Source organism: Oncorhynchus tshawytscha, linkage group LG28, assembly GCF_018296145.1.
Source record: "Oncorhynchus tshawytscha isolate Ot180627B linkage group LG28, Otsh_v2.0, whole genome shotgun sequence".
Classification (NCBI taxonomy): Eukaryota; Metazoa; Chordata; class Actinopteri; order Salmoniformes; family Salmonidae; genus Oncorhynchus; species Oncorhynchus tshawytscha.
Genome location: NC_056456.1, coordinates 3,645,314 through 3,789,492, shown reverse-complemented (window position 1 = coordinate 3,789,492; position 144,179 = coordinate 3,645,314). Strand labels below are relative to the sequence as shown.

Sequence of the window (144,179 nt, the reverse complement as noted above, 5' to 3'; positions counted from 1 at the left end):
CCAGGGACAGCCATTTTGAGTGAGTCTTCTCTCTGTAAGATTGAATTGACTTGATTGATTCCCAGAGGCGATTCAGAACGTCACGAGCGTGTAAGGACTTCGATCTGGCCCATAAAGCAGTGATACAGTATGCTTGAAGACCCTATTGTATCACTGCTTGTTTTTCCCTATCTAGGCTGCTGTTCCAGTGTAAGTACTCTGCCACTGCAGTAGAGGCTCTGGTTACTGAGGTGAACACTGTTCCTGCACCCGCTCCTGTTGCTGCTCCGGGACCCCTCAGAGTGGAACTGAGACTGGCCAAAGGAACATGCGACACCAAGGGGTGTAATGACGGTAACGTGTATTTCATTTCAGGCTTGTTCTGTGTCAATTTGTAATATTTGAATGCAATTAAGTGATTTATTATGATTTTTTGTTGACTTTTACAAGTTTTTCCAATCCCGTCTGACTTCCAGAGTCGAGATCCTTCACATTGTATTACACTGAGGAAGAGTACCCCATCACTAAAGTCTTGAGGCAGCCTTTGAACGTTGAGGTTCGCATCCTGGAGAGGAAGGATCCCAACCTGTTCCTGATGCTGGAGCACTGCTGGACCACCTCTGACCCCAGCCCTGTCAGCATGCCCCAGTGGGATCTCATCATTGAAGAGTAACTACAGTACTATCCACCTCATTTCCATGCTTACTTCTCCCTGATTATACGACTTGCTCTTTTTACTAATACTGTATGTATTTTGAACAATATGTTTGAGATCTCTTCGTTATGTGACATCAAAGGTATCATGTACCAATATGTATTTTTTATTATAGATACACTGAGTGTACAAAACATTAGGAACACCTTCCTCATATTGACTTGCACCCCCTTTTGCCCTCAGAACAGCCTCGATTCGTCGGCATGGTGTCGAAAGCGTTCAACAGGGATGCTGGCCCATGTTGACTCCAATGCTTCCCACAGTTGTGTCAAGTTGGCTGAATGTCCTTCGGGTGGTGGAGCTTGATACACAAATGTTGAGCGTGAAAAACCCAGCATCGTTGCAGTTCATGACAAACTAAAACCGGTGCACCTACTATATCCCGTTCCAAGGCACTTAAACATTTTGCTTTGTCCATTCACCCATGGAAGGGAACTATACACAATCCATGTCTCAGTTGTTTTAAGACTTAAAAATCCATCTTTGACATGTCCCATCCCCTCCATCTCCACTGATTGAAGTGGATTTAACAGGTGACATCAATAAGGGATCATAGCTTTCACCTGGATTCACCTGGTACAGCTCAGCATTTAACACCATTGTACCCTCGTCATTAAGCTCGAGACCCTGGGTCTCAACCCCGCCCTGTGCAACTGGGTCCTGGACTTTGACGGGCCACCCCCAGGTGGTGAAGGTAGGAAACAGCATCTCCACCCCGCTGCTCCTCTACACTGGGGCCAGACAAGGGTGCGTGCTCAGCCCTCTCCTGTACTCCCTGTTCACCTATGACTGCATGGCCATGCACGCCTCCAACTCAATCATCAAATTTGCAGACGAAACTACAGTGGTAGGCTTGATTACCAACAACGACGAGACGGCCTACAGGGAGGAGGTGAGGGCCCTCAGAGTGTGGTGTCAGGAAAAAACCTCACACACAACGTCAACAAAACAAAGGAGATGATCGTGGACTTCAGGAAACAGCAGAGGGAGCACCTCTCCATCCACATCGACGGGACAGTAGCAGAGAAGGTGGGAAGTTCCTCGGCGTACACTTCACGGACAAACTGAATTGGTCCACCCACACAGACAGCGTCGTGAAGAAGGCGCAGCAGGAGGCTGAAGAAATTTGACTTGTCACCTAAAACACTCACAAACTTTTACAGATGCACAATCGAGAGCATCCTGTCGGGCTGTATCACTGCCTGGTACGGCAACTGCTCCGCCCTCAACCGTAAGGCTCTCCAGAGGGTAGTGAGGTCTGCACAACTCATCACCGGGGCAAACTACCTGCCCTCCAGGGCACCAACAATGTCACAGGAAGGCCAAAAAGATCATCAAGGATAACAACCACCCGAGCCACTGTTTGTTCACCCCGCTATCATCCAGAAGGCGAGGTCAGTACAGGTGCTTCAAAGCCGGGACAGAGAGACTGAAAAGCAGCTTCAATCTCAAGGCCATCAGACTGTTAAACAGCCACCACTAACACTGAGTGGCTGCTGGCAACATACAGACTCAAATCACCACTTTAATAAATGGACTTAATAAAGATCCACTCGTCACTTTAAATAACGCCACTTTAGTAATGTTTACATATCCTACATTACTCATCTCATATGTATATACTGTATTTATACCATCTATCTTGCCTATGCCGCACGGCCATCACTCATTCATATATTTATATGTACATATTCTTATTCATCCCTTTACATTTGTGTGTATAAGGTAGTTGTTGTGTATAAGGTAGTTGTTGTTAGATTACTTGTTAGATATTACTGTATTGTCGGAACTAGAAGCACAAGCATTTCCCTACACTCGCATTAACATCTGCTAACCATGTGTATGTGACCAATACAATTTGATTTGGGATAAGTCTATGTCATGGAAAGAGCGGTTGTTCCTAATGTTTTGTACACTAAAGTGCTTTGGACAGGAAGGGTTGGATTTTGCAACATGAACTATCTATTACTCCTCTCTCACCTTCCAGTTGTTCCTACCCGAATGATAATTACCTGACCACCATGGTCCCTGTGGAACGTTCCTCTGGCCTTCTGTACCCCAACCACTACAAACGCTTTACCCTCGAGATGTTCACCTTTGTGGATCACACTCGGTCTCCCCAGAAAGAGCGGGTAATTGGCTGGCTTTTTTATAACAGAAACTTCATTTGATATACTATTTACTTTTCACTAACTTATTTTATTCTGTACTCTCTTTACAGATTTTCATCCACTGTAGTACCTCTGTGTGCTACCCTACTCCAGGGGTCTCCTGTGAACCGAAATGCAACAGGCAAAGTAGGTAGTGGTTCTCCCTTTATAAAGGCCTTGCTTGGGCACCATGGCCCATATTTAAAGTGTCTCAGAGTAGGAATGCTGATCTCCAATCAGATCCTCCCTGTCCATAATCTTAATCGTTATGATTTAACAGACAACTGATCCGAGATCAACACTTCTACGTTCAGATGTTATTGTGAATGTGGCCCAGGTTCTGTTCTTATCTGTTTCCGTGTTGTTTTTCAGGGAGAGATGTTTCTGCTGCTCAGAGGAAGACTATACAGAATGCTGTGGTCTCCAGTGGAGAAGTGGTCCTGGTTGACAAAAGGCCTGTCTCCCGTTCAGACCACTAATTCAACCAGCTACATACAGTTTGTAATGGGGTATGAAATAATGTACTCCGTACTTCCATACCGCCATTTTTCTTGACGATACTTTCTTTGTTCTTGATTTGGAAGAAACGTATCTCTTATAAACGTCAGTGTCCAGTTGCCGGTGGTACTCCAAAAAATCAGAGAATATTCAGAAAGATATTAAATCCACTTTTTGCACAGAGTGAGAGGTGGCCTCCCGATTTTAGCTGCCAGACATCTTGCATTTCCCAACATCTTTGCAGGAACTAGTCGTTTCTATGCGACGTGGCCACGGCTGACAGCATGTCACACAGTGCGTCCAAAACAAAGATCTATACACGTGCAAGAGGCGTTTCTCAATCTATGCAAAACGTGGATATAATATTTTTCTGAATATTCTCTCTTTTTTTTAGTTCCACTTGCAACTAGACACAGAAGTGCGCTACTCCAGGCATTTCCTACTTACACTGGAACCTTTTGAACAAATAACGAAGAAAGTATCACCAGGTAAAGGTTAGTTGGAAATATCCCGATTACAGCAAGACAGCAGCTCAGACACAAACTTTAACTCTATATGGTTATAATACAACATGGGCTCCTGATTTTGCTACGTATTCATTGTTTCTAATAAACAGTTGTACCACAAAGTTGGCAATTCATAAAAATGTATTTTTACTTATTTGTGCATATTGAAGCCTACTCTCTCGACATAAAAATGTGGATATAGGATCTGTAAATCTGGTCAGGGTTGTTATGTGAAGGCATTGTCTAATTCCTGGAACACCTTGATAGCAGTGGTCAGGGTTGTTATGTGAAGGCATTGTCTAATTCCTGGAACACCTTGATAGCAGTGGTCAGGGTTGTTATGTGAAGGCATTGTCTAATTCCTGGAACACCTTGATAGCAGTGGTCAGGGTTGTTATGTGAAGGCATTGTCTAATTCCTGGAACACCTTGATAGCAGTGGTCAGGGTTGTTATGTGAAGGCATTGTCTAATTCCTGGAACACCTTGATAGCAGTGGTCAGGGTTGTTATGAGTATCCCTTGAATAAAAATAATATTCCTCATTTGAGTTCATATGGGATAAATGGAATAGTAACGGAAATATGGACACTGGCTATAGGCCTATAACCTCTCACATGTTACTTAATATAATAATCTAGCTTAATATAATATTTACTCCTACAGAATTAGGCATTTCTCACAGTAAAATGATACAAATGTAAATTTTGCCTTGGGAACAGGAGTGGAGATTCTTTTTTCCAGCATTTCTTGAGAAAAAGCGTGTGTAATGTGCTATCTATTATGCAAGCAGACAGTATTTCAACCACATAAAATATGCACCCAAAACGAACTGAAGTCGATTCAAAAACGTGTTTCATCATTTTCTCAGCATTTCATTTCCTTAAAAACGATCAAACTGATGACATTTGGACATTTTGCACAGGACCAATCCGTCCACTGTTTTGGAGTTATTGCATTTTCTCCCCGGTCCCTAAATGAAACAGACAAATTTACAAGTGTCCACTAGATTACTAATGCATTCATTCTATCGATGTAAGTGTATATTCTGGTGAGCGCTAATTTATTTAGTGTTATAGAGCAACAAGTTATGACAGAAGAGAAGCAGCATGTATCCGGCGGTGGAAAAAGTACCCACTTGTGATACTGGAGTAAAAGTTTAGATACCTTAGTAGAAAGTTACTCAAGTGAAAGTGGAAGTCACCCATTAAAATACTACTTGAGTAAAAGTATAAAATTATTTGGTTCTAAACAAAATTAAGTATCAAAAGTAAATGTAATTGCTAAAATATACTTTAGTATCAAAAGTAAAAGTATAAATCACTTAAAATCCGTTATATTAGGCAAAGCAGACTGCACCATTTTATTGTTTTTAACATTTCCGGATAGCCAGGGCACATTCCAAAACTCAGACATCATTTTACACATTCTACGTTTGTGTTTAGTGAGTCTGCCAGATCAGAGGCAGTAGAGATGACCAGGGATGTTCTCTGTTTAGTGAGTCCTCCAGATCAGATGCAGTAGGGATGACCAGGGATGTTCTCTGTTTAGTGAGTTCTCCAGATCAGAGGCAGTAGGGATGACCAGGGATGTTCTCTGTTTAGTGAGTTCTCCAGATCAGATGCAGTAGGGATGACCAGGGATGTTCTCTGTTTAGTGAGTTCTCCAGATCAGATGCAGTAGGGATGACCAGGGATGTTCTCTGTTTAGTGAGTCCTCCAGATCAGATGCAGTAGGGATGACCAGGGATGTTCTCTGTTTAGTGAGTTCTCCAGATCAGAGGCAGTAGGGATGACCAGGGATGTTCTCTGTTTAGTGAGTCCTCCAGATCAGAGGCGGTAGGGATGACCAGGGATGTTCTCTGTTTAGTGAGTCCAGATCAGATGCAGTAGGGATGACCAGGGATGTTCTCTGTTTAGTGAGTCCAGATCAGATGCAGTAGGGATGACCAGGGATGTTCTCTGTTTAGTGAGTTCTCCAGGTCAGATGCAGTAGGGATGACCAGGGATGTTCTCTGTTTAGTGAGTCATCCAGATCAGAGGCAGTAGGGATGACCAGGGATGTTCTCTGTTTAGTGAGTTCTCCAGGTCAGATGCAGTAGGGATGACCAGGGATGTTCTCTGTTTAGTGAGTTCTCCAGATCAGATGCAGTAGGGATGACCAGGGATGTTCTCTGTTTAGTGAGTTCTCCAGATCAGATGCAGTAGGGATGACCAGGGATGTTCTCTGTTTAGTGAGTTCTCCAGATCAGATGCAGTAGGGATGACCAGGGATGTTCTCTGTTTAGTGAGTTCTCCAGATCAGATGCAGTAGGGATGACCAGGGATGTTCTCTGTTTAGTGAGTTCTCCAGGTCAGATGCAGTAGGGATGACCAGGGATGTTCTCTGTTTAGTGAGTTCTCCATATCAGATGCAGTAGGGATGACCAGGGATGTTCTCTGTTTAGTGAGTTCTCCAGATCAGATGCAGTAGGGATGACCAGGGATGTTCTCTGTTTAGTGAGTCCACCAGATCAGAGGCAGAAGGGATGACCACGTGTTCTTTGTTTATTGAGTCCTCCAGATCATAGGCAGTAGGGATGACCAGGGATGTTCTCTGTTTAGTGAGTCCTCCAGATCAGAGGCGGTAGGGATGACCAGAGATGTTCTCTGTTTAGTGAGTCCAGATCAGAGGCAGTAGGGATGACCAGGGATGTTCTCTGTTTAGTGAGTCCTCCAGATCAGAGGCGGTAGGGATGACCAGAGATGTTCTCTGTTTAGTGAGTCCAGATCAGAGGCAGTAGGGATGACCAGGGATGTTCTCTGTTTAGTGAGTCCAGATCAGAGGCAGTAGGGATGACCAGGGATGTTCTCTGTTTAGTGAGTCCACCAGATCAGCGGCAGTAGGGATGACCAGGGATGTTCTCTGTTTAGTGAGTCCACCAGATCACATGCAGTAGGAATGACCAGGGATGTTCTCTGTTTCGTGAGTCCTTCAGATCAGAGGCAGTAGGGATGACCAGGGATGTTCTCTGTTTAGTGAGTCCACCAGATCAGAGGCAGTAGGGATGACCAGGGATGTTCTCTGTTCAGTGAGTCCACCAGATCAGAGGCAGTAGGGATGACCAGGGATGTTCTCTGTTTAGTGAGTCCACCAGATCAGAGGCAGTAGGGATGACCAGGGATGTTCTCTGTTCAGTGAGTCCACCAGATCAGAGGCAGTAGGGATGACCAGGGATGTTCTCTGTTCAGTGAGTCCACCAGATCAGAGGCAGTAGGGATGACCAGGGATGTTCTCTGTTCAGTGAGTCCACCAGATCAGAGGCAGTAGGGATGACCAGGGATGTTCTCTGTTCAGTGAGTCCACCAGATCAGAGGCAGTAGGGATGACCAGGGATGTTCTCTGTTCAGTGAGTCCACCAGATCAGAGGCAGTAGGGATGACCAGGGATGTTCTCTGTTTAGTGAGTCCTCCAGATCAGAGGCAGTAGGGATGACCAGGGATGTTCTCTGTTCAGTGAGTCCACCAGATCAGAGGCAGTAGGGATGACCAGGGATGTTCTCTGTTTAGTGAGTCCTCCAGATCAGAGGCAGTAGGGATGACCAGGGATGTTCTCTGTTTAGTGAGTCCACCAGATCAGAGGCAGTAGGGATGACCGGGGATGTTCTCTGTTCAGTGAGTCCACCAGATCAGAGGCAGTAGGGATATCCACGTGTTCTCGTGCGTGACATGGTCCATTTTCCTGTCGTGCTAAGCATTCAAAATGTAATGAGTACTTGGTGTCAGGGAAATGTATGGAGTAAAAAGCACAATATTTTCTTTTGGAATGTAGTGAAATAAAAGTAAAAGTATTTTTACAGATACCCCCAAAGTACAGATACCCCCAAAAATTACTTAAGTAGTACTTGAAAGTATTTTTACTCAAGTACTTTACATCACTGCATGTATCCAACTGTAGTTGACAAACAAATGGCCTACCAAATGTTGGAAACTCTAATATGGCCTCCCAAATATTGGAAATTATAATATGGTCTACCACATGTTGGAAATTATAAGCAGAAAGTTGTCTAAATGAGTGGTAAAAATAGTCAGTAGGCTGTATGGTCAAGTACGACATACAAGCAAAATACATTTGTATGGCATTATGGTGGATCGAACTATGCAGGTAGCCTAATCTTTGAAGTGATTTGTTTGACAATCAGATGAAAACATTATCACACAACACCCATGATATGTGAAACTGAGCCTGCGCAGACTGAAACAAACAACAGTAAATGGGATGAGATGTTTACCTGCCACAGTATCCCGTCTAAGATCAGTATATCCCAGGCATCTTATCCAAGCTTCTCATAACCGGTATACAAGCTTTTGGGGTTATTGTAAACGACCTCATGCGTCAACTCAAAAGCAGAATACTTGAGTATCCTGAATAATAACGGGATATTGGTGTCAACATGGTCAATGACACATACTATTATCCAAGTGAGCATCTTGACAGGAATAATTGGGGAGTTGGGAGATATTCCAGTGTCCCAGGAGGATGCAGGTAGAAATGTTCTACTGTAGATAACAATCCACAACCTATTACTAAGGACCTCATCATACTTGTATTATTCACCCATTTCCCTCCTTGTTGGTGATCACTGATCTAATATGTCTTTGCACTTACCATACCTTCAATGGTTGCTATATTACAGGGACTGACACCTACAACTATTTGAAGTGGAACAGGGCTACAGATTGTATCTGCACTATACCCACTGCATGAGATCGGGGTTAAAGGTGCTACATGGTCAGTATGACGTCTGCATTGGCTGTGCAGCATTTATGGGGATACGGCCTCTGCAGATGTCAGGGCATTCATACTTGCGCTTTGCAGAGCAGCACAGAGCTGTTGAGCAAAGAGCTGTTGTGTTTATACAACAGGACCTCCCACCCCCAACTACCGTCAACCAATCATGTCAATGCAGAGCTATACGGAGCCCTTAAAACACTGCATCACACCCTCCATACGGAGCCTCCGAGCACATTGCAGATCAAGCATAAGTTGTGTTTTATGTAGGGTGCAGCGGCAGTCCATATGCAACATAAAACACTGCATCACACCCTCCATACGGAGCCTCCGAGCACATTGCAGATCAAGCATAAGTTGTGTTTTATGTAGGTGCAGCGGCAGTCCATATGCAACATAAAACATTGCATCACAGCCTCCATACGGAGCCTCCGAGCACATTGCAGATCAAGCATAAGTTGTGTTTTATGTAGGGTGCAGCGGCAGTCCATATGCAACATAAAACACTGCATCACACCCTCCATACGGAGCCTCCGAGCACATTGCAGATCAAGCATAAGTTGTGTTTTATGTAGGGTGCAGCGGCAGTCCATATGCAACATAAAACACTGCATCACAGCCTCCATACGGAGCCTCCGAGCACATTGCAGATCAAGCATAAGTTGTGTTTTATGTAGGGTGCAGCGGCAGTCCATATGCAACATAAAACACTGCATCACACCCTCCATACGGAGCCTCCGAGCACATTGCAGATCAAGCATAAGTTGTGTTTTATGTAGTGTGCAGCGGCCGTCCATATGCAACATAAAACAGTGCATCACACCCTCCATACGGAGCCTCCGAGCACATTGCAGATCAAGCATAAGTTGTGTTTTATGTAGGGTGCAGCGGCAGTCCATATGCAACATAAAACATTGCCGATAGAAATACAATATATGGAATTGACACAATTCGTTATACTATATTGAACACAAATATAAACGCAACATGCAAGAATTTCATTGATTTTACTGAGTTACAGTTCATATGAGGAAATCAGTCGATTGAATAAAATTAATCAGGCCCTAATCTATGGATTTCACATGACTGGAAACACAGATAGGCATCTGTTGGTCAGAGATACCTTAATACAATGGGCATCACAATTGGCATCACAATGGGCATCAGAATGGGCATCACAATGGGCATCACAATGGGCATCAGAATCTCTTCACTGTATTCTCATATCACATTCACACACATAGGAACACGAACACACAGGCGAATGAGACAGACCAGGAAAACCGGTTAGCGCTGATTTTAGATTTCATTATCTTGGTCACTTGTAAAGGGTTGCCAAATTTACCCTCAGAGTATTGCCTAATCAATGGTCCCAGAACAGAATGTTGTCTCCACACGGGAATGGTACCTATTGCAACTGTCAGGGTTTACCAGAATTGGACCCAGAAGCAGACCAGGACAAGGTGAGTAAGAAGATGGTGTGTATTTATTAATTAATGAGAACGTGGAGGTAGATAGTTCCGGGTGGAGGAGCGGGCAGCGGAGGTGGGTTGATGGGAGTGGGTAGGCAGATCCAATGGATAACAACACACTGGTGACGAGCAGACATGGATGGGGTATGGGTTCCGGGTGAATGGCTGTAGACAAAAAAACAAACGGCGGTAAGTTAAAGGCAAGCAAGACGTACAAAACAATAAAACAAAACAAACTCTATAAACTGGAGGCTGGTTCGTGGGCACAACATACTGTTCATGGCTAAAGATCCGGCAGGGAATGGATGTCAGGTCAGAGCTTTTGAAGGGGAGAGGTGATGATCAGGACAGGTGTGCAGATTACTGATGGGATACAGGTGCGGGTGAACATGATCTCCCAACAAGCTAATTCGCCCGGCAACCAGACAGGGTGCGTTCCAGGACACCGGAAACACACTCCAGGACAGAAACACAGACTCAGGAAGCGGGATTCGTGACAGTACCCCCCCTCCGACGAACGCCACCGGGCGGACTACCTGGAGCGCCAGGGTGGAGGCGGTAGAAGTCACGAAGCAGGTCGTCATCAAGGATCTGACGCCGAGGAATCCAACTCCTCTCCTCTGGACCATATCCTTCCCAATCCACGAGATATTGGAAACCTCGACCCCGCCGTCTGGAATCCATTATGCGGCGCACCGTGTAGGCAGGACCACCTCCGATTATCCGAGGAGGAGGAGGACGAGGAGGAGGGGGCAACAGAGGACTGAGGAGAACCGGCTTGAGGCAGGAGACATGAAAGGTGGGGTGTACTCGAAGCGTTGCCGGCAATTTGAGTCGGACCACAACAGGGTTAATGATTCTCTCCACCACAAACGGACCAATGAACTTTGGTGACAGTTTCCTCGACTCAGTCCGTAGAGGAAGATCCCGTGTAGCCAACCAAACCTTATCTCCGATGGTATAAGCGGGAGCAGGAATACGGCGACGATTCGCCTGGATCTGATACCCGGTCAGAAACTCTAAGGAGGACCTTCCTGGCCCGATGCCAGGTCCGGTGGCAACGACGAATGTGGGCCTGGACAGAAGGAATCGAAAGATCCCTCTCCTGAGAAGGAAACAAGGGAGGTTGGTATCCGTACAGGCATTGGAAGGGGGACATCCCAGTGGCAGATGAAGGAAGGGTATTATGGGCATACTCGACCCAGGGTAATTGAGATGACCAAGAGGTGGGATCAGAGGAGACAAGACAACGCAGCGTGGACTCCATCTTCTGGTTGGCTCTCTCCGCCTGACCATTAGATTGTGGGTGAAATCCAGAAGTGAGACTGACTGTAGCTCCAATGGCCAAACAGAAGGATCTCCAGACAGCAGAGGTAAACTGAGGACCAAGGTCAGAAACAATGTCACTGGGCAATCCGTGGACCCTGAAAACCTCCCTAACCAGGATCTTGGACGTCTCCGTGGCAGATGGAAGCTTGGAGAGAGGAACAAAATGAGCAAACTTGCTGAATCTGTCCACAATGGTCAGAATGACCGTGTTCCCAACAGAAGGGGGCAATCCCGTGACAAATTCCAGGGCCAGATGCGAACAAGGTCGCCGAGGAATAGGTAGGAGGTGAAGAAGCCCAGAGCTGGGCCGATTGTGCTCAGAACAAAAGTACCAAACAGGACATGCGGCAACAAACCTCCGGGTATCTTCTCCCATGGCAGGCCACCAAAATCGTCTGCGCAGTAGCGCCATAGTCCGAGCAACGCCAGGGTGACAAGCTATCTTGCTGGCGTGGGACCACTGAAGAACAGCAGAACGGACCGACTCAGGCACGAACAACCGACCGGGTGGACCGTTACCGGGGCCGGGCTGCGTCCGAAGGGCCGCCATCACATCCTCCTCAATCCACCATGTAACGGCTCCCACGACAAGGTTCTGGGGAAGAATCGTCTCAGTCTTGGCCCCACTCTCATCCGTCTTGGAGAACATCCGGGACAAGGCGTCCGCTTTGCCGTTCTTCGACCCAGGTCGGAACGTCAGGGAAAAATTGAAGCGTCCAAAAAACAAAGCCCACCTGGCCTGACGGAAGTTGAGACGTTTAGCCGATTGCACGTAAGCCAGATTCTTGTGGTCAGTCCAGACCACAAACGGTTGCTCCGCTCCCTCCAACCAGTGACGCCACTCCTCCAAGGCAAGCTTCACAGCGAGAAGCTCCCGGTTACCCACATTGTAGTTTCTCTCAGCTGGTGAAAGACGACAAGAGTAGAAGGCGCAGGGATGGAGTTTACCGTCAGTGGAGCTACGCTGGGACAGGATGGCACCCACCCCCACATCAGACGCGTCCACCTCAACAACAAACTGACGGGAAGTGTCAGGTTGAGAGAGAATCGGCGCGTTGGTGAATCGGCTCTTCAAGTTCAGAAATGCTCAGTCTGCCTCAGGAGTCCAACAGAAAATTCTGGTGCACGACGTCAGAGCAGTTAAAGGGGCGGCCACCCGGCTGTAATCACGGATAAACCTCCGATAGAAGTTCGCAAATCCCAGGAATCTCTGGAGCTGCAATCTCGTACCGGGCTGGGCCCAATCCCGAACCTTCTCTTGGTCCATCTTGATCTCACCCCTGGAGATGATGTACCCGAGGAAGGATGTAGTGTGGGCGTGAAAATCACACTTCTCTGCCTTCACAAACAGACGGTTCTCCAATAACTGCTGCAGGACCTGCTTAACATGCTGGATGTGGCTGGAAAGCTCCTTGGAGAAAATCAGGATGTCATCCAGGTAAACGAACACAAACAGACCGATCATATCCCTCAGCACGTCATTCACCAAACCTTGGAACACTGCTGGAGCGTTGGAAAGTCCAAACGGCATCACCTGGTACTCGAAATGTCCCATAGGTGTATTGAATCCAGTCAACCACTCGTCCCCCTCTTTGATCCGAACCAGATGATACGCATTGCGTAGATCAAGCTTCGTAAACACAGTAGCACCCTGTAAAGAATCGAAAGCGGAGCTCATCAAGGGCAAGGGGTACTTGTTCTTGACCGTAATATCATTCAACCCCCCGATAATCAATACACGGTCGAAGAGAGCCATCCTTCTTACTCACAAAAAAACATCCAGCTCCCAGGGGTGATGACGAGGGACGAATGAGACCTGCAGCTAGAGACTCCTTTATGTAGGTCTCCAGGGCTTCCCGCTCAGGTCGAGAAATACTGTATAACCGTCCCTTGGGAAAGGCAGCTCCAGGGAACAGCTTAATTGTACAATCATAAGGTCGGTGGGGAGGAAGTGACTGAGCTTTCTGCTTACTGAACACCTCACCCAACTCGTGATATGTTTCAGGAACCAGGGACAAATCAGGAGGAGCAGACACACTGACCCGACTGGGGACAGCATGAGAACAGGCAGTCCTGAGGCAGTTAGCATGGCACTCAATGCTCCAACTAGTTACCTTACCAGTCACCCAATCGAACGAAGGATTGTGTTCTCTTAGCCAGGGGTATCCAAGAACCAGAGGAACATGGGGGGGGGAAGGCAAAATGAAAAAAGAAATTACCTCTGAATGATTCCCCGACAACAACATCTTAACCGGTTCAGTCCTCATAGTGATCCGTGCCAGACTACTGCCGTTCAGAGTGGTTGCTTCAATGGCTTCCGGTAATTGCTCCTTGGAAAGCCCCAGCTGTTCCACTAAGTCGGCATCAATGAAGCTGTCATCGGCACCTGAATCGATGAAAGCGTCAATCGCTAAACTCTGATTCTTATTGATGAGGGTAGCAGGAAAACAAGGTCTGACAGGGCTCTTGAGAGGTTGAAACTGGCTCGCTAGCAAACCTCCCAAACTTAACGAGCCGAGCAGTTTAACGGGCGCTGAGGACAAACGGAGATGTAATGTCCCGAGCTACCACAGTAGAGGCAGCTGTTGGTCTCACGTCTACGTTGGCGCTCGTCCTTAGTTAACCCGTGCCGCCCCACTTGCATAGGTTCAGGATCTGGCGGCAGGACTCCTCCACTAATCCCGTGTGAGGGAATATGATCAACCCGTTCTGGTCCACTTCCTGACCCGAATGGTAACCGAGTCTCAGATTGATTAGATGGACACCACTGCTTCTCCCTCCTCTCTCGGACTCTATTATCTACCCGAATAGCTAAGGTGACCAAACTATCTAGGTCACTAGGCTCTGGATAGGAGATCAGCTCGTCCTTGAGTTGCTCCGACAACCCCTGGTAAAAAAAACGCTTGTAGTGATTCCTCATTCCAACCACTCTCCACAGCCAATGTCCTGAATTCTATCACAAAGTCTGCCACACTGCGAGCTCCTTGGCGAAGAGAGAACAAACGTTTAGCTGCGTCCTTACCTCGGACTGGATGGTCAAAAAGCTTTCTCATCTCTGCCCTGAAACCCTGGTATGACGTCATGCATGTGTCCCGTCGTTCCCAAACAGCTGAAGCCCATTCCAGAGCTCTACCACGCAGCAGCTCAATAACAAAAGCTATCCTAGCCTTATCTGTGGCGTAAGAGTAGGGCTGCAGATCAAAAACTAACCCACACTGTAAAAGAAATGAACGGCATCCTCCCAGATCTCCCTCGTACTTCTCCGGTGTCGGAACCTTGGGCTCACGGAAGGAACCCGCTCCCGAATCGGCAGGTGATATGGGTGAAACAGGTGGTGGATGATCCGCCGGCAACCTGAGCTGATCCTGGATTCTCGTTAATCTATCCGATAAGTTCCGGATTGAACCCGCTATCTCGTGTAGCGCCGTGTTGTGTTGTCCCAACATCTTCTCCTGCTGGGTAATTGTATGGCAAACGGAGTCCAGGTCCGCTGGGTTCATCACTGGCCGGATCGTTCTGTCAGGGTTTACCAGAATTGGACCCAGAAGCAGACCAGGACAAGGTGAGTAAGAAGATGGTGTGTATTTATTAATTAATGAGAACGTGGAGGTAGATAGTTCCGGGTGGAGGAGCGGGCAGCGGAGGTGGGTTGATGGGAGTGGGTAGGCAGATCCAATGGATAACAACACACTGGCGACGAGCAGACATGGATGGGGTATGGGTTCCGGGTGAATGGCTGTAGACAAAAAAACAAACGGCGGTAAGTTAAAGGCAAGCAAGACGTACAAAACAATAAAACAAACTCTATAAACTGGAGGCTGGTTCGTGGGCACAACATACTGTTCATGGCTAACGATCCGGCAGGGAATGGATGTCAGGTCAGAGCTTTTGAAGGGGAGAGGTGATGATCAGGACAGGTGTGCAGATTACTGATGGGATACAGGTGCGGGTGAACATGATCTCCCAACAAGCTAATTCGCCCGGCAACCAGACAGGGTGCGTTCCACGACACCGGAAACACACTCCAGGACAGAAACACAGACTCAGGAAGCGGGATTCGTGACAGCAACCACTGCAGTACACCTCTTTTTATGTATACCCAAATATGCAAAACTGCTGGCAGAATACCTGTGTCTACTGTCTAATTATGTAACACGGTTCCAAAATCCAACAACAAAACACTCACAATAACATCTGACAATAGTAATTCAGGGCATGTCTGTAGACCTCATTTACAACAAAACATTATATCAATTACATGCATGTTATAAATTGAGCTTCATCGAGCCGAGTGCCCTCGCAAGACCACTCGCATTGCAATCCCTCACTCCACATTATAAACCTGCACTCTGGTCCCTTGTTCAATGAGAATCGCCAAGCCGAGTGCACTCGTGCTCTGGTCCCTCACTCCACATTAACCTCACAGGAATCAAAGACCCAGAGTTACCTCTGCTGCAGAGGAGTTCAGTAGTGTTACCTGCCTCAGAAATTGCAGCCCAAATAAATGCTTCATAGAGTTCAAGTAACAGACACATCTTAACATCAACTGTTCAGTGGAGACTGTGTGAATCAGTCCTTCATGGTCGAATTTCTGCAAAGAAACCACTAGTAAAGCACACCAATAATAAGAAGAGACTTGCTTGAGCCAAAAAACAAGAGCCATGGACATTAGACTGGTGAAAATTTGAAGATTTTTGGTTCCAACCGCCGTGTCTTTGTGAGATGCGGTGTGGATGAATGGGTGATTTCCGCATGTGTATTTCCCACCATAAAGCATAGAGAAGGAGGTGTTATGGTGTGTAAGTAGGTCCAGGCTGTGTAAGGGGTATTTTACCAAGAAGGAGAGTGATGGAGTGCTGCATCAGATGATTTTTCCTCCACAATCCCCCGAACTCAACCAAATTGAGATGGTTTGGGATGAGTTGGACCGCAGAGTGAAGGAAAAACAGGCAACCAGTGCTCAACATATGTGGGAAAAGCTGTTGGAAAAGCATTCCAGGTGAAGCTGGTTGAGAGAATGCCAAGCGTGTGCAAAGCTGTCATCAAGGCAAAGGGTTGGCTATTTGAAGAATGTCAAATATGTTTAACACTTTTTTGGTTACTACATGATTCCATTTGTGTTATTTCATAGTTTTGATGTCTTCACTATTATTCAACAATGTAGACAATAGTAAAAATAAAGAAACTTAATTAAAGTTAAAGCTATTAGATGCGTTTGACCAGAGAGCACTTTGTTTTATTATGGTTACAGGTTCAGTACACATCCATGCATTCTCTATCATAAAGTAGCCTGACCCTCTTTGTGGTCACATAGGTCCATTCATTGCTCTCTTTAAATGTATAAAGCTCTTTGACTTAAACTCCCTCTGTAGCTAACATATACATTTACCATTCGACATAAGAGTTGGGGTTATCATACACAGTCTCAGGGATGGCTATCTCTGGGAATCCCTTTGGTCTGTACAGAGTAAGGTAAAGCAGCTCTTCACACCTTACTTGTGGAATAATCTCCAAACTGCTCGAAACATATATGTTTAATTCAGACTGCTGAATGAGGACTTGTTACAACTTCATTACAAAACCTTGAAAGGAGTTAATGAAACCGTTCAGTCGTAGATGTACACTACCGTTCAAAAGTTTGGGGTCACTTAGAAATGTCCTTGTTTTGGAAAAAAAGCTAACATTTTTTTCCCATTAAAATAACATCAAATTGATCAGAAATACAGTGTAGACATTGTTAATGTTGTAAATGACTACTGTAGCTGGAAACGGCAGATTTGTTATGGAATATCTACATAGGCGTACAGAGGCCCATTATCAGCAACCATCACTCCTGTGTTCCAATGGCACATTGTGTTAGCTAATCCAAGTTTATAATTTTAAAAGGCTAATTGATCATTAGAAAACCCTTTTGCAATTATGTTAGCACAGCTAAAAACTGTTGGTCTGATTAAAGAAGCAATAAAACAGGCCTTCTTTAGACTAGTTGAGTATCTGGAGCATCAGGATTTGTGGGTTCGATTACAGGCTCAAAATGGCCAGAAACAAAGAACTTTCTTCTGAAACTTGTCAGTCTTTTCTTGTTCTGAGAAATGAAGGCTATTCCATGCGAGAACTGGCTCTAACCAGAATAGAAAGAGGAGTGGGAGGCCCCGATGCACAACTGAGCATTTGTGGGTTTGATTACAGGCTCAAAATGTCTAGAAACAAAGAATTCCTTCTGAATCTCATCAGTCTACTCCTGTTTTGAGAAATGAAGGTTATTCCATGCGGTGAAATTTTCAAGAAACTGAAGTTCTCGTACAACGCTGGGTACTACTCCCTTCACAGAACAGAGCAAACTAGCTCTAACCAGAATAGAAAGAGGAGTGGGAGGCCCCGGTGTACAACTGAGCGAGAGGACTAGTACATCAGAATGCTTGGTTTGAGAAACAGACGCCTCACAAGTCCTCAACTGGCAGCTTCATTAAATAGTACCTGCAAAACACAGGTCTCAATGTTAACAGTGAAGAAGCGACTCCGGGATGCTGGCCTTCTAGGCCAGTTCCTCTGTCCAGTGTTTGTGTTCTTTCGCCCATCTTAATCTTTTCTTTTTATTGGCCAGTCTGAGAGATGGCTTTTTCTTTGAAATTCTGCCTAGAAGGCCAGCATCCCAGCATGCTGGCCTTCTAGACAAAGTTGCAAAGAAAATGCCATATCTCAGACTGACCAAGAAAAATAAATGTAATAGTCCGGTGGCCATTTGTAATAGTCCGGTGGCCATTTAATTGATTAATTGTTCAGCAGTCTTATGGCTTGGGGGTAGTTAAGGAGCCTTTTGGTCCTAGACTTGGTGCTCCGGTGCCGCTTGCCGAGAGGTAGCAGAGAAAAAAGTCTATGACCAGGGTGACTGTAGTCTCTGACAATTTTATGGGCTTTCCTCTGACACCACCTATTATATAGGTCCTGGATTGCAGGAACCCTGGCCCCAGTGATGTACTGGGCCGTACCCACTACCCTCTGTAGCGCCTTACAGTTAGATGCCGAGCAGTTGCCATACCAGGCGGTGATGCAACCGGTCAGAACGAAGCAATAAACTGGACCTCTGTACGCCTATGTAGATATTCCATCAAAAATTGTCCGTTTCCAGCTACAATAGTAATTTCCCACATTAACAATGTCTACACTGTATTTCTGATAAATGTGATGTTATTTTAATGGACAAAAAGAAATGATTTTCTTTCAAAATCAAGGACATGTCTAAGTGATCCCAAACTTTTGAACGGTAGTGTAACTGAATAGAGTTTTTCCCATCACTATTGGGTTGATGTTAAACTATATCCCACTGATGCCTTATGACTCTCCTTCCCAACAGCCATAGAGAGGGAGGAGAGAAAGGCATTTTTCATTCAGAGATTTGGATTAATGCTGTTGTGGATTATAAACACTTTAAGCCTTTCCATAACACACACACACAGACAGAGACAGACACACACACACACGCACATACACACACCGATAAGTTAGCGACCGAGCAACCGTCTGTTCTTTTCCACATGTTGAACTAAAACATAAACTCCTGACTAGAAGTAGTCGATGGGTGGCAGGAAGCCCAACCACATCCAGAGTCTCAGTTGGGTTGTTGGCTTTAGCCCATCCATCCATCTTCTGCTGGGGACTTCAGGGGGAATTGTGTAAGGTCCACATCCTAAGGTCTGGCTCTTGTTCTGGGCCACAGCTCCCCAAGAAACCTGCCTCCTGGGTTCCAGGAGCGTGACAGCAGATGGGGTTTTGGAGAGGGAGTGTGTGGATGTGTCTGGGTGGGTGGGTGCACGTGCATGCCTGATGTATCAGTTTCCATTGTCAAAAGCTGGAGACGAGTCCCATAGTGCTAGTGAGGGACCGAAAGGAAAGGAGGATAGAGGGAGCGGGGCTTGGAGGGAGGGGGGCTTGTAGGGAGGGGAAGAGAGAGAGAGGGGCTTGGAGGGAGGGAAGAGAAGAGAGAGAGATGCTTGGAGGGAGGGAAGAGAGGGAGAGAGAGAGATGCTTGGAGGGAGGGAGGGAGGGAGGGAGGGTGGCTTGGTATGTGTCGTTGGGCCGTGGTTGTTTTTCCTCCGTATTGTCATTTCCTCTGCAGCTTGAGTTGGAGCGCTCCGAACAGTCCGAAGGCTGCGAACGGGAACAAAGGAGCTGGGAAACCTAAACATTTATTCAGCAAGCCTAATGGGTGTTCCCTCTTTTGTTGTGCCCTCTCTTCTGTAGCATCTGAGAGGGTTGTAATCTAAACATTTATCTCTCTCTCCTCTCTGCACTGCAGGCATCTCTAAAGAGTAGCCTATATACTGTTGACGTTGTTATGAGTCAGTGCATCCTCTATTAAAGAGCATAATAGAATGTTTCAGTGGGTCAACATAGACTATGAGCACCTGATGTTTTGCAGCTTTTTGGCACACCAACTGCTTACTCATTTAAGTCAGCTCCCTCAGTTGCTGAACCTGCCATAGAGAGCCTTGACCAAAATGACGATGACCCACTCTTTCTATGAGCCAGCACAGCCTGTGTGTGTGGAGGGGGGTCTGGGAAAAAAACAATTAACCTGAATTAGGGCCAGACTAATTACCATCATTTTCTCACATTGTTGCTTTTGACAGTTTTTTCTGTCTCTTTTTGGTCCATTTCGATTGTTAATGTAGATTGTATACAATTTTTTTTTTTAAATGCTGTGGTTAAAAATGTTAATGTTTTACTGTGACTTGTTGTAGGCTCCTAAGTGGACCATAAGTGGACCAAAAGGTTAAAAGCCAAACCAAATTAAGAAAACTAAACTAAAAAATGTTTTTTTTAAACTAAGTAACTCCGCCAGTGTCTCTTTTGGGTCACTTTTCCCAAGCCCAGATAAAGGAGGACGGTTGGAATTGTGACGTAAAAAAAAAAAAGAATTGACAGAAGAAAGTTCATTTCTAGTTCTAAACATATTTAGGGTGTTTTTTACTCACTTCTTGTCTCTCCCACAATGTTTTTCCTGTCTCCTACAGCGTCCATCACAATTACATGCATATGGCCAATTATGCAAATTAGGTGATGACCTCATTTAGCGACTTCTAGAGACTTTTAGGACAGCCAGTAGATACTTTCCTTACTGAGGAGTTGGCAACACTAGGTGAAAGAGGTCCCAGCAGGCTCAGACAGCAGGGGAAGACCAGTCTTCAGAGCTCAGTTGAATTTTGCAGTATATTTAACAATATCAGTGAATGATACAAAGTTCCATCTTGAGAGTTTATAACCTGTGGTAAAATGTGTAAGGAGCAGTACTCTCGTGAATAAAGGCTGCTATTTGACTTTAAGACCGGGCTCTGTCCATTTCTATAAAATAAGGGTCTTACAAATTCTTATGAATTTGGTGAAAAAGTGGTGAAAATTCTATGCTTAATCAATAATGAGGAGAGGCAAAATGAATAATCAATCAAGGTATTACTTTTATTAAAAGACGTTACAACAAGGAGGCTGGCCACCCCACCCCCGCAGGTGGTGGAGCGTGAGCCCCATGAGTGGATTTAGCTTCTGGGTAATATACTATCTAAGGATAGGTCAGGATAGGTGCAATGGTTCCAAACACTAACCCCACACATCCCGTGCCAGACCTTGGGCCCCAAATACAAATAACTTGTTTTGTTCAGTACTAAGAACTTGAGACATTTGTTGTTACTTAGTTTCCAACTTGAACTAGGGGAGAGAACAATCTGGTGGAGGAGGTGACTGACGCACAGACACTGTGGAGGCAAGTGATTGGTTCCCCATTACTCACACCATCCCTTCACATGGTTTGCAATAAAGACACACAGTTCACATATGGAAACAATGTTTCCTTCTGACCTCCATTGCCATACTCCCTGATGATATTCTGCATAGCAACAGTGACATGTGATAGATAAGCCTGACTTCTCCCCTCTCTGGACCCAAGGGGACTGGGACCCATATGAGGAAGGAAGTGCAGCTGCCTACACCAGAGTCCGAAAGGAGCCATTCTAATAACAAAAGTTTCAACAGTTCAATCATATAAGCATATTCTGCAGATAAGACATCTTAATTATCTTTGTTATTTAGCTTATATGAGTTAGTGTCAATAACTATCTCAAGTCCAATGCCTAGGCTTAAAGAAGTATATTTTAGTACACAAGCTTTAGTAGGGTTTAACAGAACATTTCCCACACACTCCTGAGGGTAAAAGGTTTTGTTGTGCCTTTTTCACGACTGTATTGGTGTGTTTGGACCATGAAAGATCGTTGGTGATTTGGACACCAAGGAACTTGAAACTCTCGACCCGCCCCACTACAGCCCCGTTGATGTTAACAGGGGCCTGTTCGGCCCGCCTTTTCCTGTAGTCCATGATCAGCTCCTTTGTCTAGCTCACATTGAGGGAGACATTGCTGACCTGCCACCACACTGCCAGTTCTCTGACCTCCTCCCTATAGGCTGTCTCATCATTGTCGGTGATCAGGCCTACCACTGTTGTGTCATCAGCAAACTTAATGATGGTGTTGGAGTCATGTTTGGCCACGCAGTCGTGAGTGAACAAGGAGTACAGGAGGGGACTAAGTACACACCCCAGAGGGGCCCCAGTGTTGAGGATCAGCGTGGCAGATGTGTTGTTGCCTACCCTTACCACCTGTGGGCGGCTCATCAGGAAGACCAGGATCCAGTTGCAGAGGGAAGTGTTTAGTCCCAGGGTCCTTAGCTTAGTGATGAGCTTCGTGTTGAATGCTGAGCTGTAGTCAATGAACAGCATTCTCACATAGGTGTTCCTTTTGTCCAGGTGGGAAAAGGCAGTGTGGAGTGCGATTGAGATTGCGTCATCTGTGGATCTGTTGGGGCGGTATGCGAATTGGAGTGGGTCTATGGTATCCAGGAGGATGCTGTAGATGTCAGCTATGACCAGCCTTTTAAAGCACTTCACGGCTACCAACATGAGTGCTACGGGGCGGTAATCATTTAGGCAGCTTACCTTTGCTTCCTTGGGCACAGGGACTATGGTAGTCTGCTTGAAACATGTAGGTATTACAGTCAGGGAGAGGTTGAAAATGTAAGTGAAGCCACTTGCCAGTTGGTCCACGCATGCTTTGAGTACACATCCTGGTAATCCATCTGGCCCCGCAGCTCTGTGAATGATGACCTGTTTAAAGGTCTTGCGCACATCGGCTACCAAGAGTGTTATCACACAGTCATCCAGAACAGCTGATGCTCTTGTGCATGCTTCAGTGTTGCTTGCCTCGAAGCGAGCATGAAAGGCATTTAGCTTATCTGGAAGGCTCACGTCACTGGGCATCTCGCATCTGTGTTTCCCTTTGTTGTCCATAATAGTTTTCAAGCCTTGCCACATCCAACGACCGTCAGAGCCGTTGTAGTAGGATTCAATCTTAATCCCGTATGACGCTTTGCTTTTTTGATGATTGGTCTGAGGGAATATCGGGATTTCTTATAGGCGTTCGTGTCGGCAGTTTTCATGTCTTTGGTTATGCAAACATTTGTTTATTAGATTATTTTTCTCATTAAGAATAATGTTAACCTGAGCAAGATAGCGGCTAGAACACAATAGTCTAGATCACCTCAAGACAAAAACGTAAAATTCAAATATTAGCATTTCACAAACTGGTATTAATAACCTTCAATCTGGATATCAACACAAAACAAATCATAAGACTAGAAAAATGTATCGACAAATATTATGAAAATAAGCAAAACCCAAACACGATGGAGAGTAAAATAGGGGAACCTCAAAATGAAAACGTGACTCTTCTACAGACACAGATGGTTGAATATTTTCACTACCGGGAATGGTGAAGGTCAAAACCGATCTGTTAAAATCAATAAATGACAAACTGGGCATACTAGAACTAGTAGAATCAGTAGAAAGGCCTCTTAAGTTTCCTAAGTTTTCATGACTGTGACCTTAATCGCCTACCATCTGTAAGCTGTTAGTGTCTTAATGACCGTTCCACAGGTGCACGTTCATTACTTGTTTATGTTTATGGTGTTTAAACCCTTTGCAATTAAATCCAAGATGGCGTAGCAGTCAGACATATTTGTCTTTGTCTTGTCTCGTCCCATGTGTATATATCTTTTTCTTCGCGTTCTTTTGAATATTTTTCCTAAACCTCAACTTCAAAATACTCTCCTGCAACGCGCCTCACCCAATGTGGATCTGTTTATTTTCCCCTAAAGTATTTCTATTTACCTCCGAACTGGAATACCTCAACTGAAGCTAGCTAGCTAACTAGCTACCAGTCAGCTAACCACTGCTAGCGGTCATCAGCTAACCACTGCTAGCGGTCATCAGCTAACCACTGCTAGCGGTCATCAGCTAACCACTGCTAGCGGTCATCAGCTAACCACTGCTAGCGGTCATCAGCTAACCACTGCTAGCGGTCATCAGCTAACCTTCAGCTGGTGGCAAATCTGATGGCCGAATGGTAAAGAACATCTATATACGTTGCTTCAGTCATGTGTTCTCTTATGGGTCAATGATTTTATTGACAATATTTAGGAATTATGTTCTCGCCTCAATTACTTAGAAGTAATTGTGACAAAAATAATGACAGTATTGACAGTATTTCAATGTTTTATTGGTGGAGTTTATGGATTTGCATGTGGCTGTGCATTATATTATGTCTGAATAGGAAAGAGGATCTGAATCAAGCCTATTGGTATTCTTGATCAATTATTGATCCAAAAAGGCACTGTTTTGGCGTTAAATCCACATCTGCTTGCATTGCTTGGTAGTGTATTAGCACGGTACGAGACAAGATAAATAATACAATTTAAGTCAAATAAAAATAAACTGTATTTTCCTAAATTGAGACATGAATAAAAATGTGTTATCACATCAACATCATTCAGAATGTATCTGTTTTCAGTATAGAATGACATGTATACAGATTATATTACAACTTTTTGTGTTTTGTCTCAATGATTGTTCTTTAGTAAATAGGAAACATTAACTATATAGTTGTTTTATTGTTGTTGAAACATGGAAATGTACACATTGAGAAGTGATTTTGTAACAACAGTTTTGAATGTGTAATTGTATCAAATATAAATTTATATCAAATATAAATCATTTATATCAAAATGTATATCAAATGTATATCATTAGCGCAAATATAAACTGCTTTCATCACTGCCATGTAAAACCATTCTTGTAAGTTGGAGCGACTGTACATGATCGTCTGAGACTGCTGTACAGAGACGTCATAGAGGGGAGGCAGGGTAGCCTAGTGGTTAGAGCGGTGGACTAGTAACCGGAAGGTTGCAAGTTCAAACCCCCGAGCTGACAAGGTACAAATCTGACATTCTGCCCCTGAACAGGCAGTTAACCCACTGTTCCTAGGCCGTCATTGAAAATAAGAATTTGATCTAAACTGACTTTCCTAGTTGAATAAAGGTAAAATTGAAAAAAGAGCATCTTCTAATTTAAAAATGTATCCTTGAGGCTCGGGTTTGAAAACCTGAAAAGACATTGACATTTCTGACTATGTCTCACCTGTAACATAATATTGTTATTATTTTTATAATAATTCATCTGTCAATCAACCAAATGTATTTGTTAAAAACCCCTTTTTGCATCATTAGTTGTCACAAAGTGTTTTACAGATACCCAGTCTATAAAATCTAAGACCTATCAATGCATATGCCGCAGCACAGCATCTAGGAAACACTCCATAAACCTAGGATTAAAACTAGAGAGGGACCATGCGCCGAGGGCTGTGCTGAGTGCACATTTAAGAGAACATGTGCCCCTTATTGTTATTCAAGATGTTCCATCGTTCGTAGTTGATCCGCAGGGTCAAATAATAACCAGGGTGGCTATAGAGTGGGAAGAAGTTCAACACTCAGGAGTCAATGTCATGTAATTTGTATTTTTCATAGCCTGAGAGAGAGAGAGAGAGAGAGAGAGAGAGAGAGCGAGAGAGAGAGAGAGAGAGAGAGACGAGAGAGAGAGAGACAGAGAGAGAGAGAGAGAGACGAGAGAGAGAGACAGAGAGAGACAGAGAGCGAGAGAGGATCAATGACAAAGTTCTCACAGAGGCACACTGTAAAACATATTAATAGTTCCCCCCCAAAAGATATCATTGTCTTTCAGAGCTGTTGCAATACAAAACATTGAAACGTTGTTAAATACTTGTTACTTTGGTATACATTGAGAGAGGTAGTAGAAAGAGAGAGAGAGAGTAATATATCACTCACACACACAGACATAGCTTCAAAGTTGGTCATAGTATCTAGTCTGAGAGGTCTGATATAATAAGATTTAACTTAAGAGGGTAGAAGCTATTGTCTACAAACAGTATGAATAAAAACAATGGCTACTTCTCAATGGATAAATAGCCTTCATTTGTTTTAAACATACATGTCAATGAAAACAATGAATACATATCAGTCTAATATATATCTATATACAAACATATAGGGAGGGGAAGTTGAGTGAGCTGGGGCATTTTATGTATTTAAAGTGTCATTTTGGGATGCATACTAAAAAATAAAAAAATGTAATCTATATCTGACATGTTAAAGTTGTCTTCTTTTATTAAACCCATAACCATGTGTGTGAGGTGTATACTTTTGTTTCCTAGTAGAATTGTTTAAGACTATGCCCCTGATTTAGCCCACTGCAGGAAATTAAAATGTTATTAAAGGGGTCAAATGGATCTGGTTAGGTCAGCATTAAAAGGGGCCCATCTTCAAAAATACAAATGAACCTTTTTGGGGAGGGGGGGTTGACTAAGACATGCACTGGACACTCCATCCCCGGACACCCCCCCCAGAACTATTTTAAAAGGTTAAAGGTTAAACAGGTTTAAAAAACAATTGTTTCAATGACACCACACACAGGCATACATACACACCCCAATGAACCCATTTCCCTTGTTTAGAGAGAAAGAGAGAGAGAGAGAGAGAGGAGAGAGGGAGAGAGAGAGAGAGAGAGAGAGAGAGAGAGAGAGAGAGAGAGAGAGAGAGAGAGAGAGGGAGAGAGAGAGAGAGAGAGAGAGAGAGAGAGAGAGAGAGAGAGAGAGAGAGAGGGAGAGAGAGAGAGAGAGAGAGGGAGAGAGAGAGAAACAGATCGGGGGGACAGACAAACAGAGACATCATTAAAGGTAAATTACATTTTCTTCTAAATCTTTAGTACAGAAATGCATACATATTACAATTATTAAAAGTTTACGATGCAATATTAAACTATACCACTACTGTTTGTTTTACTAAACCTTTAGAAATCATACAAGGTATTAAGACACAATAAATGTTTATATGTATAATACTTTTTGTAGGAAAAACGGGTTATTATTACTTTCTTAGAGAAAAAGAAGTCAGCATTTCCCTCCTTTCAGGGGCAATCAGTTTCCAAATCCCCCGTCTTCACACTGTAAGGGCCTCAGACATGGCCTCTTCCACTCTGGCTCTCCACGGCCTTCCAGGTTTCGCATGTTTTTATTATCGATGATAGATCAACCTTCTTGCCGTTAAGCCCAAGTTTTGTGTTGAGGACAGAAGGGACCATCTTCGTAAATGTTCCCGATGGTGGAAAAACTGTTGCACTTGTTTCATCAAATCAGGTACCTTAATTAAGCCAATCTCGCCACTTGAAGCTAAAGACAGGCACAAAATAGTTGACCCCTGTGCAAGCGTTTGAAAATACATATGAACGAACAGATTTGGTTTTGTGGTTTTCACATAGCCGACTAGGTGAAAAATCTGTTGATGTGCCCTTGAGCAAGGCACTTAACCCTAATTGCTCTGGATAAGAGAATCTGCTAAATAGCTGAAATTTAAAGTGTGAGATCAGTGTCTTCAACAGGTAGCGTGACCCCTTTGTCTGCACTCCATAGGACATAGCAAGTCGTAGTTATCTACCTTTAATTATTCAATGTAATGATATCAGCAAGTTCTATATCTACACGGTGTATTATTTTGTCATTATCTTACTGATAATGGAACGTATATGTTTAAAGTAAGGATTAGAATATTCCACCCTGAAACCATATAATTGTATGAAATTGATTAGAATCATAAAGTTACTAGTAATGAGGTGTGTAGGTTTAGTCAGTAAAAAGATCTCTCTGTACAAAATGTCTCAATAGTATCTTAAACACAGACTGTCTGAGCAAAATTCGGTGCCGACCTTGGCTAGGGGCCACTGAGAGATTTGGGAGAGGGCAGGGAGTACTTCTCATGACCTCCCTAATCTTGGGGGAGGACAGGGAGTGCTTCACACGGTCTCCATAATCTTTGTCGTCTGGGTAATGATACAGTATGGTGTTTAGGATACCTACTGTTCGTGTGTATGTGTGTATGATATCTACTGTTTGTGTGGAAGTATGTGCGTATGATACCCACTGTCCGTGTGCTTGTACAGTGGGGCAAAAAAGTATTTAGTCAGCCACCAATTGTGCAAGTTCTCCCACTTAAAAAGATGAGAGAGGCCTGTAATTTTCATCATAGGTACACTTCAACTATGACAGACAAAATGAGAAAACAAATCCAGAAAATCACATTGTAGGATCTTTAATGAATTTATTTGCAAATTATGGTGGAAAATAAGTATTTGGTCACCTACAAACAAGCAAGATTTCTGGCTCTCACAGACCTGTGACTTCTTCTTTAAGAGGCTCCTCTGTCCTCCACTCATTACCTGTATTAATGGCACCTGTTTGAGCTTGTTATCAGTATAAAAGACACCTGTCCACAACCTCAAACAGTCACACTCCAAACTCCACTATGGCCAAGACCAAAGAGCTGTCAAAGGACACCAGAAACAAAATTGTAGACCTGCTGGGAAGACTGAATCTGCAATAGGTAAGCGGCTTGGTTTGAAGAAATCAACTGTGGGAGCAATTATTAGGAAATGGAAGACATACAAGACCACTGATAATCTCCCTCGATCTGGGGCTCCACGCAAGATCTCACCCCGTGGGGTCAAAATGATCACAAGAACGGTGGGCAAAAATCCCAGAACCACACGGGGGGACCTAGTGAATGACCTGCAGAGAGCTGGGACCAAAGTAACAAAGCCTACCATCAGTAACACACTACGCCGCCAGGGACTCAAATCCTGCAGACGTGTCCCCCTGCTTAGGCCAGTACATGTCCAGGCCCGTCTGAAGTTTGCTAGAGGGCATTTGGATGATCCAGAAGAAGATTGGGAGAATGTCATATGGTCAGATGAAACCAAAATATAACTTTTTGGTAAAAACTCAACTCGTCGTGTTTGGAGGACAAAGAATGCTGAGTTGCATCCAAAGAACACCATACCTACTGTGAAGCATGGGGGTGGAAACATCATGCTTTGGGGCTGTTTTTCTGCCAGGATGACTGATCCGTATAAAGGAAAGAATGAATGGGGCCATGTATCGTGAGATTTTGAGTAAAAACCTCCTTCCATCAGCAAGGGCATTGAAGATGAAACGTGGCTGGGTCTTTCAGCATGACAATGATCCCAAACACACCGCCGGGGAACGAAGGAGTGGCTTCGTAAGAAACATTTCAAGGTCCTGGAGTGGCCTAGCCAGTCTCCAGATCTCAACCCCATAGAAAATCTTTGGAGGTAGTTGAAAGTCTGTGTTGCCCAGCAACAGCCCCAAAACATCACTGCTCTAGAGGAGATCTGCATGGAGGAATGGGCCAAAATACCAGCAACAGTGTGTGAAAACCTTGTGAAGACTTACAGAAAATGTTTGACCTGTCATTGCCAACAAAGTATTGAGAAACTTTTGTTATTGACCAAATACTTATTTTCCACCATAATTTGCAAATAAATTCATAAAAAATCCTACAATGTGATTTTCTGGATTTTTTTCCCTAATTTTGTCTGTCATGGTTGACGTGTACCTATGATGAAAATTACAGGCCTCTCTCATCTTTTTAAGTGGGAGAACTTGCACGATTGGTGGCTGACTAAATACTTTTTTGCCCCACTGTATGTGCGTATGATATCTACTGTTTGTGTGGAAGTATGTGCGTATGATACCTACTGTTCCTGTGCTTGTATGTGCGTATGATATCTGCTGTTTGTGTGGAAGTATATAAAATGGATGTCTTTGTATTGTGGACTTCAGAACGTTCTCTGAATAAACTGTACTAACCTTTTGCATAAGCTGAGTCTTTGACTAATTATTATTGAACCCAGGGTCTGACAAACCTCGGGGAAACCTCGTCAAAGCTATTGATTGATTGTTATTATCATTGGGATTGAAAATTCTCCTGACACTTACCAAGGAGGGAGAATGGCAGAGGGGTAACTATGTGGGCCAAAAGGAGGAGGTATCAGAAGAAAACGGTGCAAGGTATTATGTCACCGGAATATGAAATGTACGCGTGTCCTGATTCTCTACCCTTCACCTTGAAGTGTGCACTTGTTCACTCCCCCTCATGTGTTTGAAAGTGTTGGATTGAGGCAAGAACAGCTCTAGGAATTTCCCACCATTTTCCTTACACCCCTGCATTCCTTTTAAATCACAAGGTGAAGTGTATGAGTGTTCAGTTAGGGAGAGATCGAAGGAGAATCGAAAAGCAACATCTGTCTCAGTATTCAATCTTGTGTGGTTGTAATTTAGAGTGGTGTTGTGCCCTCGGTTGTGATTTTGAAGTTGTAATTGTGAGATGCTGTTGCTCTTAAGTTAAATATGCATCTTGTTTACAAAAGTTTAAAATTGACTGTTAATGTTCACCCATGTTGGCCTTCTCTGGAATGCTTTTAAACTTTCAAGTGAGAATGGTTTCTTCTTAATTTAGGCCATTTTTTAGTTATCCTCGTCTTTAATCTGAACCCAATTTATGCTGTCAAAGGACTTGGAAACTGGCTGTCCTCAAAGTTTCTTTATGACTGCCATCAATGTTCATTTTGAAACATTCATGTTGATATGTGGGTAATGTGTGTGAATTGAATCTCCTAAATTCAGTGTCAGCCTGCAGCAAATAAGAGACTATAGCTAATACTATATGAGTCATATTTATCCCTTGCTTCGATACAGATTGTAGAATATGTGGCAAGACAGGGGACGTCTCTATTGAGGGATTTTCTATAACCAGAGTTAAAAGTTAGCAGTTTAGGGGGGTAAATTGTTGTAGATACGATACAATATACTTTATTGTCCATTAACACTGAGTATACGAAACACAAGGAACACCTTGCTAATATTGAGTTGCACCCCCCCCTCAGTTCGTCGGGGCATGGACTCTACAAGGTGTTGACAGCATTCCACAGGGATGCTTCCCACAGTTGTGTGAAGTTGGCTGAATGTCCTTTGGGTGGTGGACCATTTTTGATACACGCAGGAAACTGTTGTTGCAGTTCTTGACACAAACGGGTGTCATCCTTCAAACCAGATTAGTCCGTCGGACTAACAGATGGTGAAGCGTGATTCACCACTCCAGAGTCCAATGGCGGTGAAACGGGTGTTTCATACCCCATTGAAAGGCACTAATATTTTTTGTCTTTCCCATTCAATGGCACACATACACAATCCATGTCTCAAGGCTTAAATATCACTCTGTAACCTACATCCTCCCCTTGATCTAAACTGATTCAAGTGGATTTAACAAGTGACATCAATAAGGGATCATAACTTTCCCCTGGTCAGTCTATGTCATGGAAAGAGCAGGTGTTCTTAATGTTTTGTAAACTCTGTACATGGAAATTGATTTCATGATGCCAGCATACAAATACATAAAACACAACACTTTATAATACATACAGTATGGAAAACTGGAAAGATGTAAGTCACACATATTCAAAGCCTCTGCGGCCTACTGTCCAACCATGTATTTCTATATGGCTGTACTCTTAAAGAAGAACAAAGGAGTAAATGGATCTACCCCACAACCATAAAATTAAATATCCTTAAATTGTCCCAGACAATGATTCATCTCATGACCTTTACATTAACAGTATTTAGGCAGTGATGTCAAAGTTGCAGGGCCGTAAATTAGTTGTAGGTTCAATGCACTTACACTCCAGCTTTACAGTTGGCACTATGCATTCGGGCAGGTGGCGTTCCCCTGGCATCCGTCAAACCAGATTAGTCCGTCGGACTAACAGATGGTGAAGCGTGATGCTCCAGAGTCCAATGGCGGTGAGCTTTACAGTTGGCACTATGCATTCGGGCAGGTGGCGTTCCCCTGGCATCCGCAAACCAGATTAGTCCGTCGGACTAACAGATGGTGAAGCGTGATGCTCCAGAGTCCAATGGCGGTGAGCTTTACAGTTGGCACTATGCATTCGGGCAGGTGGCGTTCCCCTGGCATCCGTCAAACCAGATTAGTCCGTCGGACTAACAGATGGTGAAGCGTGATGCTCCAGAGTCCAATGGCGGTGAGCTTTACACCACTCTAGCCTACACTTGGCATTGCACATGGTGGTCTTAGGCTTGTGAGCGGCTGCTCGGCCATGGAAACCCATTTCATGAAGCTCCCAACGAACAGTTCTTGTGCTGACGTTGCTTCCAGAGCCAGTTTGGAACTCAGCAGTGAGTTGCACCCGAGGACAGACGATTTTTACACTCTACACGTTTCAGCACTCGGCGGTCCCGTTCTGTGAGCTTGTGTGGCCGACCACTTCGTGGCTGAGGCTTTGTTTCCACTTCCCAATAACATCACTTACAGATGACCGGGGCAGCTCTAGCAGGACAGAAATGTGATAAACTGACTTGTTGGAAAGGTGGCATCTGATGACGGTGCCTCGTTGAAAGTCACTGAGCTCTTCACTAAGGCCATTCTACTGGAAATGTATATTTTTAAGGAGATTGAGTGGCTGTGTGCTCGATTTTATATACCTGTCGGCAACGGGTGTGTCTGAAATACGCAAAACCACTCATTTGAAGGCGTGTCGACATACTTTGTATATACAGTGTAAATAATACAGTAGATCTAATAGATTCACTGTGTATTCTTCATTATTAATTACTTCAGTGGTTACAAACACTGTCCTCCGGGTACCTTTGGGTAGCATGTATGGAAAGTGAAGCAGAAATGGTGCATTATTTAAGAAACTCTATGGATTAAAGTCATCAAGTCCCCATATTATGGAACATTTTATGAGCAGCCAACCAAGCTAGCATTAGCTCACTGTTTTGTGAACAAATAAACTTGTGAGCATCGCCTTTCAGCTTTGCTTTCTTTTACTCAGCAAAACTGACTATCTACACTACCGTTCACAAGTTTTACAACACCTACTCATTCAAGGGTTTTTCTTTATTGTTTTACTGTGTTCTACATTGCAGAATAACAGTGAAGACATCAAAACTATGAAATAACACATGGAATCATGGAGTAAGCAAAAAAGTGTTAAACATTATAAAATATATTTATATTTCAGATTCTTCAAAGTAGTCACCCTTTGCCTTGATGACAGCTTTGCACACTCTTGGCATTCTCTCAACCAGCTTCACCTGGAATGCTTTTCCAACAGTCTTGAAGGAGTTCCCACATATGCTGAACACTTGTTGGCTGCTTTTCCTTCACTCTGTGGTCCAACTCATCCCAAACCATCTCAATTGGGTTGAGGTCAGGTGTTTGGAGAGGCCAGGTCATCTGATGCAGCACTCCATCACGCTCCTTCTTGGTCAAATAGCCCTTCCAACACACCTCCAGGCTGTGTTGGGTCATTGTCCTGTTGAAAATCAAAGGATAATCCCACTAAGCGCAAACCAGATGGTTTGGCGTATCGCTGCAGAATGCTGTGGTAGGCATGCTGGTTAAGTGTGCCTTGAATGTTAAATAAATCAGATGCCCACACCATCACACCTCCTCCTCCATGCTTCACGGTGGGAACCACACATGCGGAGATCATCCATTCACCTACTCTGCATCTCACAAAGACACGGCAGGGGGAACCAAACATTTCAAATTGGGACACGTCAGACCAAAGGACAGATTTCCACCGGTATTAATAATACTAATATTCATTGCTCGTGTTTCTTGTCCCAAGCAAGTCTCTTCTTATTATTGGTGTCCTTTAGTAGTGGTTTCTTTCCAGGAATTTGACCTTGAAGGCCTGATTCACGCAGTCTCCTCTGGACCGTTGATGTTGAGATGTGTCTGTTACTCTGTCTGTTACTTGAACTCTGTGAAGCATTTATTTGGGCTGCAATCTGAGGTGCAGTTAACTCTAATGAACGTATCCTCTGCAGCAGAGGTAACTCTGGGTCTTCCTTTCCTGTGTTGGTCCTCATGAGAGCCAGTTTCATCACAGAACTTGATGGTTTTTACGACTGTAGTTGAAGAAACATTCAAAGTTCTTGAAATTTTCCAGGATTGACTGACCTTCATGTCTTAAAGTAATGATGGACTGTCATTTCTCTTTGCTTATTTGAGCTGTTCTAGCCATAATATCGACTTGGTCTTTTGCCAAATAGGGCTATCTTCTGTATACCACCCCTACCTTGTCACAAGCTCAAATGCATTAAAGGAAAGTTAAAAGTTAACAAGGCACACCTGTTAATTGAAATGCATTCCAGGTGCCTACCTCATGAAGCTGGTTAAGAGAATGCCAAGAGTGTGCAAAGCGGTCATCAAGGCAAAGGGTGGCTACTTTAAAGAATCTCAAATATAATATATATTTTTTGCTTACTACATGATTCCATATTTGATGGTTTTGACGTCTTCACTATTATTCTACAATGTAAAAAATAGTAAAAATAAAGAAACACCCTTGAGTAGGTGTGTCCAAACTCTTGACTGGTACTGCACATTGTAATATTGTTGAATGGTGGTACTATACATTTTGTATTGTAGCTATGTAGTGGTGTAATAATGTTATATGATGTCCAGTTTTATATTTTGATTTATGTGTAATGTAAATGCCTTAATATTTTTGGGCTCAAGGAAGAGTAATGGGGATCTCTAATAATTACAAATGCAAATGTCTTGAGGTCTGTTTTGCTCTAGCAAAAACGTAAACAAATTGTTAGGACCAATGAGAAAAGAGTTATGAACTTCGGATGTCAACGTGACCTAATATTATTATTATTCTTCTTCCAGATCCATAAAAAAAGGACATTATACGCCACGTTTAAATACATTGGATGAAAATGTTGTGTGGGTGGATTTGATGGGGGGAAATGTCTGATGATAGGCGATTCATTTACTTAAAATAAAATGTCACTCTCTGAATGGCACACATGCACAATCCATGTCTCAATTGTCTCAAGACTTTAAAATCCTTCTCCTCCCCTTCATGTACAGTGGGTGTAGGAAGTCACCACCCCCACCCTGTTCACCTTTAGTTGCCTTACAGCCTGAATTGAAAACACAAAATGACCTTTTGCGGCTTTATTTGCTCACAATATCCAAGTTTAAAAAAAAGTGAAATACCCTATTTGGATAAGTGAACACCCCTGTAGGTTAATACATGGTGAACCACCTTTAGCTTGAATTACAGCCATGATTCTCTTTGAATACGTCTCTACTAACTTTGCACACCTAGGCTGTGCAATATTTGCCCATTCTTCCTTGCAGAATTGTTCAAGCTCAGTCAAATTGCATGGTGACCACTCATGGACTTCACTCTTCAAGTCATTCCACAGATTCTCTATGGGATTTAGATCGGAGCTCTGACTAGTTCACTCAAGGACATTCACCTTCTTGTCCTTCAGCCACCGTACTGTTGCTTTGGCTCATTGTCATGTTGAAACGTGAACCATCATCCCATTTTCAACTTCCTGGCAGAGGGCTGCAGGTTCTCCTCAAGAATCTGTCTCCAGTGCAAACGCTCCAGTCCCTGCTGAAGAGAAACGCCTCAACAACAGGATGCTGCCACCGCAGTGCTTTACTGTGAGGCACGGTGTTCTTTGGGTGGAAAGATGCATTGGGTTTTCGTCAGACATATCGTTTTGGGTTCAGTTCAAAAAGTTCAATTTTGTTCTCATTTGACCACAGCATCTCTTGGCCTCGGCTTTTTGGCAAAGCTCAAACAATACTCTTTTATTTTTCTTTCCACACCACCATAGAGGCCAGATTTGTGGAGTACTTGTGATATAGTGGTCACATGCACACATTGACCAGTCTTTGCCATAAAGGCTTGAAGCTCCTTCAAAGTCACCATTGGCTTCTTGGTAGCCTCTCTGATCAGTCTCCTCCTTGCCCGGCCTGATCTTTGCAGGGTCTTGGGGGTGCCACGCCCATTCCACTTCTTAATAATGTTCTTAACTGTGCTACGAGGGATAGACAAAGCCTTTGAAATCTTTTTATATCCATCCCCTGACTTGTGCCTTTCCACAACTTTATCCCGTAGATCATTTGAAAGTACCTTTCGGCCCATAGTGGATTCTTTGATGTGAATTGCAATACTGAGCAGTGGAGTCCTCTATCAACAACTGATTTTATTCTGAACTAATCAACGTCACAACAATTGATCACAGATGGAAGCCAATTAGCTTGATTTGTGATCTGGGAGGTGGTTGATTATACCTCCGCAAGCATGCAATTGCAATTCTAAGGGGGTGTTCACTTCTGGGTATTTTACTTTTACTTCATTTTCAGAGTTTTATTTAGGAAAAAAATTAACTTGGATATTGTGGGTTACTGTGTAAATAAAGCCGTAGAAAGTCCGATTTGATGTGTTTTCATTTCAGGCTGTAAGGCAACAAAAGGTGAACATTTTGAAAGGGGGTGGTGACTCTCTACACCCACTGTACACTGATTTAACAATGGATATCAATGGATCATACCTTTCACCTGGATTTACCTGGTCAGTCTTTTTTACATCAGTTTATATTATGGCAACATTCATAATGTCAAAATAAATATTTTATTATTTGAATTTTATTGAATAATAATATTTTATTTCATTAAAATTAAATTAAAATTATTCTTGTGGGGTGTGTTCAATTAAAATTCAAATGTAAGAATTTTATTGGAATTAAAGAGCCATTTGCATGATGTTTGTGCCACAAAATCCCAGGCGTCTGGGCTGAGGCAGTAACCTCTACCACGCTCACCTTCCCCCGATGTAAACCAAATGGCACCTTTTTCTCTAGCACCCTACTTTTGACCAGGGTCCATAGGGCTATGTATGGAACACACCCACTGTTTTACAGCATTTCCCCTCTCTCAAGAAGCGGTGAGAATGCAGTGAGAATTCTTCCCAACACTAGACATGAGACCACTGGAAGTGATCCCAATGCTGCCACCAGTGTAGCGGAAGAAAGTGAAAGCTGCAACAGGGACTTTAACTGTGGCCCATAAGGTGGCAAAGTGAGCCTTTATGCTGTTAGTTCATAATAGTTTCAGAATTTGAAGTTAGGATAGCCTAAACACGTCGGTTTGGTGTCTTGAACATTTGAATAATTACTGTTGGTGAGTTATTTTATGCAAATGTTGCAAATGTATTTAGTTAAAGTTTATGAAAGTGTTAAAGAATTTGATAGCCTGAATGTTTTAAAATTGGTCTTGTAGCTTAATTGGCCAAGGAGCAGAACCATTTTGTATTGCTACCTCTGTATTCCTATGGTTCTCATTCAAACCCATGTTCATGTATAAATATTATAAATGGTTATAGTTCAAAATAAATATTTTGACAAACAATCTAAATAGGGTCAGTCTAAACATCTCAGCGTTGGATTGGAGTTAATAGCTTAAGCATTGAAAGAGGAGGTCTAGAATGTGTGTTTTTATTTTATTTTTACCATTGTAGTCTATGGCCCTTTTTTGCCATTGAGACGCATTGGTATCCATAGCAATGGGTCTTTTGGGCTGGTCAATGATGTTTCTAAAACAGCTGTATTGCTAGATTAAATATATATATTTTGAATAGTGAAATAACTTCAAATGCCCATCAAAAGTCAGTAGTGGTCAGTAGTAGTGGTCAGTAGCAGTGGTCGCTAGCTGTGTGGTTGTGGTAAGTGTTTGTGTGGTCAGTAGTTGTGTGGTTGTGGTTAGTTGTTGTGGTCAGTAGGTTAGGTCCGTAGTTGTAGTCAGTAATTGTGGTTAGTAGTTTTGTCTTTGTGGTCAGTCGTTGTGGTCAGCAGTTGTGTGGTTAGATCAGTAGTTGTGGTAAGTAGTTGTTTGGTTGTGATCAGTAACTGTGATTAGAAGTTGCGGTCAGAAGTGGTTAGTAGTTTTGTGGTTAGTAGTTGTGGTTTAGTATTTGTCTTCAGCAGTTGTGTGGTCAGTAGTCGTGAGGTTGTGGTCAGTAGTTGTGGACAGTTGGGCATGGTCAGTAGTTGTGGTGGTCAGTAATTATGGTAATTAAATGTGTGTCAGTAGTTGTGTGGTTGTGGTCAATAGTTGTGGTCAATAGTTGGGGTCAGCAGTTTTGTGTTTGTGGTCAGAAATCATGTGGTTGTGGTCACTAGTTTATATTTACAATGAATGGAAATTGGAAGTGATGTAACAATAGGTCCTTTGAAAATCTTGAGGAAATCCCATGTAAGCGGAGGGAGAACAAAAAGAATGGCAAAAAAACAACTAAAAATGTTACAACGGTGTAGGAGGAGAAGCGTTCCAAATAACAACAATAAGAAGAAGGTCGAAGGTTGAAGATTTAGAATGGGACGTTTGCTTCACAAGTCCCATTAATAAGGATCGGACACTTTTTTTCAATTTTTTTTTTTTTCGCCTAAAATGACATACCCAAATCTAACTGCCTGTTGAAAGGAAATACTTTAAGGATTGTGGAAATGTCAAATTAATGTAGGAGAATATAACACATTAGATCTGGTAAAAGATAATACCAACAAAAAAACATGCGTTTTCAAAATATATATATTTGTCTATCTTTGAAACACAAGAGACAGGCCATACATTCAGATAGGACACTATGTGTAATTTAGATGTCCACAAGACAGCAGCGTGTGTGCAGAGTTGCAGACTGATCCAGTGAAGAATTATTACATTACACAATATTTTGCATCAAGTCTGCCAGTAGTTTGCCCACATCTGCCGAATTGGTCAATTTAAACATTTTCAAGTACATCATGATAGAGAACATACAAAAATGCTCTTATTTTTTAAAAACATTTACACACTTCCAGGAATGTCATACATGATGGATCATTAGCTTCCCTACAGGAAAGACACTAACCTTCACACATCTAGAGGACCAGGAGGGGTGGGTGTGGAGCCAGAGACAGCCTTGGTGTCAAGCTCTAGACCCCAGTTCCTACATTTGAATATAACAAAACTACACTTTTATCTCTGGGACCCTCAGGATGACAAATCAGAGCAAGATTGCTGAATGTAAGTACATTATTTACCTTCAGAGGTGAATGTATCAAACCAGTTGCCGTGATAAAAGTTGTTGTTGTGCACTCTCCTTTTTTCACTGTAATAGCTACTGTAAATTGGACACTGCAGTTTGATGAACAATAATTTAAGCTTTCTGCCCATATAAAACATGTCTATGTCCCAGAAACTTGGCTGTTGTACACAACATTTTCTAATCACATTATCGCACATTTCGCAACAACTGTACCGGTTTAGAGACACCGATCCCGTAGAGGATCACTACATGGTAACTTTACATGTAAAGTTGTGGGGTTTGCTAAAGCTTCTTAAAATAATTTTTGTGGTAGTGAAATAAGTTTAACAAGTCCAAACATTGAAATCAATTCAAATGTCTATCTCTAGTCAGTAGATATGGACAGTAGTTGTGGACAGTAGTAGTGGTCAGTAGTTGTGTGGTTCAATAGTTATGGTCATTAGATGTAGTTGTGGTCAGTAGTTATGTGGTTGTGGTTAGCAGTTGTGGACAGTATTTATGTTGTTGTGGTCAGTAGGTTAAGTCAGTAGTTGTGGTAAATAGTTTTGTCTTTGTTACTGTATTTATTACAGTAACAAATTACTGTAAAACCTGTTCAATCCCTGTGAATGGATGAGGAATTGAAAAATGGTATGTTTGAGAGGGATGAGGCAAGAGATGGCAAATAGGCTGTACAACCGATTGGCAAACATACTGCAAATTGAAAAATCATGTGAGTAAACTGAATAAAAAGAATTAACTACACAATGAAACAAAGATAAATTACACAAAGAATGATAGTAAAAAGCTTTGGAGCACCTTAAATAAAATTATGAAAGACAAGCATTGTAATTTGGAGTGTGGAAGAGGTGAAGAAATGATTGTTGACAAACCACTGGGACATAAGATATAACTGGCAGTTAAGAGAATGTAAGAAAGAACACATTTATCATCACATTGCTGTCTAGTTTCAAACAGATGCTGGAATATGGAGTGATAGTGTGATTCATCAGATACATTTCTGATGGCACTAATGTCATCCCATAACGGAAACCTGTTGGTTGTTTCACTGTTCCAAATGGATTCCAGCCCTAATGGATTTTAGGGGAATAACTGAAAACATAATTTCTCTCATGTTAAATAGTGCAACTTTTGTGTGGTGTCGCAAATCTAAGAATGTCGCTGAAAGAAAGACGGTTCTGCCGAGTTATTCGAGGAAGGCTCCACATCACTTTCTCGCTTGAGTATCTTACCTAATTATTTTCAAATCTTATTTTTGCTATTTTTGTAGCTTTAGCAACTACGTGTGTGTTTTCTATCCATGTTCGCTCCTCTCCCTGTAGGATTTACAGACGCTCCCCACCCCTGGACTGCAATCCTTCTAATAGTGTACACTGCACACACAATTCATGTGGAATTACAGGTCTCTGGCAGCATTTGGAACTGCCAATCTGTGGTCAAGAACGCAGAGTTCATCTCAGCCTATGCAGCCCTTCAGTCCCTTAACCCTGGCCCTGACGGAGACATGGATCACCCTAGAGAACACGGCTACTCCAGCTGCTCTTTATTCCTCCTCCGACGTTTTCTCTCATTGAGAAATCTGGATGAAGCGGTGGTGGCACAGGTCTACTCATTTCTCCCGTGGAGATTCTTTTCTCTCTCTCTCTCACCTGTCCATCTCATTTGAATTCCATGCTGTCACTGTAACTTCTCCACTCAAGCTTAACATTGTCATCTATCGCGCACCAGGTGCCCTCGAAGAGTTCCTCAATGCCTTGATTTGCTCATTCCCTGACAATGTCTCACCGCTCTTCAAACTTGGCGACTAACCTCCCGACGTCCAACTCTCTCTTTCCCCTCCTTGTCTCTTTTCACCTCACCCTTTCCCAATCCCCTCCAACTCAAAGCAGGCAATACACCTGACCTCATTTTTACTAGAGGCTACTTTCCTACTAATCTCAATGCAACCCTGCTCCAGGTCTCTGATAACTACTTTTCCTCCAACTCTAACCATTCAGCCCCTACCCAGATGGTCATGCATAGGGCTGTTATGGTGACCGTATTACCGCCACACCGGGGGTCACGAGTCATGAGGGCAGTAAATTTCCACGTGGCCATTTAGTCAATTAATGATTAATTAGGCTTCTCTAAGCTCCGATCCTGCTGATGGTCATTAGTAGCCTACCAAACTTGCTAACTGCCTGGTACTCAGCACTCTATTGCTCCTCTAATCACTCTGACATAAATGCAAATGTAATCGAAAATCGAATCAAACACCTCATGATAGTCCATGAGCTCATGTTGCGCAACATTTCTATAGGGTATTGCAATCGCGCAAGACTTAAAAAGAGAATCCCATCAGCTTTCTATATGTTAGGTCTACTATATTTATTTTTCAACATTCCTAATATTAAGCACATTGCTGCTCTTTACAACTGGAGTATAGCCTACCTGGATGGTATGAAAAATAACCACGGGAAAAGCGTCCTCCATTCACTATTTAAGTGCATAGATGACATACAATTCTTCCACCTTTTTCAATATGCTCTTCGGAATTTGATAAGGACGTGAACAGTTGCATCCCCGATGTGTCGCCTGTGAGAAGGACACTGTCACGTGACGGGCATTGGCTAATAATAATTGAGATATCTGAGAGAGCCATGTGAGTTCCAGGTGCTTCGGAGCACGCAGCTGAGAGAAAGGAATTATAATTATTACTTTCAGCCCAGGGGCACAACGGCCACTGCCCGCAAAAGGCATTCCTTATTTTAGGGGGCATTACAGCCACGCAAAGAGGCCGCCGGGACATTCGAGGCATTATCAAGTGCCTGTCAAATTGTGAATGAGAGACTGATGAAGTGTGTGCAGCCTGCGCAAAAAACAAAGCAGAGCTCATGACTTTCATGCAACTTTTTTCAAATCATCATTAGTCACATCATGCAGCCTTAGAATGTACAGTGGCAAGAACAAGTAGGTGACAATAGACAAACACAGTCTGCTTAAACTAATAACACACAAACAATGATACTTTTTAATGTCTTTGTTGAACACACTGTGTAAACATTCACAGTGCAGGGTGGAAAAAGTATGTGAACCCTTGGATTTAATAACTGGTTGACCCTCCTTTGGCAGCAATAACCTCAACCAAACATTTTCTGTGGTTATGGATTAGACCTGCACAATGGTCAGGAGGAACTTTGGACCATTCCTCTTAACAAAACTGTATCAGTTCAGCAATATTCTTGGGATGTCTGGTGTGAACCGCTCGAGGTCATGCCACAGCATCTCAATTGGGTTGAGCTCTGGACTCTGACTGGGCCACTCCAGGTGTATTTTCTTCTGTTGAAGCCATTCTGTTGTCGATTTACTTCTGTTTTTTGTCATTGTCCTGTTGCATCACCCAACTTCTGTTGAGCTTCAATTGGCAGACAGATAGCCTTACATTCTCCTGCAAAATGTCTTGATAAACTTGGGAATTCATTTCTCTGTCGATGATAGCAAACTGTCCAGGCCCTGAGGCAGCAAAGCAGCCCAAACCATGATGGTCCCTCCACCATACTGGGGATGAGGTTTTGATGTTGGTGTGCTGTGCCTTTTTTTCTCCACACATAGTGTTGTGTGTTCCTTCAAACAACAACTTTAGTTTCATCTGTCCACAGAATATTTTGCCAGAAGCGCTGTGGAACATTCAGGTGCTCTTTTGTGAACCTCAGATGTGCAGCAATGTTTTTTTTGGACAGCAGTGGCTTCTTCCGTGGTGTCCTCCCATGAACACCATTCTTGTTTGGTGTTTTAAGTATTGTAGACTCGTCAACAGAGATGTTTGCATGTTCCATAGATTTCTGTAAGTCTTTAGCTGATTGATCATTCTGCACTGTGCTCTTGCAGTCATCGTTGCAGGATGGACACTCCTAGCAAGAGTTGCAACAGTGCTGAACTTTCTCCATTTATAGATGTCTTACCGTGGACTGATGAACATCAAGGCTTTTAGAGATACTTTTGTAACCATTTCCAGCTTTAATCAAGTCAACAATTCTTCATCTTAGGTATTTTTTGTTCAAGGCATGGTTCACATCAGGCAATGCTTCTTGTGAATAGCAAACTATGACTCGCACTGTCCCCTTTCTTTCCGGCCGGCTCGGGCCTCCCCTCCTGCTCTGTGGCTGAGTGACTCATTGCGAGCTTACAGAACAGGGCTGTGGGCAGATGAGAGAAAATGGAGGAAAACTAAACTTACGGAGGACCTGTCATCCTTTCACTCCCGGTCTACCTTCTCTTCCTCTGTATCCATAGCTTCTGCATCTAACCCTAGGAAGCACCACCTTCTCCTCCCTCCTTAATCCTCCACCCCTCTTTCTCCCTTCCCTCTCTAGGTGAAGTGAGGTCTGGCAGCCCGACAACCTGCCCACTCGACCCCATCCCCTCCTCCAGACAATCTCTGGAGACCTTCTCCCATTCCTCAATTCCCTCATCAACTCATGCCTGACCACTGGCTGCGTCCCCTCTGACTTCAAAATGGCCTGAGTCGTTCCCCTCCTCAAGAAACCAACACTTGACTCATCTGACATCAAAAACCATAGACCTGTATCCCTTTCTTTCCTTTCCAAAACACTTGAGGGTGTGGTCCCTGATCAACTTTCTCCATTTCTCTCTCTGAACGATGTTCGGTCAGGCTTCAAGACGCGTCACTCAACCGAGACAGCTCTTATCTGTGTCACGAATGCTCTCCGCACTGCCAAAGTTGACTCTCTCTCCTCTGTTCTCATCCTCCTAGATCTATCCAATGCATTAGATACCGTGAACCATCATATCCTCCTCTCCATCCTCTCAAAGCTGGGCGTCTCAGGCTCCGCACACTCTGGGTTGTATACTACCTGGCAGGCCGCTACGCATAGCAGGATATCTTATAAGCTTCCGGGTTAGAGTCCCGCTCCTTGAAAGCGGCAGCTCTACCCTTTAGCTCAGGGTGGATGTTGCCTGTAATCCATGGCTTCTGGTTGGGGTATGTACACTCAGTCACTGTGGGGACGACGTCACTGATGCACTTATTGATGAAGCCAGTGACTGATGTGGTGTACTCCTCAATGCCATCGGAAGAATCCCAGAACATATTCCACTCTGTGCTAGCAAAACAGTCCTGTAGCTTAGCATCCGTGTCATCTGACCACTTCTTTATTGACCGAGTCACTGGTGCTTCCGGCTTTAGTTTTTGCTTGTGAGCAGGAATCAGGAGGATAGAGTTATGGTCAGATTTGCCAAATGGAGGGCGAGGGAGAGCTTTGTACACATCTCTGTGTGTGGAGTAAAGGTGGTCTAGATTTTAGTTTTCCTCTGGTTGCATATATTTAACATGCCGGTAGAAATTTGGTAAAACTGATTTAAGTTTCCCTACCTTAAAGTCCCAGGCCACTAGGACAGCCGCCTCTGGCACAGTGTTTTCCTGTTTGCTTATGGCCGTATACAGCTCATTGAGTGCGGCCTTAGTGCCAGCATCGGTTTGTGGTCGTAAATGGACAGCTATGAAAAATATAAACTCTCTTGGTAAATAGTGTGGTCTACAGCTTGTCATGAAATTACTCTACCTCAGGCAAGCAAAACCTCGAGACTTCCTTACTATTACATTTCGTGCACCAGCTGTTATTTACAAATATACACAGACCGTCACCGGAGGCAGCTGCTCTATTTTGCCTATGCAGCGTAACCCCCGCCAGCTGTTATTTATGTCATCGTTCAGCCACGACTCGGTGAAACATAATATTTTACTTTTTTTTATGACCCGTTGGTATGATATTCGTGATAGTTTGTCTATTTTGTTACCCAATGATTAGTAGCCAATGTACAGAGGCAGATTACCCACTGGCAGAAATACAATAAATTACAAATAGCGCGAAAAAACACACAATAGCACAATTGGTTAGGAGACCGTAAAACGGCACCATTTTACCTCACACAGGAAGCAGCGTAGGTCCTAATCCAGGCACATGTCCTCTCTCATCTTGACTACTGCAACTCACTGTTGGCTGGGCTCTTCACTTGTGTCATCAAACCCCTGCAAATAATCCAGAACGCTGCAGCCGCATGGTTTTCAACCTTCCCACGTTCTCTCATGTCGCCCTGCTCCTCCGCATACTCCACTGGCTCCCAGTCAAAGCTTGCATCCACTACAAGACCATGGTGTTTACCTACAGAACAGCAAGAGGAACTGCCCCTCCCTACCTTCAGGCTATGCTCAAACCCTACACCCCAACACGAGCACTCCGTTCTGCCACCTCTGGTCCTCCTTTTCACCTCAACCCCCCCCAAAAAATGTAAATTATGAACTAGCACTTGACCTTCCTTTTCTAGAGCTGACTAATGATAGCTACTTAACTGAGGAAACATGTATTTTCTATACTTGTGATATGTGGTTGTCCCAACTAGCCATCCATAGATGAATGCACTAAGTTGCTCTGGAGCATTCTCTAAATGAGTAAAAACATATATATATTTTTTTAAATAACTATTTTCCTGAAATTCTACACATTTTGCCAGGACAATATGATATCTGAGTGAGAAAATAAATTGGGGCACGTGTCCTTCGTGCACAGTGCAGTGCATTCGGAAAGTATTCAGACCCCTTGACTTTTTCCACATATTACATTAAACTGAAATATCACATTTACATAAGTACTCAGACCATTTAATATCAGTACTTGGTTGAAGCACCTTTGGCAACGATTACAGCCTTGAGTCCTCTTGGGTATGACATTACAAGCTTGGCACACCTTTCTCTGCAGATCCTCTCAAGCTCTGTCAGGTTGGATGGGGAGCACCACTGCGCAGTCATTTCAGGTCTCTTCAGAGATGTTAGATTGGGTTCAAGACCGGGCTCTGGCTGGGCCAATCAAGAATATTTAGAGACTTGTCCCGAAGCCACTCCAGCGTTGTCTTGGCTGTGCGCTTAGGGTCGTTGTCCTGTTGGAATGTGACCCTTCAACCCAGTCTGAGGTCCTGAGCGCTCTGGAGCAGGTTTTATCAACAAACTATCTGTACTTCGCTCTGTTCATCGTTCCCTCGATCCTGACTAGTCTCCCAGGCCCTGCCGCTGAAAAACCTCCCCACAGCATGATGCTGACACCACCATGCTTCACTGTAGGGATCGTACCTAGTTTCCTCCAAAGGTGACGCTTGGCATTCAGGTCAAACAGTTCAATCTTGGTTTCATCAGACCAGAGAATCTTGTTTCTCATGGTCTGAGTCCTTTATGTGCTTATTGGCAAACTTCAAATGGGCTGTCATGTGCCTTTTCCCGAGGAGTGGCTTCCGTCTGGCCACTGTGGTACCTTATATAGATAGGTGTGCGCATTTCCAAATCATGTCCAATCAAGTGAATTTACCACAGGTGGACTCCAATAAAGTTGTAGAAACATCTCAAGGATGATCAATGGAAACAGGATGCACTTGAGCTCAATTTAGAGTCTCATAGCAAAGGGTCTGAATACTTGTGAATAATGTATTTCTAAAAACCTGTTTTTGCTTTGTCATTATGGAGTATTGTGGAAAAAATCAAGGGGTCTGAATTCTTTCCCGAATGCACTGTATATACAAAAGTATATGGACACCCCTTCAAATTAGTGGATTCGGCTGCCACGAGCCACACCCGTTGCTGACAGGTATATAAAATCGAGCACCAAGCCATGCAATGTTCAGAGACACACATTGGCAGTAGAATAGCATTACTGAAGAGCTCAGCGACTTTCAAATTGGATAGGATGCCACCTTTCCAACAAGTCAGTTTATCAAATTTCCACCCTGCGAGAGCTGCTCCGGTCAACTGTAAGTGCTGTTGTTGTGAAGTGCTCTAGGAGCAACGGCTCAGCCGCAAAGTAGTAGGCCACACAAGCTCACAGAAAGGGACCGCTGAGTGCTGAAGCTAGTAAATATAGTCTATCCTCAGTTGCAACACTCACTACCGAGTTCCAAACGGCCTCTAGAAGCAACATCAGCACAAGAACTGTTCATCAGGAGCTACATGAAATGGGTGCACACGGCAAAGCAGCCGCACACAAGCATAAGATCACCATGCGCAATGCCAAGCGTCTGCTGGAGTGGTGTAAAGCTCGCCGCCATTGGACTTTGGAGCAGTGGAAACGCATTCTCTGAAGTGATGAATCTGGGTTTGGCGTACGCCAGGAGAACGCTACCTGCCCAAATGCATAGTGCCAACTGTAAAGTTTGGTGGAGGAGGAATAATGGTCTGGGGCTGTTTTTCATGGTTCAGGCTAGGCTCCTTAGTTCCAGTGAAGGGAAATCTTAATGCTACAGCGTACAATGACATTCTAGACGATTATGTGCTTTCATTTGAGGAAGGCCCTCTCCTGTTTCAGCGTGACAATGCCCACTTGCACGAAGCTAGGTCCATACAGAAATGGTTTGTCTAGATCGTTGTGTTAGAACTTGCCTGGCCTGCACAAAGCCCTGACCTCAACCCCATCAAACACCTTTTGAAATTAATGAACAATTTTATGCTGAAATGTCTTGAGTCAGCAAGTATTCAACCCCTTCGTTGCATGGACTCACTCTGTGTGTAATAGTGTTTATTACAGACAAAGTAATACACCTACTCTGTACAAAGACACATGCGTCCTTCCTAAAAAGGCATCCTGGCTGAGTCTACTTTCCACCAGGCACTGGGAGATGAATTAACCTTTCAGCAGGACAATAACAGCAAGACAATCTGGAACCTCTCTTTCTAAAACTATGTGCCGAAATTGTTGCAACCCCTATTACTAGCCTGTTCATGCTCTCTTTTGTATCATCTGAGATCCCTAAAGATTGGAAAGCTGCCGCGGTCATCCCTCTCTTCAAAGGGGGAGACACTCTAGACCCAAACTGCTACAGACCTATATCCATCCTGCCTTTCTAAGGTTTTCGAAAGCCAAGTTAACAAACAGATCACCGAGCATTTCGAATCCCACCGTACCTTCTCCGATATGCAATCTGGTTTCCGAGCTGGTCATGGGTGCACCTCAGCATAACCGCGATCGATAAGAGACAATACTGTGCAGCCGTATTCATCGACCTGGCCAAGGCTTTCGACTCGTGTCAATCACCGCATTCTTATTGGCAGACTTAATAGCCTTCGTTTCTCAGATGACTGCCTCGCCTGGTTCACCAACTACTTCTCTGTTAGAGTTCAGTGTGTCAAATCGGAGGGCCTGTTGTCCGGCCCTCTGGCAGTCTCTATGGGGGTGCTACAGGGTTCAATTCTCGGGCCGGCTCTTTTCTCTGCATATATCAATGATGTCACTCTTCCTGCTGGTGATTCTCTGATCCACCTTTTCGCAGACGACACCATTCTGTATATATCTGGCCCTTCTCTGGACAGTGTGTTAACAAACCTCCAAATGAGTTTCAATGCCATACAACACTCCTTCCATGGCCTCCAACTGCTCTTAAATGCTAGTAAAACTAAATGCATGCTCTTCAAGCGATTGCTGCCCGCACCCGCCAGCCCGACTAGCATCACTACCCTGGACGGTTCTGACTTAGAATATGTGCACAATTACAAATACCTAGGTGTCTGGTTAAACTGTAAACTCTCCTTCCAGACTCACATTAAGCATCTCCAATCTAAAAATTAAATCTAGAATCTGCTTCCTATTTCGCAATAAAGCCTTCTTCACTCACGCTGCCAAATATACCCGTGAAGCAGACAATCCTACCGATCCTTGACTTTGGCAATGTCATTTACAAAATAGCCTCCAACACTCTACTCATAAAATTGGATGTAGTCTATCACAGTGCCATCCGTTTTGTCACCAAAGCCCACACTACCCACCACTGCGAACTGTATGCTCTCGTTGGCTGGTCCTCACTACATATTTGTCACCAAACCCACGGGCTCCAGGTCATCTATAAGTCTTTGCTAGGTAAAGCCCTGCCTTATCTCAGATCACTGGTCACCATAGCAACACCCACCAGTAGCACACACTCCAGCAGGTATATTTCACTGGTCTCTGCTGCCAATGACTGGAACAAATTGCATAAATCACTGAAGCTGGACACTTACATTTCCCTCACTAACTTTAAGCATCAGCTGTCAGAGCAGCTTACCGATCACTGTACCTGTATACAGCCCATCTGTAAATAGCCCACCCAACTACCTAACTACTCTTTTGCACCCCAGTATCTCTACTTGCACATCATCATCTGCACATCTATCACTCAGTGTTAATGATAAATTGTAATTATTTTGCCACTATGGCCTACCTTACCTCCCTAATCTTATTACATTTGCACACACTGTACATAGATTGTTCTATTGTGTTATTGACTGTACGTTTGTTTATCCGATGTGGCCAATTGTTGTTTTAATCGAAAAGCTGTGCTTGATCTTGGCCAGGTCGCAGTTGTAAATGAGAACTTGTTCTCAACTGGCCTACCGGGTTAAATAAAGGTGAAATCAAAAAATTACCTAAAACAGAAGGCCAAATCTACACTGGAGTTGTTTACCAAGACAGTGAATGTTAGTTTTGACTTAAATCTACTTGAAAATCTATGGCAAGACCTGAAAATGGTTGTCTAGCAATAATCATCAATCAATTTGACAGAGCTTGAAGCATACATAAAAAAATAAAAATGTTGCACAATCCAGGTGTGGAAAGCTCTTAGACTTACCCATGAAGACTCACAGCTGTAATTGCTGCCAAAAGTGTACTGACTCAGGGGTGTGAATACTTATGTAAATGAGATATTTCTGCATTTCATTTCCAAATAAATAAGCAACAAATGGGTGAGAAAAGATGGGTGTAGATGGGTGAGAAAAAAAACTACTGAATCAATTTTGAATTCAGGCTGTAACAACAAAATGTGAAATAAGTCAAGTGGTATAAATACTTTCTGAAGGCACTGTTTTTTTTGGGGGGGGGGCGCCCTAAGCATCGGCTTATGTCGCTTAATTAAGCCCAGGGTCGGCCCTGAGTGCACTACTTTGGACCAGAGCCCTATGGTCAAAAGTAGTGCACTATGTAGGGAACAGAGTTCTACAACTTGTTTTGCTAATGTGTTTTAATGCATGAGTGAGTGAAAGAGGGATTGCATTTCGCTAATGGATTAAATTAAGAATGACAGACTTGTAAACACATAACACTTATGTTTTTTTCTGGCAGAAAACTAGTCATTACTTTTGCTGTCCACATCATGGCATTTCATATCTAGAAAAAATTCAATAGGATCAGATTAAAATAATGCTTCTGAAAGAAGAGGTAAATTCATACTCAATCGTGGAGTTTAGATTTAATTGAAGCAGGGTACACAGCAACAAAGAAAACTGGTAGGGAGATTGACAAATCATTATACTTCATACCGGTGCAGTTCACTTTTTAACAGTACAAAAATAAAGATTCTATATTTTCACCACAAAAGCAATTGTGGCAAATTACTTTGAGTCAAAGAGTAAAGAAAGCATAGAAATAAACTAGTGAGAATATATATTGCCTCTATTCATGTTTATGGCATATAAAACTTTACACTTAAGGTATCTAAATCACACTGTATGCTACAGAACAATGAATTTGTTAGTCCAGTGATATGGCTCTCTGGGTAACTCTGCAGTTAAGCTAATTTGCCATTGAAAAGGCAGCAAACATTTCAAAACAGGAATGTGCTTTACAATAGCCCAAATGGTATCAACTGCCCCAGAAACAAAAAAATGACTACTTTTAAATACATCGTTAGCTGTGCATATGAGAAAAAAAAAATTAAAATAAATCAGAGGATACAGTATGCCTTGTCATTAGAAAATATAATAGAGACAGTAATCATGTAACAAATCATAGCATACATTCTTGCTCACACAAAAACAATCATGTTAGCGAGTAACAGAGTGTTCTGGTTGGGATATTGTGGAAGCTAGGGGGTACACACATTTGCCATACAAAAACAAATATTTTTAACAGGTAGAATGAAAGAAAGGCTTAGCAGTCTTGAGCACAGAGTGTATACTGGGTTTATATTTGCACTTGGTGAGAGATGCAACATCAAATTTCGAAACATATTTACCATATTTGAGCAGTGAATACAGAAAATTGGGAGAGCATCCATGTGAAAACTACACAAACAATCCTTATTCAACAAATATACTTAAATACCCATGTACATAAGGATACATACATAACAAGATTAAATCAAACTCATAATAATATCCCCACTCCCTAACAGATCATTTTGACAAGCATTTATTACACTTAGGCTTAAACCTAAGATTTCTAATGTAGGAATAAGAACTCATTTTTGTCAACATATTTGTCTGCAAACCGAAATGAGATATTGCACCTCCCTGAACAGAAAACAAAACAATAACACAGAAGAATAACAGGATTAAATAAGAAATTAGACACCATACCAGGAATTTAGTACAAAAGAAAAAACTTTTTTCCAACAATAATACATTACATTTCAATCTCAACAAACAATGTCTACGTAAAAACACAAATCATCACAAGCACATGTTTAAAACATAGTTTACAAAAACAAAACTGTCATTATACTCAATACTCAAGACTGCTAAGCCAATACCATTTTATTGCTAAAACTGGACAAAATAGATTATACTGCATTTTGTTCAAAGCCACACCGATACATTTTAAGTTCAAGTTTGATCAAAAAAAAAGAAAGTTATATTCTCAAGACCAGAGGGTATTCCAAATTGCCCAGTAAAATATCAGTTTTTAGGTAAAAAAATAAAATAAAATAAGAAAAAAGAAAAGAAAAAGAAATAGATTTTCGTTAATTATTTTTTGTTATTCTATAGCTAGTGCATTACAAAAAGGAAAGGTAAGCCGCAAAGTGTTGAAAATATACTTTAGAAACCTCAATAGTACTGTTAATAGTTCTGTTTTCATCATCTCAATGATTCCAAAATCTTCATAAGATGGGCGTCCACTCTAATGCTCCTGAAAGATATTACAAAGAGGAAAATGTTATGTTGTTTACCATGCATTCATTCATGCAACAGCACACACCAATACACACATGCCTGTAAACATTTCAAGACTTGGCTTTAACATATACAGTGCCTTCAGAAAGTACTCCGACCCAATTTTCGGGCTACCCAAGAGGAAATGCTGGCATTACAGAGGCAAGGGGGGGATCCATGCGAGATTAAGGCAAAAAAGATAAACCGGCAACCTCTTCCCTCCATTCTACTGGCGAATGTAGTCACTCGACAAAAAGATGGATGACCTCCGATTGTGGATTTGCTGACAACGGGACTCTCGAAATCGCAATATCCTTTGCTTTTCTGAAACATGGTTCTCGGACAAGATACCCCCATGGCTACCCAACTCAATGGATTCTCCATTCACAGGGTGGACAGGACAGTGGAGTCGGGGAAATCGAAGCGGGGAGGGGTTTGCCTCCACATCAACTCCAAGCTAACTCCAGTGCGGTGGAAGTGTCGACCCACTGTTCACCGGTCTTGGAATACCTGATGGTCAAATGCCGACCCTTCTACCTCCCGAGGGAGTTTTCAGCTCTTATCGTGACTGTTGTATTCCACCAGGATAAGAGAAATAACTAGCTGGCACTTAAACTGTGCAAAGCCATAAACAAGTAAGAAAACCTACACTTCCGTTCAAAAGTTTGGGGTCACTTAAGAAAGGTCCTTGTTTTGGAAGAAAAGCACATTTTTTTGTCCATTAAAACTAGACGTCGACTGATTAATCGGCATAGCCGATTAATTAGGGAAGATTTCAAGTTTTCATAATCGGTAATCAGCATTTTTGGATGCCGATTATGGCCGATTACATTGCAATCCTGGAGGAGACTGTGTGGCAGGCTGACCACCTGTTACGTGAGTGCAACATCGAAGGACCTTGTGGCTGCAAGGAGCCAAGGTAAGTTGCTAGCTAGCATTAAACGTATCTTATAAAAAACAATCAATCTTCACATAATCACTAGTTAACTACACATGGTTGATGATATTACTAGGTTAACTAGCTTGTTCTGTGTTGCAAATAATCAATGAGGTGCCAGTTAATTTATCATCAAATCACAGCCTACTTCAAACGGGGGATGATTTAACAAAAGTGCATTTGCGAAAAAAGCACATACATTGCACAAATGTACCTAACCATAAACATCAATGCCTTTCTTAAAATCAATACACAAGTATATCTTTTTAATCCTGCATATGTAGTTCAAATAAAGTCATGTTAGCAGGCAATATTAACTAGAGAAATTGTGTCACTTCTCTTGCGTTCAGTGCAAGCAGAGTCAAGTTATATGCAGCAGTTTGGGCCGCCTGGCTCTTTGCAAACTGTGTGAAGACCATTTCTTCCTTACAAAGACCGTAATTAATTTGCAAGAATTTTACATTATTATGACATAACAGTGAAGGTTGTACAATGTAACAGCAACATTTAGACTTAGGGTTGCCACCTGTTAGATAAAATACGGAACGGTTACTAGAGGTCGACCGATTAATCGGAATGGCCGATTAATTAGGGCCGATTTCAGGTTTTCATAACAATCGGAAATCGGTATTTTTGGGTGCCGATTTTCCCCCCACACCTTTATTTAATCTTTATTTAACTAGGCAAGTCAGTTAAGAACACATTCTTATTTTCAATGACGGCCTAGGAACGAGGCAGAACGACAGATTTTTACCTTGTCAGCTCGGGGGATTCAATCTTGCAACCTTACAGTTAACTAGTCCAACGCTCTAACCACCTGCCTCACGAGGAGCCTGCCTGTTACGCAAATGCAGTAAGCCAAGGTAGGTTGCTAGCTAGCATTGAACTTATCTTATAAAAACAATCAACGACTGTCGTTGCTCCAATGTGTACTTAACCATAAACATCAATGCCTTTCTTAAAATCAATACACAAGTATATATTTTTAAACCTGCATATTAAGCTAAAAGAAATCCAGGTTAGCAGGCAATATTAACCAGGTGAAATTGTGTCACTTCTCTTGCGTTCATTGCACGCAGTCAGGGTAAATGCAACAGTTTGGGCCGCCTGGCTCTTTGCAAACTAATTTGCCAGAATTTTACGTAATGATGACATAACATTGAAGGTTGTGCAATGTAACAGGAATATTTAGACTCATGGATGCCACCCGATAAAATACGGAACAGAATAAACGTTTTGTTTTCGAGGTGATAGTTTCCGGATTTGACCAAGGCTCGTATTTCTGTGTGTTTATTATAGTTAAGTCTATGATTTGATAGAGCAGTCTGACTGAGGGGTGGTAGGCAGCAGCAGGCTCGTAATAGTCAAAGGTATATGGTTTAGAGAGAAATAGTTGACGCGTTATAATTCCTGTAATAACTTGTGGCTGAACTTGAAAGGGGTTCCTTTGTTATTTTACTGTTCATGTCTTCCATAGAGAATGTCTTGATCTACTTCCAATAAGGTCTGTGTTTCGTGCAGGCTTAAACCGCCTCTGTTTATGTCTTCCATAGAGAATGTCTTGATCTACTTCCAATAAGGTCTGTGTTTCGTTCAGGCTTAAACGCCTCTGCATTTTGATACCCGTGTAAATATCACTAGGATAAGGTAATGTTTGTCCAAATATTTTCTTAAATCCACTCTACAATTTTTTAAAATCTTCGCTTATATTTAGCCAATATTGATCAGAGTTACCTTGTCCTATGGATATCTACACAGTTATAAAATTGGCAAGGTGGTGTAAGCTACCTACACGAAACACAGACCTTATTTTAAGTGAATCTAAAAATATCCTATGGAATAAATGAATGAAGGAACCGCTTTTCAGATTTTGCTAGAAGGTGTCATGGGAATTTTTACTCGCACTTTGGTAGTCAATTCTTACCATCTCCATTATTAAAATAGGATTTCATGCATATAGAAATTACAGTTTTTGTTTTCAACATTCATCACAGGTAACTTAAACTCTATTTTTATTCAAACAGTTGAGAGTATTTGTCTCCTAAGCAGACTCTTCAGTATCATTGTCACTTCAGAGTGGTGTGTGTGTTTTACAGATGGCAGAGAAAAGCAGAGCACCAGGGTGGGTATTACATGGAATTGGCACCAGGGAAAGCAAGGTGTCTTATTTGTGATAAAGATGTAAGCATGGGGTCAGCAACGGCTAAATCAATAAATACCACCAACCTGTGGGATCACCTTAAGAACACCCATCCAAAAGCCCATATGTATTATATTAAGTTAAAATAAAAGTGTTCATTGTTCATTCAGTATTGTTGCAATTGTCATTATTACAATATATTTATATATATATATATATATACAAATATATATTTTAAAAATCGGCCGATTAATCAGCATCGGCTTTTTTTGTCCTCCAATAAATGGGTATTGGCGTTGAAAAATCATAATCGGTCGACCTCTAATAAGGACATCCAATAGTCAAAGGTATATGAAATACAAATGGTATAGCGAGAAATAGTCCAAAAATAACTACAACCTAAAACTTCTAAACTGGGTGTCACACCCCGATCTTTTTCCCCTGTCCTTGTGATTGTCTCCACCCCCTCCAGGTGTCGCTTATTTGCTCTGGTGTATTTATCCCGGTGTTTCCTGTCTATCTGTGCCAGTTCGTCTTGTATGTTTTGTCAAGTCAACCAGCGTGTTTTCCTGTACTCCTGCTTCTATTCTCTTTTTGCTTGTCCTCCCGGTTTTGACCCTTGCCTGTTTTCTGGACTCCGTACCCGCCTGCCTGCCCTGACCTCAAGCCTGCCTGCCACTCTGTACCTCCTGGACTCTGAACTGGTTTTGACCTTTTGCCTGTCCATGACCATTCTCTTGCCTACCCCTTTTGGATTGATTAGTAAATAGAAAAGACTCAAACCATCTGCCTCCGTGTCTGCATCTGGGTCCCGCCTTGTGCCCCTTTACCGGGAATATTGAAGACTCATGTTAAAAGGAACCACCAGCTTTCATATGTTCTCATGTTCTGAGCAAGGAACTTAAACGTTAGCCTTTTTACATGGCACAAATTGCACTTTTACTTTCTTCTCCAACACTGTGTTTTCGCACTATTTAAACCAAATTGAACATTGGTACCGGCTTTTTTTGGTCCTCCAATAATTGTTATCGTCGTTGAAAATCATAATTGGTCAACCTATAATTAAAATAACATAAAATTGATCAGAAATACAGTGTAGACATTGTTAATGTTGTAAATTACTATTGTAGCTGGAAACGGCAGATTTTTTAAATGGATTTTTAATGGATTATCTACACAGGCATACATACAGGCCCATTATCAGCAACCATCACTCCTGTGTTCCAATGGCACGTTGTGTTAGTTCATCCAAGTTTATCATTTTATAAGGCTAATTGATCATTAGAAAACCCTTTTACAATTATGTTAGCACAGCTGAAAACTGTTGGTCTGATCAAAGAAGCAATAAAACTTTATACTACTTGAGTATCTGGAGCATCAGCATTTGTGGGTTCGATTACAGGCTCAAAATAGCCAGAAACAAAGAACTTTCTTCTGAAACTCGTCAGTCTATTCTCGTTCTGAGAAATTAAGGCTATTCCATGCGAGAACTGGCTCTAACCAGAATAGAAAGGGGAGTGGGAGGCCCCGGTGAAAAACTGAGCAAGAGGACAAGAACATTAGAGTGTCTAGTTTAAAGACAGACACCTCACAAGTCCTCAACCGGCAGCTTCATTAAATAGTACACCAGTCACAATGTCAACAGTGAAGAGGCGACTCCAGGATGCTGGCCTTCTAGGCAGAGTTGCAAAGAAAAAGCCATATCTCAGACTGGCCAATAAAAAGAAAAGATTAAGATGGGCAAAATAACAAACACTGGTCAGAGGAACTCTGCCTAGAAGGCCAGCATCCCGTAGTCGCCTCTTCACTGTTGATATTGTGACTGGTACGAAGCCTGTGGTATGTGCCAGAGTCCCCAGTCCATTATGGATTACGAAGGAAGATCCAACCGTGATCTGTTCAACGATGCATCTCTACCAGACAAACTTTGACAACAAAATCGTGCCGGGTGTGATGGCCGTCATCGACCCAGAACTCCGCTTTCCGAGGTCAACGTGAAAAGGTTATTTAATCACGTCAACACCCGCAAGAACGCGGGGCCCGATGGTATTCCAGGGCACTTTCTCAGAGCATGCGCAGAAAAACTGTCAGGCATATTATAGGTACTTTCAACCTCTCCTTGTCCCAGTCTGTAATCCCCAAATTTTAAGATGACCAGCATCATTCCTGTCCTCAATAACGCTAAGGCTTTATGCCACAATGACTACCACCCTGTAGCACTCACCTCTGTAATCATGAAGTGCTTTGAGAGGCTGATTATGGCACACATCAACTCCACCATTTGAGACAGACTAATTTGCCATACCGACCCAACAGATGCGTAGATGACGCAATATCAATTGCTCTCCACACTGACCTCACCCACCTAGATAAGAGGAATACCTATAAGAGAACGCTCTTCATTGACCACAGCTCAGCATTCAAAACCATTGTCCCCTCCAAGCTCGTCACCAGCTTACGACTCTGGGTCTGCAACTGGATCCTGGACTTCCTGACAGGTCGACCCCAGGTGGTGAGAGTAGGCAACATCAGCTCTGCCATGCTGACCCTCAGCACAGGGGCCCCACAGTGGTGTGTGCTGAGTCCCCTCCTGTTCACCCACGACTGCTTGGCCACGCATGACTCCAACACTAGATAATGGCGCTGGAGGGGATGACTGCTGTTAATGTTGCTGCTACCGTCTCTTATGACCGAAAAGAGCTTCTGGACATCAGAACAGCGATTACTCACCTCGAACTGGACGAAGATGTTTTTCTTTAATGAGTCCGACGTGAAGGATATACTGCTTCCCGGAGACCAGGCCCAAATCCCCGTCTTTCGCGTTAAGAAAAGAAGGAAATACAGGGGGCGGAGGTTTGGGTGCCTTGTGAGAATTTGTTGGCGAGTGAGTAAGCCACCACTACCCTCTGTATTACTGGCCAATGTGCAATCATTGGAAAACCAACTGGATGATCTACGATTAAGACTATCCTACCAACAGGACATTAAAAATGAATATCTTATGTTTCACGAAGACTTGGCTGAACAACAACTCGGATAATATAGAGCTGGCTGGCTTCTCCATGTTTTGGCAGGACAGAGCTGCTACGTCTGGTAAGATGAGGGGCGGGGGTGTCTGTCTTTGTCAATAACAGCTGGTGCACGATATCAAATATGAAAGTCTCAAGTTATTGTTCGCCTGTGGTAGAAAAGCTCATTATAAGCTGTAGACAACACTATCTTCCAAGAGAGGTCGCATCTATATTACTCGCAGCTGTCTACTTACCACCACAAACCGATGCTGGCACGAAGACCGCACTCAACAAGCTGCATAAGGCCTTAAGCAAACAAGAAAATGCTCATCCAGAAGCGGCGCTCCAAGTGGCCAGGGACTTTAATGCAGGAAAGCTTAAATCTGTTTTACCTCATTTCTACCAGTATGTCACATGTGCAACCAACTGAAAAAAATTCAACTCTAGACCACCTTTACTCCACACAAAGAGAAGCATACAAAGCTCTCCCACACCTTCCATTTGGCAAATCTGACCATAATTCTATCCTCCTGATTTCTGCTAACAAGCAAAAACTAAAGCAGGAAGCACCAGTGACTCGGTCAATACGGAAGTGGTCAGGCAACATACACACCTAGATAAAGGCTAGAGCTGCCGCTTCAAGGAGCAAGACATTAATCCGGACGCTTATAAGAAATCCCGTTATGCCCTCAGACGAACCATCACAGGCAAAGCGTCAATACAGGAATAAGATTGAATCCTACAACACCGGCTCTGACATTCATCGGATGAGGTAGGGCTATTACGGACGACAAAGAGAAACCCAGCCACGAGCTGCCCAGTGACACAAGCCTACCAGACAAGCTAAATGCATGTTATACTCGCTTTGAGGCAAGCAACACTGAAGCATGCATGAGAGCACCAGATGTTCCGGACGACTGATCAAGCTCTCCGTAGCCGAGTTCACAAAGTCACGGGGCAAGACCGATTACAAGGATGTGTAGTCATAGCATGTGCACATCAACTGGCTAATGTCTTCACTGACATTTTCAACCTCTCCCTGACCGAGTCTTTAATACCTACATGTTTCAAAACAGACCACCATAGTCCCTTTGCCCAAGATAACCTGTCTAAATGATTACCACCCTGTAACACTCACATCGGTAGCCATGAAGTGCTTTGGAAGGCTCGTCATGGCTCACATCACCATCATGGCAAAAACCCTAGACCCACTCCAATTCGCATACCACCCCTACAGATCCACAGATGACGCCATCTCAATCGCACTCCACATGGCCATTTCCCACCTGGACAAAAGGAACACCTATGTGAGAATGCTGTTCATTGACTACAACTCAGCATTCAACACCATAGAGCCCACAAAGCTCATCTCTAAGCTAAGGACCCTGGGACTAAACATCTCCTTCTGCAACATGGTCTTGGACAACACATCTGCCACATTGATCCTCAACACTGGGGCCTCTCAGGGGTGTGTGCTTAGTCCCCTCCTGTACTCCCTGTTCACCCATGACTGCGTGGCCAAGTACAACTCCAACACCATCATTAAATTTGCCGACGACATAACAGCCTGATCAGCGACAATGATGAGAGAGACCTGGCAGTGTGGTGCCAGGACTACAACCTCTCTCTCAATGTGAGCAAGTCAAAGGAGCTGATCGTGGACTACATGAAAAGGAGGGCTGAACAGGCCCCCGTTAACAGGGCTCCCAAGTGGTGCAGCAGTCTAAGGCACTGCATCTCAGTGCAAGAGAGTCTCTGGTTTGAATCCAGACTGTATCACATCCGGCCGTGATTGGGAGTCCCATAGGGCTGCTCACAATTGGCCCAGCGTTGTCCGGGTTTGGCTATCAACGTAAATAAGAATTTGTTCTTAACTGACTTGCCTAGTTACATTTAAAAAAAACATTGACGGGACTGAAGTGGAGCAGGTCGAGAGTTGCAAGTTCCTTGGTGTCCACATCACCAACAAACTATCAGGGTCCAAACACACCAAGACAGTTGTGAAGAGGACACAGCAACACATTTTCCCCCTTAGGAGACTGAAAAGATTTGGCATGGGTCCCCAGATCCTCAAAAAGTTCTACAGCTGCACCATCGAGAGCATCCTGACTGGTTGCATCACCACCTGGTATGGCTCCGCATCTGACCATAAGGCGCTACAGAGGGTAGTGCAAACGGCCCAGTACCTCACTGGGGCTAAGCTTCCTGACATCCAGAACCTACATACTAGGCGGTGTCAGAGGAAGCCCCTAAAAATGGTCAAAAGACTTCAGTCACCCAAGTCATAGACTGTTCTCTCTGCTACCGCACAGCATGCGGTACCGGAGCGCCATTTCTAGAACGAAAAGGCTCCTTAACCGCGTCTACCCCCAAGCCATAAGACCAATGAACAACGAAACTAATCAAATAGCTACCTGGACTATTTACATTGTATCTGGGGAAGGGTATAAAACTCTTTCTAGAATGTTGGAAGTTTCCCAGAGCACAGTGGTCTCTATAATTGGGATAAGGAAAAAATATGGAACTACCCAGACTTGGCCTTGAACTGGTCCCCGACCAAACTGAGCAACTGGACAAGGAGGACCTTGGTCAGGGAGGTGACCAAGAACCAAATGAGCTCTGTCATGACTACATGTGAGGATCACAATGGGTCAGATGAGTTTGGCAATGGTGGACAAATCTCCCACCCACAGAAGGGGGGTGCTTTTTGACACCTTACACCTGGTCTTACATTTTTTTTTTTTGCATTTTTCTGGTTCTCTAGCACCAACAGAGATGGTCGCTTCGTGGTTCTTAGGAAACTATGCAGTATTCTGTTTATGTACAGTTGAGGGTCAGAAGTTTTCATACACTTAGGTTGGAGTCATTAAAACTCATTTTTCAACCACTCCACACATTTCTTGTTACCAAACTATAGTTTTGGCAAGTCAGCTAGGACATCTACTTTGTGCATGACAAGTCATTTTTACAAAAATTGTTTAGACAGATTATTTCACTTCATAATTTACTGTATCATAATTCCAGTGGGTCAGATCATATGATATCATCACAATAAGTATTGCGATTCTTACAAATCTATTTGTTTTGCGATTCGATACTACAATTTTGAGAATTGATGTTCCAAACATAATGTTCGCTATATGTCTACTGCAGAGAGAGTATGAGAAAACAAGTGTTGATCAGTCAGGGAAATAGGTGCTGAAAACATGGTGGCTCACTATTTAAAAAGAAAAATGGAGAACAAGCTACAGGATGAAAAGTTCTACACTTGCAAAAATATTATAATATATATATATATATATATATATATATATATATATATATATATATACACACACACACATATATATATATATATATATATATACACACACACACACACAAATACATACACACATATATATACACAGTTGAAGTCAGAAATTTACATACACTAAAGTTGGAGTCATTAAAACTCATTTTTCAACCACTCCACAAATTTATTGTTAACAAACTATAGTTTTGGCAGTTAGGACATCTATTTTGTGCATGACACAAGTAATCTTTCCAACAATTGTTTACAGACAGATTATTTCACTTATAATTCACTGTATCACAATTCCAGTGGGTCAGAAGTGGGTCTTCCAACTGGACAATGACCTTGAGCATACTTCCAAAGTTGTTGCAAAATGGCTTAAAACTTCTCTAGGATAGGGGGCAGCATTTGGAATTTTGGATGAAAAGCATGCCCAAATTCAACTGCCTGCTACTCATCCCCAGAAGATAAGATATGCATATTATTAGTAGATTTGGATAGAAAACACTGAAGTTTCTAAAACTGTTTGAATCATGTCTGTGAGTATAACAGAACTTATGTAGCAGACAAAACCCGGAGGACAAACCATTCAGTTTTTGTTGTTTTTTGTTGTTGTTTGTTTTGATGTCACTCTTTTCAATGGGTTTTCATTGGGAATCCAGATTTCTAAGGGACTTGCTTGCAGTTCCTACCACTTCCACTGGATGTCACCAGTCTTTAGAAATTGGTTGACGTTTATCCTTTGTGTAATGAAGAAGTAGCCCTGTTCAAAACGAGGGAAACTTTATGTGTCCTGTTTGATAGAGGCACGTGACCAGAAAGCTAGCGTCAGTTTGTTATCTTCCTGTATTGAACACAGTTCATCCCGTCTTCAATTTTATCGATTGTTTACTTTAAAAAATCATTAATCGAACAAAAGGACCATTTGTTTATGGAACATATTGGAGTGCCAACACAAGAAGCTTGTCAAAGGTAAGGCATGATTTATTTCTGCGATTTGTTTCACGCCTGCAGGGTTGAAATATGTTCTCTCTTTTGTTTACGGAAGTGCTATCCTCAGATAATAGCATCGTTTGCTTTTGCCGAAAAGCCTTTTAGAAATCTGACATGTTGGCTGGATTAACAACACGTGTAGCTTTAATTTGGTATCTTACACGTGTGATTTCATGAAAGTTAGATTTTTATAGGAATTTATTAGAATTTGGCGCTCTGCATTTTCTCTGGCTTTTGGCCAAGTGGGACGTTACCGTCCCAAATATCCCAGAGAGGTTAAGGACAATGAAGTCAAGGTATTGGAGTGGCCATCACAAAGCCCTGACCTCAATCCCACAGAACCTGACTCAGTTACACCAGCTCTGTCAGGAGGACCGTCTACCCGAGGAAGAGGAGAAGGAAACTCCCCTCTCAGACTATCACGGGTACGGCTAAGTAGCTGTTCTTAGGAAACAGCCCATTGAAGCAACAGACAAGAAGGACATTGTGCCCTCTGGTGGACAATCAGAGCAGGTAAAAGGAAAAGCCCACCAAACCAACACTCTTCTGAAGGAGGGCTATCTCCGACAGAGAAACGGCAAACGGCATTCAACCAGTAAAAACATTCATTACTTCTTTTTCCGAACGGGCGGCGATTAGTGTGAAAGGTATATGATTAATGTGAGGACAGTCCTAGAATGCATCCCTTTGTCGCTCTCGCTCTTCCCCCTCTCCATCTAACGTTATGTTGTAACAAGCCATCATATCTTGTCAGTCCACTTTGTCTCATGTAAGTGTGTATTCGGTCTTATTTAGTTAGCTAATAGATAAATAATTAAACCAATTTGTATGGTAGGCAGTGATCAGTAAATCTGGGGTTCTTGCAGATCCAAGAAGGTTATGACAGTTCAGAATGAGACTTACATGAGGTAATGATTAATACGTGACTTATCGATATACAACATACATCTTCTAGAGTTGAATTCGGGAGATGGTAACTCGTTAAACAACTTCTTCCGTGGTGCCCCAAATTCCTAATGAGTTAATTAACTGTTACATAATTTAAAAAATCAAATTAAAAAGTTTTTAAATCGGGTAACAATTAAACGTAGTTAGTGGATTAAATAAATCATCAGATTAATGAAAGTCAAGTCACGACAACACTGACAGAACAACAGAGTTCATTGTATGAGATGGGAGAACTTGCAAGAAGGACAACAGTCTCTAAAGCACTTCACTAATCTGAGCTTTATGGGAGTGGCCAGATGGATGCCACTCCTGAGAAAAAGGCACGACAGTTCGTCTGGAGTTTGCAAAAAAGCACGTGGTCTGTGGTCTGATGAGACAAAATTGTAACTTTGTCCTGGACGCAAAGCAATATGTCTGGAGAAAACCAGGCACAGCCTATCACCCTCTTAACACTATCGCTACCATGAAGCATAGTGTTGGCAGCATCATTCTGTGGGGATGCTTTTCAACGGCAGGGACTTGAAGACTGGTGAGGAGAGAGGGAACAATGAATGGAGCCAAATACAGGGAAATCCTTGATGAGAACCTGTTCAGAGTGCAAACGACCTTAGACTGGGGTGAAGACGTACGTTCCAAAAGGACAATGACCCCAAGCATACAGCCAAAGCAATGCTGGAATGGCATTAGAACAATAATGTGAAAGTCCTTGAGTGGCCCAGCCAAAGCCCAGACTTGAATACCATTCAAGCCACCAAGCTGTTCACCGCCGCTCCCAATCTAACTTGGGACAAAATCCCCAAATGGGACAAAATCCCCAAATCCAGATGTGAAAAGCTGATAGACATACCAAAGACGACTCAAAGCTGTAATCACCGCTAAAGGTGCTTCTACATTCGGGGTTATGTAAATTACATATTTCCTATTCAATAAATTTGCTAAAAGGTCTAAAAACAGGGTTTCACTGTCATTATGAGGTATAGTGTGTAGTCAATTTATTCCACTTTGAATTCAGGCTGTAACACAACAAAATGTGTAATAAGTCCAGGGGTATGAATACTTTCTGAAGGTACTGTATGTTTAAAGGCAGAGCTGTGTTGAGAGGCAGACACAGTGCTGTGTTGAGAGGCAGACACAGTGCTGTGCTGAGAGGCAGACACAGTGCTGTGCTGAGAGGCAGACACAGTGCTGTGCTGAGAGGCAGACACAGTGCTGTGCTGAGAGGCAGACACAGTGCTGTGCTGAGAGGCAGACACAGTGCTGTGCTGAGAGGCAGACACAGTGCTGTGCTGAGAGGCAGACACAGTGCTGTGCTGAGAGGCAGTGCACTGTTTAGGGGTAGAAACAGAGCAATTCAAAGACTGAGGCAGAGACAGAGCGGTTTAGAAGCATAGCTGTTTAAAAGCAGAAAATCTGTTTAGAGAAGCGAGAGATCGAGCTGTTTAGAGGCAAAAACAGAGCGGTTTAGAGACAAAAATAGAGCTGTTAAGAGAGAGGCACATAAACTCAGCAAAAAAAAGAAACTGCCCTTTTTCAAGACCCTGTCTTTCAAAGATAATTCGTAAAAATCCAAATAACTTCACAGATCTTCATTGTAAAGGGTTTAAACACCGTTTCCCATGCTTGTTCAATGAACCACAAACAATTAATGAACATGCACCTGTGGAACGGTCGTTAAGACACTAAACAGCTTACAGACGGTAGGCAATTAAGGTCACAGTCATGAAAACGTATGACACTAGAGGCCTTTCTACTGACCCTGAAAAACAGCAAAAGAAAGATGCCCAGGGTCCCTGCTCATCTGTGTGAATGTGCCTTAGGCATGCTGCAAGGAGGCATGAGGACGGCAGATGTGGCCAGGGCAATAAATTGCAACGCCCGTACTGTGAGACGCCTAAGACAGCGCTACAAGGAGACAGGACAGACAGCTGATCGTCCTCGTAGTAGCAGACCACTTGTAACAACACCTGCACAGGATCGGTACATCCGAACATCACACCTGCGGGACAGGTACAGGATGGCAACAACTGCACAAGTTACACCAGGAGCGCACAATCCCTCCATCAGTGCTCAGACTATTCGCAATAGGCTGAGAGAGGCTGGACTGAGGGCTTGTAGGCCTGTTGTAAGGCAGGTCCTCACCAGACATCACCGGCAACAACGTTGCCTATGGGTACAAACCCACTGTCGCTGGACCAGACAGGACTGGCAAAAAGTGCTGTTTGCGGTTTTGTCCCAACGGGGGTGATGGTCGGAGTCGCGTTTATCGTCAATGGAATGAGCGTTACACAGAGGCTTGTTCTCTGGAGCGGGAATGATTTGGAGGTGGAGGGGCATCATCGGACTGAGCTTGTTGTCATTGCAGGCAATCTCAACGCTGTGCGTTACAGGGAAGACATCCTCCTCCCTCATGTGGAACGTTTCCTGCAGGCTCATCTTGGCATGACCCTCCAGCATGACAATGCCATCAGCCATACTGCTCATTCTGTGCATGATTTCCCGCAAGACAGGAATGTCACTGTTCTGCCATGGCCAGCAAAGAGCCCGGATCTCAATCCCATTGAGCACGTCTGGGACCTGTTGGATTGGAGGTTGAGGGCTAGGGCCATTCCCCCCAGAAATATCTGGGAACTTGCAGGTGCCTTGGTGGAAGAGTGGGGTAACATCTCACTGCAAGAACTGGCAAATCTGGTGCAGTCCATGAGGAGGAGATGAGGAGGAGCAGTACTTAATGCAACTGGTGGCCACACCAGATACTGACTGTTACTTTTGACCCCCCCCCCTTTGTTCAGGGACACATTATTCCATTTCTGTTAGTCACATGTCTGTGGAACTTGTTCAGTTCATGTCTCAGTTGTTGAATCTTATGTTCATACAAATATTTACACACGTTAAGTTTGCTGAAAATAAACGCAGTTGACAGTGAGGGGATGTTTCTTTTTTTGCTGAGTTTACAATGCTGTTTAGAGACAAAAGGCTGTTTAGGTCATGTTTAGAGAAAGTTGTTTAGAGGCAGACAGAGCTGTCTAGAGGCCATTGTGAGTACAGGTTTGGCTGTGTTGTACATTACCTGAAGACCTGGGCCCTGGGTTGCCTGTGCACCCGGCCAGAGGTATGCTCCCTGCTGCCTGTAATACTCTGCCACAGCCGCACTGTATTCTGGGAGCGAGCTCTGCTGCTGAGATGTCTGACCTTTTAGGGCACAAGCGTAAAGACATTGTGAGAAAACAGCATCAAATAACTCTATCACAATCCTATTTGTAACCTTGACTATGTCTAAAGACAACTGACAAAATTAATGAGCCTACAATTTCTTATATTAATCCTCCCATGCTTTGCTGTAGTCATGGACAATAATCTGAGCATGGGTATTTTGGCCTGCAAACACAGAAAGGGCCATTAAGGTGGACATGGAGAATCATAATCTGCGCTAAATGCTGAACCTCAAGCTTTGATGCAGTTGCACTAAATTGTCACAATAAAGCAAAGTTACTGAAAAACAAAACTCTGAATATTGCATTTGTTCGAAAAGTCACATGGGTAAGACAGGGTTTGTACGGTCTCATGAGCACTTGCCTAGCTTTTTATAATACTGCTCCCATGCTTTAGAGTAGTCCATCTGGCCTGCTTGGGGTCCATTGTGACCTGTACCCAAATAATACAACATTGTATTAAACATATGACAAATACCAGTGTATTTAAGATGGGCTCCAACATTTGGGGATATGTTCACTAACATTTGGGGATATGTTCACTAACATTTGGGGATATGTTCTCTAACATTTGGGGATATGTTCTCTAACATTTGGGGATATGTTCTCTAACATTTGGGGATAAGTATTTGCTTTGCAGCATTTGGCCCAAAGCTGTCAGAACTCACTTGATTCGGTGAATAGTAGTCAACTTATATTTTAATTTTCCTCAGAAGCCCTTCTGACAATTTCCTGACAATTGTTTTGTTATTTGTAGAACATTTCTGTTTCGCCAATGAAATTGGTTCAAGCCATAATAGACTAACCCCTTCAATTGGCTTACAAGCAAAAGAGGAGTGGATGAACTCTAATGTGTACCTACTAGACCTGGTTCATTCTAGGGCTGCATGATTAATCCAATTCACATCGAAATTGCAATATTGACACGTGCAATGTCCATATCGCAAGAGGCTGTGTGCGATACTTTGAAATACCCCTCAGCCGCGTGCAACATCTATAGTTTCCTCATTGTTACTTATGATTTTTCGGATGTTCGAGTGGTCTCTCACTGTCCTCCGGTTTCCACTAGTGACCACAGCCACAAAGTCAAAATTGGCTATATTGTAAAGATGAATGAAAACAAACATTGCTTTTTGGTCTTGATTTAAGGTTAGGCATAAGGTTAGCACAATGGTTAGGTTTAAAATCAGATTTTAAGATAAATAGTAGAAATAGGTAGGATTTATGATTTTGTGTCAATACAGGATTAAGAACTATCGCTGGTCAGATGTAGCAGGGCTTGAAAACTAATACGTATTACAAAAGGGAAACCCAGCCGCGAGCTGCCCAGTGAGGCGAGCCTTCCAGATGAGCTAAATGTCTTTTATGCTCGCTTCGAGGCAAGCAACACTGAAGCATGCATGAGAGCACCAGCTGTTCCAGATGACTGTGTGATCATGCTCTTGGCAGCCGACGGAAGCAGACCTTTAAACAGGTCAACATTCACAAAGCCGCAGGGCTAGACGGATTACCAGGACGTGTACTGAAAGCATGTGCGGACAAACTGGCAACTTTCAACATCTCCCTGACTAATTATAATACCTACGTTTCAAGCAGACCACCATAGTCCTTGTGCTCAAGGAAGAGAAGGTAACCTGCCTAAATGATTACCACCCCGTAGCGCTCACATCATTAGCCATGAAGTGCTTTGAAAGGCTGGTCATGGCTCACATCAACATCATCATCATCCCGGAAACCCTAGACCCACTCCAATTCGCATACCTCCCCAACATATCCACAGACGACACAATCTCAATCGCACTCCACACTGCCCTTTCCCACCTATACAAAAGGAACACCTACGTGAGAATGCTGTTCATTGACTACAGCTCAGCATTCCAACACCATAGCGCCCACAAAGCTCATCACTAAGCTAAGGACCCTGATGGGCCGCCCCCAGGTGGTAAAGATAGGCAACAACTTAGTCCCCTCCTGTACTCCCTGTTCACCCACGACTGCAACACCATCATTAAGTTTGCTGATGACACAACCGTGGTAGGCCTGATCACCAACAACGATGAGACAGCCTATAGGGAGGAGGTCAGAGACCTGTCAGTGTGGTGCCAGGGCAACCACCTCTCCCTCAATGTGAGCAAGACAAAGGATCTGATCGTGGACTACAGGAAAAGGCAGGCCAAACAGGCCCCCATAACAACAACCGGGGTGTAGTGGAGTGGATCGGTATGGGAGCGCCAAGTCTATGACCAAAAGGCTCCTTAGCTTCTATCCCCAAGCCATTAGACTGCTGAACAATTAATCAAATGGCCACCCGGACTATTTAAATTGACACCCCCTATTTGTTTTTACACTGCTGCTACAAGCTGTCTATTCTCTATGCAGTCACTTTATCCATACCTACATGTACAAATTACCTCGACTAACCTGTACCCCCCCGCACATTGACTCAGTACTCAGTGTATATAGCCTCGTTATTGTTATTTTATCGAGTTACTTTTTATAATTTTTTACTTTAGTTTATTTTGTAAATATTTTCTTAACTCTTTCTTGAACGGCATTGTTAGTTAAAGGGCTTGTAAGTAAGCATTTCACGGTAAGGGCTACCTACACCTGTCGTATTCGGCTCATGTGACAAATACAATTTGATGACCCTGTCCTCCTGCACCCGCTTCGAACACACACCAAGACCGCCCCCTGCCACTCAAGCAGGTAGTACAGTTCCTGACTGTCCAAAGTTATATTCACACTGTCCGCGTGCAGTTCTTATATTAATGCATGCGGTATTGCAAACAGACTTGTCCATTTTGTGAAAACAATGCAGCTTTCCAATTGCTTCTTAATATGCATCGACATCTATAATATGCATCTACTTTGTGAATCTTACTCTGAAAAAAGCTTGTTAGTTGAGGTACTTTTTTTTAGCACACTGTATCTAGCCACTAATGCTAATTCGACTGAGCTAAATAAATGTGGTATTAAATTATTTGACCAGATAAATTGACTGAGAATACATTCCTGTTTACAGCAACGACCTGGGGAATAGTTACAGGGGAGAGGAGGGGGGTGAACCAGCAAGCTTCTGCGGCCAGCCAGCAGATGGATGCAAGGTGGTATGCTGCTGGCAAGAAATTTGGCTCACAAACGTTAGCTATCTAATACAGACTGGCACCAGTGGTGGTGGAGATCTGAATGTAACGCAACGACATGTTCTGAATGAAAATCCTCTGCTTTTTCATTCATTGCAAAACACCGTATTCCAAGTGCCCACTCTATTCCAAACATCAAAATAGAAAATTATATTTCCTGAAGAAAATGTGTGCTTGCTTGTCTTGAACTAGGGTTGTGAAGAAAGTTGTCATGGGATTTAAAAACCTTTGTTGTAGTAGTAGTAGTAGGAGTAATGGTGGTAGGCTACTGACTGCAGTAGTTAAGAAGAAGTACGTAATTGCAAATCATATTAATCTTTGGTGAAATATTATTTTGTCAGAATCGTGCAGCCCTAGTTCATTCCCACCTAAATAAGTCTTATGCCTGGATGGTGTTTAACACTAGCCAACCACACCTACTGCTGGGTCAGAAACATCTAAACATGTTTGTGGTGGTGTTTAACACTAGCCAACCACACCTACTGCTGGGCCAGAAACATCTAAACATGTTTGTGGTGGTGTTTAACACTAGCCAACCACACCTACTGCTGGGTCAGAAACATCTAAACATGTTTGTGGTGGTGTTTAACACTAGCCAACCACACCTACTGCTGGGTCAGAAACATCTAAACATGTTTGTGGTGGTGTTTAACACTAGCCAACCACACCTACTGCTGGGCCAGAAACATCTAAACATGTTTGTGGTGGTGTTTAACACTAGCCAACCACACCTACTGCTGGGTCAGAAACATCTAAACATGTTTGTGGTGGTGTTTAACACTAGCCAACCACACCTACTGCTGGGTCAGAAACATCTAAACATGTTTGTGGTGGTGTTTAACACTAGCCAACCACACCTACTGCTGGGCCAGAAACATCTAAACATGTTTGTGGTGGTGTTTAACACTAGCCAACCACACCTACTGCTGGGCCAGAAACATCTAAACATGTTTGTGGTGGTATTTAACACTAGCCAACCACACCTACTGCTGGGCCAGAAACATCTAAACATGTTTGTGGTGGTGTTTAACACTAGCCAACCACACCTACTGCTGGGTCAGAAACATCTAAACATGTTTGTGGTGGTGTTTAACACTAGCCAACCACACCTACTGCTGGGTCAGAAACATCTAAACATGTTTGTGGTGGTGTTTAACACTAGCCAACCACACCTACTGCTGGGTCAGAAACATCTAAACATGTTTGTGGTGGTGTTTAACACTAGCCAACCACACCTACTGCTGGGTCAGAAACATCTAAACATGTTTGTGGTGGTGTTTAACACTAGCCAACCACACCTACTGCTGGGTCAGAAACATCTAAACATGTTTGTGGTGGTGTTTAACACTAGCCAACCACACCTACTGCTGGGCCAGAAACATCTAAACATGTTTGTGGTGGTGTTTAACACTAGCCAACCACACCTACTGCTGGGTCAGAAACATCTAAACATGTTTGTGGTGGTGTTTAACACTAGCCAACCACACCTACTGCTGGGCCAGAAACATCTAAACATGTTTGTGGTGGTGTTTAACACTAGCCAACCACACCTACTGCTGGGCCAGAAACATCTAAACATAAACGCATCTCTCCTGTCCTATTCATGCTCTTTTAGGCTCCGGTGTGAAGTCCCGCCAAGGGACAGATTTATGATTAGCTTCCCTCCCCCAATCCTAATATAAACCACTAAGGGGTAAATGCAAAACTGACCCAAGCACAGCAACCTCTACTTCACTGATTACTGAGCATTGCCCTGAGAAGATGAAATACCCTGGACAATTCAAACTCTGTCTTATCTGCTTGTAAGTATTTATGAGTCTTACATTTGAGAGATATTTGTAAGACACTGAAATTAGCCACATTTTGCAGAGTCCATCTTTATATGTCTATTTCATATAAACTCTGTGCAAAATTCTTTCAAAACTATGTTTAAGCTGAGGAAATATCGATATCAAGATATTGCTGTAGAGTTTAGCCTGGTGGAACCAGCCTGATCGCTGCATTCACCTTTGGTTTCAATGATGAATGCCACTTGGGCTCCCAAGTGGCGCAGTGGTTTAAGGCACTGCATCTCAGCTTGAGGCGTCACTACAGACAACCTGGTTCGAATCCAGACTATCACAACCGGCCGTGACTGGGAGTCCCATAGCCCCTGGGAGTTTGGCCGGTGTAGGCCGTCATTGTAAATAAGAATTTGTTCTTAACTGACTTGCCGAGTTAAATAAAGGTTAAATAGATTTTTTTAATGCAGAGATCAGGCTGGTTCCATCAGGCTAGCAGAGTTGATGTTAATCGCAATACAAGAAAGGGTTACCAAATGTTTACAGGCTGTGCTTATGACGAGCTGTTGAGCAAAAGGTGACTTACTGGGGTCCTGCTGGCCTTGAGGCTGCCATGTTTGATAAGTAGTCCCCCATCCTCCTGTCATGAAGGTCTGGGCTCCACTGCCACAACTTATCAAGACAGAAATCAGAAAGAGCTACAGCAACACAAAAAAATGCACATAGGTACAACCGACAGGGGCGAACAGAAAGTCTGACTTACTTTTGATGAGTTGCAGGGCCTTGAGTGAAAGGGCTAAATCCAAAATTATTGTTGCTCACTATTCCTGAACCCTGAAAAAAAAAACGATACATTCAACACTGTTAACCAGAGTAAATAACACCAGGTTGAATAAGTTGAAATCACGGCAGTATTTATTTAGTCGACTAACAGTTAATAATTAAAACGTTTAGAAAAGTTTAACAATTTGCCTAGGTAGTCCTGTTGACTTATCACTAGAACTGCCAGGCCTTTCAGCCTATAAGTATCTGCTAGAGAATGTTAGCATACGCATCGATGGACCTCCCATTCTAACAGTCTAATAAACAAATTACATATACAGTGCATTCCGGCAAGTATTTAGACCCCTTGACTTTTTGTGATGTTACAGCCTTATTCAAAAATGTATTTATTTAATATATATATATATTTTTTAAAATATGTAAATACTCAATCTACACACCCCATAATGGCAAAGCGAAAACAGGTTTTTCTTTCCTTCTTTACATAAGTATTCAGAGCGTTGCTACGAGACTCTAAATTGAGCTCTAGTCAGGAAAGAGGGAAAGATGAACGGAGCAAAGTACAGAGACATCCTTGATGAAGCTCAGGACCTCAGACTGGGGTGAAAGTTAACCTTCCAACAGGACAATGATCCTAAGCACACAGCAATGCAGGAGTGGCTTCGGGACAAGTCTCTGAATGTCCTTGAATGGCCCAGCTAGAGCCCGGACTTAAACCTAATCGAATATCTCTGGAGAGACCTGAAAATAGCTGTGCAGCGACGCTCCCCATCCAACCTGACAGAGCTTGTGAGGCCCTGCAGAGGAGAATGACAGAAACTCCCCAAATACAGGTGTGCCAAGCTTGTAGCGTCATACCCAAGAAGACTTGAAGTTGTAATCGCTGCTAAAAGTGCTTCAACAAAGTACTGAGTAAAGGGTCAGAATACTTATGGAAATGTGATATTTCAGTTCAGAACATTTCTAAAAACTTTTTTATTTTCTTTGTCAAACTATTTAATCCATTTTAGAATAAGGCTGTAACAAAATGTCAGGGGGTCTGAATACTTCACGAATGCACTGTTATGCTATCAGAAAAACAACAATTTGGTTGTGTTTATGAAGGTCTTAGGTAACAGAATAAAAACATATTTTAAAAATAAATTAATAGCATTTTCAGTAGTTTCTTAAAAACCAAAAACCACTAGTTCAAGAGTTAAATCCATCAAAGAAATTTGTTCTAATTTAGTTAGTGCAGGTCTAAAGAAACATTGTGGAACTAAGAAAATGTATATTTTAATCAGATTACTAGTCTTTGCTTAGTGGCCTGAGAAACACTGTCGCGCGAGTGCTGAACGCATGGACAGTGCTATTATTCAATAGTGTTTGTTTGGAAATAGAGCTGCACCTCTAGAATATTGAGTTATTTGACAAAGTAGAATCTGCAAAATATGCTCTTTCTGATACGTTTAACCTGCATGAGACTCTTGAGGAGGATTTGATAAAGGAGTTGCTCCTTTCCCTGCCTCTGTCAATTCCAAGCTGCACCCATCTCGTCATGTACAATCAGGCAACTGATAATATTGTCACTCATCAGACTATTGCCAATTTAATCTAACTCTTATTAAGTGTGAAATTTGTTTTGGTTTAGTTTAGGTGTAGTTTTAAAAATGGGCCGGCTTCGCAGGCTGTCTGGCATCATTCGCTTCCCGTCGCTCATCAACTCGGATAGAGTCAGGGATCTGTTCTGCATAATTCTAAAGGCCTACTGTAACACGCATCATTCAATCCCGTCGCTCATCAACTCGGATAGAGTCAGGGATCTGTTCTGCATCATTCTAAAGGCCTACTGTAACACGCATCATTCAATCCTGTCACTCATCAACTCGGATAGAGTCAGGGATCTGTTCTGCATCATTCTAAAGGCCTACTGTAACACGCATCATTCAATCCCGTCGCTCATCAACTCAGATAGAGTCAGGGATCTGTTCTGCATCATTCTGAAGGCTGTACCATGTTTCCCTTACAATATACTTGATTAGTACTAGAGTTATAGTAAATACAGTCTAATAACATCTTCATAAAGAGAATGTTATCAACCCGCAAGGCACGGAGACAAATTATTTGTTATAAACACGAGTGCCAATGCTGATAAACAGGCATAACACAAATTTAAAGAATTGAATTGCATAAAGAAATATTTGTGAAAATATATTTTCAGGACAAGATATGAAAACAAGTAATTTATTGGTTGTATCAGACTCTGTATTGAGCCTTTACGCATTAATTCATTCAGTGAGGAGAGAAATACGTACAAAATCAAACGCCAGTGGCCAACGGCAGATGTAGTGTTAAAGGCACTTGGGCTTGGGGGAACTTTTTCCAACAACTACTTACTCCGATCTTGTCATCGATGAGCTGGCGTGCTAGTTCCATCTGTTGCGGGGTGCCTCTGATGGAGAAGATGCGGACATTGGGGTCGGTGTTGTGAGGGGGGTTCCTCTGCAGCTCCACGTGGGCTCCAGACTGCTGGTTGATGCTCTTGATGGTATCTCCGCCTGGACAGACAGCACATCACATCACATGAGACTATGCACGGCTGGGAATAACACATCCTTGGTCATTCTTTGACAGCGCCCTTGTCGTTTGTGTGCAATAGTGTTGGGCCGATATATGATATCGAGTATCGTCAAAATTTGACCTAGACAATATATGGTTGAAATATCGTAATGTGCAAGACGATTCTCTACTTGAAGTTTGTAAATTAAAACAGTGCAGTTCTCTCAGTTGGGCTGTATCAATATGTTACAAATTAAGCCTACATTAATTAACTAGTTCTTATTTTATTGCTTTGAGAGTATTTTTCATGAAAAGCAACCATAATATCATAAATAAGCACAAAAATAGCAGTGTAGTATTATTTAGTCATTAAAGGAAAATACCACTCCCTGTTTTTTGGTATTTGTTTCATTAGTCCACTGTTGATACAGAAATGTTTTGCATGTCAGAAATCAAGTTTTCAAGATGTAAAACGTTCAAAATACAGAAGGTTTCACAGTATGAAACCATGTTTTGCAAACTTGATTGCTGACATGCAAAACATTTTTAGGACTGTATCAACAGTGGACTAATGAAACAAAAAACAAAATATACACTGAATAAAAACAAACGCAACATGTAAAGTGTTGGTCCTATGTTTTATGAGCTGAAATACTAAATCCCAGAAATGTTCCACAAAAAGCTTATTACTCTCAAATGTTGTGGACAAAATTGTTTATGCCAGCAGCCCTCCGGATGCTGGCCCGCTTCTGGAACCAAGGCAGAGAACGTTTAAAAATAGAAAGAAAAGAAACTGCTACATTATAATGCTATGTCAGAACATCAAAAGTAGGTTACTTGAATATCAAATCGATCTCCTTTAATGCCGGGGGTACAATACACGACTTCCGAAATCCTAAAATCTCTGAGCCTCTCACATTAAACGACCGTCTTTCCAGTAGTTTGTATAGCCAACTTAGTGGAGTGCAAACTAAACAGGGGGGGGGGTCACACACTACAAGATTCTTCACTTGGTTGTGATACCACGCTGATTCACGAAAACAGTATGATGTGTTTAGATGTTTAACCTAGCTAGAACCAGCTGTGGTTTAAAGTAGCCTCAAACGTTTTCAGTAAGACATTAACGCTTCCATAAAGAGTTGAAATATCTAGCCAATACATTTTGAATTGAATAACATTGCTTGTGAATTTCAGAGCTGTAACGATCTGACACTTTGGATAAAGGTATGCTAGTTGTAGTCTAAACATTCTGGGCAATATGTCGTCATCTCACAGGCTTCTTCTCTAGCGAGCTCTCGCTATTGCTGATCACAGTTCTCAAAACTTGTCATTGCACATCTCACACTAAATCAAATCAAATTTATTTATATAGCCCTTCTTCAGCTGATATCTCAAAGTGCTGTACAGAAACCCAGCCAAAAACCCCAAACAGCAAGCAATGCAGGTGTAGAAGCACGGTGGTCAGCAATAGCGAGAGCTCGCTAGAGAAGAAGCCAGTGAGACGGTGGGAAAAACTCCCTAGAAAGGCCAGAACCTAGGAAGAAACCTAGAGAGGAACCAGGCTGAGGGGTGGCCAGTCCTCTTCTGGCTGTGCCGGGTGGAGATTATAACAGAACATGGCCAAGATGTTCAAATGTCCATAGATGACCAGCAGGGTCAAATAATAATAATCATAGTGGTTGTAGAGGGTGCAACAGGTCAGCACCTCACAGGTAAATGTCAATTGGCTTTTTTTCATAGCCGATCATTCAGAGTATCTCCACCGCTCCTGCTGTCTCTAGAGAGTTGAAAACAGCAGGTCTGGGACAGGTAGCACGTCCGGTGAACAGATCAGCGTTCCATAGCCGCAGGCAGAACAGTTGAAACACTACATGAGCTATGCAGATTGTAAAAATATCGGGATGTCTGGGATGGCTCAAAGACAGGATAGGTAGCCCTCGGATCTAGACTCAGGCCCACTCACATTAAACAAGTGTTGGTGACGGCCGCGCACCTCAAGTAGGCAACGGCATGGGGATTTTGTATAGAGTATGAACTGAGGGAAAAGAAAGCAACCAATAACATTTCTAACAAAAAATATAAAATATAGTAAGAAACCTTTTCCTAGTTGGTTAAAATCATATGATGCACACCAGATGATAACATTAGGATCATGTCATGGGAAACACTTATCTATTCTATCATTTAAATTACAAAACATAGACACCTGACGTTTTCACTCACTGTATGTTGACTTTGCAGTGGTGCTGGAGATGAATTTGATGTAATAACATTAATTTGATCAACTAGTCCTTCAAATGCATTCAATACATAAACACGGTGCATTTCTAATATTATGAATCAATGGCCGAGAGGTCTGGCGTTTAACAAAATACACTGAGGTGTAAGGGAATGTTGTATGCTTATAAACTAAAAAAGGCTGCAAAAAAAGTCCACAGCTTTCCCATAATTTGCAAATAAATTCTATAAAAATCCTACAATGTGATTTTCTGGATTTTTTCCCCTCATTTTGTCTGTTATAGTTGAAGTGTACCTATGGTGAAAATTACAGGCCTCTCATCTTTTTAAGTGAGAGAACTTGCACAATTGGTGGCTGACTAAGTACTTTTTTGCCCCACTGTAAGTGTAACAAATGTATAACCACAACACACTTTGTAAAGGGTTTATAAAATGTGGTATAACTGACACAACCACCAATGTCAAATGTGACAAAACGCACTGTTAAATATGACAAACCTGTGCTTTATAAATCATATTAAATTGAGGCTTAACAGGCTTAACAAAAGCATATAACCCTGTCATGCCTCTTGGTAGAGCATTGCAATGCCAGGAGATATTGGGTTTGATACCTGTGATCACCCAGGTATGGCCGTTTAAAATCTGTGAATATTTTTTGCATACTTCACTTTTTTTTCCCAAGTTCAGTTTTCCAGGTTTCGGCTTTCCCAAATTTCAACAAACCCTGGTCTATACAGTATGTCACAGAAAACCTAAAGTGACTGATCCAAGTCAGCCAGAACCAACACATAAAGTAGCACAAGTGAGGGGTTACATTTTACTCTTACAAGCTTTTCAGATTTCAACATGTTAAAATTTGTATACCTTACACCTTAGATCAGTGTTACCCAACTCTGGCTCTAGAGTACCCCTAACATCACATATTTTTGCTGTACAAACGGACAACAACAAAAAACTGACAGGCGACCACTACTGCAGGTAAAATGTGAAGTTTTGCAAGGGACAGGTCATGGATTCTATTAAGGGCCATGGTAACAGGAGACATATGGTCTAGGGTTTGGGAGAAGCTAATCAAAGTCATTGTTTTGAAATTTTTGTCAGCTGAGTAAAAGTTACACAATTTAACTATTTTCCAAGTAATGCTTCTCTGTCATTGGATAATCTTATTTTTTCGGGAAAAGTAGACACCAAGCAGACTTAGTGTGTAAATCTTAATGCGGAACTTAGAAAATTGTTAATTGCAGTTTAATTTCTCGTCAGGCACACCCAGGTATAGTATGGTTTTCCCAAAACAAACCAAAACCTTGGTTGCTAAGAAAATTTACAACAAAACAGACCTTCTAAACGCAACAAAAAAAGAAACATCCCTTTTTCAGGACACTGTCTTTCAAAGATAATTCGTAAAAATCTAAATAACTTCACAGATCTTCATTGTAAAGGGTTTAAACACCGTTTCCCATGCTTGTTCAATGAACCATAAACAATTAATGAACATGCATCTGTGGAACGGTCGTTAAAGACACTAACAGCTTACAGACGGTAGGCAATTAAGGTCACAGTTATGAAAACTTAGGACACTAAAGAGGCCTTTCTACTGACCCTGAAAAACATGGTCCCTGCTCATCTGTGTGAATGTGCCTTAGGCATGCTGCAAGGAGGCATGAGGACGGCAGATGTGGCCAAGGCAATAAATTGCAATGTCTAATGTGAGACGCCTAAGACAGCACTACAGTGAGACAGGACGGACAGCTGATAACAACACCTGAACAGGACCGGTACATCCGAACAGCACACCTGCGGGACAGGTACAGGATGGCAACAACAACTGCCCGAGTTACACCAGGAAAGCACAATCCCTCCATCAGTGCTCAGACTGTCTGCAATAGGCTGAGAGAGGCTGGACTGAGGGCTTGAAGGCCTGTTGTAAGGCAGATCCTCACCAGACATCACCGGCAACAACATTGCCTATGGGCACAAACCCACCGTCGCTGGACCAGACAGGACTGGCAAAAAGTGCTCTTCACTGACGATTCGCAGTTTTGTCTCACCAGGGGTGATGGTCGGTTTCGCATTTATCGTAGAAGGAATGAGCATTACACTGAGGCCTGTGCTCTGGAGCGGGATCGATTTGGAAGTGGAGGGTCCATCATGGTCTGGGGTGGTGTGTCACATCGTCGGACTGAGCTTGTTGTCGTTGCAGGCAATCTCAACGCTGTGAGTTACAGGGAAGACATCCTCTTCCCTCATGTGGTACCCTTCCTGCAGGCTCATCCTGACATGACCCTCCAGCATGACAATGCCACCAGCCATACTGCTCGTTCTGTGCGTGATTTCCTTGCAAGACAGGAATGTCAGTGTTCTGCCACGGCCAACAAAGAGCCTGGATCTCAATCCGATTCAGCATGTCTGTGACCTGTTGGATCGGAGGGTGAGGGCTAGGGCCATTCCCCCCAGAAATGTCCGGGAACTTGCAGGTGCCTTGGTGGAAGAGTGGGGTAACATCTCACAGCAAGAACTGGCAAATCTGGCGCAGTCCATGAGGAGGAGATGCACTGCAGTACTTAATGCAGCTGGTGGCCACACCAGATACTGACTGTTACTTTTGATTTTGATCCCCCCTTTGTTCAGGGACACATTATTCCATTTCTGTTAGTCACATGTCTGTGGAACTTTTTCAGTTCATGTCTCAGTTGTTGAATCTTATGTTCATACAAATATTTACACACGTTAAGTTTGCTGAAAATAAACGCAGTTGACAGTGAGAGGACGTTTCTTTTTTTGCTGAGTATAGTTGGACCTGGCAGAGTGTGTGCTGAAAAGATGGGAGGACAAGACAGTAGTGTACAGGGACCCGCTCTCCCATGTACAACTTCCAAGACGACCACCCAAGAACATAGCCAGTTTTCCAAGACCAGACATAGCGGAGATTGTAGCTGCAAACCGATCCCGATTCCTGCCCCTTACAACTGTAGCTGGAAAAGGAGAAAACTAACGTTCCCACTCCATAATCACAGCCATCACACAAATGCTAATCAAAACCAGTTCAGGCCAACTAGAACATATTTCTTGATGTACAGAATAGTAGCAAACTACTCAAGTCAGTATCGCAAATTTCAAAACATTTTGTGAAATGCCTTTCTTGCAACCTCTTATCAATATCAACGTAGTACTATAAAATAAAGGTAGATCAAAAACACACAACAAAGATAAATAAGAACATGAGAAATTAGGTAAGCTATATACAGGATGAGTTGCAGGCTTACAATGATGGCAAAAAACAACATTTGAGAGTGCGCTGACCCTGGTGTTAGAGGGGTACGCAGCTGGAGGTTGAATGTTTGAAGGGGTACGGCACAATAAAAGTTTGGGAACCACTGCTGTAGAGAATCCCCTCTGTACCCTCTCTTTGACCCTGAAAGTAAGGGAGAGTTTGTCACAATGTCTGGAACTCTCTTAGAAGGCTCCCTAGTAACCTCCCTAACAACAGAGGTGTGAATTGCCCTCTCCTGCAAGACAATCGTTAGGCTCTGGTTGGGTGACGGTAAACTACTTGATGCAGCCTGATATAATCACAAATGTCTGGAACTCTCCTAGAAGGCTCCATAGTAATCTCCCTAACAACAGAGGTGTGAATTGCCCTCTTCGTTAAGCTCTGGTTGGGTGATGGTAAACTACTTGATGCAGCCTGATAATCACAAATGTCTGGAACTCTCCTAGAAGGCTACCTAGTAACCTCCCTAACAACTGAGGTGTGAATTGCCCTCTCCTGCAAGACAATCGTTAGGCTCTGGTTGGGTGATGGTAAACTACTTGATGCAGCCTGATAATCACAAATGTCTCCCTAACTCCCAGGGTCAGAGAGATGGTCCAGAGGGAATTTTCTACAGATACTGTCAATATATTATTACGGATTTCATCTGTGAAATAAAAGTCATACATGTTCTTCATTCCTCAATTGTAAATGTTAAAGTCTACAATGCATCATTATCCCTCAAAACAATTGGAAGTGATAATACTGTTTCTGGTCTTGTTATACATCCATAGCACAGGTGTCAATTGGGATTTTTCAACACTATGTGTTGCATGTATAGTACGGACTATTTGATCTTGTACACATTGACAACTAAAAGTAGAATTGCAGTATAAAAGCAAAACATATAATGAGATAAAGAGATATAGAAACTAACGGAAGGGAAAGGTGATGAGCCATGGGTGGAAGGTTGTTCAAAGGATTCTGATGGCGTCATCTGCCTTCTTGAATCCAGCATAGACATCAGTGGGGGAGGGGTAGTTGTTGCTCTTTAAGCCTCAAGTCTATATTGCCAAGAAAACAAATGGTAGAAAAAAAAGTCAGCTCGCTGTGTGAAAGCAGAATAACACTAGGTAGGCCTACTAATGAACATATAGGTGACTAATGACATATGTGACTCGTTTCAGGAAACTAGGCGTATGTCGTAAGTCACTACTTCACAGGAGAGCCATTTGAAAGTTTCTTTGCATCAAATATGCATTTTTTGGCAGAAATGCCTTCTGGAAGATGTTAACTTTCATGTGCCTTAATAACAAACTTGTAAATACACATACAATAGTTAAATTACGAGTGTAGTTGGTTTAGCCATGGAAAAAGCCAGCAACCTTCCCACTAGCAATGATTGGCTGAGATAATGAGTGGGCAGGACATGCCGAGAAAGGAGATCAGATTGGTCTGCCATATAGAAAGCTTCTGTCTATTTGAGCTGGTCAGTCTGTGTAGGTAATCCTGTCCAACGCAGATTTTAAATAAAATGTATTGTGTAATGGAGCTGCATAAGTGTTGACTCCAAAAAGTGGAGTATGATCGCTAAAAAGGTGAAGAAAACACCAGTCTCCGGATTACATCTTCAAACTATGGGCAACCATGGCATGGCATCCGTGACAGGGAGACGTGTCCATCATGCATGATGTAGTATATGGTAAGATAGTCTAGCTAGCTACATTTTCAGATATTACACATTTCTAATTTTGAAAGAAAGTGGTTTCATTTCAAGCTAAAGTGTAGTGTAGTGTTAGCTAGCTAGCTAACTGGCTTTAGCTGACTGGCTCCCGAGCTAACGTTACGCGTTTGTTATTATTCGTATCCCAGAGCCGTTTGCATGGCTAGTTCGCGCCTAATGTTAGCTAGCTACATTGAACCTGGTTGAACCTACTTACCCAGCAGATTCATGCAGGGTAGTAACGACATGATTTGGCGCTATGCTCATTGTTGTTTAATTAGCTAACGTTAGCTGGCTGGCTTGCTAGCTAATGTTACGTGACGTGTATGATCTTACACATCGTTTACCTAGCTAGCTACCTGTCTTAACAAGACTCCACTATGCAAGTAACCATTTTGGGTGCATTTGTAAATTCAGTCCGAGTATGCCAGAACGCAGAATAACTGATGAATTTTCAAACGCATAACGCTCGTTTAATATAGCCGGCGTCAGTAAACGTCGGTAAAAAAAGCGTAACAAAATTGTTGCCAGCAGAGCTGGTGTCACGCCCTGGTCAAAGTATTTTGTGTTTATCTTTATGTATTTGGTCAGGCCAGGGTGTGGCATGGGGTTTTTGTAATTGTGGTGTGTTTGTCTTGGGGTTTTGGTGGTGGTATTGGGATTGTAGCTTAGTGGGTTATCTAGCAAGGTCTATGGCTGTCTGGAATGGTTCTCAATCAGAGGCAGGTGCTTATCGTTGTCTCTGATTGGGAACCATATTTAGGCAGCCATATTCTTTGAGTTTGTCGTGGGTGATTGTCCTTAGTGTCCTATGTGTACTCTCGGTTAGTTTGCACTAGATAGGCTGTTTCGGTTTTGATTACGTTTATTGTTTTGTGTAGTGTTCGTGTTTCTTTATTTGATTAAATATGAATCTCAATCGACACGCTGCAGTTTGGTCCGACTCTCCTTCATCACCACTAGAAAACCGTAACAGAATCACCCACCACCAACGGACCAAGCAGCGTGTTAACAGGCAGCAGCAGCAGGAGCAGCAGCAGCTGCAGTGGGAGAGGCTGCACCACCTGGAGAAATGGACATGGGAGGAAGAACTGGACGGTGAAGGACCCTGGGCTCAGCCTGGAGAATATCGCCGCCCCAAGGAAGAACTGGAGGCGGCGAAAGCTGAGAGGCGCAGATATGAGGAGGCAGCACGGCGTAGCGGATGGAAGCCTGAGAATCAGCCCCAAAAATTTCTTGGGGGGCTCAGGGAGAGTGTGGCAGAGTCAGGAGTCAGACCTGAGCCAACTCTCCCTGTTTATCGTGAGGAGCCAAGGAGGAGACCAGAACCAGAGCCGGTGTTGGAGGTGAGCGAAACAGAGACTGTGAAGGAGTTAATGGGGAAATTGGAGGAGAGAGAAATGAGGGAGTTGCTGTGTTGGTGCTTTTTGCATGGAATTCGCCCGACGGAACGTGTTGGGGATTTGATGGCACCTGGGTTAGCGCTCCATACTCGTCCTGAGGTGCGTGTTAGTCGGCTGGTGAAGTTGGTGCCAGCCTCACGCACCAGGCCTCCTGTGCACATCCCTAGCCTTGCACGTCCTGTGCCAACACTGCTCTCAAGATCTCCAGTACGCCTTCACGGTCTAGCCCATCCTGTGCCACCTCCACACTCCAGTCCTCCGGTAGCAGCTCCCCGCACCAGGCTTCCTGTGCGTGTCCTCGATCCAGTACCACCAGTTCCAGCACCACGCACCAGGCCTTCAGTGTGCCTCGCCTGTTCAGCGCAGCCAGCGCTTTTCTCCTCTCCTGCGCTGCTGGAGTCTCTCGCCTGTTTAGCGCAGCCAGAGCCTGTCTCCTCTACAGCGCTGCCGGAGCCTCCCGCCTGTTCAGCGCAGCCAGAGCCTTCCTCCTCTACAGCGCTGCCGGAGCCTCCCGCCTGTTTAGCGCAGCCAGAGCCTTTCTCCTCTCCTGCGCTGCCGGAGTCTCCCGCCTGTTCAGCGCAGCCAGAGCTGCCAGTCCGCATGGAGCAGCCAGAGCTGTCAGTCTGCATGGAGCAGCCAGAGCTGTCAGTCTGCATGGAGCAGCCAGAGCTGTCAGTCTGCATGGAGCAGCCAGAGCTGTCAGTCTGCATGGAGCAGCCAGTCTGCATGGAGCAGCCAGTCTGCAAGGAGCAGCCAGAGCTGTCAGTCTGCATGGAGCAGCCAGAGCTGCCAGTCTGCAAGGAGCTGCCAGTCTGTAAGGAGCTGCCAGTCTGCACGGAGCCGCCAGAGCTGTCAGTCTGTAAGAAGCCGCCAGAGCTGTCAGCCTACATGGAGCAGCCAGAGCTGTCAGTCTGCATGAAGCAGCCAGAGATGTCAGTCTGCATAGAGCAGCCAGTCTGCAAGGAGCTGTCAGTCTGCAAGGAGCTGTCAGTCTGCAAGGAGCTGTCAGTCTGCACGGAGCTGTCAGTCTGCAAGGAGCTGTCAGTCTGCAAGGAGCTGTCAGTCTGCAAGGAGCTGCCAGGCTGCAAGGAGCAGCCAGTCAGCACGGAGCCGCCAGAGCTGTCAGTCTGTAAGAAGCCGCCAGAGCTGTCAGCCTATATGGAGCAGCTAGTGCCGCCAGTCTGCCCAGCGCCGCCAGTGCCCCCAGTCTGCCCAGCGTCACCAGTCTGCCCAGCATCGCCAGTCTGCCCAGCACCGCCAGTCTGCCCAGCGCCGCCAGTCTGCCCAGCGCCGCCAGTCTGCCCAGCGTCGCCAGTCTGCCCAGCGTCGCCAGTCTGCCCAGCGTCGCCAGTCTGCCCAGCGTCGCCAGTCTGCCCAGCGTCGCCAGTCTGCCCAGCGTCGCCAGTCTGCCCAGCGCCGCCAGTCTGCCAGTCAACCAGACTCTTCCAGATCTGCCAGTCAACCAGACTCTTCCAGATCTGCCAGTCAACCAGACTCTTCCAGATCTGCCAGTCAACCAGACTCTTCCAGTCAACCAGACTCTTCCAGATCTGCCAGTCAACCAGACTCTTCCAGATCTGCCAGTCAATCAGACTCTTCCAGATCCGCCAGTCAATCTGCCAGTCAACCAGGATCCGCCAGTCAGATCAGACTCTTCCAGGATCCGCCAGTCGGCCAGGATCCGCCAGTCTGCCAGGATCCGCCAGAACTGCCAGTCGGCCAGGATCTGCCAGTCGGCCAGGATCCGCCAGTCTGCCAGGATCCGCCAGTCTGCCAGGATCAGTTAGATCCGCCATTCAGCCAGGATCCGCCAGTCTGCCAGGATCCGCCAGTCTGCCAGGATCCGCCAGTCTGCCAGGATCCGCCAGTCTGCCAGGATCCGCCAGTCTGCCAGGATCCGCCAGTCAGCCAGGATCCGCCAGAAGTGCCATTCAGCCAGGATCCGCCAGTCTGCCAGGATCCGCCAGAAGTGCCATTCAGCCAGGATCCGCCAGTCTGCCAGGATCCGCCAGTCTGCCAGGATCCGCCAGTCAGCCAGGATCCGCCAGTCAGCCAGGATCCGCCAGTCTGCCAGGATCCACCAGTCAGCCAGGATCCGCCAGAAGTGCCAGTCAGCCAGGATCTGCCGGAACCACCAGCCAGCCAGGATCTGGTAGATCCATCAACCTGCCTGAGCTTCCTCTCACTCCTGAGCTTCCTCTCACTCCTGAGCTTCCCCTCACTCCTGAGCTTCCCCTCGGTCCTGAGCTTCCCCTCGGTCCCGAGCTTCCCCTCGGTCCCGAGCTACCTCAGTCCAGTGGGGCCCGTTGTTAGGTTTCCTAGGCCAAGGTTAGCGGCGAGGGTCGCCACTCAAGGGACACTAAGGAGGTGGACTAAGACAATTATGGAGTGGGGTCCACGTCCAGCACCAGAGCCGCCACCGCGGACAGATGCCCACCCAGACCCTCCCCTACAGGTTTAGGTTGTGCGTTCGGGAGTCCGCACCTTAGGGGGGTTCTGTCACGCCCTGGTCAAAGTATTTTGTGTTTTTCTTCATGTATTGGGTCAGGCCAGGGTGTGGCATGGGGTTTTTGTAATTGTGGTGTGTTTGTCTTGGGGTTTTGGTGGTGGTATTGGGATTGTAGCTTAGTGGGTTATCTAGCAAGGTCTATGGCTGTCTGGAATGGTTCTCAATCAGAGGCAGGTGCTTATCGTTGTCTCTGATTGGGAACCATATTTAGGCAGCCATATTCTTTGAGTTTGTCGTGGGTGATTGTCCTTAGTGTCCTATGTGTACTCTCGGTTAGTTTGCACTAGATAGGCAGTTTCGGTTTTGATTACGTTTATTGTTTTGTGTAGTGTTCGTGTTTCTTTATTTGATTAAATATGAATCTCAATCGACACGCTGCAGTTTGGTCCGACTCTCCTTCATCACCACTAGAAAACCGTAACAGCTGGTTAGACTGTTCTCGTGTTATCCAGAGGTAAAAAAATCATCGGCCAGAGCGTCAAGCTTGCGCTCTGAACGATCCGAGAGCAAAACGAGATGGGTGGGGCTAAAGCTTAAGAGGGTGTGAACGATGCTGAATAGGTATAGACAAAGAAGAGCCCTTCACTAGGTACTAAAACATTCAAAGGACATTTTCTCAAAGGTGAATTTTACAAGTTGATCAACTTTCAAAGCAGAATTACTTTCCCATTGTTCCTAAAAACGCAGTGTATGATATACCATTTTGTAGCTCTGAGTCTCTACGTTTATACAATGTAAAAATAAAATGTAAAAAATCTATACATAAGACCGATTTGAACCGGTCGGGTCACATATTTGACACAGCCTATGAATACTGTAACGCTGGGAAGTCTATGTATAAAAATAAACTACTTTACTGACAGCTGGCCATTAGGTCCCTCAGGCCGAGGTCTCTTCTTCCAGTTTATTTTCCAGTTTATTTTTGGCACATGGAAAAGAAGTTTCTACATCGGCTGGGTTTATGAGAGCTGGAAAATCATTGTAACTGGTTACACAAAGTAGGCGGGGCTCTCAGATCAACGTCTCGTTGCCGGACAATTCTAGGTTCTTCACAGGTGGCATAAGTAGGTCCCACTCCGTGCAGCAAAGACACTTGTCTTCAGTAGGCATTGAGCACTGGTACACCACCAATTTCCAGATGTCTCGAGTTGGGACATCTGCCTGAGCCGTTGCCTGCTCCGTTTCTCTCTCTCATTTCTCTGTAATCTTCCATCTGTTGAAGTTCCTTGTCTGTGTATTTCGGTTCAAGTAACGTCTGCAAATTCTAGCATTTCCTCCTTGTGTGATTGTATACAACTTTGTTATACATTTTATATTGAAGGTAATACATTTTTTGTCCTCTATCAACTTAATTGGGATTTCCTCAAGGCCCCATTGCGACATCACTTCGATTCACTGTAAATGCAATAATGCAACTATTGACACAGATCAGCTACTTTGACCACTTTGCAGCAACTTAGACAAAAAGTGTTTACACCGTCGTCTGCTGTTTGAACAAAAAAAACTATATTCTGATAAAAAGCTGTTTTAGTAACTGAATCAACATTTTCTGTAACTTGACTCAAGGCTGTAATTGCTGCCAAAGGTGCTTCAACAAAGTACTGAGTAAAGGGTCTGTAATACATTTAAAAAAATGTTTTGCCTGTTTTTGCTTTGTCAATGTGGTATTGTGTGTAGATTGATGAGAGAAGAAAACAATTTAACGTATTATTACTTTTTAAATCCTTTATCAACATATAAAATTTGCATAGTATAACTCAGGCTATCCTAACTTAAAATAATTTAAACACGTATCAACTATAACTATTGATGGGTTCTGAGTTCTAAACTTGAAATGAATGAAGTATCCTTATGTCCCCGAGAGAGAGAGGGGAATGTAGAATATTTACATTCTGTCAGAACATGGTACGCCTGACGTATCCATTATAACAAGCTACAATTAGGAAAGACTGATCTCTGGTGGACAAACCAGAAACGTTCTGTCGACAATCTACCCAGCAGATGAGCCGGCGACCACAGAGAGCCAACAAAGGCATACACTTGTAACAATGGACCAAAACAAGAGACCAGTTCCAGACCGCAATCACTCCACTACTAACCACACCCACACCACTACTAACCACACCCACACCACTACTAACCACACCCACACCACTACTAACCACACCACAACCACTGAGCAGAACCATAAATATTTACCACACAACTACAGACCACAACCACACAACAATGGCCCAAAACTAGAGAACAGTTACTGACCACAATCACTCAACTATTGACCACAACTGCTAACCACATGACTTTTGACCACAACTAAAGCACACAATTCCTGATGACAACCACTGACCAACACAACAACTACTAACCACGTAATTACTGAACCACACAACTACTGACCACAACCACTTGACTGGGGGAGACGTCTTCATAGCTCAACAAATTCCTTAGATTTGTGTATCTGTTTCAGACCGAACAGCCAACACTAAGATTTTGAATGCATCCCCAGTCTGGACGACCTGGAATGACACAGAACATTTCTAATGCTCACTAGCTTCGTCCTTCTCAGGATCATGCTCTGTGCTCTAAATAACTCAACTGGCAAGTGTACCTGTCTGTAAAAAGACTCCTCAAAGACCCCCCAATCTGTACACCTCTGATTGGATAGAGCGAAGCTTTCTCCGTTCACTCGATTCATACTTCACCCGATCACTTCACATCGCACTTCGTTCAGTTTTCACATGCAACAACTGTAGTTTAGACCACAACAACTAACAACTGTTCTAGGTAGATCCAAAAAGGGTTATATTGCCTCCTTCATATATGTCACCCCTAAAGGTTCTGTTCATACACTGAACGAAAATATGAACGCAACATGTAAAGTGATGGTCCCATGTTTCATGAGCTGAAATAAAAGATCCCAGAAATTTTTGTTATGCACAAAAAATTTATTTAGCTCAAATTTGGTGCAAAAAATACCAAAACTATAGACCACAACAACTGAACCACACACCTACTTGCCAAAACAACTGACAACTACTGACCACAACTACTGAACACACTTACTTACCAAAACTACTGACCACAACGAAAAAAATGACTGACCACTCAACTACCATGAACTACTGCTACTCACCACTACTGACTAGGGATGGGCATTTGAAATGATTTCACTATTAGAATAATAAAACAAATTAAAAACAGATTCCACAAAAATAATTTTAAAGAACTTTAGCCCCACAACTTCCCTTGTAAAGTTACCAACTAGTTAATATTATTATTAGGTGTGCTCGCTGAAGTCAAAGCACAACTCTAGATTTCTTACATACTCTTCATGTTATTATTTGGTTTCTTTAGCCCGCTCTAGAGCTTCAATTATTAACAAAAAAAAACAACTTCCAAATGTCCAGACTGCTCCAACTCGGATTGCTTGAGTAGATACTTCAAGGCATTTATACTTTTTGAACTATAAAAATATTTAAATGAGCTCCCAAAGCATTTCAAATTGATATTTTCTTTACAAAAATGTATATTTCCCAGTTGTCAGGGTCACATCCAAATGTAGGGGAATGTATATGATTAAATATGAAACTATTTGTGAGAAGATGAAATGTGATGTTATAGTCGTCTAAATGAGAAAACGTTTTTTTTTTTCATGTAAAGTTAATCCAGTCAGTGGCCATTCCCCCGTGAGTACAGACATTATACCCAAATGTCATGGAAAGCCCCTTTCCACAGAGTTCTCGCTTAGTTGACTAAACGCTGTAGTTAACTACCTTTGTCGTGATGATGTCGTGATGATGCCCTAGCTAAGGCGCAACTACAAAATAAAAGCAAAGACAGTATTAAGATAGCCTAAAACTGCTACTCCAATAGATATCCCTGATCACACTTGATGTCATGGCGAAGTTGGCTAGCTGGCTAAACAAGTAATCGGGTCTAATGGTTGTCTCTGGCCGAAATGAACAAGTAATCGGGTCTAATGGTTGTCTCTGGCCGAAATGAACAAGTGCAGGCTGTCAAATCAAAGGGCATTCCTTCGAACTAAAGTTGTTTTTGACAAAAAATGAAAAAGTGTCAGTTTGTCACGTTCACAAGGTTGAAGTAATAACATTCCTTAATACTTAAGGAAAATAGTTCTAGGACAACGGGGGCGGTAGGGAGAAATGTGGTGGTGTTTTTGTCTTACAGTAATGTTATACTATGCTGTTGTGTAGAATACTATCATTATGTGATCTAACTTTATTAAATGAACACCATTCGCATGAGTCGTCTGTTCTCTACGCGCCCGCTGTCAACCGACCCAAAACACAAGTACACCCCCCACCCCCCTCGCGGCAAGCAAACTCACTAAATGGTCAGGCAATAGAGTGAGCATGAATAGAGTGAGTCATTCCCTCATTCATGTCCATCAGGCTGTTATTTTGAGACCGAAACAATTTGTCACATTACCTTACATGCATTGTCCCTCTCATTAGACACTTTACATACAATGTCACTTTTAAAAGCCATATACACATGAGTGCAGGAGGAGGTGGGGAGCGGGGGAGACTGGCCACCCAGCTGCTTCTGGCATAGACTTCCTATGGGATTGACGCACGTTGAGAAAGTGGTCTGGGAGTGGTTTGAGTGGAGCGGGGAAAACTGAAAACAAACTGTTATTGGCAGAGAGGTTTGGAACGCATTCTGATTGCTCTTAACTAATTTACCACCTGGTGATGTCACCAGGCAGGCCAAAACTCCACCCCTACAAAACAGAAACTTTAGGCGGTCCTTTCAAACAGCTCGTATCAAAAGTTTTTGACTGCACTGGGCCTTTAAATGCAACAAAAACCCAATACATTTTTGTAGGCTTCAGACAAACATAAATATTGCTTAGGCATACATGTGCAGAAAACACAAGCGATAATTACAGCATCTGGCTAAAAGATGAGAAAAGTTGTGTAAATACACAATCCATATTTTCTATAATGGTTCGATACAGTTTGAAGGGAACTTCGGACATCTCAGTGTTCCACACGATATCCACTTGTGTTTGTAGCTCCGAGGTTCTACGCTGCCCTAGCCTGCTTTGAACACTGAGGGACCGAGTTGCAGTACCTTTGCCGATCACCAGACCACACTTGTCAGCGGGTATTGTGTAGGTGACCTCCTGCAGTCCCCCTGGTGAGCCCATGCCCCAGTCCCCGCGGCCTCGTCCCCTTCCTCTTGGTCCTCCAGAGCCCCCAAAGCCATCGCGCTCCTGCTCCAATCACACATAGGATAACTTTATTATCCCCATGGGGAACTGTTAATTGCAGCTCTTTTCATACATTAAAACATGTCATCAAGCGAAGAAAATGGACAGTAAGAGAATTACAGACAATAAATACAATGATAATATAAAAGTTAATGAGCGATTCATAATGATAAAACATTCAAACTTCTTACATACAGCAAGGAGACCCTCACCAGCTCGTACAGGTATTATACCCCGGAGCATAACCCAAGCATGGAGTGGAATTCTTTTACAATGTCCTTGTGATATATCACAGGTCAAATATTTGAATATATCCGATAATGTATCTTATCAATCCTGTTAATTGCAAACGTGTACTTTTGCTTGAGGTCGTCTGCACTTGCAAAGAACCAAACGTATGACTAATCTGTTAGCTGTATTTGACAGGGAGAAGCAGTACTTATTTGCAGATCTAAATGGTAATTGTCTTGGCCACCTGAGCGATACACGCCAGAAAACAAGCAACATGGGACAAGTCCAAAATGGCACACTATTACCTACACGGGGCACTACTTTTGACCTGAGCCTTATGGTCGCATGTCAAAAGTAGTGCACTATGTAGGGAATAGGCCGTCATTTGGGACACACACACAGGTCGAGACGCAGCATGGGGAAAAATAAATTGACTGGAAAATAAGGATCACGAGTGGTATTTGTGCTTGCTTGGTGTGTGTTCTGTGCCAAGAGTGTATTTGCTGGCGGTGGTGCGTTTGTGTGTACACCCTACTTCTAAGGAAAGTGTGTGTTCTGTGTAGTGTGTATTTGCTGTCGGTGGTGCGTTTGTGTGTACACCCTACTTCTAAGGGAAGTGTGTGTTCTGTGCCAAGTGTGTATTTGCTGGCGGTGGTGCGTTTGTGTGTACACCCTACTTCTAAGGAAAGTGTGTGTTCTGTGCAGTGTGTATTTGCTGTCGGTGGTGCGTTTGTGTGTACACCCTACTTCTAAGGGAAGTGTGTGTTCTGTGCAGTGTGTATTTGCTGTCGGTGGTGCGTTTGTGTGTACACCCTACTTCTAAGGGAAGTGTGTGTTCTGTGCCAAGTGTGTATTTGCTGGCGGTGGTGCGTTTGTGTGTACTGTGCACTGGCCACCCTACTTCTAAGGGAAGTGTGTGTTCTGTGCCAAGTGTGTATTTGCTGGCGGTGGTGCGTTTGTGTGTACACCCTACTTCTAAGGGAAGTGTGTGTTCTGTGCAGTGTGTATTTGCTGTCGGTGGTGCGTTTGTGTGTACACCCTACTTCTAAGGGAAGTGTGTGTTCTGTGCAGTGTGTATTTGCTGTCGGTGGTGCGTTTGTGTGTACACCCTACTTCTAAGGGAAGTGTGTGTTCTGTGCAGTGTGTATTTGCTGGCGGTGGTGCGTTTGTGTGTACACCCTACTTCTAAGGGAAGTGTGTGTTCTGTGCAGTGTGTATTTGCTGGCGGTGGTGCGTTTGTGTGTACACCCTACTTCTAAGGGAAGTGTGTGTTCTGTGCCAAGTGTGTATTTGCTGGCGGTGGTGCGTTTGTGTGTACACCCTACTTCTAAGGGAAGTGTGTGTTCTGTGCAGTGTGTATTTGCTGGCGGTGGTGCGTTTGTGTGTACACCCTACTTCTAAGGGAAGTGTGTGTTCTGTGCAGTGTGTATTTGCTGGCGGTGGTGCGTTTGTGTGTACACCCTACTTCTAAGGGAAGTGTGTGTTCTGTGCAGTGTGTATTTGCTGGCGGTGGTGCGTTTGTGTGTACACCCTACTTCTAAGGGAAGTGTGTGTTCTGTGCAGTGTGTATTTGCTGTCGGTGGTGCGTTTGTGTGTACACCCTACTTCTAAGGGAAGTGTGTGTTCTGTGCCAAGTGTGTATTTGCTGGCGGTGGTGTGTGGCGGTGTTTGTGTGTACACCCTACTTCTAAGGGAAGTGTGTGTTCTGTGCCAAGTGTGTATTTGCTGGCGGTGGTGCGTTTGTGTGTACACCCTACTTCTAAGGGAAGTGTGTGTTCTGTGCCAAGTGTGTATTTGCTGGCGGTGGTGCGTTTGTGTGTACACCCTACTTCTAAGGGAAGTGTGTGTTCTGTGCCAAGTGTGTATTTGCTGGCGGTGGTGCGTTTGTGTGTACACCCTACTTCTAAGGGAAGTGTGTGTTCTGTGCCAAGTGTGTATTTGCTGGCGGTGGTGCGTTTGTGTGTACACCCTACTTCTAAGGGAAGTGTGTGTTCTGTGCCAGTGTGTATTTGCTGGCGGTGGTGCGTTTGTGTGTACACCCTACTTCTAAGGAAGTGTGTGTTCTGTGCAGTGTGTATTTGCTGTCGGTGGTGCGTTTGTGTGTACACCCTACTTCTAAGGGAAGTGTGTGTTCTGTGCCAGTGTGTATTTGCTGGCGGTGGTGCGTTTGTGTGTACACCCTACTTCTAAGGGAAGTGTGTGTTCTGTGCAGTGTGTATTTGCTGGCGGTGGTGCGTTTGTGTGTACACCCTACTTCTAAGGGAAGTGTGTGTTCTGTGCCAAGTGTGTATTTGCTGGCGGTGGTGCGTTTGTGTGTACACCCTACTTCTAAGGGAAGTGTGTGTTCTGTGCCAAGTGTGTATTTGCTGGCGGTGGTGCGTTTGTGTGTACACCCTACTTCTAAGGGAAGTGTGTGTTCTGTGCAGTGTGTATTTGCTGGCGGTGGTGCGTTTGTGTGTACACCCTACTTCTAAGGGAAGTGTGTGTTCTGTGCAGTGTGTATTTGCTGGCGGTGGTGCGTTTGTGTGTACACCCTACTTCTAAGGGAAGTGTGTGTTCTGTGCAGTGTGTATTTGCTGGCGGTGGTGCGTTTGTGTGTACACCCTACTTCTAAGGAAGTGTGTGTTCTGTGCCAAGTGTGTATTTGCTGGCGGTGGTGCGTTGGCCACCCTACTTCTAAGGAAGTGTACACCCTACTTCTAAGGGAAGTGTGTGTTCTGTGCCAAGTGTGTATTTGCTGGCGGTGGTGCGTTTGTGTGTACACCCTACTTCTAAGGAAAGTGTGTGTTCTGTGCAGTGTGTATTTGCTGTCGGTGGTGCGTTTGTGTGTACACCCTACTTCTAAGGGAAGTGTGTGTTCTGTGCAGTGTGTATTTGCTGGCGGTGGTGCGTTTGTGTGTACACCCTACTTCTAAGGGAAGTGTGTGTTCTGTGCAGTGTGTATTTGCTGTCGGTGGTGCGTTTGTGTGTACACCCTACTTCTAAGGGAAGTGTGTGTTCTGTGCCAAGTGTGTATTTGCTGGCGGTGGTGCGTTTGTGTGTACACCCTACTTCTAAGGGAAGTGTGTGTTCTGTGCAGTGTGTATTTGCTGTCGGTGGTGCGTTTGTGTGTACACCCTACTTCTAAGGAAGTGTGTGTGTTCTGTGCAGTGTGTATTTGCTGGCGGTGGTGCGTTTGTGTGTACACCCTACTTCTAAGGGAAGTGTGTGTTCTGTGCCAGTGTGTATTTGCTGGCGGTGGTGCGTTTGTGTGTACACCCTACTTCTAAGGGAAGTGTGTGTTCTGTGCCAAGTGTGTATTTGCTGGCGGTGGTGCGTTTGTGTGTACACCCTACTTCTAAGGGAAGTGTGTGTTCTGTGCCAAGTGTGTATTTGCTGGCGGTGGTGCGTTTGTGTGTACACCCTACTTCTAAGGGAAGTGTGTGTTCTGTGCAGTGTGTATTTGCTGTCGGTGGTGCGTTTGTGTGTACACCCTACTTCTAAGGGAAGTGTGTGTTCTGTGCAGTGTGTATTTGCTGTCGGTGGTGCGTTTGTGTGTACACCCTACTTCTAAGGGAAGTGTGTGTTCTGTGCAGTGTGTATTTGCTGTCGGTGGTGCGTTTGTGTGTACACCCTACTTCTAAGGGAAGTGTGTGTTCTGTGCCAAGTGTGTATTTGCTGGCGGTGGTGCGTTTGTTAGTCACCCTACTTCTAAGGGAAGTGTGTGTTCTGTGCCAAGTGTGTATTTGCTGTCGGTGGTGCGTTTGTGTGTACACCCTACTTCTAAGGAAGTGTGTGTTCTGTGCCAAGTGTGTATTTGCTGGCGGTGGTGCGTTTGTGTGTACACCCTACTTCTAAGGGAAGTGTGTGTTCTGTGCAGTGTGTATTTGCTGTGGTGGTGCGTTTGTGTGTACACCCTACTTCTAAGGGAAGTGTGTGTTCTGTGCAGTGTGTATTTGCTGTCGGTGGTGCGTTTGTGTGTACACCCTACTTCTAAGGGAAGTGTGTGTTCTGTGCAGTGTGTATTTGCTGGTGGTGGTGCGTTTGTGTGTACACCCTACTTCTAAGGGAAGTGTGTGTTCTGTGCAGTGTGTATTTGCTGGCGGTGGTGCGTTTGTGTGTACACCCTACTTCTAAGGGAAGTGTGTGTTCTGTGCAGTGTGTATTTGCTGGCGGTGGTGCGTTTGTGTGTACACCCTACTTCTAAGGGAAGTGTGTGTTCTGTGCCAAGTGTGTATTTGCTGTCGGTGGTGCGTTTGTGTGTACACCCTACTTCTAAGGGAAGTGTGTGTTCTGTGCAGTGTGCATGTGTTCTTTGCTCTGAGTGTTTACTGGAGCGGTATTTGTTTGTTCTGGGTGTGTGTGTGTACCTGTGCTGTTTGGATGAGCTCGTTGATGAGATGGACAGCATGCTGACACCTGTCTGGTTGGCCCATCACTTGGGCGATGCGCTCTGGGCTGATGCCATCATCTGGAGGTGGGAGTAGGAAGTAGAGTACGCACTAAGCCAACAGTGGTGACTGAAAGCAGGACTGTGTTCAGTTAGATTCACCGTTTGCATGACAGTTTGTACTGAACGGCACGTTTCCCCAAAACGGTGCCATTCTTCAACAGCCTTTGAAGTACATTTGCTTCCGCTTGGTGGGTTTAGTTTATTAGGATCCCCATTAGCTACTGCACATGGAGCAGCTACTCTTCCTGGGGTCCACAAAAAAACTGGTGGGTGATAAATATGAATGTGACCATTTTACATCTCAAAACTTGTGCAGCACACTACACGCTAATCACCTTCTGGGATACCATAATCAAAGCTTATCAACTGGTCGTTCAGTTTCCTTTTGTCATTTTGAATACGGCACACACCGACACAAAGAATCAAAGTCCTCTTTCCACATACATACTTGGTTATGGTATGATAAGAAACAGGGAAAACTGCATTCCCCGATATAATTACATCGCTAAAATGAAGAGAAACCCTCCTCCATATGACATACAGTATGTAAAAAGAAACATTCGACACGCACCTGGTTTGAACTGGATCCTCACTCCAGAATCAGCCTGGATCTTCTTGATCATCTCGCCACTCCTGCCGATGATGATCCCCACTGCGAACCTGGGCACAGCTACCTATAGGGAGGGAAAAGGTCAGAAGCATGTGAGCTCAAACATCAAGGGTGTGTTTAAAATGACACCCTAGTAAGTGAAATTCCCTGGACATCTGGTGCATGCACATTGCATTCTTACATCCAAAGTACTTCCGCCTAATCTTGACGCAAAGTCGTTGCGGCTGCTGCGGAAGTCTCCCTGGTCTTTGTCGCGGATGATCTCGATCACCAACTCCCGAGCTTGCTATGGGGAGAAGAAAGTGATATTCACGTGACGGTGTGTGTGCACCATGGCAGTCAATGGTCCCCGCCATGCAGCAGCCTGACAGTAGTTGCCCTGTATAACGTTAGTCAGGCCTCCCGTCTCACCTGGACCTTGTAGGGATCCCCAGTGATTCTCAGGGGTTTGTCCGCCCCGGTGGGCATGGGGCCATCCTGGATCATCATCATCTTCACTCCTATTCTCTCCTGACACACACAAACACACACGGTAAACACCTAGTAGAGCCCATTCCTGAAAGCCAAGACTCCCACATCCATGTCTTCTTTCCCTCTATGACACTCAAAAGCCATACAAGGCCCATAAGAACAGAGGGTGACAAATCCACACAGAATGAAATGAATTGATTCTCTATAGATCATACACAAAGATTGCTTAATCATTATGCCTGGTCTTTTCCGGAACTTTCAAATACCTTTCAATCACTTCAAAGCATACTTCCTTCAGACTGAAATTTTGCTCTGTTATTTATAACTTTTGAGATGATGGCAATAAGGCCAGCATTTTTTTTTCTTCTATCAAATGAATTTCCTAAAACAGACAATCAATCGGGTTGATGGTCCATGTTAGATTTTCTGAAGATAGTGTATGTTCAAGAGTTCAAATGACTAGACAGGAATGCAATGCATTTTGCAAAATAGCGAGGCTCTTATGTTGCAGAGATGGTAAAAACGTTTCCTATTTTAACAGGCTTTGGAACTTGAAAAGATTAGTCTAGAGCCCTCGCTATAGGCTGCTGCTTTTAGATGTCTCTGACAGAATGAACCAAACCACCTTCTTGGGTAGCCAATATGAACTCCATGTAAAAATGTAAATATAAAATGTGAACTTGAGAAATATTGCTTTGATAGCCTAATCATCCGTTTAGATTATATGAAGCAATTTGACTGTGTGACCTCCCCAACCCTCTTCTCCAATTGGTATGGTGGCTTGCCCAGTAAGGTAGTTTCACAAAAGTTGCTCCCCCAGAAATATTAGTGACTACCACTGACTAGGGCTGTGGCGGTCACAACATTTGGTCAGCCGGTGATTGTGAAACAAACAACTGTCAGTCTCACGGTAACTGACCATTAACATAAACACATTTAGCATCTCCTGGCTTCCACACTTAGCCTACAAGCCATGGATGCAGACCGTTGGAACATCTACATTTGAAAAAGTCTAATACATACATAATTTATTTTAGACAGGTCTAAAGGAACACGATATGAAGAAAATGTAGTCTACTTCAGAAAACAGAACAGCATACTCTGACTTGTCCTTATGTTAGGTCCTGATCTGGCTATGCCAAATACTGTGGGCTACACTATTTCATTTAGCAGATAAGATTTGCTTAGAATTCCCGTGGCATTATTTTATAGTATGAAGAACATAGCTGATCAAAGTTGAATAAAATAGAAAGGATATTTTCTCCACACAATCTGAGGGAGTGAGCACATGCAGCTATTCTGTGTTGTGTGGTTAACAATGGAATGGGTCCTCCTATATGCTTAATTTAGAGTTATTAATGTAACTTTAGTTGTTCTACAAACATTGGGCTATATGTTTAGATTTTTAATATATTTTAAAGGCTACATGATGAGACTAATGATGATTTGAAAAAAGTAGCTTGAAAGGCATGAGCTCTGTTTCTTTGTGCAGGCTGGACACCCTTCATCAGTCTCTCGTTCACAATTTGACAAGCACTTGATAATGCCTCAAATTTCACAGCATCCCCTTGGTGTGGCCATAACGCATCCTAAAAAAATCCAGGCCTTTTGCGACCAGTGGCCATTGTGCCCTTGGCCCCTAGAGCTGAGTTGTGACCTTCTCCCAGAGTGCTGCATGTTCCGAAGAACCTCTCACATCTCCATCACCTGATCGGGTCTTTCTAACAGGCTGAAGACCGACACAGAGACGCAACTGTGTGCTTCCTTATCCAATTCAGAGGTGCATATTGAAGGTATTGGAAGAACTGTCTCCACCTTTACTTTGTCAGCCAACAAGATGAGTAGGACTAACGAACAGCAAAAGCACTAGCCTATGACAATCTTATTATCCTCCCATATTACAAATGTTGACCTATTCTATGAGAGAAATAAATATTCCAAACATAGTCTGGGTTTATGGGATGCGATAGATCCCAAATTAATACAACCACTAGCATCAAAAAAACGTTTCTACGCAATGTGGCTGATGCAACAGATCAGAATGTTTAGCTTTAAATGTTGATACACTATTAGGCTATTTATTTCCATTATAAGCGCTTATCTTCTTAAAGATAAGAATTGTGCGTAATATTAGTAAAGTTGAGAAATAAATATAGTAGGCCTAGCCTACAGAAAGCTGATGCGATCCCACTCTTTTTACGAGGCCTTCACGCAATTGCATAGCCTATAGAAATATTGTGCAACATGAGCTCATGGGCTCTCATGAAGTGTTTGATTAGATTTTCGATTAAATTTGTATTGATGTCCGAGTGATTAGAGGGACAATAGAGTGCTGAGTGCCAGGTAGTTAGCAAGTTTGGTAGGCTACCAATGACCATCAGCAGCATCAGAGCTTTGAGAAGACTAATTACCTTGACTAAACAGTGATATGGACTTTGACTGTCTTCATAACTCATGACCGCCGGTGTGGTGTAATACGGTCACTGCAACAGCCCTACCACTGACGCAGAGTGAAGTAGGGTGCATACGGAGAAACAACAATCCTGTGGGCCTTCTGTCCATATGAGGGAACAAAGGAAAATAGTGAACATCATAATTACTTGATACTTACAAAGACTGTAGAAACTGTGATTTGCTTGTCTTGAAGTATTTATGGTGCAGGCCGGATTATTGCAGTGCAGGCCTAGTAGCAGTAGTGGTATTGGTAGTGCTGCATCAGTAATGGTAGTAATAGGGATAGTTGTGGCATTATTATAGAGGATTAGTATGGTAGGCTAGAGCAGTGGTTCCCAAACCTTTTATAGTCCAGTACTCCTTCAAATATTCAACCTCCAGCTGCATACCCTCTCTAGCACCAGGGTCAGAGCACTCTCTTTTGTTTTTTTGCCATCATTTTAAGCCTGCCACACACACACTATACGATACATTTATTAAACATAAGAATGAGTGTGAGTTTTTGTCACAACACGGCTCATGGGAAGTGACAAAGAGCTCTTATAGGACCAGGGCACAAATACAAATATAATAATAATAATAAATAATCATTTTGATCTTTATTTAGCCATCTTACATATATTTGTTAATAGAAAATTGTGAATAACTCACCAAAGCATGCACATAACTCTGCAATGTTGAGATGTATTGTATCTTAAATCATTTTCCACACAAAGTCTGTGCCTTATTTCAAGGAGAGGGACTCTAACCCGGAAGCTTATAAGAAATCCTGCAACGCCCTCCAACGAGCCTGGGCGGCAAGGTAGCCTAGTGGTTAGAGCGTTGGACTAGTATCCGAAAGGTTGCAAGTTCGAATCCCCGAGCTGACAAGGTACAAATCTGTCGTTCTGCCCCTGAACAGGCAGTTAACCCACTGTTCCTAGGCCGTCATTGAAAATAAGAATTTGTTCTTAACTGACTTGCCTAGTAAAATAAAAAGGTAATTTTTTTTTTTTAAAACAGGCAAGGAGTCAATACAGGACTAAGATCGAATCGTATTACACCGGCTCCGACACCCGTCGGATGTGACAGGGCTTGCATTACAGACGACAAGGGGAAGCACAGCCGAGAGCTGCCCAGTGACACGAGACTAACAGACGAGCTAAACTACTTACAAACACTGAAACATGCATGAGAGCACCAGCTGTTCCAGAAGACTGTGTGATCCGCAGCCGATGTGAGTAAGACCTTTGTATTTATTATGGATCCCCATTAGCCACTGCCAAAACAGCAGCTACTCTTCCTGGGGTCCAGCAAAATTAAGGCAGTTTAAACCGTTTTAAAATATTACAATACATTCACAGATTTCACAACACCCCATCTCCACCATTACCACATATCTACAGTACTAAATCCATGTGTATGTATAGAGCGTATGTTATCGTGCGTGTGTGTGTACGCATGTCTGTGCCAATGTTTGTGTTGCTTCACAGTCCCCGCTGTTCCATAAGGTGTTTTTTTAAAATCTGTTTTTTAAAATTGTATCTAATTTTACTGCTTGCATCAGTTACTTGATGTGGAATAGAGTTCCATGGCTCTATGTAGTACTGCGTGCCTCCCATAGTCTGTTCTGGACTTGGGGACTGTGAAGAGACTTCGTGGCATGTCTTGTGGGGTATGCATGGGTGTCCGAGCTGTGTACCCGTAGTTCAGACAGACAGCTCGGAGCATTTAACATGTCAATACCTCTCATAAATAAAAGTAGTGATGAAGTCAATCTCTCCTCCACTTTCAGCCAGGAGAGATTGACATGGTTATTATTAATATTAGCTCTCTGTGTACATCCAAGGGCCAGCCGTGCTGCCCTGTTCTGAGCCCTTTTTTGTGGCACCTGACCACACGACTGAACAGTAGTCAAGGTGCGACAAAATTAGGGCACTAGGACGTGCTTTGTTGATAGTGTTGTTAAGGCAGAGCATCACTTTATTATAGACAGACTTCTCCCCATCTTAGCTGCTACTGCATCAATATGTTTTGACCATGACAGTTTACAATCTAGTGTTATTCCAAGCAGTTTAGTCATTTCAACTTGCTCAATTTCCACATTATGCATTACAAGATTTAGTTGAGGTTTAGGGTTCAGTGAGTGTTTTGTTTAAACAGGTCAACATTCACAAGGCCGTAGGGCCAGACAGATTACTAGGACGTGTACTGTGAGCATGCGTTGACCAACTGGCAAGTGTCTTCACTGACATTTTCAACCTCTCCCTGTCAGAGTCTGTAATACCAACATGTTTCAAGCAGATCACAATAGTCCCTGTGCGTAAGAACACTAAGGTAACCTGCCTAAACGACTACCACCCCGTAACACTCACGGCTGCAGCCATGAAGTGCTTTGAAAGGCTGAACATGGCACACATCAACACCATCATCCCAGAAACCCTAGACCCACCACAATTTGCATACTGCCCCAACAGATCCACAGATGATGCAATCTCTATTGCACTCCACACTGCCCTTTCCCACCTGGACAAAAGGAACACCTCTGTGAGAATGCTATTCTTTGACTACAGCTCAGTGTTCAACACCATATTACCCTCAAAGCTCCTCAATAAGCTAAGGTTCCGAGGACTTAACACCTCCCTCTTCAACTGCATCCTGGACTTCCTTACGGGCCACCCCCAGGTGGTAAGGGTAGGTAACAACATCCGCCATGCTGATTCTCAACAGAGGACCCTCAGGAGTGCGTGCTCAGTCCCCTCCTGTACTCCCTGTTCACTCATGACTGCATGGCCAGGCACGGCTCCAACACCCTCATTAAGTTTGCCAATGATACAACAGTGGTCTGATCACCAACAACGACGAGACAGCCTATAGGGAGGTCAGAGACCTGGCCTTGTGGTGCCAGGACAACAACCTCTCCCTCAACGTGATCAAGACAAAGGAGATGATTGTGGACAACATGAAAAAGAGGACCGAGCAAGCCTCCATTCTCATCGACAGGGCTGCTGTGGCCGCAGGTTCAGAGCTTCAAGTTCCTTGGTGTCCACGTCACCAACAAACTAACATGGTCCAAGCACACCATGACAGTCGTGTATATTTGGCATGGGTCCTCAAATCCTCAAAAGGTTCTACAGCTGCATCATCGAGAGCATCTGGTTGCATCATTGCCTGGTATGGCAACTGCCCTGGCCTCTGACCGCAAGGCACTACAGAGGGTAGTGCGAACGGCCCAGTACATCACTGGGGCCAAGCTTCCTGCCATCCAGGACCTCCATACCCCCGCACATTGACTCTGTATCGGTACCCCCCCTGTATTGTCTCGCTGTTGATATTTCACTGCTGCTCCTTAATTACTTGTTTGTTGTTTTTATCTCTTATTTGTATCTGTATTTTTTGAAAATGCATTGTTGTTTAGGGGCTCGTAAGTTAGCATTTCAGTGTAAGGTCTACAGTCGTGCCCAAAAGTTTTGAGAATGACACAAATATTAATTTCCACAAAGTTTGTTGCTTCAGTGTCTTTAGATATTGCCAGATGGTACTATGGAATACTGAAGCATAATTACAAGCATAAGTGTCAATGTCTTTAATTGACAATTACATGAAGTTGATGCAGAGTCAATATTTGCAGTGTTGACCCTTCTTTTTCAAGACCTCTGCAATCCACCATGGCATGCTGTAATTTAACTTCTGGGCCACATCCTGACTGATGGCAGCCCATTCTTGCATAATCAATGCTTGGAGTTTGTCAGTATTTGTGGGTTTTTGTTTATCCACACGCCTCTTGAGGATTGACCACAAGTTCTCAATGGGATTAAGGTCTGGGGAGTTTCCTGGCCATGGACCCAAAATATTGATGCTTTGTTCCCCAAGCCACTTAGTTATCACTTTTTCCTTATGGCAAGGTGCTCCATCATGCTGGAAAAGGCATTGTTCGTCCCCAAACTGTTCCTGGATGGTTGGGAGAAGATGCTCTCGGAGGATGTGTTGGTACCATTCTCAAAAACTTTAGAAAAGGCTGTTGCGCAGCAACTCACTGCCTTCCTGAAGACAAACAATGTATACGAAATACTTCAGTCTGGTTTTAGACCCCATCATAGCACTGAGACTGCACTTGTGAAGGTGGTAAATTACCTTTTAATGGCATCAAACCGAGGCTCTGCATCTGTCCTCGTGCTCCTAGACCTTAGTGCTGCTTTTGATACCATCGATCACCACATTCTTTTGGAGAGATTGGAAACCCAAATTGGTCTACACGGACAAGTTCTGGCATGGTTTAGATCTTATCTGTCGGAAAGATATCAGTTTGTCTCTGTGAATGGTTTGTCCTCTGACAAATCAACTGTAAATTTCGGTGTTCCTCAAGGTTCAGTTTTAGGACCACTATTGTTTTCACTATATATTTTACCTCTTGGGGATGCCATTCGAAAACATAATGTTAACTTTCACTGCTATGCGGATGACACACAGCTGTACATTTCAATGAAACATGGCGAAGCCCCAAAATTGCCCTCGCTAGAAGCATGTGTTTCAGACATAAGGAAGTGGATGGCTGCAAACTTTCTACTTTTAAACTCGGACAAAACAGAGATGCTTGTTCTAGGTCCCAAGAAACAAAGAGATCTTCTGTTGAATCTGACAATTAATCTTAATGGTTGTACAGTCGCCTCAAATAAAACTGTGAAGGAACTCGGCGTTACTCTGGACGCTGATCTCTCTTTTGAAGAACATATCAAGATGGTTTCAAGGACAGCTTTTTTCCATCTACGTAACATTGCAAAAATCAGAAACTTTCTGTCCAAAAATGATGCAGACAAATTAATCCATGCTTTTGTCACTTCTAGGTTAGACTACTGCAATGCTCTACTTTCCGGCTACCCGGATAAAGCACTAAATAAACTTCAGCTGGTGCAAAATACGGCTGCTAGAATCCTGAACGGAACCAAAAGATTTGATCATATTACTCCAGTGCTAGCCTCTCTACACTGGCTTCCTGTCAAAGCAAGGGCTGATTTCAAGGTTTTACTGCTAACCTACAAAGCATTACATGGGCTTGCTCCTACCTATGTCTCTGATTTGGTCCTGCCGTACATACCTACACGTACTCTACGGTCACAAGACGCAGGCCTCCTAATTGTCCCTAGAATTTCTAAGCAAACAGCTGGAGGCAGGGCTTTCTCCTATAGAGCTCCATTTTTATGGAATGGTCTGCCTACCCATGTGAGAGACGCAGACTCAGTCTCAACCTTTAAGTCTTTACACAAGACTCATCTCTTCAGTGGGTCATATGATTGAGTGTAGTCTGGCCCAGGAGTGTGAAGGTGAACGGAATGGCTCTGGAGCAACGAACCGCCCTTGCTGTCTCTGCCTGGCCGGTTCCCCTCTTTCCACTGGGATTCTCTGCCTCTAACCCTATTACAGGGGCTGAGTCACTGGATTACTAGGGCTCTTTCATTACCGTCCCTAGGAGGGGTGCGTCACTTGAGTGGGTTGAGTAACTGATGTGATCTTCCTGTCTGGGTTGGCGCCCCCCCTTGGGTTGTGCCGTGGTGGAGATCTTTGTGGGCTATACTCGGCCTCGTCTCAGGATGGTAAGTTGATGGTTGAAGATATCCCTATAGTGGTGTAGGGGCTGTGCTTTGGCAAAGTGGGTGGGGTTATATCCTTCCTGTTTGGCCCTGTCCGGGGGTGTCATCGGATGGAGCCACAGTGTCTCCTGACCCCTCCTGTCTCAGCCTCCAGTATTTATGCTGCAGTAGTTTGTGTCGGGGGGCTAGGGTCAGTTTGTTATATATACTTCTCCTGTCCTATCTGGTGTCCTGTGTGAATTTAAGTATGCTCTCTCTAATTCTCTTTCCTTCTCTCTCTCGGAGGACCTGAGCCCTAGGACCATGCCCCAGGACTACCTGACATGATGACTCCTTGCTGTCCCCAGTCCACCTGGCCGTGCTGCTGCTCCAGTTTCAACTGTTATGCCTGTGATTATTATTATTTGACCATGCTGGTCATTTATGAACATTTGAACATTTTGGCAATGTTCTGTTATGATCTCCACCCGGTACAGACAGAAGAGGACTGGCCACCCCACATAGCCTGGTTCCTCTCTAGGTTTCTTCCTAGGTTTGGGGTTTTAGGCTGGGTTTCTGTACAGCACTTTGAGATATCAGCTGATGTACGAAGGGCTATATAAATACATTTGATTTGATTTATTCATGGCTGTGTTCTTAGGCAATATTGTGAGTGAGCCCACTGCCTTGGCTGAGAAGCAACCCCACACATGACTGGTCTCAGGATGCTTTACTGTTGGCATGACACAGGACTGATGGTAGCGCTCATCTTGTCTTCTCCGGACAAGCTTTTTTCCCCAGAGGCCCCAAGCAATCAGAAAGGTGATTCATTAGAGAACATGACTTTACCCCAGTCCTCAGCAGTCCAATCCCTGTAAATTTTGCAGAATATCAGTCTGTCCCTGATGTTTTTCCTGGAGAGAAGTGGCTTCGTTGCTGCCATTCTTGACACCAGGCCATCCTCCAAAAGTCTTCGCCTCACTGTGCGTGCAGATGCACTGACACCTGCCTGCTGCCATTCCTGAGCAAGCTCTGTAGTAGTGGTGCTCTGTACTGGTGGTGCCCCGATCCCACAGCTGAATCAACTTTAGGACGGTCCTGACGCTTGCTGGACTTTCTTGGGCACCCTGAAGCCTTCTTCACAACAATTGAACCGCTCTCCTTGAAGATCGTGATGATCTAATAAATGGTTGATTTATCTAACAGGCAGCAATATCCTGTGAGGCCCTTTTTGTGCAAAGCAATGATGACGGCATGTGTTTCCTTGCAGGTAACCATGGTTGACAGAGGAAGAACAATGATTCCAAGCACCACCCTCCTGTTGAAGCTTCCAGTCTGTTATTCGAACTCAATCAGCATGACAGAGTGATCTCCAGCCTTGTCCTCGTCAACACTCACACCTGTGTTAACGAGAGAATCACTGACATGATGTCAGCTGGTCCTTTTGTGGCCGTTTGTGGCAGGGTTGATATGCAGTGGACAAGTCTTTTGGGGATTCAGTTAATTTGCATGGCAAAGAGGGAAGTTGCAATTAATTGCATTTCACCTGATCACTCTTCATCACATTCTGGAGTATATGCAAATTGCCATCATACAAACTGAGGCAGAAGACTGTGAAAATTAATATTTGTGGAATTCTCAAAACTTTTTGACTTGACTGTACACCTGTTGTATTCGGCGCATGTGACTAATAAAATGTTATTTGATTATTTATTTTTCATGCTGGTGAGGACCGAGAATCCACTCTCACATAGGTAAGTGGTTGCAAAGGGTGTCTTAACAGCGCGATTTGCAAAGGCAGGATACTCTTAGACAGCCCTATTCAGAAATCTGTCAGAGGCTTCTGATTAAATTCTATTTTCATAGAAGCGCTTGTTGCAATGATATCAGTGGACTGGAGGTAGGACATGAAAGGGAAAACAAATCCAGTTGTTTTTGTCATTCGTTTTGGGAAAGTACCTGCGTACCCAGCTCACTCAAGTGCTTCGCTTTATCACATTCAACATTGTCCGTAAGCTTGAATTCACTTGCACATAAAAAATCCTACCATTGTGGAAAGACCTGTGTGTTGTCCTCGTCAATGCAGACAGAGAAGAGCTCCAACCTTTTATTCATAGCCTCAATTTTATTCTGCATTTTGAATATACTTGCGGAGTCCCTGTAATCCTAAATTCAGATCATTCAGGCGAGAAAAAACATTGCCCGGATAGGCCAGTCGTGTGAGAAACTCGTCATCGTGCAAGCGGTCAGACAAGTGAAAATTATGGTCAGTAAAGAAAACTAAGAAAGAAAACTAAGCTAGTCTTTCATTTTTTTTTTTTAAATGTGTCAAAACTTTGCCCCTTTGATACCCAGCGCACTTTGGTATGTTGTAAAAGTGTTACCTGGTCGCTGCCCATATCATTTCATAATGCAGAAAATAGAGGAGAGTTCAGGGGCCTTGCTTTAAAAAAAGTTAACCATTTTCACTGTTGTGTCCAAAATGTCTTCCAAGCTGTCAGGCATTCCCTTGGCAGCAAGAGCCTCTAGGTGGATGCTGCAGTGTACCCAAGTGGTGTCGGGTGCAACTGCTTGCACGTGCATTACGACTCCACTATGTCTCCCTGTCATGGCTTTTGCGCCATCAGTAGTTACCAACACATCTTGACCACCAAAGTCCATTCAATCAGTCACAAAGCTGTTCAGTACTTTAAAAATATAGTCTCCTGTTGTCCTGATTTCCAGTGACATGCAGAAGAGGATGTCTTCCTTAATTGACCCCCCATAAACATAACGGACATATACCAGGAGCTGTGCCAGGCCCACCACGTCTGTTGACTCATCCAGCTGTAACGCATATAATTCACTGGCTTGTATGCAAAGCAGTAATTGTTTCAAAACACCTGCCATGTCACTGATGCATCGTGAAACAGTGCAGGTGTAGTACTATTGGTAGTAGCAGTACTACCAGTGGAGCTGGTATATGTCTCTATGGACGAGGGCCTGAATGAGCAGCAGCTATGTTTGGCTACATACAGTGGAATTCCCACAAGAGATTAATGGTTCATGTGATTGGATGTTAATTATTTGACCAGGCTACCTGTGTTTGTTACTGAATCTTTATTTCGCTGAATACTAGACAGTTGAATATTATTTCTGGCAGTGAAACAAGGCTACTCAGGGGACAAAAAAACCTCACCCAAATGTTTAGCCCCGTTGGAAAATCTAAATGATCTGTTAGAAAATGTGAACTGCATTTTGTATTTGGCGTACCCCCGACGGCATTGCGTACCCCAGTTTGGGAATAGCCAGGCTAGAGGGAGTAAAGCCACAGAGATCCTAATCAATTGTAATTTTTTTCTCTCTTGGAAGACATACCTGCAGTTGCTTAATGGTGTCCCCTCCCCTTCCAATGACCAGGCCCACTTTGCTGGCTGGGATGAGCATCTCTTGGACTGAGCTGTTGCTCTCAGCCTCGCTGTGGAACCCTGGGCCGTTCCGACAGCGTTCCACTATCTGACCAAGCATTCTCTTGGCCTGCCTGGTGGAGTGCAAATGGTATCAATGAATTATAAATGATGGAATGTATTATCACCGAAACCAATGAAATATTGTACTGATTTCCTACAATGACTGTCCTACAGTGTCTCAAGACTTTATCTGAGTGGTGCACAATGTGGTTTTTAAAAATGTATTATGCATTGTCAAAACTGTAGTATTGGAGTGACCGTTAAATATATATATTTTTACCTAATTCCAACAGGGTTACAGTTGATACTGTGAGCATCTATAGACCGTAAATAAGGGGACTTCCCACATAATATGGGGCCATTAAATGCAATAGGGTACACTCAAGACGGAAACATATTGTTATTTTCAAAATGACAAAGGATGTCGACGGTTCTTTACTGCTACTGAGTTTATAGAATTTAACACGTTCAACCGTCAATATAGAAACTCACTCAATGCTCTCAGGGGTTCCAGTGAGGGAGCAGGCTCTGTCCATCATACCTCCACTCTCTACCATGACAAACAGACATTACAGTCAGCATCATGTATAGAACAGCATACAGTTAAAGGAGTCAAGTTTCCAAGATAAGCCCCTTCAGTATTGAGCAAAAACAGTCATGATAATCCATTTTGCATTGCTGACAGTGCATCAAGCTAGCTGACAACACTCATACTATATGCTGCTGAGATATTCAACTAAAAGCACTCTGATATTGTTTATTATATCATATGAAGGTTGGAAGTGTGTGTAGTCAGACATTATGGGACATATTGATGGCTGCTTACCAGACGCAATTTGAATCTTACACCCGGACTCCAGCTGGATTCTTGTAATTTGTTCTCCTCCTCTGCCTATGACTAAAATAAATGGGAGGAGAGGAAAATAAAAGTGGGATGGGAGAGGAGAAAATAGTTCAGGTAATATGTCGGACAAAATAAATACTAGGGCTGACCCCGTTAAAGTCGACTGGTTGATTGTTTGATCGATAGGCTGATGGTTTAACAGTATTTGATTTGTCGAGCAGTTGCAAATAGATTGGTTTCTTTCATGGCACATGACACCAGTCTGATTTGCGCCTGGCTTAGTGGACTAATCCATTGAGGAGGCCGCGGGGAGATGACACAGTCCAAGAAGGGGTGGGGCTAAGATGCACAAGCCACATCTCTCTCCAGAATGAGCTCTCTCCTGCCATTTCATTCACATTCATTGTGACAAATGTTAGCCTTTGAGCGTTAGTGTATCAATTCCTCATTACATATCACCAGTAGTAGCCTACGTTTACTGTTAATCCCCATAATTTCTTAACTACTTTGTTATTTGGTTCGGGTCATTTCTGTTAATGCATTCAATATATTGTTACAGTTGTTTACCGTTCTGATTTTCACAGAGTAGACACCTTGTTTGCATAGATCACAACCTATGCTACTCTTGTGAGAAAAGAAGTTTAGGTTTATTTCATTCCATTTATTCTTTGTCAATTTATTCTGTCTTTTGTTTGGAGCGCTCCTGTCAATGTTGAGTAAGGATGCGCACCTGATTACGCATTTAGAAGTAGGCCGAGCTACCGAACCTGTGGCCTGTGCGCAAATGTAGGTCTATAAATGTGCCCATTTGGGGATGTCTAATAGTATTTCTGATTGAATAAAAGCTGCAATATGTAACTTTTGGGGTGGCATGACCAAATTCATATAGAAATATGTGTTATAGATCTGTCATTCTCATTGCAAGCAAGTCTAAGAAACAGTATATCTGTTTTATGTGGGCTATTTCTATGTTTCCAAGTCTTAATTTTAGTTTTTGCATCTTTTACTTTAGGTTTTGTACACCAGCTTCAAACAGCTGAAAATACAATGTTAATTTTTGATTTTCTTTCTTCTGGTTAGGCTCTCAGGCTCCCTCAAATAATTTGCGTGTCCTCCTAAATTAATCAAACAGTGTGCTTAAAGCATAACAACAAGCTCAGTACATATAGTTGATTTTATTACAACACAGGCACGCAGTGTGTCTACATATTTGAACATTTCCACCAATCGATTGGTCAAAAGACGACGACTCTCGGTCTGACATTTTATTTCGTCAGGGACAACACTAATGAATACATCCTTAACATAATTCAAAACAAAGCATACAAAGACAAAACCATCCCAAACCACAGAGCACACCTCCCATAACATTACTTACTGAATCCAACCATTCTATCAGGTACTTTAAAGTCTTCTGTCATGACAGCCCTAAATGACAAAAGGGTGGGGTGAAAAGAGACAAAATATATCAAACAGAAAGGCCAGCAGATGTCAAATTATTACATTCCATCACTCCATTCAACAATGTGAACTACACTGAACAAAAATATAAATGCAACATCTAAAGTGCTGGTCCCATGTTTCATTAAATAAAAAATGCCTTTAATGCTCCATACGCACAAAAATAACACATTTCTCTAAAATGTGCACAAATTTGCTTACCTCCCTGTTAGTTAACATTTCTCCTTTGCCAAGATAATCCATCCACCTGACAGGTGTGGCATATCTAGATTCTGATTAAACATCACGGTCATTACACAGGTGCAACTTGTGCTGGGGACAATAAAAGGCTAAAATGTGCAGTTGTCACAACACAATGCCACAGATGTCATGTTGAGGGAGCGACCCATGGTGACCGGCATCAACCACAGACTACGTGTATGGCGTCATGTGGGCAAGCGGTTTGCTGATGTCAACGATGGTGTTATGGCATGGGCAGGCATAAGCTCCGGACAATGAACACAATTGCATTTAATTAATGGCAATTTGAATACACAGAAATACCGTGACGAGATCCTGAGGCCCATTGTGAGGCCCATTTCTTTTTAAGGTATCTGTGACTAACAGATGCATATCTGTATTCCCAGTAATGTGAAATCCATAGATTAGGGCCGAATGAATTTATTTCAATTGACAGACTTCTTTATATGAACTGTAAAATCTTTGAAATTGTTGCATGTTACGTTTATATTTTTGTTCAGTATCTATAATACTTAAGACTTTACTATATTTTCAAACAAAACAGTGATGCTGAGCACCAATCATTATCTGGTCTCAGTACTTCAGTGCTATCCCACTGGGGATCCAAAGTTATGTCTTTGGGTTGGACAGTAAGCTAAAATGACATGGAGGAGGGGGAATCATCGCACAGATTTCTCAATCAATACCTATTCAGTATGTCAATACAGCGGATAAATTGGTGCTGGCTACAGGCTTACCTTTGATGTACCATGGCTCCCAGCTGGTTACCTACTGTGAGGGAAATAGACAAGAGCCAACCAGGGATGGGACCAGAGCCAGATGGAGATGCAGTGGAGAGAGAAAAAGATTAGAAGTATTAACTGCATCCTGCACCTGTGCCAAAGAGCCCAATTGCAGGAGTTATGCGCCTGGGCAGAGGGTGAAAATGATGAGATGGATCTGTCAATATTTTTTTTATATCAGACACACAGCTGGATGGCGAAGTAAAGTGTGTGTGCAATACACCACCCCACTAGGAGATGAGCCTATGACAGGTATAAAGTTGGGTATGCTAGCTAAGCTAACCCCCTCCCAGTTAATAGCATATTAGACATGCCTCCCTCTGGCCAGAACCCAAAGCTAGGGGATGAAGCTTGGGACGGCACAGAGTCCAGCTATTCCTTCAACATTAACAAACCAGAGACAATTATAGGCTACAATAGGCCGAAAACAACTGACGGAGAGGCCGAGAGGGCTCATCCGAAATGCAGCGTATCATGTAACAGCCCAGATGAGTAAAGGATACACTACCTCACTACTTTTTATGATGACTATTAGCCAGAGTAAAAAATAGAGTCTTAAGTCTAATTGAAATGCCCATTAGTTAAATGAATCCAAAAATAAAATTGCAAGCAGCAATGAACAGGGTTCACAGGATGACAGAAAGGACAAGATCAGATGGATAACAAAGCAAGCACAATCATGTGGGAACTATCTTCCTTATTTGCAATCAGTAAAGTTTAGTCTAGTGCTGTAGGTTGATTATCTTTGAATGCAGCAGGTAATCATTCTTGAAGGGATACTTTGGGATTTTGGCAATGAGGCCCTTTACCTACTTCCCCAGTCAGATGAACTTGTGGATACCTTTTGTATGTCTCTCTGTGTCCAGTATAAAGGAAGGTAGAGGTAGTTTCGCAAGCCAACGCTAATTAGAGAGTTAGCGCAAATGCTAGTTTGCAAATAGTATCCATGAGTTAATCTGACTGTGGGGAAGCAGATAAAGGGCCTCATTGCCAAAATCCCAAAGTATCCCTTAACGTGTTCACTTAATGTATTGAGTTTATATACCAGTTTCCCAAGTGGCACTGCGGTCTAAGGCACTGCATCTCAATGCTAGAGGCGTCACTACAGACCCTGGTTTGATTCCAGGCTGTATCACAACCAGACGTGATTGGGAGTACCATAGGGCAGTGCTGTCAACGTAAATAAAACTTTAAAAAGTTGATAGGCCAGAGTGAAGTGAATTTAAAGTGGTTTATTGAATTTAAAGTGAATTTAAAGTGGTTTATTAAAATGGACACATTAATCTGATTTGCCTTTACCATGGGCCTACATATCGAATTTGGTGTTAGATTTTCATTATAAATAAGATTTAGTTCTTAACTGACTTGCCTAGTTAAATAAGGGTTAAATAAAACCATTATAAAAAGTTGATAGGCCAATGTGGCGCGAATTTAAAGTGGTTTAGTCAATGGACACATTAATCTGATTTGCCAATAACTCAGCCATCTTTTGACCAATCCTTTAGCTTTTCTCAAACTAAATTAAGACATGTACCATGGGCCTACATTCCATTTATACCTATTGTTCATGAGAAGATGTGAAATATTTTTAGCATATGTGCTAATACGCCGCTACTGGTATAGCGTGGCCATCTTTAAACGCATAAACTTTCGTTTCTCAAACTCTTTAGGGGCTGTTGTGATGAGTCCGAAGACCAAATTCGGAGTGAATTTGACTTTTAGTCCATTTTTATTTTACCAATCTTGAGTTATTTGACCATGTAAAGGAAAAAAAAAAATAAGAATTCAGATAATAACAATAGGTATCAGCTTCGTTTAGCCTGATGAGACAAAATTATTCCGCTGCTCTGTTGCCCGCTACATACTTTAGTCAGACTGCCATCATTGAAGTCGTTTGTGGTGATGAAGGGCATAATAACAATAGGTATCAGCTTCGTTTAGCCTGATGAGACAAAATTATTCCGCTGCTCTGTTGTCCGCTACATACTTTAGTCAGACTGCCATCATTGAAGTCGTTTGTGGTGATGAAGGGCATTGTACAAAACAAAGTCACCAGCGATTGGATCATCTCTAACCAATCAAAGTATCAAAGCCAATGATGAATTTTCAAACCACTGTGTTTTTGCTCTGGGCCAACCCATCGGTTTCTGGACCAATCAGATGGTCCCAAATGTGTATGCATTCGGTGAAGAGTCGGGGAGGTACTCGGGGAGGTACTCAGATCCAGACTCATTGCAGAGAAGACACTAAAGTCAATGGGTGTGGAGAAGCATCGAGTCTGGGTAGCCAGGCAAAGCATCGCTGTGAATCTCTAATAATATAACTGCAATATACATTTACGTCATTTAGCAGACACTCTTATCCAGAGTAGTAGTGAGTGCATACATTTTTATACTAGTCCCCCGTGGGAATCGAACCCACAACCGTGGCGTTGCAAGTGCCATGTTCTACCAACAGAGCTACACGGGACTACAGTAACATCTAACTCTGAATTTACAAACAGACAGTCTGTCAACGTTCTGAATTTACGAACAACCCAGAGCACACTAACACACTGGAGGCAATTTATGAACGTGCCCTTAGCTAGTTGTCAATCAAATGTACACTGCTCAAAACAATAAAGGGAACACTTAGACAACACAATGTAACTCCAAGTCAATCACACTTCTGTGAAATCAAACTGTCCACTTAGGAATCAACACTGATTGACAATACATTTCACATGCTGTTGTGCAAATGGAATAGACAACAGGTGGAAAGTATAGGCAATTAGCAAGACACCCCCAATAAAGGAGTGGTTCTGCAGGTGGTGACCACAGACCACTTCTCAGTTCCTATGCTTCCTGGCTGATGTTTTGGTCACTTTTGAATGCTGGCGGTACTTTCACTCTAGTGGTAGCATGAGACGGAGTCTACAACCCACACCAGTGGCTCAGGTAGTGCAGCTCATCCAGGATGACACATCAATGCGAGCTGTGGCAAGAAGGTTTGCTGTGTCTGTCAGCGTAGTGTCCAGAGCATGGAGGCGCTACTAGGAGACAGGCCAGTACACCAGGAGGAGGCCGTAGGAGGGCAACAACCCAGCAGCAGGACCGCTACCTCCGCCTTTGTGCAAGGAGGAGCACGAGGAGCACTGCCAGAGCCCTGCAAAATGACCTCCAGCAGGCCACAAATGTGCATGTGTCTGCTCAAACGGTCAGAAACAGACTCCATGAGGGTGGTATGAGGGCCCAACGTCCACATGTGGGGGTTGTGCTTACAGCCCAACACCGTGCAATACGTTTGGCATTTGCCAGAGAACACCAAGATTGGCAAATTCGCCACTGGCGCCCTGTGCTCTTCACAGATGAAAGCAGGTTCACACTGAGCACATGTGACAGACGTGACAGAGTCTGGAGACGCCGTGGAGAACGTTCTGCTGCCTGCAACATCCTCCAGCATGACCGGTTTGGCGGTGGGTCAGTCATGGTTGTGGGTGGCATTTCTTTGGGGGGCCGCAGAGCCCTCCATGTGCTCGCCAGAGGTAGCTTGACTGCCATTAGGTACCGAGATGAGATCCTCAGACCCCTTGTGAGACCATATGCTGGTGCAGTTGGCCCTGGGTTCCTCCTAATGCAAGACAATGCTAGACCTCATGTGGCTTGAGTGTGTCAGCAGTTCCTGCAAGAGGAAGGCATTGATGCTATGGACTGGCCCGCCCGTTCCCCAGACCTGAGTCCAATTGAGCACATCTGGGACATCCTGTCTCGCTCCATCCACCAACGCCACGTTGCACCACAGACTGTCCAGTAGTTGGCGGATGCTTTAGTCCAGGTCTGGAAGGAGATCCCTCAGGAGACCATCCGCCACCTCATCAGGAGCATGCCCAGGCGTTGTATTGAGGTCATGCAGGCACGTGGAGGCCACACACACTACTGAGCCTCATTTTGCATTGTTATAAGGACATTACATCAAAGTTGGATCAGCCTGTAGTGTGGTTTTCCACTTTAATTTTGAGTGTGACTCCAAATCCAGACCTCCATGGGTTGATAAATTTGATTTCCATTGATAATTTTTGTGTGATTTTGTTGTCAGCACATTCAACTATGTAAAGAAAATAGTATTTAATAAGAATATTTCATTCATTCAGATCTAGGGTGTGTTATTTTAGTGTTCCCTTTATTTTTTTGAGCAGTGTATTATCGAATAGATATTTGAAAAACACATTGAGGATTGATTATAAAAAACGGTTGCCATGTTTCTGTCGATATTATGGATATAATTTGGAATTTTTGTCTACGTTGTCGTGACCGCTATTTCCGGTGGATTCCTGGGCATAACGCATCAAACTAACGGAGGTATTTGGATATAAAAAATATATTTATTGAACAAAAGGAAAATTTGCTGTCTAACTGGGAGTCTCGTGAGTAAAAACATCCGAGGATCATCAAAGGTAAACGATTGCTTTTCTGATTTTCGTGACCAAGTTACATGCCGCTAGGTGTACATAATGTTTTTCTAGTATATCGACAAACTTACACAAACGCTTGTATTGTTTTCGCTGTAAAGCATAATTTCAAAATCTGAGACGACAGGGTGATTAACAAAAGGCTAAGCTGTGTTTCGCTATATTTCACTTGTGATTTCATGAATATTAATATTTTCTGGTAAGATTATTTGACCGTTGCGCTATGCTATTTAGCGTAGTTGATGACAATTATCCCGGATTCAGGAATGGTGATTCCAAGAGGTTATTAAGGAAGGAAGAAGCCACTGCTCCAAAACCACCATAAAAAAGCCAGGACTACGGTTTGCAACTGCACATGGGGACAAAGATCGTACTTTTTGGAGAAATGACTTCTGGTCTGATGAAACAAAAATAGAAGTGTTTGACCATAATGACCGTCGTTATATTTGGAGGAAAAAGGAGGAGGATTGCAAGCTGAAGAACACCATCCCAACCGTGAAGCACGGGGGTGGCAGCATCATGTTGTGGGTGTGCTTTGCTGCAGGAGGGACTGGTGCACTTCACAAAATAGATGGCATCACCAGGAAGGAAAATTAGGTGGATATATTGAAGCAACATCTCAAAACATCAGTCAGGAAGTTAAAGCTGGTCGCAAATGGGTCTTCCAAATGGACAATGACCTCGAGCATACTACCCAAATTGTGGCAAAATGGCTTAAGGACAACAATGTCAAGGTATTGGAGTGGCCATCACAAAGCTCTGACCTCAATCCCATTGAAAGTTTTTGGGCAGAACTGAAAAGGCTTTTGCGAGCAAGGAGGCCTACAAACCTGAAGCCTGTCAGGAGGAATGGGCCAAAATACACCCAACTTATTGTGGGAAGCATGTGGAAGGCTACCCACAACGTTTGACCCAAGTTAAACATTTTAAAGGCAATGCTACCAAATACTAATTGAGTGTATGTAAACTTCTGACCCACTGGGAATGTGAAGAAAGAAATAAAACCGTATGATTTGGTCACACCTAATGTTTTTTCTTTCTCATGGGTTTGTTTTGAGTTGTCAGCCTAATGACGGCTCATTTCAATGGCAGCTTTTTGGACTTCATATTGAGGGTTAAATGCAACAGATTCCAAATGCCACACTTGAAATCAACTCTAGACATTTTATCTGCTTACTTGCAAATTGCCTAATGAGGGGATAAAACACACCTGGCCATGGAACAGCTGAGCGGCCAATTTCCAATTACTTTTGGTCCCTTAGAAAGGGGGGACCACATGTAAAAAGTCCTGTAATTCCTACACCATCCACCCGATTTGGATGTAAAAACCAACAAAATTATTCATCATTTAATTTCAACTAAAATATGTTGTGGTAGACAGCTAAAAGAAAAATTTGGTCAATGCCCAAATATTTATGGACATGACTGCATATTTCAGATAATTCAAAGTATCTACCCTTTGCCTTGACAGCTTTGCACACACAACCAGGTTCACTCTGCTGTCTAACTAATCCCAAACCATCTCAATTGGGTTGAGGTCGGGTGATTGCGGAGGCCAGGTCATCTGATGCAGCACTCCATCACTCTCCTTCTTGGTCAAATAGCCCTTACACAGCCTGGAGGTGTGTTTTGGGTCATTGTCCTGTTGAAAAACGATAGTCCCACTAAGTGCAAACCAGATGGGATGGCGTATCGCTGCAGAATGGCGTATCGCTACAGGATGCTGTGGTAGCCATGCTGGTGTGCCTTGAATTCTAAATAAATCACAGACAGTGTCACCAGCAAAGCACCCCCACACCACCTCCTCCATGCTTCCCGGTGGGAACCACAAATGCGGAGATCATCCATTCACCTAATCTGCATCTCACAAAGACATGGCGATTGGAACCAAAAATCTCAAATTTGGACTCATCAGACCACCGGTCTAATGTCCATTGCTTGTGTTTCTTGGCCCAAGCAAGTCTATTCTCCTTATTGGTGTCCCTTAGTAGTTGTTTCTTTGCAGCAATTCGAGCATGAAGTCCTGATTCACACAGTCTCCTCTGAACAGTTGATGTTGAGATGTGTCTGTTACTTGTACTCTGAAGCATTTATTTGAGCTGAAATTTCTGAGGCTGGTAACTCTAACTTATCCTCTGCAGCAGAGGTAAGTCTGGGTCTTCTTTTCCTGTGGCAGTCATCATGAGAGCAAGTTTCATCATAGCACTTGATGGTTTTTGCGACTGCATTTGAGAAACTTTAGAAGTTCTTGAAGTTCTTGACTGACCTGCTTGTCTTAAAGTAATGATGGACTGTCGTTTCTCTTTGCTTATTTGAGCTTTTCTTCTCATAATATAACTTGGTCTTTTACCAGACAGCCCTATCGTCTGTATACCAGCCCTACCTTGTCACAACACAACTGACTGGCTCAAACGCATTAAGGAAATACATTCCACAAACTAACTTAACAAGGCACACCTGTTAATGGAAATGCATTCCAGGTGAGTACCTCATGATGCTGGATGAGAGAATTCCAAGTGTGCAAAGCTGTCATCAAGGCAAAGGGTGGCTACTTTAAAGAATCTCAAATATATTTTGATTTGTAAAACACTTTATTGGTTACTACATGATTGCATATAAGTTATTTCATAGTTTTGATGGTTTCACTATTAATCTGCAATGTAGAAAATAGTAAAAAATAAAGAAAAACCCTGGAATGAGAAGGTGTGTGCAAACCTTTAACTAGCACTGTAAGTTGAAACAGAACCCAAAACAATTCTAAAGTAGAATAAAAACATTTTAAACTGAGGTAAACCTTAACACTTGGACATGAACATTTCTGATCCAAAATTTTGAAAGCTTTTACTATTGGCTTTTATGGTATGTGTTTAGAAAATTGTTACAATAACCGACAAAACGTTCATGAACTCGTTTGGAGGTAAGAAGATTAAAACATTGTGAAAACCATAGGAAACTATCCTTTTAAATCGTCGGCGGGAGAGAAATGGAGGTTACCTCCATCTTCCACCGAACGCTTCTGGCCCCCATAGCCATACATGGAGGGGTCTACAATCTGCTCATTCCCCATCTTTGCTGCCATCTGAAAGGTGAGGAAAAATAATAATAATTACTTCACAGATTTTCTATACAACAGTTAATCCATTCATTGTATCCATTGTTGCATTACACGTAAATGGCTAATTGCATTAAGTTTTCCCAAATTGCTAGTGCTATGACCACATTACATTTTAGTCACATACGGGCGCAATTAGGGTTAAATTGACATTTCAGGATTTTGGCAATGTACCTTTATCTAATTCCCCCAGAGTCAGATGAACTCATGGATATCATTTTTATTACTCCGTGTCTAGTATGAAGTTAGTTAGAGGTAGTTTTGCGATCAAATGCAAACTAGTAGATACCCATAGACTTCCAGTCATTGCTCTAATGCTAGTTAGCATTTGTTCTTGAAACTACCTCTAATTTCCTTCTTACTAGACACTTTTTATTTGATTTTAACTTTCGACCAATGGATTGTATAGACACATCTATTGTGTTTTAATCAAATAAAGTATATGCACTGAGCTTGTCTGATGGTTTAAGCGCACTGTTTGATGAAATAATAGAAGCACAAGCATTTCTTTACACTCACATTAATATCTGCTAACCATGTGTATGTGAACAATAAAATTTGATTTGAATAATTAAGACAAATGACTAGCGGGAGTCCAACTCAACTTATTTGATTGTGCTGGGCTCGGCTCAGACTTGCTGCACTGGGTTTAAAAAAATGACAGTGAGTGACTTAACTAGCACCCATTGTCTCGCTCTCCTCCCTGCTGCAGCGACCACCACAGAACATCAATAGTGTTTATCGCGCTGTCCGTGTTTCTGAAACGGCAACATAATTACAGCCATTTCTGACTTTAAAGTTCTGTTACTGAAACCCCTCATTTGTTTAGGAAAAGCATTCCCGATTCCCCCAACCCTTGCTCTGTTTGCGTGACCCATGCACATGAATAGGGCCTGACCTATAGCATATCATAATCACGTCTCACATCAATAAATTGGTTATAACAAACAGATGTCTCAAGTTGAGGGAATGTGCAATTGGTATGCTGACAGCAGGATTGTCCAACAGAGCTGTGCCAGAGAATTGAATGTTAATTTCTCTACCATAAGCCGTCACCAACATTGTTATAGAGAATTTGGCAGTACGTCACAACCACAGACCATGTGTAATCACGCCAGCCCAGGACCTTCACATCCAGCTTCTCTTTTGTGGGGAAAACCCCATTATGATTGGCTGGGCCTGGCTCCCCAGTGGGTGGACTTTGCTCCTAAGCGTGTGTGTGGAGGTGGGGCTACGCCCTCCCAGCCGGCCCAAGGCTGCGCCCCTGCCCAGTCATGTGAAATCCATAGATATGGGTATCATTTATTTATTTAAATTGACTGACTTTCTATGAACTGTAACTCAGGTAAAATCTTTGAAGTTGTTGCATGTTGTGTTCATAATTCTGTTCAGTATAATTTGACCGTTTAGAACAATGTAAACACTAAACAAATAAGCGTACCAGAGAGTCTGTTGTAACTTTTTTGTTAAGCCTTTATTACAGCAAAGACTCAAAGCAGTTGCATTCATTCTTGAATGCAATTTCCAAAATAGAATTGTTTATTTATTGCAGGCCAGTCAAGTTCATCCACACCGATCTTGACAAACCATTTCTGTATGGACCTCGCTTTGTGCACATGGGCATTGTCATGTTGAAACATGAAAGGGCTTCATACATCTGTTACCTCAAAGTTACCAAAAATGTCATTGTATGCTGTAGGTAGCTTCCCTTCAACTGGAACTAAGGGGCCTAACCCGAACCATGAACAACAGCCCCAGCCCATTCATTATTCCTCCTCCACCAAACTTTACAGTTGGCAATATGCATTCGGGCAGGTAGCGTTCTTCCTGGCATCCGCCAAACCCAGATTCACCCGTCGGACTGCCAGATCGTTTATCACTCCAGAGAACACGTTTCCACTGCTCTGGAATACAATGGCGGTGGGCATTACACCACTCCAGCTGATGCTTGGCATTGGCCATGTAGTGTAGCAACATGGTCTAGGAAAAGACGCCAACTGAACAGCGCACTGATGTGTTTCAGAACCGTGAACAGCGACCACTATCCAACGCAGGAGAAAGTGCATTTGTTCTGAAATAATATAATTGTTATTAGCGATGCACCATTCTTCTTAGGTAAAATAACCATTAACAACTTCAGCAGCACGTCTTAAAGTGGACTGTGCCATCCCCACAGCCTCCACAACGTATTAGTCGACTCAGACAGGCACGAATCAGACAGGTGTTTTAGAAGAAACAAAAATGACATAAAAATGATATCCACGACTTCTCCTGACTCTAGGGACGTAGATAAAGGGCCTCGTTGACAAAATCCCAAAATATGCCTGTAAGTGCCTTTGCTCAAGGGCACATCGACATATTTTTCACCTAGTTGGCTTTGGGATTCAAAACAGCGACCCTTTGGTTGCTGGTCTTATGCTCTTAACCGCTAGGCTACCTGCCGCCCCAGGGTAGCCTAGTGGTCTTATGCTCTTAACCGCTAGGCTACCTACCTGCCGCCCCAGGGTAGCCTAGTGGTCTTATGCTCTTAACCGCTAGGCTACCTGCCGCCCCAGGGTAGCCTAGTGGTCTTATGCTCTTAACCGCTAGGCTACCTACCTGCCGCCCCAGGGTAGCCTAGTGGTCTTATGCTCTTAACCGCTAGGCTACCTACCTGCCGCCCCAGGGTAGCCTAGTGGTCTTATGCTCTTAACCGCTAGGCTACCTACCTGCCGCCCCAGGGTAGCCTAGTGGTCTTATGCTCTTAACCGCTAGGCTACCTGCCACCCCAGGGTAGCCTAGTGGTCTTATGCTCTTAACCGCTAGGCTACCTGCCGCCCCAGGGTAACCTAATGGTCTTATGCTCTTAACCACTAGGCTACCTGCCGCCCCAGGGTAACCTAATGGTCTTATGCTCTTAACCACTAGGCTACCTGCCGCCCCAGGATAACCTAGTGGTCTTATGCTCTTAACCGCTAGGCTACCTGCCGCCCCACACGTCAAGCAAATCCAATATCTGTAGGTCAAAAGCATCATGAGCGCTAGGGCCACCATCTGCTGAATAACAACACGCAGTTGACTCACCAGCAACTGAAATGTCTAAACCAGCGGTAACCAACGTTACATTTTTTTTTACACGACTACAAAAACATTAACCTAATAAAAACTATTTGTAGGAATGAGTTGTGTGCAGTAGGTCGAATACATTGTCACAGCATATTACCTGACAATATTGTTTTTCTCTGACCATATTATATTTCCGAAAGCAAGCTTTGATTAAAAAAATACATCAGTTGGTGTAGCACTTGCGAGGCACAGCTGAGCATAAATTTGAATTATTCGCTTTTTTATTTTACTGGACTGATGTTACCAGCTTCTGATGGTCATGGTGCTTTCAAGACAACTGGGAACTCAGGTAAGAAAAAAAATGGGGATCAAATCATAACTTCAGGTCAGAAAGTCTGAGCTCTAGATCTATGCCTGATTTTCCAAGTTGGATCTAGTCCCCTACCCCTGAACTTTGAGTTGCCAATGTATGCCGATGCAGTTGTACCATTCTCCTTCCAAATAAATTCTTGCCAACTCTTGAGATGATTTTGAATCTTTCAGGGGCCAAGTTATCACCTCTCCATGAGTTTTGGTGCTAAAGTGCAAGTTTCTGTCAAACAACGTAATAGATGGGTCAATCAATCAAAACTAAATCATGTATATTTTGCACAAGGGAGCACTGTAATATCAGATTTGGCCAGGATAGGCTGTCATAGTTAATAAGAACAAATTATTATTTACAAACTTGCCTAGTTAAATAAAGGTTTAAAAAAAAAAAAAAAAAAATTGTATCCCTAAACTTTATGTAGCACACAAAATAGCCACGTTAGTTATAGTAGTTAGCTAGTAAAAATATGTTTTGCTAGTCCCGAAAAACACTTTGTTTTATAAGGTAAAATATAACATAGTACTGAATTAACCTACTCCCTAAACGGGTTCCTAACTAGACACCACCCGCTCCCCAAAGTGTATATCTGGTGCTTGCCAGTTACATAATGGAGCTACAAACTTTGACACTGTCTCAACAGGGGAGGGAGGGGCAACTGGATCAATGTTGTCTACCTACAACTGGGAAACAAAACGGATATCTGTTTAAAAACGAGTGGGTGGGTTTGGAACCTTCGACCACTTGTCACAGATTGTTATGGGTTTCAACCCCAGAACTTCAGTGACTGAACAACAGGTTGCATGTGGACACGTGTAGAAAACGTAGCTAGCTAGTTAGCTACCTAGCTGGATTAACGAAGTCACTTGAAGACATTAACACGGTTAACTACATAAAAACATTGTTTCCTGTCGTGCCCTGTTGTATCCAAAAATGAACAAGCACGAGTATTCATTGCGAACTCGAAACTATTGTGGTTGTCAACTAGCTTAGCATGCTAGTTAGCCGGCTAGGTAACATTAGCTGTCTAGCTAGTGTGTTTTTCCATGAGCGCATAGCATAAAGTGGTGATGGGCGAGTTAAAATAAAAGTGTTTTCGTCGTTTAAAAGGCTTAGTTCAAAATCAATCGATTTCTTTGCGAGTGTTTATACTGTTATTACCTGTCGAGCCCGATGTAAAGCGTCGGCGAAGCCGTCAGCTTTCATTCCGGGCTGAGCCACGGAGGCCTGTCCCTGCACCAACTCCGCCATCATCATCATCATCCCCAGACTTCTCAGCTGTTGTTTGTACAATCTGCTTCCGCGTTCGGTCACGTGGAAAAGCACTGCACTGCAAGGTTGTTACCACAGCCACAAAGTCAAAAGGCTACATTAATTAAAGACAGTACAGCATGAGTCTAAAACTGCTTCTCCAATAGAAATCCCAGATTACACTTGTAGGCGATGTCATGGCGCGACCTTGGGTAGCAAAATGTACGCGCAGAAACACGGAATGGGGTCTAACGTTTGTCTCACGCCGAATTGCGCATGTGCAGGCAGTCAAACCAGTAATGCATTTGATATAGTTATTTTATACAAAAAAAACCATCACTTTCACGAAGTTGTAGAAATAACATGTTCGACTGCTGAAGACATTGGCTCGACTCTAGGCTGTGCCTTTAGAATTTGAGAAAATTAACAACTAAGGAAGAATGTTTCACATCTCTAACCCCAAACAACTGCTTGGTCTGACTTGCAAAGCGTTCCAGAAAACCAGAGATTTCACCTGTTGAAAAACGTGAAGCATCCAGTTGGCGTTTCCACTCACTACCAAATATGGTGAGCGGAAGCCCAGTGGCCGGCAATGGGAGAAGATAGATTTTCGCAGATGTTCTGCAAATGTTCTTATCGATAAAGCATTTGATCTCCATTCAGTTCTCTATTTCCAAAACTACAATCTGTAACAGGCAGAGTGGACTGAAGTTTGTAGACTTTACCCTTTCCCCCAAACAAATTATGGTGTTGTTTAGAAGGAGTACAAGAATGAAATGAGACATTGCACACACTTGCTTCACAGAGTAGGCATTCCCTAAATGAAATGTGCAAAAATTAGCTAGAACGTGCCAATAGGATCTTCCTAGCTCGTTCTTGTCTCTGCCCACCTCTTCGCTTCTTCTGCCTAGTATGATTAATTTGCTCCCATTGGAAAGTAAAGGCTCTGAAGGAAATGGCACCGAAGGAGATGACCTCTGTTTTATGATCCCATAATCAATTGTGCTATTGTGTATGGTTTCTTTTGTGTTATTTGTAGCTTATTTTGTACATTGTCTTATGACCGAAAAGAGCTTCTTGATATCAGGGCGGCGATTACTCACCCTGTACTGGACTGGAGGAATTTTTCTTCTTCAACGAGTCGAATGGGAAGGATTTCCTCCAGACACCTGACAAGGCCCTCATCCCCGTCATTCGCAGGAGGAAAAGAGGAAGGTATCGTGGACGACGGTCCGGGTGCCTTGTAAGGATCCGTCGCCGAGAGGGTAATCTACCTTTATCATCGGTACTATTAGCCAACTTACAATCAATCGATAATAAAATAGATAAACTACGAGCACGTATATCCTACCAATGGGACATTAAAAACGATAATATATTATGGCTGGGCAATATGATGATATATATTGTGTGACGATAGAAAAACATCTATCATTTCATATTATGCTCTATCGTTTATTTCGTTGTGTTGCAAATCACACTCTTTTTGGCAATATTTTTAGTAAATTGGACAACGCTTTGCGTTCGTGTGGAAAGAAATTTGCAACACAAACAAACATGGAGGAGAGTGAACGACAAAGAGCACGGAGACACAGCGCTCGTACCTAAAAGAGGGGCTACTTTGGTCGCATGGACGTGGTTTGGGTATGAAAAGTCTGACACAGACCAGAAAACTGTCCTCTGCAAAATATGCTGCAGGCCGGTCCCGACAACATGCTCAAACACCACTAACCTCTTTTACCCCCTACACAAGAATCATGTGAAACAGTACAGAGAAAGTCTACGGATGAGACTCCAAAAAGTACAGTTGAGTGCTCAAAACGACTCAGACGTTGCAAGAGGCTTTTGCCAGCGGCACACCATATGGATGTTATGTATGTGAGGGAGGTGAAGTCAGGTGCAGGAGAGCAGAGTAGAGTAAACAGGCGCACTTTTATTCCGTTCAACAATAGGCACGAAAAATTGACATAAGTGCCCAAAAACACGGAACCTAAACTAGAAAAGTATCGCTGGTGAACATACACCATAAATAATGAACAATTACACACAAAGACATGATGGGGAACAGAGGACTAAATACATATAGATTAATTGGGGAATGAAAACCAGGTGTGTATGGAACAAGACAAAACAAATGGACATATGAAAAATGGAGCGGAGATGGCTAGAAAGCCGGTGACGTCGATCGCCCAACGCTGCCCAAACAAGGAGAGGACTTCGGCAGGAGTCATGACAGTACCCCCCCGCCCCCCCTTGACGCACGGCTCCAGCGGTGCGCCGACACCGGCCTCGGGGACGACCTGGAGGGCGAGGCGCAGGGCGATCCGTCCGGCGACGGTGAAACTCCCGCAGCAGTTCGGGATCCAAAACATCCGCAACCGGAACCCAGCACCTCTCCTCCGGACCGTACCCCTCCCACTCCACGAGGTTTGCTGGAGGTGTACACGGGCGGCCTCCCATGTCTCCTCTGCACGCCTGAACCAGTCGTCCACCGCAGGAGCTTCGGTCTGACCCTGATGCCACGGCGCCAGAACCCGGCTGGTACCTCAATACGCACTGAAAGGGGGAGAGGTTAGTGGAGGAGTGGCGAAGCGAGTTCTGTGACATCTCGGCACAGGGCACGAACGCCGCCCACTCCCCCGGGCCGGTCCTGGCAATAGGACTGCAGATACCTGCCCACATCCTTTTTGAAAACCTGACATGAGTAAACAGGGCTTCTGCAGTCTGCAGGGCCGTAGGAAGACTGGACAGAGGGAGGAGACGACAGGACTTAAACGATCCACAAACCGGGATCGTAGTGTTTCCCTGTGAAAGAGGTAGATCAGTTACAAAATCCACAGACAGGTGTAACCAAGGTCGTTGTGGAACGGTTAAGGGGTGTAGCTTACCTCTGGACAGGTGTCTCGGAGCCTTACTCTGGGCACACACTGAGCAGGAGGAAACATAGATCCTCACGTCCTTAGCCAAGGTGGGCCACCAGTACTTCCCTTCGTATTCTGGGAACCTGGTCTGTAGGAAAGGGTAAACACAAAACGGGTAAAGAACATGGCCCACCTTGCCTGACGAGGATTCAGTCTCCTCGCTGCCCAGATGTACTCCAGGTTGCGGTGGTCAGTCCAGATGAGGAAAGGGTGTTTGGCCCCTCAAGCCACGCCTTCAACGCTTTAACCACAGCCAACAGCTCCCGGTCCCCCACATCATAGTTATGCTCCGCTGGGCTGAGATTCGGCGCGTGTAGCGGAGTACATCAGAATGTCATCAAAATACACCACTACACCCTGCCCGTGCAGGTCCCTGAAAATCTTGTCTACAAAGGCTTGGAAAACTGATGGAGCATTCATCAACCCGTATGGCATGACGAGGTACTCATAATGCCCCGAGGGGGTACTAAACGCTGTCTTCCACTCGTCTCCCTCCTGGATATGCACCAGGTTATACGCACTCCTGAGATCCAGTTTCGTGAAGAAGCGTGCCCCATGCATTGACTCAATCGCCGTGGTGATAAGAGGTAGATGGTAACTGTACCTCACCGTGATTTGATTGAGCCCTCTATTGCCAATGCACGGGCATAGACCTCCATCCTTCTTCTTCACCAAAAAGGAACTCGAGGAGGTGGGTGAAGTGGAGGACCGAATGTACCCCGGACGCAGGGATTCAGAGACATATGTCTCCATAGCCACCGTCTCCGCTTGCAAAAGGGGATACACGTGACTCCTGGGAAGCGCAGCGTCTGCCAGGAGACTTATCGCAAAATCCCCCCATCGATGAGGTGGTAATTGAGTCACCTTCTTTTTACAGAAGGCAAGAGCCAAATCGGCATATTCTGGGGGTATGCGCACGGTGGAGACCTGGTCTGGACTTTACACCGTAGTAGCACCAACAGAATCCCCTACACACCTCCCTGAACACTCTCGCGACCACGTTGTGAGAGCCCCTGTTGCCAGGAAATAGTGGGGTTATGAAGAGCTAACCAGGGAAGGACTAGTACCACGGGAAACGCAGGACAGTCAATAAGAAAGAGACAGATTTTCTCCTCGTGACCCCCCTGTGCCTCCATGGTCAGGGAGATGGTGGCTTTCCTGATTAGCCTGGACCTTAATGTTCGACTATCCAGAGTGTGAACCGGGAAAGGTCTAACTACAGGAATAATGGGGATCCCTAAAATTCCCAGCTGCTCCTGAATCGACGAGCGCCTTATGCTGGGAATGCGGGGAAAAATCAGGGAAACAAACAGATACAAACAGTTGATCAACAGAGGACTCATCTGGGGTGACGCCAGAGTGCCCTGCCTGTTGCCTCGACTCCCAGAAGAATCAACACGGCACCGACCAGCAGTGTGCCCTCTGCGGCCACAGATGGTGCACGTGATGGCTCCTCGTCCAGTCTCCCTATGAGCAGCCCCTCCCAACTCCATGGGCACCGGAGAAGGGGTGCTGGAAGATGGCACCAACAGAGCCCCCTCTGGACGTCCGCAGGTGACCAGCAGGTTATCCAACCGGATGGACACATCCGCCAGTTGGTCAAAGGAGATGGTGGCATCCTTGCAGGCCAGCTCACGTTGGATGTCCTCGCGCAGGCTGCACCGATAGTCGTCGATGAGGGCCCTGTCGTTTCAGCCTGCTCCAGCGGCCAAGGTCCGGAATTCCAGGGCATAATCCTGGGCGCTTCTCGTCCCCTGCCTTAAATTGAAGAGCCGTTCCCCTGCTGTTCTACCCTCGGGCGGATGACCGAAGACGGCCCGGAAGCGACGGGTGAACTCCTTCTTCCCACACAGCGTTTGCCCACTCCAGAGCTCTTCCTGAGAGGGATGAGACGAGGGCAGACACTCTCTCCCTTCCCATGGGAGCTTGGTGCACAGTGGCCAGGTAGAGGTCCAGTTGTAATAGGAATCCCCGGCACTGTGCTGCCGTCCCATCATACTCCCTGGGAAGGGAGAGACGTATCCCACTGGGATTTGTTCCGGACAGGACGGGTAGAGGGAACCCCGGTTGCGCTGGTCGAGACACTGGGGAGACCTCCTTTCTCTCCCAGCGGTCCATAGTCTGGACAACGCGATCCATCATGGCACCAAGATGATTTAACATAGCTGAATGTTCCTGAACACTTTCCTCAACTCCTCTAACTGGGGTACCTGCTCCTGCTGACTCCATCGTTTGGTGTGTAATTCTGTTCTGGATGTGTAAGGGAGGCGAGGTCAGGTGCAGGAGAGAAGAGTAGAGTAAACAGGCATACTTTTATTCCGTTCAACAATAGGCACGAAAAATTGACATAAGTGCCCAAAGACACGGAACATAAACTAGAAAAGTATCACGGGTGAACATTAACAATGAACAATTACACACAAAGACATGATGGGGAACAGAGGACTAAATACATATAGATTGATTGGGGAATGAAAACCAGGTGTGTATGGAATAAGACAAAACAAATGGACATATGAAAAATGGAGCGGCGATGGCTAGAAAGCCGGTGACGTCAATCGCCGAACGCTGCCCGAACAAGGAGAGGAGCAGACTTTGGCGGAAGTCGTGACAATGGCAAAGAATCACGAAGATGGAAGGAGATAACTGCTGCTGTTACAACTTACATCTGCAAAGACATGGCCCCAATTTACACTGTCGAGAAATGTGGGGTTCGTGAGTTGGTACCAAATGCAAATTGATATGTGACACGTATTAATGCCAAAATAACGTGCAAAACAGGCAAGCCCCCCCCCAAAAAAAATATATATATACATTTTAGGTCAACATTTATTTTGTTTGCAACTATATTTGAAGTGTTTTCTATTACCTTTTTAGATTTTATAGGTTAAAATAAAATAAAATGTCACATGCTTAATTGAACATTTGCACAAAGGTTCTAAATAAAAGGAGAAATAATCAAATATGAGTAAGTACCTTTTATTAGTTGAGCATAATTCAAAATGTAATAAGAAATAGGCCTTTACATTACCATTTTATATAAACTATTTATTCGTTGAATTTACAGAATATGTGCAAAATTGTATCGCCGAGCCCTATAATATATCAAATCAAATCAAAGTTTATTTGTCACGTGCGCCCAATACAACAGGTGTAGACCTTACAGTGAAATGCTTACTTACAGGCTCTAACCAACACTGCAAAAATGGTATTAGGTGAACAATAGGTAAGTAAAGAAATAAAACAACAGTAAAAACACAGGCTATATACAGTAGCAAGGCTATAGATTGTAGCGAGGCTACATACAGACACCGGTTAGTCAGGCTGATTGAGGTAGTATGTACATGTAGATATGGTTAAAGTGACTATGCATATATGATGAACAAGAGAGTAGCAGTAGCGTAAAAGAGGGGTTGGCGGGTGGTGGGTGGGACACAATGCAGATAGCCCGGTTAGCCAATGTGGTAGTATGTACATGAATGTATAGTTAAAGTGACAATGCATATATGATAAACAGAGAGTAGCAGCAGCGTAAAAAGAGAGGTTGGGGGGCACACAATGCAAATAGTCTGGGTAGCCATTTGATTACCTGTTCAGGAGTCTTACGGCTTGGGGGTAAAATTGTTGAGAAGCCTTTTTGTACTATACTTGGAGCAGACTGGAACATGTTCCGGGATTCTTCCAATGGCATTGAGGAGAAAACATCAGTCACTGGCTTTATCAATAAGTGCATCGAGGACGTCGTCCCCACAGTGACGGTACGTACATACCCCAACCAGAAGCCATGGATTACAGGCAACATTCGCACTGAGCTAAAGGGTAGAGCTGCCACTTCCAAGAAGCAGAACTCTCAAAGAAATCCTGCTATGCCTTTCCAACGAACCATCAAACAGGCAAAGCATCAATACAGGACTAAGTTGAATCGTACTACACCGGCACCGACACTTGTCGAATGTGGCAGGGCTTGCAAACTATTATAGACTACAAAGGGAAGCACAGCCACGAGCTGCCCAGTGACACGAACCTACCAGACGAGCTAAATAACTTACGTGCTCACTTAAAGGCAAGTAACACTGAAACATGCATGACAGCACCAGCCGTTCTGGACGACTGTGTGATCACACTCTCCGTAGCCAATGTGATTAAGAACTTTAAAAAGGTCAACATTCAAAAGGCCGCGAGGCCAGACACATTACCAGGACGTGTACTCCGAACATGCACTGACCAACTGGCAAGTGTCTTCACTGACATTTTCAACCTGTCCCTGACTGAGTCTGTAATACCAACATGTTTCAACCAGACCACATTAGTGCCTGTGCCCAAGAACACTATGATAACCTGCCTAAATAACTCCCAACCTGTTACACTCACTTTTGTAGCCACGAAGTGCTTTGAAAGGCTGGTCATGGCTCACATCAACACCATCATCCCAGAAACCCTATACCACTCTAATTTGCATACCACCCCATCAGATCCACAGATGATGCAATCTCTATTGCACTCCACACTCCCCTTTCCCACCTGGACAAAATGAACACCTATGTGAGAATGCTATTCATTGACTACAGCCGCCGTTCAACACCATAGTGCCCTCAAAGATCATCAATAAGCTAAGGACCCTGGGACTAAACACCTCCCTCTGCAACTGGATCCTGGACTTCCTGACGGGCCACCCCCGGGTGGTAAGGGTAGGTAACAACACATCCACCACGCTGATCCTCAACACGGGGCCCCTCAGGGGTGCATGCTCAGTCCCCTCCTGTACTCCCTGTTCACTCATGACTGCAAGGCCAGGCACGACTCCAACACCATCACTAAGTTTACCAATGGCACAACAGCTGTAGGTCTGATCACAGACAACGACGAGACAACCTATAGGAAGGAGGTCAGAGACCTGGCCGTGTGGAGCCAGGACAACAACCTCTCCCTCAAGCATGCCCCCATTCTCATCAACGGGGCTGTAATGGAGCAGGTTGAGAGCTTCAAGTTCCTTGGTATCCACATCACCAACAAACTAACATGATCCAAGAACACCAAGACAGTAGTGAAGAGGGCATGACAAAACCTATTCCCCCTCAGGAGACTAAAAATATTTGTCATGGGTCCTCAGATCCTGAAAAGGTTTTACAGCTGCAACATCGTGAGCATCCAGAGTGGTTGATTCACTGCCTGGTATGGCAACTGCTCGGCCTCTGACCACAAGGCACTACAGAGGGTAGTGCGTACGGCCCAGCGCATCACTGGGGCCAAGCTTCCTGCCACCCAGGTCCTCCATACCAGACAGTGTCAGAGGAAGGCCCTAAATATTGTCAAACACTCCAGCCACCCTTGTCAAAGACTGTTCTCTATGCTATGGCACGGCAAGTGGTACCGGAGCGCCAAGTCTAGGTCCAAAAGGCATTGCTGACTGCAAAACCACCTGTAGAGACCTGCAGTTGTCTCTGGGGCCCCCACTGAACCAGTTGTCTCTGGGGCCCCCACTGAACCAGTTGTCTCTGGGGCCCCCACTGAACCAGTTGTCTCTGGGGCCCCCACTGAACCAGTTGTCTCTGGGGCCCCCACTGAACCAGTTGTCTCTGGGGCCCCCACTGAACCAGTTGTCTCTGGGGCCCCACTGAACCAGTTGTCTCTGGGGCCCCCACTGAACCAGTTGTCTCTGGGGCCCCCACTGAACCAGTTGTCTCTGGGGGCCCTACTGAACCAGTTGTCTCTGGGGCCCCTACTGAACCAGTTGTCTCTGGGGCCCCCACTGAACCAGTTGTCTCTGGGGCCCCCACTGAACCAGTTGTCTCTGGGGCCCCCACTGAACCAGTTGTCTCTGGGGCCCCCACTGAACCAGTTGTCTCTGGGGCCCCCCACTGAACCAGTTGTCTCTGGGGGAACCCTACTGAACCAGTTGTCTCTGGGGCCCCCACTGAACCAGTTGTCTCTGGGGCCCCCACTGAACCAGTTGTCTCTGGGGCCCCTACTGAACCAGTTGTCTCTGGGGCCCCCACTGAACCAGTTGTCTCTGGGGCCCCCACTGAACCAGTTGTCTCTGGGGCCCCCACTGAACCAGTTGTCTCTGGGGCCCCCACTGAACCAGTTGTCTCTGGGGCCCCCACTGAACCAGTTGTCTCTGGGGGCCCTACTGAACCAGTTGTCTCTGGGGCCCCCACTGAACCAGAAAGCAAAAACATCAGGATGCATTACAGCTTTGATTTAGCTAAAAAAGTAAGCAAAATTTCCTGCTTAATATTGATTGATGACAGACAGACAGACAGACAGACAGACAGACAGACAGACAGACAGACAGACAGACAGACAGACAGACAGACAGACAGACAGACAGACAGACAGTCGGAAGTATGCATACACTTAGGTTGGAGTCATTAAAACTCGTTTTCAACCACTCCACAAATGTCTTGTTAACAAACTATAGTTTTCACAAGTCGGTTAGGACATCTACTTTGTGCATGACACAAGTCATTTTTCCAACAATTGTTTACAGACAGATTATTTAACTTATAATTCACTGTATCACAATTCCAGTGGGTCAGAAGTTTACATACATTAAGTTGACTGTGCCTTTAAACAGCTTGGAAAATTCCAGAAAGTTATGTCATGGCTTTAGAAACTTCTGATAGTCCAATTGACATAATTTGAGTCAATTGGAGGTGTACCTGTGGATGTATCTCAAGGCCTACCTTCAATCTCAGTGCCTCTTTGCTTGACATCATGGGAGAATCTAAAGAAATCCGCCAACACCTCAGAAAAAGAATTGTAGACCTCCACAAGTCTGATTCATCCTTGGGAGCAATTTCCAAATGCTTGAAGGTACCAAGTTCATCTGTTCAAACAATAGTATGCAAGTATAAACACAATGGGAACACGCAGCCATCATACCGCTCAGGAAGGACACATGTTCTGTCTCCTAGAGATGAACGTTCTTTGGTGTGAAAAGTACAAATCAATCCCAAAACAACAGCAAAGGTCCTTGTGAAGATGCTGGAAGAAACAGGTACAAAAGTATCTATATCCACAGTAAAATGAGTCCTATATCGACATAACCTGAAAGGCCGCTCAGCAAGGAAAAAAACACTGCTCCAAAACCCAGCACAAAAAAGCCAAACTATGGTTTGCAACTGCACATGGGGACAAAGATCGTACTTTTTGGAGAAATGTCCACTGGTCTGATGAAACAAAAAGAGAACTGTTTGGCCATAATGACCATCGTTATGTTTGGAGGAAAAAGGGGGAGGCTTGCAAGCCGAAGAACACCATCCCAACCGTGAAGCACGGGGGTGGCAGCATCATGTTGTGGGGGTGCTTTGCTGCAGGAGGGACTGATGCACTTCACAAAATAGATGGCATCAGGAGGGAGGACAAGTGTGTGGATATATTGAAGCAACATCTCAAGACATCAGTCAGGAAGTTAAAACTTGGTCGAAAATGGGTCTTCCAAATGAACAATGACCCCAAGCATACTACCCAAATTGTGGTAAAATGGCTAAAGGACAACAATGTCAAGGTATTGGAGTGGCCATCAGAAAGCCCTGACCTCAATCCCATTGACAGTTTTTGGGCAGAACTGAAAAAGCTTGTGCGAGCAAGGAGGTCTACAAACCTGACTCCTGTCAGAGGAGGAATTGGCCAAAATTCACCCAACTTATTGTGGGAAAATTGTGGAAGGCTACCCGAAATGTTTGACCCAAGTTAAACAATTTAAAGGCAATGTTACCAAATACTAATTGAGTGTATGCAAACTTCTGACCCACTTTGAATGTGAAGAAGGAAATGAAAGCTGAAAAAAAATCCTTCTCTCTACTATTATTCTGACATTTAACATTCTTAAAATAAAGTGGTGATCCTAACTGACCTTAGACAGCAAATTTTTACAAGGATTAAATGTCAGGAATTGTGAAAAACTGAGTTTAAATGTATTTGGCTTAGGTGTATGTTAACTTCCGACTTCAACTGTATATATACAGTACCAGTCAAAAGTTTGGACACAATAAATCATTCCAGGGTTTTATTTATTTTTACTATTTTCTCCTTAGGAGAATAAGAGTGAAGACATCAAAACTATTAAATAACACACATGGAATCATGTAGTAACCAAAAAACGGTTTATCGAATCAAAATATTTGACATTCTTCAATGTATCCACCCTTCGCCTTGATGACAGCATTGCACACTCTTGGCATTCTCTCAACCAGCTTCATGAGGTAGTCACCTGGAATGCATTTCAATCAACAGGTGTGCCTTGTTAAAAGTTAATTTGTGGATTTTCTTTCCTTCTTAATGCGTTTGAGCCAATCAGTTGTGTTGTGACAAGGTAGGGGTGGTATACAGAAGATAGCCCTATTTGGTAAAAGCTCAAGTCCATATTATGGCAAGAACAGTTCAAATAAGCGAGAGAAATAAGAGAAATGACAGTCCATCATTACTTTAAGACACGAAAGTCAGTCAAATCTGTAACATTTCAAAAACTCTGAAAGTTTCTTCAAGTGCATTTGCAAAAACCATCAAGTGCAATGATGAAACTGGCTCTCATGAGGACCGCCACAGGAAAGGAAGACCCAGAGTTACCTCTGTTGCAGAGGATACGTTCATTAGAGTTACCAGCCTCAGAAATTGCAGCCCAAATAAATGCTTCACAGAGTTCAAGTAACAGACACATCAACTGTTCAGATGAAACTGTGTGAATCAAGCCTTCATGGTTGAATTGCTGCATGGAAACCACTACAAAAGGACACCAATAAGAAGAGACTTGCCTGGGCCAAGAAACACGAGCAATGGACATTAGACCGGTGGAAATCTGTCCTTTGGTCTGATGAGTCTAAATTTGAGATTTTTGGTTCCAACCTCTGTGTCTTTGTGAGACGCAGAGTACAGTGGTTCCTCGATTAAATGTTTTGAGATTATGCCGCTGGATTTAGAGATATGCCGCTGGATTTAGAGATATGCTGCTGGATTTAGAGATATGCCGCTGGATTTAGAGATATGCCGGCTGGATTTAGAGATATGCTGCTGGATTTAGAGATATGCCGCTGGATTTAGAGATATGCCGCTGGATTTAGAGATATGCCGGCTGGATTTAGAGATATGCTGCTGGATTTAGAGATACCGCTGGATTTAGAGATATGCCGCTGGATTTAGAGATATGCCGCTGGATTTAGAGATATGCCGCTGGATTTAGAGATATGCCGCTGGATTTAGAGATATGCCGCTGGATTTAGAGATGCCGCTGGATTTAGAGATGCCGCTGGATTTAGAGATATGCCGCTGGATTTAGAGATATGCCGCTGGATTTAGAGATATGCCGCTGGATTTAGAGATACCGCTGGATTTAGAGATATGCCGGCTGGATTTAGAGATATGCCGCTGGATTTAGAGATATGCCGCTGGATTTAGAGATACCGCTGGATTTAGAGATATGCCGGCTGGATTTAGAGATATGCCGCTGGATTTAGAGATATGCCGGCTGGATTTAGAGATATGCCGCTGGATTTCGAGATATGCCGCTGGATTTAGAGATATGCCGCTGGATTTAGAGATATGCCGGCTGGATTTAGAGATATGCCGCTGGATATAGAGATATGCCGCTGGATTTAGAGATATGCCGCTGGATTTAGAGATATGCCGGCTGGATTTAGAGATATGCCGGCTGGATTTAGAGATATGCCGCTGGATTTAGAGATATGCCGCTGGATTTAGAGATATGCCGCTGGATTTAGAGATATGCCGCTGGATTTAGAGATATGCCGGCTGGATTTAGAGATATGCCGCTGGATTTATAGATATGCCGCTGGATTTAGAGATATGCCGGCTGGATTTAGAGATATGCCGGCTGGATTTAGAGATATGCCGCTGGATTTAGAGATATGCCGGCTGGATTTAGAGATATGCCGCTGGATTTAGAGATATGCCGCTGGATTTAGAGATATGCCGCTGGATTTAGAGATATGCCGCTGGATTTAGAGATATGCCGGCTGGATTTAGAGATATGCCGCTGGATTTAGAGATATGCCGCTGGATTTAGAGATATGCCGCTGGATTTAGAGATATGCCGGCTGGATTTAGAGATATGCCACTGGATTTAGAGATATGCCGCTGGATTTAGAGATATGCCGCTGGATTTAGAGATATGCCGCTGGATTTAGAGATATGCCGGCAGGATTTAGAGATATGCCGGCTGGATTTAGAGATATGCCGCTGGATTTAGAGATATGCCGGCTGGATTTAGAGATATGCCGCTGGATTTAGAGAAAGGCCGGCTGGATTTAGAGATGCCGCTGGATTTAGAGATATGCCGCTGGATTTAGAGATATGCCGCTGGATTTAGAGATATGCCGCTGGCTTTAGTACGTCACCCTGCATCACTGCTTCATTGCTCCAGACCACCACAAGGGGGAGTTGGAGCACTGATTATGCTTTTGGGTCCCAAGGCCTAATGTGTCTCTACCTGACAATGAATGGGCGATATAAACCAAATAGAAACTGATAATTGTGCACAACTTCAAAATTGAATTTCAATCAACTGAATGATGAGGATGAAGAAGGTGATTGAATTCATTTAGAATCCTCTAAATGTATTTATTGGCAGAGAGCCATATAGATTGCAAAATAGTTGGAAAGAGATTTTCGATGGCACATGGTTTATGAATTGACACGCAATTTTCCGTTCCTTTTTACAACCGCTCACTTGCGGTTATTTGGAAATGAAATCATCTTCAAAATATCGTTATTTTTTAAATAAGGACTTAAACAAGGAAAATTAGATTGTGATCTCTGCAAACAACGTTTCCAGTCTGAGAATGGGAATGGTAAATGACTGTAATTAGTACATTCATTCAATACATTGGAACACAAAATAAGCCATCTATCCATCCATTATGGGCTTTTAGCAGGACAACAGACTCTTGCCAAGAAGGAGGGGGAGAATTGTATCGTTACGGATTAATGTTTTCAGTTGATGCCAAACAAGTTCGATCGGGTTTAAATCAGGAGACCTATATGTAGAGATGAACAAAACATTTTGTTGATATACTGTAGGCTGACCGTAGGTGTTGTAGGTCTTTTATTTATTCATTTTTATTTTACCTTTATTTTACTACATAAAGGTCTACTTACATACCTTAAGGGACGCGAGTGGCATTTCCCGTATGATTGACGAGGATCTCCATATTGCAAATATACAGGGCCCGGTCTTCCGGCAAGTCATCATATAAAGTCTCTAGGACATTTGGTTTCCACGTTATAAAATGTCACATTTTTTGACATTTTTCTGCTGTACTGTACTGGCTGCTTGTGGCAAATGGACAAAACATCACTAAATGGTGATTACCAAATGGACATTTTTCCTTTTATCGTTTCTGATCAACAGAAAAGACTTTGAAGATGAAACTTGGTGAACACAGGTTTAGCCAAATGTACTTTTAGCTCAGAAACAAGATGGCGTCGAGGCCTCAACGCTCTTTGAGTTAATGCCCATTTTCTAGGATTAAAGGTAGAAAATGGTAATACAGCGCTAATTTGACACCTTCACGTTAAAGTACATAAACCTGCGGTTAAGGAAAAATAGAACCAGCCATTCATCTATCATAATTTACGACAAATTGTACAACGTCCTTTTGATGATGGTTAAACAAATGTTTGTTTGTTTAAAAAATATATATAGATCCAGTTGCGGCATGTTAAGGTGAATCCGTTAAGGTGGGTTTCAGAGCTGTACGTGATTTCTGTGATTTTATTCTGTGATTTTCTGTACTCACACACACAGGCAATGTGGAGTGGCACAGTGTGGGGCTTACAGACACACAAAGCCTGCAATAGTTACCTGCGTTCGAACAATCAAAGAATTGTCAGACCTCTGAAACTTTTTAAACCTGTTCTAGGGCTTGAGTCGGTAGTGCACGGTGAGTTATGTTGCTCTAGGAGGTTCTCAGGCCGAGAAACAGCCTTGTCCGTTTGCAATAACTTCAATTCATTTTTAATGTTGTGAAAATGACGACATTTAGAAAAGTCCCAGAATCACAAGACTATATGCATTGAAACCGCCTCGGCCCATAGAGACAGACCCTAAAGTTTCTGTCTGATAGCTCTTTCAGTAGCAACGCCCAGAAAAAGTGCATTTCAGCACTAATTAAGGTTGCTGCTCGGGCTCCAAATGACCTATTGACGCAAAACTTGGGATTTGGCGTCTCCTCGGCTAGGACTACACATAATGTCAGAACTGAACCCGCAGCTAGAACGAAACTGTGTTATACGTTTTTTTAATGGTTTTAAAAAAGGAGGCGCTGGAGGCACTATGAAATTCAGAAGGCGCTATGAATTGTGGGCCGGCTCTGAAATATGTGATAGTTGGCTTCTAAACGAGTTGGACAAAGTGGGTTTGGTGTCAGTATTGGTGTCAGAATGATATCTTATTGACTGATGGACGCTGACTTGATGGCTGACTTTTGTCCATTTCCAATAAGTTTAAACAGTGATGAACCATCACCAAATGGACAGGCTGAAATGAACAATGAAAGTATTGGCAAATGGTCCCACTGTAGTCTCTAGGCCGTGCCAAGTTCAATGTGTGCCCCACTTGACCGTAGCTCACTCGGCCTAACCGCAGCGACCATGCAAAAAGTAGGCCCGGAATGAAGCCTGATTAGTAGTTGTTTACACATGCTTTTGACATATTACGGCCTCTGGGTCACACAGAGACACGCCGTTTTCTTTTGCCACATGTTCAGGGTCACCTGTACCTATACAGATATCAACATGAAAATATTGAATGGTCCCCTTCATATCCCGAAGGGGAAATGTGAACTTTACCATTGAATATGGCTGAAATTCCAAAATCTGGAGGCTTAAATCATCACAGAAAGGGAAACAAGTGGCATGACCATAGTCTCTAGGCCGTGCCGAGTGCAACAAGACGCTCCACTTGACTGTAGTTCGCTCAGTCTGCCTGCAGCGACTGTGCAAAAAAGTAGGCCCAAAATGAAGCCTGACCTAAATTTGAGGTGCTTTTGGATGACAAAGGCAGAACCGTTAAGGCTAGAAGCAGAATTCAAGCACAGGAATGTTCCTAAGGTCCTCCCGATCTCTGCAAGCCTAACCTTGACCATGTGGAATTAACCCTTAACAGTGAAAACAGGGATATTTGTGTTGTGGAGAAATGACCAGGCAGGAGACGGGAGTACAGTTAGTTTTCGTTTAGTCAAAACCCCTCGTGCTCTACAGTTCGCGGCATTCCAGTGCGCATGTGCATTTCCTATTAGGTGTAGTAACGTAACACTGCCGTAATGCATTACTGCTTAGTAACAGCACAGTAACTAATATAAACAGATGTAGATCCCAGATACTACACTCCTCCCCCATAGTGTTTAACTCCCAGAGAACAAGGTAAATATGTTAGGTAACTACTAATGCAATATCTGAACAATGCATTCTTAAACATTTTTCAACTACTGGGTTGAAGCAGACTTTTCAGAGCCCAGCACAAATCCAGGGGATTATTCTGCCCCGAAGATGGAGTTTGTGTCCTAATAACTAACCCAGGTAATGTCCTTTTTCTTTCCTTTTATCTAGGACATATTAAAGTGTTTGTTTTACTGTCCGTTACCTCCTTAACCAGCTCAACTCACAGGTCAAGCTTTTGAGGTGCCCTTCGCTGTCGAATAGGATATCTCCGCTCCTCCTGGGCTTCCTGTGGTGGGCCAGGTTCGGGTGGAAGGTCAGGCTCTGTCTCTCCCGTACGTCCACAGTCAGGAGAATAGTCCTGGGGGTCGTTATTGTTCTTGTTCTCTCGGCATGTCTCTGCTGGGGCGTTGGACCGTAGCAGATGATCCACATGAACGTTGACCTGGCGATGACCAATTTGGACTTGGTAAGTCAAAGGTCCTCTGCGTTGCAAGATCACACCTGAGTTCCACAGGCGCTTGGGGTGTCTGAAATCACGTACCATCACCCTCTCTTCCTCTTTGAATTCTCTGACAGTCTTTGAGTGTCTGTCATGAGCTTTCTTCTGCTGTAGCTGGTGCTTTGCCACAGTGCTTGACAAGTCTGGTTTCAACAATGTCAGGCGGGTACGTGGTTGGCGTTTCAGAAACAGTTCAGCTGGTGTACATTCCGTTACTGTGTGTGGGGTGTTACGGTAAGTAAACAGGAACCGGGAAGCCTTTGGTGGATGGGCACAGACTGAACCTGGAGTCTAGTCCAGGCCTTCTTAAAGGTTTGCTCTCTCCGCTGCTCCGTTTGATGCCGGATGGTAAGGTGGTGACAGGATGTGCCTTACTCCGTTGTTCTTGAGAAACATTTCAAAATCGTTTGACGTGAACGGGGGGGCATTGTCCGATACGAGCTCCTTGACTAGTCCAAAGGATGCAAACAGGTGTCTGAGAAGATTGATGGTCTTCTCAGCTGTGGTCAGTTGAGTAGGGAACACTTCCATCCACTTGGAATGGACATCGACGACAACAAGGAAATGTTGCTTGTCAATTTCGGCGTAATCCACATGGATGCGTTCCCAAGGTGTAGCAGCCCAGGACCATGGATGAAGAGGTGCAGCAGCAGGCTTGTTGCGAACAGCTTCACAAGGTGAGCAGTGGCCTACATGCTGTTGAATGTCCTGATCCAGTCCAGGCCACCACAGATAACTGCGAGCGAGTGCTTTCATTCGAGTGATCCCTGGATGTCCCTCATGCAGGTCAGATAGCAGTCTCCTCTGGAATTTGTGAGGTACCACCACCCTTGATCCCCACAGAACACACCCTTGATCAGTGGACAACTGGTCTTTCTTGTCGATGAATGGACGAAGGTTATCGTCATTTACGAAGGTTGGCCAACCGCCTAATGTTAAGTCCAAGACTTTGGAAAGCACTGGGTCTTTCCTTGTTTCCTCTGCTATGTCAGAAGCAGATATGGGCAGTTCATCAATGAGAGAGATCTGGAAGACTGCTCTATCATCTTCACTGTCGGAGTCACTATTGCATGGTAGTCTTGATAGTGCATCGGCATTTGCGTGATCACTGGATCGTCTGTACTCAATCTCGTAGTCGTAGGCTAACAATATCAGAGCCCAACGTTGCATTCGAAGTGCAGCAAGGGTTGGTATAGCTGATTTTGGTCCAAGGATGGCCAACAAAGGCTGGCGATCTGTCAGCAGTTGGAACTTCCTTCCGTAGAGGTATTTGTGAAACCTCTTCACTCTGAATATTATGCTCAGGTCTTCCCTCTCAATTTGAGCAAAATTTTTCTCAATTGGTGACAGAGTCCGTGATGCAAATGCAATAGGGTGTTCTTCACCTGACGGTAGAACATGTGAGATGATGGCTCCTACTCCGTATGGAGATGCATCACACGCGAGTCTCAGCTTCATCTCTGTGTTATAGTGGGCAAGCCACTTGCTCTTTAGCAGACGCTGTTTGCAAGTCTTGAATGCTTCTTCGCATTGTGGGGACCAATTCCACTTTGTATCGGCCTGCAGCAGTTGGTGAAGTGGATGCAACAATGTGGACAAGTTTGCCACAAACGTTCCGTAATAGTTCAGGAGCCCCAAAAATGACCTCAGCTCTGAGATATTTGTGGGTGCTGGAGCGTTTACGATTGCTTCCACCTTGCTGTTGGTTGGGTGCAGGCCTTGTGCATCAATCTTGTATCCGAGATACTCCACTGAGTCCTGGAGGAACTCACACTTGCTGCGTTTCATTCTCACTCCGTATTTCTCCAGTCTTGCCATCACTTTGTCCAGCACTACAAGGTGCTCTCCAATGGTTGGTGCTGACACGAGGATGTCGTCCATGAAGCACACAACATGGTCTATACCGTCCAAGATCTGATCCATTGTTTGTTGGAATATCGCTGGAGCTGTCGAGATTCCATAGGCCAAGCGATTGAATCTGAATAGCCCCTTGTGTGTATTGATGGTCAGATACTGTTCTGACTCCGGATCCAGCTTCAGTTGCTGATAAGCGAATGCCAGGTCCAGCTTACTGAAAACCTTCCCACCAGCTAGAGTGGCAAACAGATCTTCAGCGTTTGGTAGTGGATATTCCTCTGGTAGTATGCAGCGATTTACTGTGACCTTGTAGTCACCGCACATTCTGGCGGTCTTGTCTTTCTTTGGGACTACAACAATCGGAGCGGCCCAGTCGCTCCTCGCTACTTTCGTGATTATGTTATTCTTCTGTAGGCGGTCCAGTTCCTTCTCTACTGCTTCCTTAAGAGCATAGGGAACTGGACGTGGTTTGTGAAAGATAGGCTTGGTTCCTTCTTGCACTCTGACTTTTGCTGTGAAGTCTTGTATTTCACCGTAGCCATCTTTGAAAAGTTCTTTGTGCTTCTCCAGCATGTTAGTGAGTGTAGCCTGACTCACTGGTTTGTCATTTCTCAGACTGAAGATTTCTCCCCAGTTCAACTTGATCTTTTGTAGCCAGTTTCTGCCTAGCAAGGCTGATTTTTCACCTTTAATAATGACAAGCGGTAGCGTCCACTCCTTTCCCTCATACCGGACTGGTACCTGGATCTGCCCTAACACAGGAATAGTGTCACCAGTGTATGAAGAAAGGCGGATGGACGCGGGCTGAAGAGGACACTCTTTCAGTTTTTCTTTGTAGAATCTCTCTGGAACCAGAGATACAGACGCTCCGGTGTCCAGCTGCATTTTAACCTGTTTTCCCGCTAACTCTTGAGATAGATTCCATCTTTTAGTTGTTGAGCTGTGTACACTGTGAACAGTTCCACTACTGTTTCAGTTGTACCTTCCTCTTCTTGTGCTGCGTCTGACACTTTGTGCGCTCTTGCTGTCCGTTTTGAGGCTTTACACACTCTCTGTAAATGTCCAACCTTTCCACAATTGTGGCACTTTTCATTATGGAATCGACATTCACTGTGCTGATGATTATCTCCCCCACATCTGTAGCAACTTGGCTTAGACCTTTGAGATGTGGGCATGCTTTGTTCTTGTGTAACCTTGAGGACGGGACTGAAAAAAGTGTGACCTTTGTGAGCTTTTTCCACCACGTGCATCACGGACCTTGTGAACACCTTTCTGACGTTCTGCATGTCCCGATAGCTCAATAGTATCCCTGTGGGCAAGCTCGAGTCCAAGTGCTATATCACAGGCTTTCTTAAAGGTCAGGTCCTTCTCTGACAGGAGCCTTCTGTGATATGCTTCACCTGTGAGACCACATACAAACTTGTCTCGGAGAGCATCATCAAGAAATCGTGCAAACTCACATGTACTTGCCAGCCTTTTCAAAGCAAGGATGTAGTCAGCCACGGTTTCCCCTTGACTCTGGTGACGTTGGTAAAATCTGAAACGTTCTGCAATGAGAATTGGCTTAGGCTTGAAATACCTTGAAAGAGTTTCAGTCAGTTCTGCATAGTTCAACTCCACTGCTTTCATTGGTTCAATGAGACCTTTCAGCAATCCATACTCAGTTGGACCCAAAACACTGAGAAATACGTCTGCTTTCTTTCCATCTTTGATTTCATTTGCAGCCAGCCAACGCTCAAAACGCTCCAAATAGGAATCAAAATCCTCTTTTGTAGCCTCAAACTCTGGTACTCGACCAATGGTTGCCATTTTCACAGTTAATTGTTCAGTTTCCTTATATTCTTTAATTTTCTGAATATTCATCTACTTCTTCACTTCAGAAGTTTCTGCAATTACTTAATTCACTGCACTCATTTGTATTAATGAAAACACCGTGTTACGTTCCTTCTTCCTTTTTTCTTTCTTCTTGACAATATTTCTCCACTGAGATCGCCTAATTTCAATGGGTTCAATGAGACAGTTTTTTTAAAATTTAACCACCAGAGG

At 43.8% G+C, this 144,179-nt stretch overlaps 2 protein-coding genes across 4 annotated transcripts in view; one reads left to right on the top strand and one right to left on the bottom strand.

The window, feature by feature from the left end:
* The window catches only part of LOC112247704 (zona pellucida sperm-binding protein 4-like), a 5,177-nt gene extending 1,511 nt beyond the window's left edge, over nucleotides 1-3,666 (top strand). The window contains exons 4-9 of the mRNA XM_042308340.1: nucleotides 1-19; nucleotides 176-333; nucleotides 456-648; nucleotides 2,682-2,826; nucleotides 2,916-2,991; nucleotides 3,217-3,666. The exon at nucleotides 1-19 is cut by the window's left edge and continues 79 nt beyond it. Of these exons, the coding sequence (XP_042164274.1) occupies nucleotides 1-19; nucleotides 176-333; nucleotides 456-648; nucleotides 2,682-2,826; nucleotides 2,916-2,991; nucleotides 3,217-3,323 (698 nt within the window). The 3' untranslated portion in view covers nucleotides 3,324-3,666. The remainder of the gene's footprint in view (nucleotides 20-175; nucleotides 334-455; nucleotides 649-2,681; nucleotides 2,827-2,915; nucleotides 2,992-3,216) is intronic.
* Nucleotides 3,667-49,868: 46,202 nt separating this feature from the next.
* LOC112226516 (far upstream element-binding protein 3) lies at nucleotides 49,869-123,656 on the bottom strand. 3 transcript variants are annotated; one of them, XM_024390871.2, is made up of 18 exons: nucleotides 123,369-123,655; nucleotides 118,678-118,762; nucleotides 111,192-111,225; nucleotides 110,132-110,181; nucleotides 108,736-108,807; nucleotides 108,402-108,459; nucleotides 107,818-107,980; nucleotides 96,401-96,499; nucleotides 96,171-96,275; nucleotides 95,951-96,053; nucleotides 95,297-95,397; nucleotides 90,578-90,719; nucleotides 74,196-74,356; nucleotides 71,800-71,870; nucleotides 71,623-71,708; nucleotides 66,477-66,545; nucleotides 65,971-66,092; nucleotides 49,869-51,556 (listed from the first exon to the last, which is right to left on the bottom strand). In XM_024390871.2, exons 1-18 carry the CDS (start codon nucleotides 123,468-123,470, stop codon nucleotides 51,548-51,550), a joined length of 1,632 nt encoding a protein of 543 aa, XP_024246639.1. In that variant the 5' UTR covers nucleotides 123,471-123,655; the 3' UTR covers nucleotides 49,869-51,547. The 3 variants fall into 3 exon arrangements, with proteins under 3 accessions (XP_024246639.1, XP_024246641.1, XP_024246642.1); XM_024390873.2 differs by lacking the exon at nucleotides 66,477-66,545 and having other exon boundaries at nucleotides 123,369-123,656; XM_024390874.2 differs by lacking the exons at nucleotides 65,971-66,092; nucleotides 66,477-66,545 and having other exon boundaries at nucleotides 123,369-123,656.
* Between the last annotated feature and the right edge of the window lie 20,523 nt (nucleotides 123,657-144,179).

What these genes read in the sequence shown, in the direction of transcription:
- LOC112226516 (XM_024390871.2), bottom strand. Translation starts at nt 123,470, where the DNA reads ATGATGATGATGATGGCGGAGTTGGTGCAGGGACAGGCCTCCGTGGCT. An exon ending in TAAGATTCAAATTGCGTCTG is followed by an intron (nt 108,460 to 108,735) that starts GTAAGCAGCCAT and finishes TTGTCATGGTAG; the next exon opens with AGAGTGGAGGTATGATGGAC. An exon ending in ACACCATTAAGCAACTGCAG is followed by an intron (nt 96,500 to 107,817) that starts GTATGTCTTCCA and finishes TGTGTGTGTCAG; the next exon opens with GAGAGAATAGGAGTGAAGAT.